Raw genomic sequence first — 110,087 nt, 5'->3', positions numbered from 1 at the left:
TCAAAGTGATTTTTCTAGTTTTCACGGAACCTGACAATGTGTTGCCAGTTTCTACTTCCAGTGAAACTGGAGAGGGTGCGGCTGAGACTGCAAGCAGCCAGCAGCTGGGACTGTCTCCTGTGGCATTTCAGTAGCCTAATGCTTTTCCCAGGACCTTGAGAGCTGCTGCAGTGCCAGTCATTCCTGCAGCACGGCATGAGAAGCTTGATCTCCAGGCATGACCAGGAAAGACTCATCTCTGAAACTCTAGGGCAGAGCTAGCCAATGCAGTGCCCTCCAGATGTTGCTGGACAGCAACTCACATCATCCTTAACTTGGCCATGCTAGCTGGGGCTAATGGGTGTTGGAATCCCACCATATGAAGGGCACCACATTGGCTCTTCCTGCTTTGGAAATTTGCAGCCTGTCAGTGTAGACAATACTGAACCAAATGGCCCAATGGTCTTGACTCACTATAAGGCAGTTTCTTACGCAGAGATTTGGCAGGCATTTTATGTGGCAGGGCCAAGCTCAGTAGTACAGCCATGCATTGCATGCAAAAGCTCTTGGGTTCAATCCCTGCCATCTCCAGATACAACTGGAAAAGACTCCTTCCTGAAACCTTACAGAGCCACTGCCAGTCAGTGTAAACCAAATTCGGGGCTTCTGTGGCCCTCCAGGTGTAGCTGACTACAACTCCCATCATCCCTGATCATTGGCCATGGTGGCTGGGGCTGATGGAAGATGATATCCAGCAATATCTACCAAGTTCCCCACTCCTGGTGCAGACAATGCAAAACTAGATGGACTAATGGCCTGATTCAGTATAAGGCAGGTTCTTATGTTCTCCCGGCATAGCTTGGAGTTTCTCAGTGCAGGAAGGAGTGGTTTTTCAGCAGCTTACACACCACTGAGATGAGTAGCAGGCCATGGTATCCCTTTACAGACCAGTTCGGTGTTAGGGAACACTGAAGTGGAAAATTCCACTTCTGACCTACAGCCTGGTGCAAAAAAGCAAAAATACATCAATGAAGGACATGGACTGGAATTGAATTTTGGATGCAGAACACTTGGTGTGCATTTACCAAATTTGCAGAGTTTATAAATATGAAAATTATGTTTGGCAAAGAACACCAGCCCATTTTTCATACACAAAGGGAACCTGCCAATCCTGAATTTATAAGCTGTGCAGCCCCTCCACATTTTCAGGCTTCTTTTGCACATGAGGCACACAATTCACTAAGAAGATCAGTTGTGCAATCCTCACTGAAGTGAATGGGAGCTGACTGAGAGCACAGCTCTGCACCTGCTCATTTCATAGCACCTCCCATTCATTTCAGTGATGCTTACAGAGAAAAACATGCCTGTCTCTTGTGCTCCATTAAATGCAAGAGGACTCTTGGCTCATGGAGAAGGAACATAGAAAGCTGCCTTATACCAAGCTGGACTATTGGCTAATCTAGCCCAGTGCTGTCCCAGTACACTGGCTGGCAATGGCTCTCCAGGCTTTACGATGGGAGCCTTCCCCAACCCTGGAGATGCCAAGGACTGAACCTGGAACCTCCTTCTCCAATGTAGGCCATGCAGCTTACATAGGAAGCTACCTTATATCATTTAGCTCAGTATCATCCACACTGACTGACATCAACCCTCCAGGGTTTCAGAAAGGGGACATTCCCGGCCATGTCTGGAGATGCAGGGCATTGATCTAGGGACCTTCTGCACCCAAAGCAGTTGTCCTACCACTGAGCTACAGCCTTTTCCCTTAGAGGCCAGTATGCCTGCAGACCTGCTGCTGTTCCAGGCACAATTTATCAGCTTCCTTTCCCTCCTTGCATTAGCTCTCTCACCCCCAAGGTCAGGGGTCTGCAGCCCACGGCTCCGGAGCCGCATGTGGCTCTTTTACACTTTTGCCGCGGCTCCGGGGCGGATACTAGCGAGGGGAGGAGGCGCATTGTGCGCCCCGACACTCCCCACTGTGGCGGGCGCTGTACTGGCTGTGATGTCGCATGGGGGCGGTGCGTGCATTAGTCACACACCGTCCCGACGTCACCTTCCCACCCGCCCACCCGCCCGCTACATTGTAAGGGGCATGTACGCTGGTCACTGCATTGAAAGGGGGCATGTACGCTGGTCACTGTTTTGAAGGGGAGTGAAGAACACACACACACACACACACACACACACACACACACAAAAAGGTAACTTGTTAATTTAATGTTTATTTCTATGAGGAGGAGTAATTCTGAGGGGTCAAACAAAGAAATAATAAAAAAGTGACAAAAAAGTTATTTTTATAATGACGAGTTTTGCAGCTCCCAGTTGTTTTTTTCTTCGGAAACGGGTCCAAGTGACTCTTTTTGTCTTAAAGGTTGCAGACCCCTGCCCAAGGTACTGGGACAAGGGAGTGACTTGCAGGAATGTGGGAAGCATCCTTTTAGCATGGAAGGGCATCAGTCACCTACTAGACATCTGGGATGAAAGCCAGCAGGGTTCTCCACCCCACTCACCCACATTCAGCTGTTGATAGATTGTGAGCTCTACCCAAAGGATTACACTAACTTCAAACGAGCAGTGCAATCCTATAAATGTCTACTCAGGATGAAGTCCCACTGGCTTCAGTGGGGCTTATTCCCAGGTAAGTGTGCACAGAATAGGGTTGTGGCCTAAAAACAGCACTCGTATGTATTGCCACTCCTGATGTGCAAACTCAAAAACATGTAGACCATCAAGGACCGTCTACCCTCCTCACTGCCCCACACAAACTGTTTCCTCCCACATTTAACATTTGGAGAATAAGGCTATCGGGGCCCACAATGCTTGCTGGGAATCACAAGTGTGTAGAATGCTGTTGCACTCAGGCCTGGCTGGCAGGCTTCCCACAGGCACCTGGTTGGCCACGGTGAGAAACAGAATGATGGACTAGATGGGCCACTGCCCTGGTCCAGCAGGGCTATTCTTGCGTATCCACTGCCTTGCCTATTTTACAGGGTTGTGAGAATCACTGGGCCAATTTCCCGAGCTTACATATATACACATTCTGCACTTAGACCAAGCAAAGAGCAACAAAATAAATGGAATGAACACCCATATTACATCAATGATACTATTTCAGCATGGGGACATTATATTCAGTAGAGAGTTCTTTCATCTTTCCATTTACTATACCTCCATTAATTATCCACTGTCCATATCATGTTCTCCAAATCACTGCTTTCCCACCCCACCCCACCAGTCTGGATTTCATCATACCAGGGATACTTTGAAAAGGAGAGGGTATGAGAAACCCAGATTGAGGGAATGGGAAAGTGTGGGAAGGCCGTGATTTGGAGAAGAACGTCATATGGACAATGGATAATTATTGGGCAACCATCCATATATGCCAGTGGATGTGACCTGAGGCAGAAGTCAGCAGAACAAAGAGTACTAATTTGACCTTTCTCTATATGTAGGCTAGTTTCTGTGCGCACTTACACACCCCTCTCCATCCAGGCAAGCGAGAGGTGTTATCAGAGCCCAAGGACACCTTCCAGCCAGGCAAACACACTCAAGGGAGGTGCAAAGCAGGTCTGGCGAGAGTGAGTGCAGCTAGGGAAGGGTGTGTGACATGGGGAGAGTCCCAAGAGCCAGGTTGACAGGCTTGGGGGGCTGTATTTGGCCCCTGGGCCTGAGGTTCCCCACCCCTGCTTTAAACTACACATAAAAGCATCTCTGCATTTTTCCTCTGGGTGACTTTTTTATTCTCACTAAGTGTTGTAGCCAACTAAGTTTTAATCAGAATAGACCCATTGAAATCAATGGACCCAAGTTAGCCCTGTTCACATGAACTGCAATGGGTCAGGTCTGAGTAGGACTAGTATTGGATATAGCCCTTTCCCTTTGATCATTTAGCACTGGGAAGCAGGGTGCCTCTTAATTATGCAATCCATCGGGAAGTTCTCTTGCACAAGACCTCTTCAAACAAATCAGAGTTGGGGTACAATATGCCTAGAGCTGCCATACGTTCAGATTTTCCCAGGCATTACCAGGATCTAACAGGCGGAATTGACAGCTGGGAGGATTTCCGAGAGGTGGCACTTTGTCCTGGATCTTAGACAAATCAATCAACGACTTTCGTGGTGTCCTCGTTTTTACTTTTTGAAATATGGCAATCCTAAGCATGCCCAAGTAGGAGAACCTTCTGAAGGATCATGCCCTATAGCTCAGACCTCCTGCTGCGGCATACTTAATGGTGCTCAATAAGATCCACCCCCTGGGGCTTTTGCCTCTGAATTTCCGACGTTCACCAGAATATACGTGCTAACATGTAAGCTTCTAGAAGCCGTGAGTGTCAAACGTTAGACCAGAACCACTCCCACAGCGTCGTTGGAGGAGGAGGAGGAGCCAGAGTAGCTGATGCAACATTCCCCCAATCCTCGTGGCTGATTCAAGCGGCGAATGTCCTTGCTCATCAAACACACTTAATTGCCCAGGGAAAATGAGCAGGGAACATTTCACAAGGCTATAGTTGCTGACTCAGTGCATTTATAGAGATGGTACTTAATTTGGCATTAATCGTGGGCCCACAGTTACCAGGCAGGAGGGGTCACGTTTCAGTATAGTTAGCACAAGGTGTGGGATATGGTGTCTTTACCCAAGCAAAATTATTGACCATGCACTTTGAACTGGTAGGAATCATGCTGGGGCTGAAGGAAGACTCTCAAAGCAGCTGATGAACAATTTTGATCTTCACAGCACTCCACAATCCATTTACTCATTCATTTAAATATTGTCTCAAGGCACTGGACGGATCCATAGCAACCCTCCATCCTCACTTAGCCTCCCCTCAGCCCAATGAGGGCAGTGGGGGCGGGAGGTGGGGGAATCCTCTATCTCTGTCATTCATGTGTTACTGATAGGGAAACTAAGGCTGAGAAAAAGCAGCTATTTGCCCAAGGGCTGCTCAGCGAAGATGGGATCTCTGAACTTAAACTTCCCAACCACATAAAAGTGCTAGAGCTTTTTGCTAGCCCTGCCCCTGTCCTGTTGAGAGCCCACATGGCATACAGGAAGTAGAAGGAGATTTTCTCAATGCAGATCTCCATTCCAGGAAAAAGTCTCTTAGCTGCTAAACTGTATTACAGTATATGTTCATTTCATGTAATAATTCCCAAGAGCCTTAAAAAAACTACAGTTCCCAGGATTTTAGGGAGGGAAATGTGCTTTAAATGTATTGTGTGTAGCCAGCCTAAAAACGAAAAAAGGGTTGCCATAAAGGAAGGGCCAGCCCGAGCATTTAACAAAATGGACTGCCTTAGGCAATTGATGCTGGGGATGAGGGCCAAAACAGCAGCCCCACCCTGCTGTTCTTTCTGAGGCATCCAGCCATTTCCCTATGTTGTTGCATGGCCTTTCCTGGACCCCCTAAGCTGGTCTCCTGCCTGAGCGCCAGTAGCGGCTGCTATCCTGTCACCACTGTTGAAGTAAAATTGGATTATTGTTCCAGGTGGCTTCTGCTTGGGGAATGGGGATGGGGGTGCCATCTTGTCCTTGCCTTAGGTAACAGCATGTCTTGGGCTGATCCTGGAATCTGGGTGGGGTTTGAGAGACACAATATTTGAGAAATAGTGGGCTGCTGTTTGAGAACCACATTTCTCCCTGAGCATGTTTTTTTTTGGGATCCCAGTCAATCGTTGGCAACCATCTGTCTCGAAAGACAATGGAGTGCACCTCCAGGGGCAAAGTCAAGCCACTGGAGAATCACAGTGCCTGCTGTGGCTGCAGAGACTGGTAACTTGTAACTGCTGCCTCCCAAGTTGTTTTTCCTGTGTTAACAGCACCGAAGTGACCTCTCCAAGGCGTAAGCCTGGGCAGTGTGTACGGAGGCTCTGGGCTGCCTAGATGATAACACACCCTCTCAACCTCACTGATGTGGTCCAAATGAAAGCAGAGAAATACATTTGGCACCAGCTTGGCTGCAGGAGTTGCCGTAAGGTGGTGTACAGGATGCCATCCAACCATCTCAGGAACACCAGATTTGTGTAGGGTTTACTCCATAGCTTTTTATTCTCCCAAAGTTGTTCCGCAAAGCAGTGGGTATAGATTTTTCCTCAGAGTTCACTCCTAAAGCCTTTCTCATGGATGAGTATAGCTGCAAGGCAGCAGACGTTTAGGATCAGAGTTTTCCTTCTCCTAGATGGGCTACCTTCCCAGGGTGACAAGTGCCATCTGCCCCTCATTTCCTTCTACAGCACATGCAGAAACCACATTCTTGACTGTTGGACACACTATTGGTCTTGTTCACTCAATCCGCTTGAGCATGTTTTGGCCTGCAGGCAAAGACCCTAACTCACCAAGGGTTTGAGGCCCATTGGCTACACTCACCTAGTTTAGTCAGCCAGTCAATGCTGTTTCCCTGGGTGTGGCTGCTGTCACAAGCTGACAGCTTCTAGGAGCCACAAGTGAGAGCCGAGTGCAGGGTGGAAGCAAAGGTGGAAAAACTACCCCAGAAGAAGCATGACATGTCCACCACCAGAGGTATTAACACCCCAAACATCCCAGTCGATATACAAATGCAAAGTGTGTCAGTTCAGCTCCACCTCTGGAGTAGTTTGTGAAACTGCTGCAGGTAATTTGCTCTAGGGCCTGTTTTAATTGGGAGGAGGGCAGGGAGGAAAATATTTACAAGAAGGAAAGAACAGGTCTATAATGCTTTCAGCGAGAAACCAATAGAACCCCAAAAAGCTCCAACTTGAGTGTCAGGTTATCGGCTTACTCCTCCCTCCTGCTGCTGGACCTTTTACCTGCTGCATGCCATGAATAAATTGAGGAGGCAAAGCTTCCTCACCCACCCTAATCACTGGCATATCAGGAGAGGGGGCCCATGTACCCTGTGTCCTCTGTTTGAAGGGTTGTCTGGACCAAGTCTTGTTGAAAGATAAGGAATGCCTAAGAAGGAAAGCTACCAACATGAGTCTGACCAAACTGCAGGAGGCAGTGGAAAACAGGAGTGCCTGGCGTGCTCTGGTCCATGGGGTCACGAAGAGTTGGACACGACTAAACAACAACAAAAGAAGGAAAGGGGGAGAGGAGGTGGAGCTTAGAAGTTGTCTATCAGTTCTGAGAAGCACCTGGACAGGCACATCTGGCCACAGTCTTCCCACTATGGGGAGATGCAGTGTTGGCCCAATACATTTTAGCACCTGAGGTGAACCACAAAATGGCGCCACGGAAGAAGGGCCGAGTGAAGATCTACATCAGGCACAAGCAGTTTCCTCACTTTGGCTCACAGGCGGGCTGGCTCTGGTGAGATGGATCCCATTTCTCTTTTATTTGTATTAAATATTTCTAAATCTGCACCTATACGTGTAAATGAGTATGTGCATATTTTATGCAAACCCCCCTCCTACAAACACATTGTACATCACTCAAAATTATTTAGGTTTTTCAAACTCCTTTGGCTTGCCAGCACTTATGCCTTGAATAGCTGCCTAATATGATTAGAAATTCAACAGGTGAAGCCTTCTCCATCGTGAAGCTGTGGTGAGCTAGAAAGCGGAACCTAACCTGGCAGAAATGTTGTGGCGAGGTGCCCCAGGGAATAATTGCTGAACAGCTGGAGGACAAATAGCAGGTAAACCTAAAATGGCTAAAATACTTTAATTGTATCATTTCTTACTAGGCAATTGGTTAGAATGCAACTTGCATACTTATATTGCCACACCTAAACGGAGTAGATGTGCTTCTTAAAATAAAGTTAAACATTCAGGAACAGAGCCTGAAATAACCCTGAGGTAGTTAGGCCCTCATAATCCTTGTCTCTACCCCAGGCTACACAGCACTGTGTGCCAGAGGACTTATTTCCAGCCATGCAACTGTTTTAAAGCACAAGCACCTCTGTCGGGAAAGGAGTTGGCAACCCTTTTGACACACCCTACTCTGATGGACTTGGAAGATACATCATGAAAGCAGTGAGCCAGAGAGCACTGGGTGGGTTAATGCAAAGAACTGCACCCTTGCTTGGCTGAAGCAAGAAGCAGCTTGGATCAAAGAACTTAGCACATTCCAAAACGCTTCCACACCCACCTCCTCCATTCCTCTGGGAATCGGGGAAGCTGTGCAGCTCCTGAACTGGCCCCTGTCCCATTTAATTTCTCCTGGGTGGAGCTCGGCAAGCTCAGCTGTGCTGGGGTTTCTCACTAGTTTCAACTTGAGTGATTAATTGTAGCCAAATCCAGTCATGCCACCTTAGGGCTATGAACTGTCTAAGCCAGCAGAACAGAGCCTGGGTGCTCCACGACATGGAGGGAAGGTCCAGGCAGCAGCTGCAGCGAAACTGGGTGGGTGACCAGGCCAGTGTTACTCTCTGCCTTTGAGATGCTCCTCTCTGGAGTATGCTTCCAGCAAATACCAGTTGCTGGAAACCGCAGAAGGGGAGAGTGCTGCTTCATTCATGTCCTGCTTTCGGGCTTCCCACTGCGGCAGCTGGTTGTGAGAACAGGATGCTGGACTAGATGGGCTAACTGGCCTGATCAAGCAGTGCTCTTCTGATGTCCTTGTGGGCTTTCTGTCCAGCTGTCTGTTTCTTCTCTGTCTGTTTGTACTTGGATTCTGATAATGCCTCCTGCTTGCATGTATGGAGGCTAGAGAGCAGTGTGCATAAAAAATAGCCTACTGCACAAAGGTAATATTTACATTTGTTGCTCTGTTCACTTTTGCCTCTGACCCTACCAACCCTGGTCATGTGGCCAGCCTCTGGCTGGAAAAGGTTCCTCGCCTCTGGAGTGAATGAATCTCAGCTTGAGGGTGCAAGAGTCTGGCTTGTAAAAATGAGAAATCTTATGCTCTTCCTGTGTTCTCATGTTTGCACAACAAGCAGAAATTAAGCAGCAGTGTTAGGGAAAACGTCAACTGCTGAATTTCTGCTTTGCACGGAGGGGTCTGCACAGCTGCTGGCCCACCAAGCTCATCACAGCTGTGTACTTGCACCTGCCAAGTGCAGATTTAGAAATATGCTGCTGTTTTTGCAATCCTAGGCAGGGAGCAAAAAAAAGCAGGTGGTTTATTAAGCACCCAGAAGGCTACTATTAGGATTGTCAGTTAACCAGAGGGGGTGGGGAAACTGGCTTGTCCTGTTTCTCTGCCTCTAAGAGAAGTTTGGGCCCAGAAATCACCAGGAGGAGCTTCCAGTGGCCAGCAGCAAAGCATTCAGTTGCTGCAAGCTATACTGCCATTCAAGAAACAGCAAAACAGGCTTGTTCAAAAGTTGGCAGCCCTAGCTGCCCAACGTAGCTGGTAGGCTTCATTTGGCCTCATGGGCCACAAATTGTGCAGGCTGTTAGTGATAGATAGATAGATAGATAGATAGATAGATAGATAGATAGATAGATAGATAGATAGATAATACAACTCTACCATGCCTACCACCCCTAACCGGTCGAGTTCCTGGCATGAAAACAAAGGGATAGGTCAAGTTTTAATTCAAGGATGGGGAGCTAGTGGCCCTCTAGCCCTTGTTGGCCAGAGTGGATGGGAGCTGGAGTCCAATCACATCTGGGGAGCCACAAATCCCCCAGCCCTGATTTCTGTATGTCATGCTGCTTGAATGCACAGGAGGACCAGTAAAAGGGTATTTAGTACTCCCAGTCAGATATGATGCTTCTGGTCTAATCATTTAGCTGGTGGTGATCCAGTAGTGGAAGAGAGAAGCGCAAGCAAGGAAGCATCACTCTAAGGTTTCTAATGGAAAGGGGATTGAAAATTGCTGGTGTTCACTTATTTGACCCATATCCAGAAAAGAAATCAATCCAGTGAATATGATCAGTACTGGTTGATATGTAGTTGATTACACCCCTCCTCCCTTTGGGTTTGCTTTGCATTAAAATGAATGGGGTGGAATAATGTAACGACAATGCAATGCAATGGCAACATAATTTAGGTAATTTATGTAATTAATTACGTAAATTTGTCAATTACGTAATTTCTCCATAGTGAGCAGTGAGGTAAATAATGTTATTTTTGGTGGAGGATGAACTACAGTGAAACAGATACAGTGCTGCGTTCAATGAATACAGGGCAGGAAAACAGAAAAGAATGTGTTCTTGTATTCCTAACAGCGGGATCTTATCAGAAGTGAGCCTGCACAATGGGTGTGCCATTAAGGTCTCCCAGCTCACCTTGCCTACCCTTGGGTGTGTGCTCAGCTTTGAGCTTGGCTGCTGTGCCACACCCCAACTGGTACTCTGCTCTGTCAGTCTTCACCTTTCTTTCAAAGTGTTTGTGGCTTCAAAGTGTGTGTACTCAGAGGCATCTATTGCCAATCTCTTGGTGCAAAGCTGCCTTGTTTGTGCCTTGCTGGAACGGATGATCCCAGCACATTCCATGATCAACATAGCCGGCTATGCCATCCATATTCCAGGTGAATTTGTCTGGAAGGAGCCCAGCCAGGTGGGTGTGGCTGCGAGCAGACTCCGCGTTAAATTTTGAGCTGGGCAGTTGCTGTGCAGGCAGAATGGATGAATGAATGTTAAGCTTAATGGGGCTCTCCTGAGGTCCCCATGTCCCTGCAAGGCCATTATCCCTAGTTAGGGCTGCTGTTGGACCACTTATTTCTTTGTTTTATGGTGTTCATAAGAGCCTGCTGGGTCAGGCCAGTGGCCCATCTAGTTCAGCATCCTGTTCTCACAGTGGCCAACCAAATGCTTCAGTGGGAAGCCTGAAAGCAAGACTTGAGCACAGCAGTACTTTTAGACTCATTCAGTTGACAGGGATCTCAAAGGTAATCTCATCCAGTGGTCTTCAACTGGTCAGGACTTGAGGTCCACCTGTGATCTCCAGCCTGCAACATGAGCCCCACTTTCACATCTTCACTTGTTTTATACTAGGAGCACTGACAAGGCACATAATTAACCAGGCTTTAGGGTGATTACATTCTATGGCTTTTCAAATGTGTTTGTGGGAGGTGAGTTATTGGTTTGTTTTTGTTTTACTACATATTTTGTGTTCTCATTTTGTATTTTTATGTTGTGAACCTCCCTGTTATCATTGGATGAAGGGTGGTAAGGTAAAAGTAAAGGGATCCCTGACCATTAGGTCCAGTCGTGACCGACTCTGGGGTTGCGGTGCTCATCTCGCTTTATTGGCCGAGGGAGCCGGCGTACAGCTTCCGGGTCATGTGGCCAGCATGACTAAAGTAGTAGTAGTAATAGTAAAGAAATAATGTAGGGGGTTTGCTTCACAGAAAGCCTGTAATTGGGTTGGAGAATAGTGGAGCTGATGTGATGCAAGTATTCAAAGGGCCCTGGCATCCAATGAATCACCGTGACTCCCATTGTTCCTTCTGGGCGGGAGTGGCACAGATTAAATGGGTCTGAGCACTGGGTGGGGCAGGTGTGCTTGTGTCAGAGAGGGTTTCCATGCAGTGCCCCAAATACTTCTGCTACGAAATCTTTCAGAACACACTCATGTTCCATGCTGGATTCCAGTGCGTGCCTATGAGTCAGCAATACCTGCCTGGGATTTCTAAAGGCTATGATGGCTAGACAATGAAACCCCAGTCAGCAAAATAGTGAAAGGGACGCTGAGTATGTTCCTGCCTCTACGCCCACTTTGTGGGGAAAATGGGGTCAAGAACTGTGTCACACTGCGAGGGGATAAGCATTGGAAGAGACGTTGGAATGACGCCAGGCTGGTGTGGATCAGCACTGTGTTTGCATGGAGAATATTTTTATTACATTTATATTCTGCATTTCCTCCAAAGAGCTACATGGTTCTCCCCAACCCCATTTTATCCTCGCAATAACCCTGCAAGACAAATCAGGCTGAGAGATGGTTATGGGGGGCTTATCCTCACTTCCACTTGTCCTGTGGCTAGAAAGCAGGGGTCCAAGCGCTGATCCGCTTGTTCTGTGCTTTCTTGACACGGGTCCAAGAGGTTTTCCCTTTGCCTCACCACTCTAACCTAGACATGCGGAACCTTTTCAGCCTGAGGACCACATTCCCTTTTGATCAACCTTCCAGGGGCCACATGACAATGGTGGGCAAGGCTAGAGACAAAGCGGCCAAGGAAATTAATGTGGCACTTTGAAAAGTAGGTCACACACACACCAAGCATGCAAAAAGCCAGGTGCTTCTATCTACTCTCATGCACATCTGCTTCCAGGCAAGCAAGAGGCATGATCATGCTTCAAGGACATATTTCAGCCAGGCAAAAGCACCCAGGAAGGGGCCAGGGCCAGTGAGGGGTGTGGATGGGGAGGGTGGGTGGCCTATGGAAGGACATGGCTTGGGAAGGGTCCCAAGAGCTAGTTTGAGAAGCCTGGAGTGCAACATTTGCCCTCATGCCTGAAGTTCCCCACCCCTGTTTTACACTCACACACCCTTCTCTATTCTCCATGCGGACAAGCAAGAGGCATTATCAGAGTTCAATGACACATTCCAGCCAGGCTAAAACAATAATGGAGGTTTCAAAGCAGAGCCGGTATGGGCCATGGCCTAGGGAGGAGCAGGCATGGCCAGGGAGAACTAGAGAGAATCTTGAGGGCCAGACAGAAAGGTCTGGAGGCCTGAGGTTCTCCACCTGTGTGCTAATTACTACACCATACTGGCTTTCTCAAAATAAGGGCCCAGAATAGCTAACCTTTCCAGTTCGAAAGGATCTTGGCTAGCAGAACTGAGAAAGGCTTCTGCCTCAGATCATGAAAAGCCAGTAAAACAAGAAGTCAGTACTGGCTACATAAACCAGTGGCTCAGTATAATGTGGTTATATGAATACTGAGCAGTGGTGCGCTTAGGTAATTTTAGGACACATCCATGCTAGATAGTTAAAGCACTATAATGCTACTCTTAAGAGTCATGGCTTTCCCCAAAGAATCCTGGAACTGTGGTTTGTTAGGGGTGCTGAGACTGGTTAAGAGATCCCTATTCTGCTCACAGAAGATACCTTTCTCAAAGTGGCCTGCGAAGAGGGATTGACTGTTAAACCACTCTGGGAACTGTAGTGCTGTGAGGCGGATAGGGGTTTTCTAACAAGTCTCAGCACCCTAAACAAACTACAGTTTGCATAATTCTTAGGTGGAAGCTCATGGCAGTTTAAAGTACAGACACCTCAGGTTACAGACTCTGCTAACCTGGAAGTAGTACCTTGGGTTAAGAACTTTACCTCAGGATGAGAACAGAAATCGCTTGGCAGCGGCAGCGGGAGGCCCCATTAGCTAAAGTGGTGCTTCAGGTTAAGAACGGTTTCAGGTTAAGAACAGACCTCCGGAATGAATTAAGTTCTTAACCGGAGGTACCACTGTAGTGTGGTAGTGCTTTATATGCGTGGTGGTGCAGTTATGGCCTTTGGATTAATGGGGTGTGTGTGCTGCTGCTGCATGCATGCACATGTAGGTGAGAGAGAGATCACTCTTTAGATGGTAATGTGTGTAATTTCTGTTCAAAACGTAAGCCAGCCAGCCCTGTGTATTTGGGAGCCCTCCTGCTCAGGCTTTGAACTGGGGCCCTGGACTTTTTCTTCAAATTCCTGCTCTGTGTTGGCTCCTGCCTGTCTACTGGAGCCATCTGTCAACTGGACCCAGGAACTCTCTGTTCCGTTCTCTCTTGTTCATGAAGCCTTTAAGTGTGACTCTTGTGGGGTCTGAGCAACTTCAAAGGGCTGCTCTGGACATAAATGAGGTATGAAAAAGCACAGTTTGTACACCAGAAAGTACGATTCAGGCAATAAACTCAAAAGATGCAAATTACCTCAGGGATGACAAATTTCGAAAAACAGTTGTGTTTTGGTACTCATTGTTTCTGTAAGTGTGAATTAAGTAGTTCCACCCTAAAGTGCAAAGTGAATATAATGTCTCACCCAAGCCTAGTTACGTTTGAGCAGCTTAGCCTGTTTCTTGACTCGGGATGGGAGGCCTTTTTATGGCAAAATTTTGGACCACCCGTGCCCCATTTTGTTCAGCCAAGCAGCATCTTGGTCCTCTTTGCTGCAGCATCACAGGAGGTGCTTGCGATTGGATGATTCATTCCTTCATTTACTGGCGGTCCTAGAGACAGCCACACCCGTATTGGAGGGATGACCTAAATGCCTTGCTCCAGATTGCTGAGCTGTCTTTTCAGTGATGTAACCGGAGATTCTTTTGGCGTTTCGTTACAACTTTCTTTCATGGGAGCACCTGTCTCTCAAGTCTTTTGTCTGATGTAATGTCGTGGGAGGCAGCTCTGCATAAACCTGGACCTGTTTGCCCTGTTTGCAACACCCAGGACACAGCTCAGCCTAGTCCCCTCCCTGGAGTTGTCACTGGAACACTGGAGTCACACTTTAACCCTTGCAATGCTCTAATCCCCTCCCAGTTTAGAAGTCACTATCACAAGTGCTTTTTCACCATCTCCACCTGGCAAGAAAAGTACGATCCTCTCCATAGGCATCACAGTTATCCAGAGTGACCTATGTACGATCTAGGCCAGACAGCTATGACACCAGCTCAGCCAAGGCTGTCTTTGAGTTTGTTAAAATGTGTTGGCATCTTTCCTGACAGCCAGTGAGTCATGGGGAATTAGGGCTGTAGCATTTTCTTGATTAATTAATTGATTAAACACACTTTCATCAGATTAAAAATGTGCCACTTGCCTAGCAATTACTACTCAATGGAAAACAGCTCAAAATCTCACACTGGACACTTGTTACCGCTCACTCTGGAATATAGATATAATAGAGAAAATCATGCTGTCAGAGCTGCCTCTAGGTCCCAGCTCACAGAGGACCAACGCTAGGCTGTAGTAATGTACAAAAGTCTTTATTGAAGTTCAGTTTCCATTTCAAAGCCACAGCGTGCAGCCCTACGTCTTAAACCCTAGATCGGCGAAGTCCCGTCTGAGTCTCCTCCCCTATGACACCAGTTTAAGATCCTAGCCCTGCTCCACCTTTTACGCTGCTCTCTCCTCCTCTGGGTCCTCCTGCCCGCTGGGGCATTGCCCTTTCTGGACTCTTCCGACGCTGAGTCGCTTAGCTCCTCCCCCTCCCTCCGGCGGGCTTTAGGACCCGGTTCCCACTCCTCATTCTCTGCTGTCCCGCGCTCCTGTACATTTGAACTTGCCTCTCGCGCCAGCCCAGTGACCTTTCTCCTAACCGTTACACTACTTGTAACGGTCACTGCTTCCCTCTTCCGGGACACTGGCCGGATCTGACCTCTCCTCCGTTGTCCGACTTTCTGATGGAGGCGTGGTCAGCCCTGCCTTATCTTCTCTCCCTGGTGGGGAATGTACTGGCCCCGATCCTTGGGACTCTTCCCCCCCACTCTGCTCTGGTGGGGAAACTGGTCCTGATTTCCAGCTACTGCTCTGGGAGTCCCTGCTGCCCCCTTGCTCCTGTGGCATTCCCCTTGGGAACCCCCTACCCCTGGCCACTGGCGCCCCCTTCTGTGAATCTTCCGATTCGCTGGAGAGGCTCATGGAATCCCTCGGTCCACTGTCCTCTTCTCCTACGCTCCCCTCGGATTCTTCCCCTTCGCTCTCCATCTCCTCTCTTCCCTGTGCCTCTGCTCCTGAGCCCCTGACACATGCGTAATTTGAGATTTCGACAAGGACCAGAACCTCCAGACACATTTTATATGATTTGGCATTCTATCGTTTTTCAAGACAACCCTTGTTGCAATTGTGGGAAATCTGAAACTATGCTTGATGTTCTGATAAAGTTGATAGTCTTAACTTTGTTATTTAACTTATGTGCAACTACTCATTCTATGTGTCTGCTTTATAGTTTTGTACATCTTAATTTTCGTCTGTTATAATTGTTACCTTTGTTTTATATTCATTATAAAATGAAACAACAATAAAACATTTTACAAAAAAAAAGTCTCTGATTGGGCAGCAAATCCCTTTAAAGAATAAGAATAAGAAGTTATATTTAAACAAGTAATTACAAAACTCCCGATGGCAAACAGCATCTTCAAAGAACCATTCTGTGTTGTCTTTCAAAAAAGGATGGAAAGCCTGCTTATACCCCCCTTGAGCCATTTTGGGACCATTTGGTTCCCCCTCAAAGAATGGGTCTCCTACTAGCACAGAGAAAGAAAATGAAATAAGGTCACCCCATAACTCTTTTACCCTGGTCATTAAATGCAGAACTTTTTTACACAAGTATGGGTAAGCTTTGGCCTGCCACATAGTTGTTGTTGGACTCCAGCTCCCATTAACCCTAGCCAGCATGGCCAATAGTCAGGGATGATGGGAGTTGTAGTCCAGAGACCTTTACAGTAGTTTCATAACATGTATTTAATTATTATTTATAAAAGCATCCCTATACTTCCCTCTCATAAAATATCAGGGGGGTGTACAGCAATATAAAAACATTTAAAAATATTAAAGCCTGTACAGAAAAATAATTAAAATGACTGGCTACTTGAGAGAGTAGCAGGGGACAAGTGACACTTGATTAACTTTCATTATACTGTACAGGTGCTCCATAGCAGCAGCAGAAGAACACCCTTCAGATATGGAAGCTTTTTGAACTTTGCTGCAGTTTAGTCAAAAGCATGCCACTTTTATTCTGAGGAGAAAGCAGCCACACAAGTTCCCAATCTGGATCATACTCCCAATCAGAACTAGGCCTCAAGCCTGTTTCCCACTGAAGAGCCATCCATCTATGCTGGCATTTGATTGATTGATTGATTGATTGATTGAGTTTACTTATATGGTGCTTTTCCACAGGGAACTGTGCCCAAAGCAGCTCACAGCAAACTTCAAAAATGTCAAAAGGTTGAAAATACAAATACGCAAAATACATGTTAGTAAATTCAAATGACAAAAATCAACAATTGGACAAACGCAGAATAAATATTACAAAACAACAACAACACCCAATCAATGTTTAAGTACATAAATACAAAGTAAAGTGAGAGTTAAGCAACAATAACTTGCAGTCTACAGCAGCTTTGGGGACAGGTACCAGCCGATCACTGGAAAATGGTTCAGGGCTCTGATTCAGTTTGACTTTGACACAGACACACACACAATCTGCTTTTCCTTCAAAACAGAAGTGGCACAACTTAAATATGTGTTGTTGTTTAAAGTCTAAATTAACATGCAGTTTGGCCCTACATTGATCTTAAACATTGTGATGGATGAGAGATGAGGTACACATGCATGTAACATATCTGTATACTGTGTAATATATGGTGCGTAAAAAGATTTAAAAATGTAGAAGGATTGGATGTAAGAAAATGATTGGAAGCCAAAGTTTATAACTCTAATTATTTCTATTGGAATGTTTCTGCCTCATCATCACCACTCAGATCCATCAACTGTCTGCTGCTAAATCCCATGCTGTGGAGGCCACACAGCAATTTTTATGTTAATTATATTAAATTAGAAGTAGTCTTATTTATTTAATTAACCTATGCATATTGCCCTTGAAAATACACCCACAAAAGTTACTAAGTCTGCATAACATTTTATTTGCTGGTTAAGAGACTAGTAGCCCACATTTCCATTCTACCCATGGAAGAGGGGAAGTAATATATTTGAAGCACATCGAACATACGTTTAAAGCACATGGCTTCGCACAAAGATTCCTGGGAACTGTAGTTTCTGCCACAAATAGCTACAATTCCCAGTATGTACCTTAACAAACTGATTCCCAGGGCTTTGGAGGGAAAGTCATGAGCTTTAAATGTGCATTGGATGTGGTTTAAATGTATGCTGTGGATCATCTGCCATCTCTTCCACAGTCAGCACACAGAATTACAGGCTATGACCTCTTAGCAAGCTGGTTTTTTAAAAAGGTCTTCTACAAGGTGACTGGTGGAGGAGGGACAGTGTTCTATCCACTATCTCCACCAGGCTGTTGAACCCTACACTGATCATGCATTTGTATGTTATTTTTATTAATACAGTCAAACTTTGGTTGTTGAACGTAATCTGTTCCGGAAGACTGTTCGACTTCCGAAATGTTCGACAACTGAGGCGCAGCTTCCGATTGGTTGCAAGAGCTTCTTGCACTCAAGAGGAAGCTGTGTCAGATGTTCGGGTTCCGAAAAACGTTCGAAAACCAGAACATTTACTTCTGGGTTTTCAGCGTTCGGGAGCTGAAACATTCGAAAACTGAGCCAATCGAGACCCGAGGTTTGACTGTACAGTGGTACCTTGGGTTACAGATGCTTCAGGTTACAGACTCCGCTAACCCAGAAATAGTACCTCGGGTTAAGAACTTTGCTTCAGGATGAGAACAGAAATTGTGCAGCGGCAGCACGGCGGCAGCACGGCGGCAGCGGGAGGCCCCATTAGCTAAAGTGGTGCTTCAGGTTAAGAACAGTTTCAGGTTAAGAATGGACCTCCAGAACGAATTAAGTTCTTAACCCAAGGTACCACTGTATATGCATTTTTATGCATACTTTCCCATAGTATATGCATTTTCGTACATGTTCCTTGGCTGGAGAACTGTACTTCAAAAATTGGAGAAAGTGAATTTTTAAGGATGGCTGTGTTTTAGTTTGTGTGCTGTTTCAGAAAGTGCCAATTAGGTAAGTTTACTTTTAAATCTGAACTGAATCAAATTTATCCTCCATTCCTACAGAGGGGGGACAGGACAATCTCACTTTGAGCAATCACAGAGAGTAGCAACAACCCACTCACTCCCCTGAATATAATTCCTGGTCACCTACCCTGAACCAGACACTGCTCAGCTCCTGTCAACTTTTCCCCAGCAATCTGTTTAAAAGCTGCTCTGCCACATTTTTTAAAGAACCAACAATTTTGTTCCATTCTGGTTCAAGTGGACCCGGTCTCTTTTGTACAGGACCAGCTTGTCCCCCTCACAGAGCTACAATTCCCAGCATCCTTAACAAACTCTAGTTCTCAATATTCTTTGGGGCAGGGGGTATATGCTTTAAATGTGTAGGGTGCACACAGCCTCAATATTTAAATCAAAATGAGGCCTGCTGCATTCAGGGGCCTTCTTGATTCTTCTGCTGAGTTGGGCACTGGACCTCTGCCCCCAAATCCTGCCTCTATGGCGCCAATGACACAAAGGTACAATGCAGCACACTGCCTTTCTTTTCACATAATGCAGCGATAGCCTTTGAAGCTGTTGTTAAAATGATTACACACCTCAAATATATCTTTAACTATAAACAAGGGAGGTGGCTGGGCTGATTGCTATATTAGAATTGGGGTGTGCGTGCATACAAGCATGGCTCTACTTTATGTGAAATTAAATTTCTGTGAAATTAAATGTTGGGAAGGGCCATAGCTCAGCGATAGAGCATCTGCTTTGCATGCAGAAATTCCCATGCTCAAATCCCAGCATCTGCAGGTAGGACTGGGAGAGGAGCCCGTCTGAAATCGTAGACTGACTCAGGGTAAGGCAGCTGCCTCATCTTTGGGGTGGTACGTTGATTCTCAAAAAGCTATGATGCTGAGAGCCTTCAATGAGTTAACAGGGAACAGCTGGAGCAGAGTTGCCCAATTGCAAGATAGACTGTAGCAAGCCAAGGAAACGCTAGAATTGCCATGGGCACCCAGAACCTCAAAGCCGGTCTAACGGCTTCTCTCGAGAGGCCCACAGGGCCATTGGGCTTGCTGAAAAAGCCGTTACTAAGCAGTTTGTTTGGAGCGGGGCATCTCATCACACAGGCTACCAAACAGCTGCCTCTTTGCAAACAAAGCTGTTTGCTCCAAGAGTGCCGCTTGGGTGGTAGATATGGCAGAGGAGGAACAGAAGGGTGAACGCTGGGGAACTGAAGCCAAGAGCAGGTGGAAATCAACTGCAAAGCTCCACCTTGTTCCCATCTGGGGCAGATTCAACTATCCCATTCTAGCCCCATTCTCCAAGCATTTTCAATTTACTTTTTTGTCCACATTGCAATTGTTTAGTGGTGATACATACCAAGACTGGCTGACCAGTGCTGGGCCACCACTGATTTGGGAGGCCCATTAAGGTTATAACAGCGTCCCTTGCAAGTTTCATCACTGCAGAACTTTGATCCCAGTTATTTGGTCTTGATTTAGAGACTCTTTTCTTTTTACATTGTGATGGCTTTGAAACATCCTGTCAAGCCTTTTTTGTTTCAAACACTTCTCCAGGAGCCTTTAATTACACTATAATAACCCATGGATAGGCACTAGTATTTCACAATTAGTTGAACCGCACTAAAGTGCATTGAAGCACATTAGCTACGTATAACTTTAATACATTGGCAAACAAGTGGCAGCATTCAAAGTATGATAAGGAACAGCAATATAATGACAACACAGCTAAAAGTGCAGGGAGGTGGAAATAGGAGTCTATTACAGCTCATTAATTCATTTCAGTAATATATTTGTCACTTTTCAGGACCAAGCCCACAAAGCAATCTACAAAGGCAGATAAAACAATATAACCTTAGGCAGAGTATGAAGCACTGTGTGGATACAGACATACAGATAGCCGATACTGAATTAGATTTCCAGATTCTCCTAAAGACAAGCAACAGCAAAAAGAACTGATGGGCCCAAATGAATGTTAACTCGAAGAGAGTTCCAAAATTGTGGGGACACCACCAAGAAAGGCCCTTTCTCGTGTGCTTCAGCCTGCTACTAAATTAATATGCTACTAGGATGTTGAACCTTGGAAGCCAATTTCAGGGCTGGGAAGGGCCATAGCGCAGTCCCTGGAATCTCCAGGGCTGGGAGAGAACCCTGCCTGAAATCCTGGACAGCCGCTGCCAGTCAGTATAGAATAATACTGAGCTGGATGGATCAGGGGCCTGACTCAGTATAAGGCAGCTTCCTGCATTTCATGTCTCCAACTCTGAGTTCTTTCAGTCTTTATAAGGGGTGGGCCTTGACTTTGCCAGCTATTGTTACTTTACTGCCCACATCAGCTGCTGCTGAGCCCAGCGCACAGGGTGTTGCTGCCATTTGTGCTGCCCACCTCTGCCAATTCTGAGCAAGATCTCATCGATTTTGGGCAAGATCTTACGCACACCGCAATATATGTTGCACAATATTGGTGTGGTCTTGGCCAAAACTGGCACTGGCAGCGGAGGTGATGAGGCAGGTAGGGTGCTTATACTGTCTGAGGCAGGAGCCTCACCCCACCTAATGACTGTGCCGGCCCTGCCAGCACATACCCTGCATAGCTCACTAGAACATGGAGGAGGCTCAAAGGCTGAGAGCTGCTGAGACCCAGCCCTGCCCCATCACACCTGTGAACCTGCCGCAGAGGCTGGCAGAGGGAAGAGCCCTGGCCTTCTCGCAGAGATAAAAGGCACTTGGGGAGGAAATCTAAAGCACCATCTGAAGCAAGGGCTGTGTCTATAGAACAATGTGCAAACCCCATAAATGGGAAATTTGCAGAGGCGGCGGCGGCAGCAAATGATGCCAACACCTTTGGGAGCCTTGGCTGGGAAGAGCTGGAGGGCTGGTCTCTGATGCTCACCCACACCCCATAAGGCTCCCAAGCCAAGAGGTTTCCACGTGCTGTCACACCTGGGCATGGACATGCAACGTAAGGTGGCATGCCACCTGAAGCCTCAATTATGCACAGCATTTCCGTGGTGATGATGCAGGCTGCCTCTCAGAAAGAGTTGCCACTGGTGTGGAAAGTAAACACCGTGTGTGATCCTGGGGAGGCCCAACAAAAGCGGCACAAGATGGCTGCAGTCAGTTTAGAACAGGAACACAATATGGAGTTGCCTCCTACCAATTCAGAATACTTACTAGTCTGTCCAACTCAGTATTGTTTACAGCAGGGATGGGGAACCTGGCTCCAGATGTTTCTTTGGACTAAACTCCCATCATCCCTGACAACCGGCCATGCTCACTGGACCTTAAGGGAGTTGGAGCTTAACATCATTTGTACAGACATAGGTTTCCCATTCTGAGTCTCTGGACTAGCTGTGGCCTTTTTAAAATTTATTTTTCAAATTTATAATTTTTTTATTTTATTTATTAGATTTATATACCACCCTTTGTCATAAGACCTCAGGGCGATTTACAGACTTTGGCTTGACAGGTCTCCTGACAAGGCCTCCTCCCCCACTCTCAATGTCCTTTCTTTGTGCCAGTTGCTTTCTTACCACACTTCCCTCTCAGGCCCAATTTCTTATGCAACTTTTTCACACAGTAAAGTAGCTGTGAGTTAACAGAAAAGAGTAATTCCCTCCTGCCATTCTGGGACCGTATCAGTGAGCTGAGGTATCTTAAGCGTAAGGACAAAAGGGAAGCCAAGTGATTTCCAGAAGCTTCTCCTGAGGACAAGCTATTGGGTTTACCTCAGCAACTATGTCCTTAATCCAGTTTCACCTCACTGGTGTCAAGGACAAGAATTCACTGACTGGGCAAATACTTAGAAAGAGATCTAAAAATTGCTTACAGCATTAACAATGATTATATACAGGCTTTAAAAAATATCCACAGTAATACCCAAGATCTACATTGAGACCAGAGGGCTCTTATCAGCAACAAACACTCAGAAATTGTAAAAACTGCAGCCTCTGCCATGTTAGAATAGATCTAGCAAGGCAAATGTATCTGTTCTTACACGCTTAGTGTTTGACTTTCCACTTTGAGGTATGATAAAACAAGTGACTGTAATGATTTCAGCAGGCTGTGTATGTCTCATGCTGTAATTCAAACACATCAACAACCGGATTTTTATTTTTTAAAGTAAGACTCAAGACAGTTCTGCAGGCTTGCTTCTCCCCCCTTTTTCTTAGGGATCCCCATTCATAATGACACAGACCATGAGAACAAGCCTAAGGCCATCTTTGTCCACAAAGTTTTGTGCTGGAGACTAGTTTCAGTCCTAGGCACACCCCGCAGTCCTCCTACCTGTTCCTTGCAACAGCAACCCCTTGTGGCACCAGAAAAGCTGTACTCAAGTTGAGTGGAAGAGATGCTTCTCCGGCAGCAGCACTCTTGCAAGATCCTTGCTGGAGGAAGCCAAAGTCCAACATCCTGTTCTCACAGTAGCCAACCAGGTGCCCATGGGAAGCCAGCAAGCAGGACCAGAGTCCTGTGATTCCCAGCAACTGGTATTCAGAGGCATACTGCCTCCAACAGAGAAGGTAGAACATAGCCATTGTTCACTTGCAGGATCACCTTAACTCACATATGCCCATTCACTCACTTTGAAATGAAGAACAGGCATTGTAACAGGTGCCACAAAATACCCATTAGTGCTGCAGGACTGAGATAAGCTGCACCTGCTAGAATTCTCTCTACACCAGTTCCAAAGGAAGGCTCCAGCATACAACCACCTCATTACAGCTTATCAAGAATGTCAGTTCTTTCACCTGCAGTTTGAATCCTGGAAACAGCTTCCTGGCCCAGTGTGATTTGAATTGTGATAACGGCTTCCTTTCCCACTATAGGTGTTAAGTGATTTAGCAAAGTTTGATAATCAATTATTGCTGTGGTCATGGTGCTTTTTTTGCTTTCTTTAAAGCTTTACCTAGTAAAATTTACTATAACTGTCATAGATTTTATTTTGCCTTATTCTATTCCTTTCCATCTGAACTCACTCTTCCCATTCCTCTAGTTCATGAAAGCTTCTTCTGTACAATTTAGGCCACAAATATCTAAAAGACTGCCTGCTTCCCTACAGACCCCATTTTGAGTATTAATACCAGCAGAGCCCTCTTGGTAATTCTACCACACACAGATGTTTGGTGGTAGGAGTGGTGGCTCAAGAGAGAGCATTCTGTGGCAGATCCTAGGTTAAAGAATTCCCTCCCAAAATAGTCGTGTCTGGCTCCTTCATTATATAGTTTCCATTGAATCCTAAATATATACCCTCTTTACCCTGGCCTTTGACACTTGAGAAATGTTTGCAGGACCCACTCTATTTCTGTGACTACAACTTGTTATTAATTGCTGTTAATATTAAATTTTACATGGCTACAACTAGCCCTGAGACCTTATGGTAAAGGGTGAGTAAGAAATTGAACAAAATAGTAGTAGTAGCAATAATGATATATTTAAAGGTGTCTTAAGTGTACAGTGGTACCTCAGGTTAAGTACTTAATTTGTTCTGGAGGTCCGTTCTTAACCTGAAACTGTTCTTAACCTGAAGCACCACTTTAGCTAATAGGGCCTCCCCCTGCTGCTGCGCCGCCGGAGCACAATTTCTGTTTTCATCCTGAAGCAAAGTTCTTAACCCGAGGTACTATTTTTGGGTTAGCAGAGTCTGAAGCGTATGTAACCCGAGGTATCACTGTATATTGTTTCTCTTCCATGCAGTTATTGTGGGTGGAGCAGGAAAGCAATGCTCATACGAAAAGAAGAATACCAGACGTGGATATGGACACACAAGTATGGAGCACAGTGTATTGGTTGAGCAGTCCCTCCACCAGAAGAAATCTCCTAGAAGGCCAAGGCCAAAACCTGACATTTACCGGGGGGGGGGGGTGTCACAGCAAGTGGAGTCAGGAGGCTTTGAGGGTGCTCCTGTCCCTAGTGCCCGGCATCACTGCTTGTCATCTCCCCACTTTGAAATGCCAAACAGAGGCAGAGCATTGGCGGCCGCAGAAGAGAAGACAGTCAAGCTCCTATGCAATTGTACAAAGTTAACAGAACTCCATGCTTCTCAATAAAACAACAACAGAGCGGTCACACTGACAATCTTTGGTGCAAACTTCCTTTAGGCATCAGACATCTATTACTTTTGCCATTTCACCGGTCATCTTCTGTGCCTCGCAGCTGCCCATACCACAGCTCACTGCTAACTGGGTTTTTTTGGTGGGGAGGCCCCCCTTTGTCTCAAGCACAGAGGCTCCCAAATACACCAGAAAGAAAGTTATTGTGTGGGAGGAACCTAAAGGCCCAAGCTGCATCTTGGTAGTCCATATCTTGCAGGGTACTTCTTCAGTTTCAGGTTAATACACATGGGAAGCCAACTTGGATGGGAGCAGCTGTCCACCTGCAGTGGCCTGTTTACAGCTGCAGCAGGCATGCTACACGTCCATGGTTTCCTGCTCCACAGTTTTCTCCTGCGGCTGCACATACTTCTCCTGGACTGCTAATGTGCTGGTTGTATGTGAGTTAAGGGGAAATAAACAGCAAGTGGTGGCTGATGTGTATGTGTGAGTGTATCAGTGAGTGAGTGAGTGAGTGAGTGAGTGAGTGAGTGGAGCACTGATCTCTGTTTGACTGCTAGCTGACAGTGCAATTAATGTGAGGACATTCCATCCAAAAGGTACAGTATTGGAAGCAGCAAACAATACAAAAAGGAATTTGAGCTCCACGGAACAAGAGTGGGAGAAGCAATTTGTCTCGATCAGAGGTGGCTATCCGGCAGCCCTCAGGCTACGTCCAGCCCACAAAACAATTTTATCCAGACCCCAGAGGTGCTCAGATTTTAATCAAAGAGTGGTAAAAAGTTTGCCCACAGCTCATAAGAAATTGTTTTCAAAAGATACGAGAAAGAGAGTCAGTATTACATCATCTTTGGGCTTTTGCTCTGCTTACTGCCCTAAGGGTTAGAAACTTACTCGTAAAGCCTAATATCTGACCGGACATGCAGAATATGGAGTAATAAACCACAGCTTATGGATTGCATCCATGCTGGCAATCTCACATGCAGGATGCAGGTGGTGTATCTTGGTGCTCCAGTATATCAGCCTGGTATCACCTACATTGGTTCTACATGTATTAATTCACAAAGCCCTAAAAAAATGGGTCCAAAAGGCCCTTAAAGACTGCCTGATTCCTTACTCTCTACTTCAATCATGAAGATCCTTCAATGGGGCACTTCTGGTGGTTCCTCATGCCTCTGAGTTTTGGTTGGCCTCTACTTAGGGACTGGGACTTTAGTGTGGCAGGACCTGCCTGTGGAACTCCCTGCCAGTAGAGGATCATCAGGAATCATCCATACCTTTTTTCAGATGTCTTCTGAATTCAGGTCCTGCTTTGCTTAGACAGGCCTTTGCAATATGTTTTTTTTTTTCTTTTTCACCAACCAGTATTTACTGATGTTATAGTGAAGTTTCAAATGATGTTGCTTTCACTGATTTTATTATAATCTTGCATACTGTATACTGCCTTGATTAAATTGTATGAAAGTGTTGATTATAAATACTTCAATAAAATAAAAATAAATAAATGCTATCGATATTGTCACAAATATAGCTTATTTCCACAATCACAACACACCTTTGAAACTGGGCTGGAGTTGCAGAAACAGGCTTATTCATGCACACTGTACAGTTTTGATTCATAGGTTTATACAGTACAGTGCTTCAACAGCTTTATACTATGAGGCAGACTATAAATTTGTTAAATGAATAAAATAAGTAAGTAAAACTTCCATCTGATCAGCTACCAGTGCCAATGCTAGTGTAAACTGACCCTCAAAACTGCAATATGGTTATGGGCATGAAGCTTTCCTTTAGATGATTATTTCTTGGGATGCATAAATAAGACTCAGCCTTTCTGCAGGGAAGGGGAACACAATAAAAAAGGATACGATGTGAAGTGGAAATCAGCTCCCACTGCTGCAGACATCAGGGCTTGAAGGCTTCTGTGCTCTGCGTCTCCAAAGCAGTAGCCATTGGCTTTGTCCACCGCCTGCATCACACGCTGCATGCTCTCCTTATCCTAGGAAAATGACAAGTTAGGGGCCAAAATTAATTTGTCTTTCATGTTCCATGCCAGTTAACACACAGCATGTACCATCACTTGATTCCTCACCACTTGTGATTTCTCATCACTTGGGACTCCATCTGGTTTGGGTCTGATGAGATACAGAAGTTCTAGCTGTGGATTTTGAATTGTAGTAGCTCATTCACACATGCACATTGCCACTTGGTGCTGCAATCATCAGGTGATGAAAGAAGCACATGTGAGGTGGCTTACAGGCAGACTGCAATCCAAAGATCATCTTTCAATATTCCTTTCCATTTCAGCACTTTTTTTTGGTTCACTTCCAGTTTAGCTGGATTCCCCATTAAACTTCCGTGATTCTTGCTCTAATATAGGCACACCTTTCACAGATAAACAATGTCACATGGTGCTTCCTTATATGTATTTTTAAATCTTTTGCCTGTTAGTTCCATGCCGTATTAACAGATGTTTTCTTCTCAGAATAACTGAGCGTAAATACACATATTCATTTATATAGCATATTAATACATGTGGTGGTTTTACTTTCCTAGTGACAAATAAAAGCAGTCCAGCTCCTTTCTATATTTTTAATTCTCTTTGATCCTTTCAGCATCGCTCTCCAATCTGGCTAGTATATGCAAACGCATTGACAAATTATCATCTGTTTCTTTACTTTCTGGAACATAATTTAAGCAAACTTCCTATTTTAAAGTTAGCGTATAGCAATACTTAGCATTATTAAATAGTGCTTTAGAGCACAATCAGATATACTCAGGTGCAAGCTTCACTCAGTGAAAGAGGGCTTTCCTTCCAGGGAACTGGGCACAGGATTGTGGCCAGTATTTGAAGGCAATTACAAACATTATCTGAATACTTTTTACAGTGGAAGTGGGGAACCCATGTCCCTCTAGATGTTGGTGAACAAAAACTTCCACCATCCCTGTCCATTGGCCATGCTGGCTGACGTTAAGGGGAATTAGAGGCCAACAACATCTGGAAAGCCACAGGTTTCCCACTCCTGCTTTACAAAAATCCTGAGTCTGAAAGACAGAAGCTTGCTTAGATCTACCAAGTGAGCTCATGGTAAAGGCAGGATTTGAATTGGAGGACTCCTGGCTTCCCAGTCCAGTGTCTTAGCCACTAAACTATATTAGCCATTCATTTCATGTAATTTAATGAAACACATTATTATTTAATGCTATAGCAGCAAATTACAGCCAATATCTGAAATGTAAAAGCCTATAAAATCCAGATCCTGAAAGACGTTGTTTACATTTTCCAGCAGGAAAAGGAAGTACTCCAAACCGAACCTAAACTGAGCGGCTGCCAGCTCCCCAAATGTCAATTATTACTTTCCTGCTGATTTGGTTTAGCTACCTGGACATTGAGAGGAACAAAGGAAACCAAGCTGTAGTCTTCAATCACTTCCACAAGCTTCTTGTTCAAGTGTTGATAGTTCTTGAAGAAAGGATCTGTAGCCAGGTGATCCACTAGATAGGACAAATCAAGAACCTCTGTGTAATAATCGAGATTGAAGGCTGCAAGACACACAAAAAAAAAGACAAGTCTCTAGCAAATTCAGGAACAAAAGGTGCAGATAAAGCCAAATCACATCACTCTCTACCCATAGGTTTACAATCTAAAATAGGTATGCTATGCCTATATTAAAGGCCATTAAAGAGTTGGCAAGCCCACTGGAGATCCCAGTCTCCTGTTAATGCCAAAAGAAAGTGGCTTCCTAAATATATAAAGAGCTGCCTTGGGAACCTGGGATCCTGCAGACATTGCTGGACTCCCAACTCCCATCAGTCCCAGCTTGTATGCCCAATGATCAAGGGTGATGGGAGCTGTAGTCAGCAGCACCTGGAGAGTCTCAGGTTTCTCTTCTCTAATGTAGTGACTAGAATCTAGCCCAACAATGGGGAACATTTAGGCCCCCCCCCCAACACTGCTGAACTACAGCTCCCATCAGCCTCAGCAAGCATGGCCAATGGCCAGGACTGATGGGAGTTGTAATTCAGCAATATCTGGAGGGTCAAAGGTTCTGCACTCCTGGGCTAGCCCACAGCTGTCTTCTCTAACTGGCAGCTTCTCTCTAGGGCAGGCATGGGGAATGTCAGGTATGGGGATCAAATGAGGTTCTCCACGTCTCCTTATCTAGCCCTTGGGGATCTCCCAGGCCACATTCTCTCCAAAGCCACATCACTCAATAGCCTTGCTTTGCACTCTCCTTGTGTGTTTTTGCCTGACTAGAATTGGCCCTTGAACTCTGACAATGCTTCTTGCTTGCCTGGATGGAGGATAGGGGTGTGTATTTAAGTATGTGTAGAAACAATCCTATTGTGCAAAGATAGAATTGACGTTCTTCACTCTGCTCGCTTTTGATTCTTGCCCATCCACCACTAGTATGTGGCTCCTGGACGCTTGCTTAGAAGGGTATGTGCCTCTCAAGCTGAAAAAAGTTCCCCTCCCTTGCTCTAGATTAGAGGGCAATTGTCTTTTCCAGAACCTGCTGTCTCCGTTTCTTTTCACTGGAAAGGTAGTAACCAAGCATGTAGGGCAGGTGCTTTAACTGAATTATGGTCTCTCTCAGGCTACAGGATCTGATTATCCACAACTTCTCACTGTCATATAGTAAAAGGTTACATCCGTCTTCCCCTTCAAGGACCTCCTACTGGTGGCTCGCACCTAGTTTCCCATACTGCTCGATTAGGTCCATTTTGGAGAGGACGTTGATGTGGGGTAGCTCTACGTGCAACATGGTGGAGAGGGAAGTGCAGAGAATGGAGATGAACTTGCCGGGGTCCGTACAGTAATGAGAATCCACTAAATGGACAGCTGCCAGCTGTGCAAAGAAGAAACAAGAGAAGGATGAGAATCAGTGTTGTGTCAAGTCTGGGACATCCTGACAAGTTAATGGGAGACAAGTAATCGCTTAAGGCAGGGATGGGGTACATGTGGTCCTCCAGAAGTTGCTGAACTACAACTCTCAACATCCCTGATTATTGACCATGCTGGCTAAGGCTGATAGGATTTGTAGTCCAACAACATATGGAGGGCCAAAGCTTCCAAAGTCTCATTGTCTGATGCAACTGATAAATATAAGTAATATTACATACTGACAGTAGTACCTGTTTAGAAAAACCATTGTAGTGGAAGTTGGGTTGCTTACAGAGTAAGTAAAGAAACAGCCCTCTTTCCCCTCTAAAAGCACATAAACCAGCTGCATTGAAGCCCCCCACCCCCACCCCAGAATCTTGCAGGAACATGATCCTACCAGAGAAGCCAGGGATTGAACCTGCAACCATTGGCATGCAAAAGAGATGCTCTAGACTGAAACAAAGCCCTTCCCCATGTAAATCACGCTCCATCGAGTTTACCAAACAGCAGGGTGGGGTGGGGGGAGGTTATCCTATAATGGTCTTTAGTCTACAGCTAGACAGCAGCAAAAAAGAGGCAACTGCACCTTAATCAACCAGAGATCATTATTTGATATTTATTATTGTTTTCCATGAGGTGACTGGTCTGTTGAACCTAGTGGTGTTCAGAGAGCAGCTAGAATGGGTTATCTCTTTCCTGACATAGAGGTTCCATCTTGTGCCTCCACTTATTCAATGCCTATACAGTCTCTGTGTAATATTATTAAGAGGTTTAAAGCCAAGTGCCATCATTACATTAAAATCAGAGAGCTGTACCTTTTCATTTTCATCTGAATCAGCAACTTTAGTTCTGATACTTCTCTGGAATCTGAACACTATAGGAGGTTGGATGCAATTAAGCCAGCTTAAGCTAAATCCAGACATGGTGGGTGGTAGATTTTTTAAAAAAAATCTTCATAAAGTGAAAATGGCCATCCAAACTGAAATAGGGAATACAAGAGCCCAGGACACTTAATCCTAAAGCCCAATTCATACATGAATCTTTATAGCATGGTAGCCAGTCAAAAACACAGCTGCATGGAGGCATCCAAGCTATTCAGATGACAAACCACCCCTTCCAGCTCAGGCAATTTTAACCAATCAATACAATCCACAGAAATAGTTGCAATTGTGTAGTTTGAACTGCCTGAACCATTTCACTCAAATGGCTTGCCACATGAAAATGAGTTGTAAAAGGCTACTATGCTACATAGAGCTAATGTGCACACTGGAGCCAAATCTGGCTTGCAGTTTGGCACCAAAGGATGCTCTCATTTCCAGTACCCATTTTCCATGCAAAATTCTACCACCTAACATTGTTTTATTTTTCTGTACCAGGGGCAGGAGAACTTTTTCATCCTGAAAGTGACATTCTCTTCTGGAGGTCACATGCCCGGGGCAAAAGTGGACGGAGCAGCAAGTGTGACTTTTACCTTGGTGCATTAGGCTAGTTTCAACACACTCTCACCCACCCTCTCCCTTTCCAGGCATGCAAAATACATTATCAGAATTCAAGTGCACATTGCCGCCAAGCAAAAACTGTAAAAGAAGCTTGAAGGACAGGTGGTGAGGGGGTGCGGTGCAGGGAGAGCCCCAAGGGCCAGATACAAATGCTTGGAGGGCTGCCATCCCTCATCTACACCAACCATACCCTGAAGTTCCACTTAGCAAGCTGAGCAAAGATGTTTCTCAATGAACTATGATGGGTGCAAAGCTCCACTTGTCCCGGGCAGTCAAATAAGAAGTAATGCCCCTTAAATTGGGCCAGTTTCTCTTGCAGCCAGTCCAAGTTGGCCTCCAGATACTCCATGCAATAGATCAAGCCACCGTTGGGTCCCAGTTTCAAGTTCTCCATTACATCGGCCAAGGTGATAAGTTCTGAGATATCCACAGCGCACTGGTAAGGAATCCCCTCATTGGCTGGGTCCAGGTTCACTACAGCTACTTTGCGCCCAATGGCAGAAAGAAATTCCTGCATGCCAAGACAGTAAGTTGTTTTCCCTGAACCAGGAGGCCCAATCACTGCCTGACCAAAGGCTACTGTGGACTGCTTCTGGCTGTACGACATGATGCAACTTTTGTTCTTTTTCTACAAAAAGACAGCAAAATGTCAGAATATATGGACCATTTCACACAGTATTTAGGAAGCAAACATGGGTTTGTTATCAAGCATATTCTCAAGGAAAAAACTGATCCAATTCTGATCCAGTTGGTGAGAGTACTTCCATGACACCATGTTTGCTACATTCACAAATTAAGGGCACTTCTAAAAAAACAACCCCAACAACTGAAGTGTACAACTGAAACAAAAATATTTCTAAGGTAATATCAGGTAACTACTGACTTACAGAAAGACTGATACAGTAATGAGAGCAAGGGCAGCCAATGTGATGACCTCCAGATGTTGTTGGACTACTACTCCCATTAGCCCCAGCCAGTATGGTCAATGGTCAAGGATGAGGGGAGCTGTAGTTCGGCAAGATGTGGAGGGCACCGCAATGGCTACCCTGGATTGTAGTGTTAGACCAGGGATGTTCAGATATCTGAATTCAAATATCCAATTGGGCCCCAAAGCAGTTGATTCTTACTCTGACACTGTTGACACAGTAACTTCCTCCACTACACCTGAGGCAGCAGGATAGTTTAGTGAGACTAGGACAGACCATGCGGTCAGTACACATACAGTTGTTAAGTCCTCCAAAGGAGCAGTATTGTCAGGGGAGCTTTGGAGGAGGAGCTGCTGGAGGGAGAGACTGCCTATGCTGCCCCTCCAGCATCTGCTGCCTGAGGCAGCCACCTCATTTTGCCTAATGATAGAGCTGGCCCTGCCAGTACTGAAATAAGATTCAACTACCAGTCCAGTCGGTACTTCATGTACTTCTGTACATGAAGAGGGCAGAGTGCACCTTGTCCTGTTGCCTCAGGCAGCAAAATATCTCAAGCTGGCCCTAAAGGTAAAGGTAAAGGTACCCCTGCCCGTACGGGCCAGTCTTGACAGACTCTGGGGTTGTGCGCCCATCTCACTTAAGAGGCCAGGGGCCAGCGCTGTCCAGAGACACTTCCGGGTCACGTGGCCAGCGTGACATCGCTGCTCTGGCGAGCCAGAGCCGCACACGGAAACGCCGTTTACCTTCCCGCTGGTAAGCGGTCCCTATTTATCTACTTGCACCCGGAGGTGCTTTCGAACTGCTAGGTTGGCAGGCGCTGGGACCGAGCAGCGGGAGCGCACCCCGCCGCAAGGATTCGAACCGCCGACTTTTCGATCGGCAAGCCCTAGGCACTGAGGCTTTAACCCACAGCGCCACCTGTGGCCCTAGTACTGTGCTATTCTGAATGAGAGTACTCCCCTATACTGGTGTTTTCTGCAGGAGTGTGCGAAGCTCCTCTACTTCTAAGAGGCTTAGTGGGGAAATGGAGAAATGAGGTGCAATTTGAATAAACTGCCTCGGCCCAGAAGTCGTGCATTTTATGGCTAGGATGGGCTTGCAGAGTTGTGCATGTGGTTGAGGGGCAAGAACTCAGAGCTGTGCCTGGAAAGGAACGGCATTGTTAAGATAGGAGGGCTCCTTTCCATCAATCAATCCCTTCTACGCTGCCCCTAAATAAGTTGGGGAAGAAATAAACAAGGACACAGAGGGGGCCAGGAGAGAAGGAGAATTAAGAAGCATTCAGAGCAAGCGCAAATGCGTCTCTCACCTCCCGAGCAACTGCAACACGGACTTTTTTCAACAACACACCTTGACTCTATGTCACAGAGATAGTAAAAAGGTTAGAGTGATGCACAAAGTCTGAACATCGGCAAAAACAACCCCCAGATAGCCATAGCCGTAATCACTCCACTCATTAAAACAGTCTAACTGACTTCTGGTTCACTCAGGTCTCCTCTGCCCACCTCTCCATGGTGGCTGTCAGAGCTGCCAACTGAATTTATTGGGGAAACCTCTGATTGTATGGAGTGACCAGTGTGCCTCTGTGCCACCTCACACAGCAAACTCAGGCCTTGTTTCGTGTGGGAAATGTGGTTTACCACCTACACTTCAGTTTATTTATTATTATTTTTGCATTTCTTTTTCTTGTGGCATTTAAAATTGCAATGTGTGTCTACGGAGGTCAACAGAGCACGAGGTTTCTGCATACAAGAGGCAATGCATTTGGGTGACAGAGAGAAAGGGGGCCCTTTTTCAAATCAACATTTTTCAGACAACATAAACCCCAAATTAGAAACAATTCCACTCTTTGCTGCTTCCTTTGTTCCAGGGTTGATTAATTGGGGCTTAGGCTTTGGGCATGATTCTTGCATTACAGTCGGACTAGATGACCCCCGGGATCCCTTCCAACTCTAAAGTTCTATTCTATGATACTCCGTTGACTTCTACGGGCAGTTGCCAATGGATACTCCGAAAAAAACAGAAACAAACCTGGACGGTTCCTCTGCGGGCAACAGGATGAGCTTCTCTACAATTTTCTTTCTTCTATGGTACAAGCAGCGTCGCTTTAGTGCTTGGCGCCGCCCAGGCAGCTTTGGTCGCTCCGCTGTACGTTCTTATTTCAATCCGGAGGGGAAAAGGAGTGGGAAACGAAGGTTCCGCACGTATTTTTTCGAACATGGGACTCCATCCTTATTAACTAAGCGGCGAGCGCCACTTGGAGGACAGACGTTGACATGACTTGTGCTTTTGGCGTGCTCTCTGAAGACGAAGGTGGGGCATGGCAGCCATTATAGAGCGCGTAGTAAAAGCCGTGAAGTTTGGAAGGAGTTGCTATCCTTTGTTTACTGGAAAATGTGAAAATGATGAAACCAAATGGCATGGCAATATGTTGCATTTCCAAACATTGTTTGGGTAACCAGTCATCCTCACTTCAATGTATTCAACCCCCTTTCTCCCCACTCTCCATGACCATTCGGTGGGAATAATTGTATTCCAATAGGACACCTTTTTGAGACCAGTGGCATATTTGGGAAATGCAAGACACTCATGGGCACCACCAAATACTTACATCACATGGGAGTGGGTGGGATTGTGATGCTCAGAACAGGCAAACAGGCAAAATATCTACTCTCTCCAAAGCCAGTGAAACATAATGAAAAAGCAGGCAACACCTCCAGAAGAAAAACCACTGGGAAGGATAGGTGCCCAGGGGCACACCATTGCAGACCCCTGAAATAGGCACTCTGTCATTATTTATGGCTACATCCTTGGCTTAGGCAGGGTTGACTTTTTGCCAGCACTCACTAGGGCTTAACCTCCAAATTTGCTTTGGAGCTGTGCAGAAACTATGCAAATAAGTGCATCTAAGCATGGGTTGAATGTCTTCCCATCACCCTGGTCAGTCATGTGCAGAAATGGCTGCCAGGACCAGTATGAGCTGGCTTTTGAGGTATATTTGAAACCCAACACTTCTCATTTTAGAAATTAAGCAGCGGGTGAAAGATACAGACATTGCCTTCTACAACAACATTGGAATTATTGTCTGCAAGCTTTAATCATTGGTCCTGATTTAATCATGCAAGATAAAAGCCTTGCCTGTTATTTTCTGAAGCTCTACATATGTCTTGTTATACTACAGTGCAGGGGTTTTTTTATGCTTTGCAAGCTTATTTCCCAATAAATGTTTTCTTTATTCACTAGTTAGCACCAGCTGTGTGTTCCCCTCTCCACACACAAACAAGGAGCAAGTGCAAAATGTTAGTGGGATAAACATAATAGATGTGTGGGGGCGAGAGAATCTTGAGCTCTGGAATGCAGAGCAATTGGTTCAAGGCTGAACTCAATAAAAACACAGAAATGCACTGATTAGTGGAAGGTGAATTGACACGCATCTGATCCATAGATCATGTTCCAAAGTGGTGAGACCTGTTGTATGGAAGAACTTGACTTTCTTCATAGAAGTCCAAAGGGTTGTTGGCAAGGTCAAAATGAGAGCAGCAGCACACATCACGCAGGCCACTTTGAGGAACTTGAAGGGCAGGATAAACCATAAAAACCCATTAAAGTTATCCATGGTGGCTTTAGGATGCTAAACACCACCCAGCACAGACCTGGAGCAGGGAGACCTGGCCTCAAATTACTCCTCAAATATGGATCTCATTCTTTGAGTGATTCTACGATCTCATGGGGTTGTTGAAACAATACAATGGCAAAACAATGTGTATGCTTCCTTGAAAGAAGTTCTAAGAAATATTATAGACCACTTTATTTTATTACTCCCAGTCCAGCAAGGTTAAAATCGCACCACTGATAAAGTTGTGGATATTTCTGTATTTATTCATCCAGGAGTCCCACTTCTCTCTTCTCTCCACAGCAACAATATACTCATCCCCCCCCCCGCCCCCCGCTACAAATACTGTTTTCCTCTCCTATTTCTTGCTAGGAATGGTTCTCTGCATTAGAGCAATGGAGCATGGAAGACATTATTCTTGATAAAGGCCATTGGTAGCTAAGCATGATGTAACGCAGCACAGATCTTGTGGCAACCCAAAAGAAACACAAGCAAGAACCCTTTAATTTAGCTTACAAGCACCAGGATGCACTCATATTGATTAAAAAACACACACTAAATAATAAATACTAAACATTTTGCCCTTTATTTGGCAACTTTTGTTAATGGAAAAAAAATTATTTGCAAAAGCAAACATTGCTGCAACACAGTCCGAAAGCCATTCCTGGCTAGCAGCCCCTTCATGAGGAACTGGAATTGTGATGAACACCATGCATGGCATGGCGAAATGCCACATCCTGGCGATGCTTCATACTGATTGGTAGCTGGCGCCGGAGCAGCTGCTCTTCTGCATCCACAGGATAAGGGTCATCATAGATGGTGGAGATGAGGATGCTGTTGTCCCCACGAGGCTTCTTGGGCTTGGTGAAAGTCTGGAGCTTCTCACCATGGTACCTACAGAAAAGCAATAAAAGGAAGAAAGGTTCCATCAGGCACAGGGAGAGAGACTGGACTGCAAAGCCTCTACATCAGCTTTGCAGGAAAACCACCAGGCTCCTCCTCCTTTAGTTATCGTCTATAGCAGCCATTCTTGTCTGTGAAGCTGTAAGACCTGCTCCCTGCCATGCAGGTCTTTTCTCACCTTTGACTGGGAGGGCGGGGCCCTGGCTGACTCCAGCTACGAGGCTGCTGAAAAAGCCAAAGACTACCTTGGCTTTCTCTTACTACAGAACCAGATCATCGAGCCTGAGCTTTTACAGCCATCACCTGCCATGAACTACCACCAGAAGGATTGAAAGCAACAGCAGCAGTTTTGCTCTATAGTTATATTTATTTGCTTGCCAATTATGCTATTTTAAAAGTGTGTTTTATATTTGACTTCCTTTAGTAATGTTTCCTTTTGAAATGTTTAAAGTTTTTTTGTTAACTTTGCTGCATTGAATGTGCATTCTGTAGTTGACCTCCTTTGTAATGTTTTACTGTGAAATGTTTTAAGATAATCTTTTAGTTTTCTGTTAATTATGTTGCTTTGAATGTTTACTTTATATCTGACTTTCTTCTCTAATGTTTTATTCTGGATTGTTTTATTTGATGTTTTAATGTAGGTTCTAAACAGCTTTGAGATTCTTTTCTTAAAAATATAAAGCAGTACAGTATTGAAATGAAATGAAAAATAAAAATAAAGAAGAGGGGTGATTATGGGACTGCAGGGCCTCTACATTAGCTCTGCTGAAAGACAAGTAACTTTTGACTTCTCCTCTCCTAGAAACACATGCTGCAGGTCATTACAAGAACTCTAAAAAAGAGTGCACTGAGTCGCTTTTCCAGTCCCTTTGTCATTTACAGGGTACATCTGAGGGCAGGGATTGTCCTATCAACCTCTGTAAATTGCCCTGGGAACCTTTTTTGTCTGAAGTGATATTAAAATGCTTTAAACAAAGTCTTCAGAGACACAGCAGAGTGAACGGGAATTTAATTTGACCATATGTTCGTGGAATCCATGATCAGAATTTAAAAGATGAAAACTTTGCTCAGAGCAGCTGCAAGATGAGCAAGAGGCTTACTAGCAAAGGTGTGTTAAAAAACAAAACACAACAGGTCTGAAGAAATGTTCTTGCTTTCATTAAAGATGTCCATGGGGCAATCGTTCTGAAATGCTGCAGACAAGGAATTCCTCACTTGAGTTATGATCTAAGTGTTTGGCTCATGGGAGGGCTGTGAAAACAGACTGGAAAACATGGAGGCAACATTTGCCCAAAATTCCAGTGTTTTGTGTTGAGAAGGGGAAAGGGGTGAGAAAAGAGCAGAGTTCCTGGGTCCTAGGTGGCTGCCTGCTCTTACCACCATTTCTAGTCACTCTCCCTTAGCCAGTGTACTGTAGTGGTTAGTTTTGAACCAAGACTTAAAACAACCAGGTGCAAATCCCCCACAACAAGTGTCTCTTAGCCTAACCTATCTCACAAGGTTGCTGTGAGGATAAAAGGGGGAGAGGAAGACCCATACATGCCACCTAGAGCTCCTTCAACAAAAGGTGGCATATAAATGTAATAATAAATAAATATTATTATATTTATTTATTTTATATAGGTGGGGAGGCTGAATGTCTCGACTGCATGTATTCTAAAAGGACACTCTTCACTTACCCTAAGCCCCTCTTGCATTTGGGATTCTGGCCTTCGTTGTCTAGTGCTTCAGTCATCCCTGAGTTGCTGCTTCCCAGCCCAAGACCCTCAGTCCAGCCTTGCCTCTCCATCACTTTCCTGCCGATACCCTGGGGAGGAAAAAAATATGTTACTTCAGAGATTCTTCTATCAATTCCAGAACAAAGAGAGCAATTGCTGAGGACACTTAGCACCAGAACCAGATTGAGAATGATTGGCACTCCCCCCAAAAAGGCCATTATCAGCAGACCCAATACAGCACAATAACCCCCTACCCTTTGTATTAAAAGTACTAATGCAGTTCAGATCCCCAGGCTCTTACAATAGGGATTTTTCAAATCAAAATAAGTTCAGATGTTTCTATGCTCTTCCCTTTTTTTATTCTTACCTTGGTGTATTTTTCAAAGTTTCCAATTTGTTGGCTCAGAACAGACCCATCTTCCAAACCATCCCGGAGTCTCTGCTCAAACCGCATCTGGACCAAATCCCGAGCATCCTTGTCACCACCATCTGGAATGAATGGAAACCCTGTTATTGTCTCCCCGTGAAGAGCTGAGCTCAGTGGCAGAACAAGTGTATGCAGAAGGCCCAGGTTCATCTCTGGTTAAAAAGAGAGCAGGCAAAAGGTCTGGGAAAGGACTATAACAGAGACCTCGCAGAGCCACTTCCTGTCAAGCAGATAGTACTGGGCTTAGGTGGACAAAGAGCCTGAGTGTAAAATAGCTTCAGATGTTCATAGGTCCAGAATCTCTTTTTAAAGAGAGAGACAATAAGAGCAACCACCACAAATTCTTCATTGCAGCTTTGCCACCTTAATATAGCCACCGCATTTTTTAACTGTTTCTGTTACTGTCTGGTCTATGACCGAAATAAATATTGACTGATTGATTGAACTGTTTCTGTTATACTAAGCGCTGCTGATTTTATGTTAGTTGCCTTGAAAAGTGGCATATAAACGTTTTAAACAACAAAAGGCATTGATAGCATAAAGAGAGTCCTTCCCCTCTCAGTCATCTTTAGCCTTTGCAACCACAATGAGAGAAATAATAGACTAATACCTGTTATGCTGGGTTCAAGTAAAAGCTTTGCAGATTTTACTAATCTGGAACAGTTTCACTTGCTTGGGAGGAAGTGGGAATCCATTTTGGGGCGAATTTGTTGTCATTCATTTTTAACAACCAAAATTATGAGGTAGGCAATTCTAAACAGGGCTTGGAAGGGGTGGTGGTGAAGAAAGGAACTGGTTCCTGTTGAGAGGTTGGAGTAGGAAGGTGCCAACCAGAGTAGAGGAGTATGTAGGATGTTGCAAGACAACCTGCCACCCTTCAGATGCTGCTTCACTACAATATCCAGCACCCATAACCTGTGGCCACACTGATTAGGGCTGATGAGAGCTGTAGTCCTACCTCTGGAAGGCACCAGACTGGGGAAGGCTATTAAGCCCACATACTGGGGCAGGATGGCAGCTATGAAGATTTGTCATACTATAACTAACACTTGAGCAGGTTCTCAGAAATCTGACCACAGCACAGCAGGATGACTAACACAAACACACACAAGCCCCAGCACCTTGAATTGTGTCTGGAAGACTGAAGGGTGCCAGTGGAAATGCTGGAGCCCTAGTGCAATATGTTTGTGATGCCCCATGTAGGCCAGGAAGGCAAGCCAAGTAGTTGCAGAAGCTAAAGCTTCCAAAATGCATTAACAGCAGCCTCAAGTACAGCATGACACACTAGTTTAGGGCTGTGTCCATTCCTTGCATCACAGATCAACAGCCCTTAGCTCAAATACCTTTATCATAGTAGATGCTCATGTCCACGTCCCAGTCATCCGCTGTCTGCTCATCAAAATCTGCCAAAAGAAAAGTTAAGACATCAAGCAAGCGGTATTGGCTCATTGCAGATGAGTGTTACATTAAGATCATCCTCCCCTTTCCCACATTACAATCATGCTCCTCTTCCACACCGAAACACCGCAGGATGAATTCTATGCAGGACATGCTGAACATAGATCTAGAGTTCAGCATCCTAAAAATCTCAGCATCGTTCCTCCCCATTCTTGGCTTTTGTACAGGGATTTATTCCAGGACAACAAGCTCTCACTAAGGCTGCAATATTTAGAGATGGGGAGAAAGCCCTCTCTTCAGAGAGCTTACTGCAGACATAACTATTAACCCCAAATGTAGCTTTGAAGATTCCCCTTATAATCACCATGACCTAATCTATTAGGTCCTCTTGACCACTTCACCAATTTAACAAACATGCTGAACTGAGGATAGAACTGCCCTGGATAATTCTTTGTAGGGCCTACTGTAGCAGCAGCAGCAACAACAGGGAAAAGAACCCTATTCTTGCCAGTGCCATCTGGGTTTTCATGCTCCAATTTTAGGACATGGGGAATAAAGGAAGAGCGGAGGCCTCGTGCACCAGGAAGGCAAGTAAAAAAACACACAGTGGTCAATGAAAGGGAGCAGGGAAAGATATCAGTGGACTTGGACCATTGGAAGATAAACAACAGAACAGCAAGAGATATCAGGGGAAGAAGTGAGAGACTCCAGTAGAGAGTGAGACAAGAAGTATGCCAGGAAACAGTATGGCTATGTTCTTGATATTTTTGCACAAAAGTGTCTCAGACCAGTCCCGAGACATTTTCATGTCTTATTAATGAGGGGCTTTGCAAATTGTCTATCTGGAGATGGGCCATGAGTTCACAAAGACTACACTGATGCACACTCTATCCCAGCTCTCAGCAACAAGGAAGAATCAAACCCAGGATGTGTTGTTCAGGGTTACCTCCTTCTTCTTCTTCTTGCCAGTACTGTGCATCTGTGTAGAAGACCAACCCAGAGCCCCCCTTCTCCCACTTCAGTTCAATCTCCTCCTCAAACAAACGTTCCTTTGTGCGCTCCTGGCTGGTGACATCCTCATGCAAAGCCTCGTGCCGCTCCCACTCTTCGCATCTGTCATCATCATCCTGTAGCAGAAAGGGAGGTGGGGACAAATACAGCAAAGGTTTAGGCCAGTTTCCCCTCATTGCCCACTTCCTCAGTTTCACTGGGCCTGGTTGTAATAAGCTCACTGCTAAGGGCCTGCTCAGACAGAACTCATCTTGAACTTCTGGAGATGGAGAAATTAGGAGCACAGAAACGTAATAGACTGGTTTTTAGAAGCTTATTGTATGTATGATTATGGACCCACTATAGTTCTGCCAAGAGCCTTCATTGTAATGGGCACTGTTTTTACTGTTTTTAAACATTTTTTATGGTTTAATGAATGCTATAAAGTTATCATTATGCACCCAGCCAATGGATCCAAAATGTGGAGAGATCTTTAACAGGCAGTAAAAAGTTTTTAAGGGACTGGAACCAGGTAGTAACAGGATCCGTTGGTCTTCTCATCTCTATTGTTAGTATCTTACTTGCATTCTTTTACCATAGTTTCCTCCCGTCACTCTTTTCTCTACCATGCATGTGTATATACAATTTGCATCTTAAGAGACCATAGGTTCCTTTAGTGCAAAGCAGTCACCCTTGGCTGTGGACTAATATTCATATTAAACCAGTCAACCCCCACCCGCTTGCCATAGCCTCAGTTTGGTTACAAAGTATTTTCCAGTTAAGCACCTAGCCTGCAGTGTGATGGGCTAACGGAACTATACAGTTAGAATAAAAGCAAGCTTGGCAGAATGAATAAGGGGGACATTACAAAATGTCAGAATTAACAGTTTTGATTCTCCCAGAAGATCTGGGGATTTTGAGGTTTTAATGAGTAAAATAAATTTTTCAGCTAGAGTACAAGAATTCCAGCACAACTTTTCTACCTAACATTATCATTATGGGTAGCTGCTACCCTGAAGAATGGGAAAACCGTGATTCAAAATGCAGTCCATAGGCTCATTTGTGTGGGTCATATTAGTTTTCAGATTCATAAAATGACATATTTCCCAACTTGTAAGGATGAATAAAAATTAGCACATTTCCTTCTTCCTTACAAAATAATATAATTACATCTCTAAAATATCTATAAGCACATAACATGACATTGTGTAATTAGGGGAAAAAACTACTTACATTATCCAACTGAGCTTCTGCTTCACTCTCGAGATCATTCAAGTATCTCTCTGCCATGCCATTGCCTTGATTGGCCGTGCTCACTCTTGATAGGTCTCCCCCTTCTGTTATCTCCTCTCCTGAAGCTGTGTAAACTCGTTCCTCTTCTACAATAGTCTCGGTTTCTTCATATGAAAATGGTACATTTCCATACCTGCGAGAAGAGCCAGTTCTGGGAAACTGCAACCGCAGCTTCTTGATAGCACGAGAAGGCATCCTGCAGGCTTTAATGAGATCTAAAAAGACACTCAAAGGAGTTCCCACATTCCCACAGGGCATGAAAGATGGTGGGTTTAGTTCAGGAAGCCGTTTTAAATCATCCTCCGTGAAAGTTTCATTTGAGGATGTGCGGAGCTCCTTTTTAGTCTTATAGGAGAGCGTTTCAGCATCTGCAAAAATTATAAACACAGGGGGCAAGAAAAATCACTTAGCAGTAATCCTTGTATTACATCAGTATACCACTTACGTATCTTTGCTTCAGCCTCATTCTACTCTCCCCAGCCAAAAGGAACAAAGTGTTTCCCAGAATGACAGCAGAGTCCATCTACTACAGCAAACACACATGAAAAGTCTTATTCTATTTACAAGCCTAACAGTTCTAACGTGGCAATAAACTCTAGTGGGCTAAAGGCAAATTCGTTAGATACATAAAGACACCATCTCAATGACTTGTAAATAGGGGAGAAAATGAAATCAATGGGCCCAAAATGCTTTAAAATGCAGTAAGTGCCATCCATAATGCTTTTATTCAAAGCTCGAATGTATCAAAGGTAAATACAGTGACCACACCCAGCACCTCTCCTTCTTGCCTCTCAGTACCTTTGTCAAAGGAAACCCGAACCCTTCGTATAAGGCACCGGCCGGGCAAAGTCTCTCCCTGCGCGTCGATCCAGCGCTTTCCCGAGTACATACGGACCAAGCGGCGGGACCAGCCGGGCTTCACCGCCACCAGGCAGCAGCAGGTTGGGCCTGGCCGGGAAGGAGCGCTCGGACCCTCTATACGTTCAGGGCGATGGCGGTAATGGAAACAGAGGAAGCCACCGGCCTCGATGAACTGGCTGAAGTAGAAACGGAGATCGGTGGAGCGAAGCTGGGCCGGAACGCAACTGATAAGGCAATATCGGACGCCAGGCTGGAGGGAAGGTTTGTCAGTGGTGGGCACCGCCATCTTGAACACCGGAAGCGCATCACGTGAGACAGAGCCGGCGTATGACCGTGTCAGCGGCGCAAGGTAATGGCGTCACGCCAGGCTCCTTTCCCGACGATGCCAATCATAGACTACAGAGATGAAAAAGGCTAGGCAGTGTTAGAGTCACGTGCCAAACATAGACGTGCCAATGGATAGAGCGACCCACTCTCAGGGCGAACGGAATTTGGGTTGTATGGTCTAGTCTCTATGATCCTTCCTGCGATTCTAGAGATATTGCTTAGTCAGCGCCACCCGCTGGTGGCCAGGACGGAGGGACTTCGAGCTTGCTCTTTTCATAGTCTCTATGGTCCTTCTCCAGTTAACCACATGATCTTGAGGCTGAAGTGTGGCAGCCGCTGGACCCTCTTTGCGTCTGGCGTCAACCTTTTAAACTTTCATATTGGAGCTCTAAATGGTGGCTGCTACGCACAATTTTTTTTGTCCTTTTAGCAGCTGCGAGACAGGCTGAAATTCGACAGGTGCAGCTTCCCTTCACCCTCATCATGGGAAATGGTGCAGCTGTTGAATTCCTGCCTATAAATAGGCACAGGAGTCCTGCCACGATGACGGGGGAGCATCTCATAGTTCATTTTAAAAATATAAAACTTCTACTGATCATATTCCTGGGTACAGATTTAATTTTGTAGGGAGTGGGGAAGAAACTACCCAGTCATTCCCTGGCACATGCTTATAAATTAGAACTAGGTACACTTTCTTTTTCATAGTGTTAGCGAAGAAGCAAGAAAAGCATGGCATCTTGCCACTTCTTGGAGGGAAGTACAGCCTGCTAAATAAGTGTAGAACTTTAGCTTAAACATATGCCAAACACTTAGAAAATACATATTTTTACACTTACAAACTTGAAATTGAGTTCCTGCAGGTCACTACTGTGCAGTCAAACCTCGGCTTCCAAATGGCTCCATTTTGGAATGTTTCAGCTCCCGGACACTGAAAACCTAGAAGTAAATGCTCCAGTTTTCAAATGTTTTTCAGAAACCGAATATCTGACATGGCTTCTGCTTGAGTGCAGTAAGTTCTTGCAACTAATCGGAAGCCACACCTCATTTGTCAAACATTTTGGAAGCCAAACAGGCTTCTGGGATGGATTACGTTTGGCAACCGAGGTTTGACTGTATATGGTAAGGTTACGTTGAGTACCAAGGGCAGCGAGTTGGCATTCTACTAGTCAAATTGATACATAGTATCCTTAAGGGACGTGGGTGGCGCTGTGGGTAAAACCTCAGTGCCTAGGACTTGCCGATCGTATGGTAGGCGGTTCGAATCCCCACGGCAGGGTGAGTTCCCGTCTTTCGGTCCCAGCTCCTGCCCACCTAGCAGTTCGAAAGCACCCCTAAGTGCAAGTAGATAAATAGGTACCGCTTTATAGTGGGAAGGTAAACGGCGTTTCCGTGTGCTGCGCTGGTGCTGGCTCGCCAGAACAGCTTCGTCATGCTGGCCACGTGATCCGGAAGTGTCTCCGGACAGCGCTGGCCCCTGGCCTCTTAAGTGAGATTGGGTGCACAACCCTAGAGTCGGACACGACTGGCCCGTACGGGCAGGGGTACCTTTACCTTTACCTTTATCCTTCAGAGACATTCAATATGCATCTGCAATGGAAACACACAATGAAAAAATTGGGTGCCCCCTTGTACAGCTGGAAAGTACACAATATGGGAATGGGAGGAGATAACTAGGCTACTCTACCTGTGCTTGAGTGTGGGGATAGGTTAGATGCCACCGTCATAAATGATATGTCACCCAAACTGCTTAGATGTATCTGTGCCAATACTGTGCTGTTAGAATCATGGAGTCTCTCTCAGCGTGATTCATATAGGATAGCTCAGCACATGGTGATATCATCTTTTGTTGGAAATATAATCACTACAGACAGACTCTCAGGAGACATGCAGAACCTGGCACCCTCAGCTGTACATATGGTCTACTTTATAATGCAATCAGGTTGTGTTATGATTTTTGATAGAAAAGGAGACGGTGAGCTGATTTGCAGTCATGTAGTGTGGACAAGCAACATGCTGTAGTCAACTATGGTGTCTACCGATGAACATTTGGTGAAGGATTTGGGCAGCCTAAGTGGGACATTTGTGGATGATGTGTGAATTCCAGAACAGACATATATTGCTCTAAAATTTGATAAGAAACAGATTTGGATACAATATCTTTATTATCCCTTGGTGTTAAACCATTGATCAGCCCAAATCCCTCTAGTCTTCAAAATGACACCAGCAATTGTCCAAACTGCAAAAACATTTTATTCATTGTTGAGGTGTTGTTGTTTTTTAAAAAATAATAACTTAGCACATCTTATTTTTACACACAAATTACAAGAAAGCATCCATCTACAAAATACTGACACCAAAGTTTATGCCAAGATGGTCTCATTCCGTGTACTACAAACTGGAGCAAATGGGCACTACATGTGAGGGTAGGCTGGAGTCTAGCGAAATCAGGGAGGGCAGCTTTTATATGGATAGTGTGATGAATAGCAGGCAAGAGGAATTACGGTTTCTGAAAGCTGTTCTGAATGTCGTGGCAAGCAAAGGGTGAAGAGAAATAGACAGAGCCACCAGTCACAGAAACTATGTTCCAACTAAATACTTTGGTTACAGGAACAGCAGCTCCCAAGGCTGGGCTTTAAGTGGTAGTATGATCAGGCCAGGACTTTGCAGGGAGTGGACTAAGACTCCACTCCACAGATTGGGCTGATGCTCCTCCTCCCAAACATAGCAGGACTGGCTCATCATATTCTGAAGTAAGTGATTTAATACATAATACAATCTAAAGCAGAGAGACTAACATTCCTGAACTGCACCACTGACTGTAATCAGGGCCAGATCAACACATTTTCCTGCTGTAGACAAAGGACAAAATTCTTGCCCACCACCTTTCTGCAAAAAGCAGCTCATTGGATTAGCAGCTGAATCATATTTCAGCACTGGTGATGGGACAAGCTAGTTTAGGGGCATAGGATAGCCTGAAGGGCTCACAAAGCACTGTATTTCTTCACTGTGTCTCCACACCCCACTTGTTGCCTGAGATGGCTGCCTCACTCCTTAATGGAAGGCTGTACGTCCCTTTGTATTCTAAGATCTACCATCCAGTAGCCCCTTTGTCTGAAAAGTCATCACTAGGAGGCAGGCTCTCTCTCCCACTGCACGATCCAGATGAACTGCACACCGCCACTTGGAAACTGGAGCAAAGCTGAGCATGTGGTGGGTGACCCGGGAGCCAACCCCACTGGAGTCACTGTGGCCAAGGGAGCTCTCTCGCCAGCATCATTTCTGTCAGTAGCTCCAGAATGTCTGCATTCCCAATGACCGGTTGGAAGAAAAGGGCAGTGAGGAGGGCAGGAGGGATGGATTTCAGGGAGGAGGAGATCAGCAGGACATGGGCAAAACGGCCTTGATCCTCTGGGTGGAGAAAGGTCATGACTTCTTGGAGTGCTCGCTGAGCTTCTCGCTGAAGGCTCTCAATGTACGAGGAAGCCTTAAGACCAGGCACATCTGGGAGCAGAGAGAGAGGAGAGAGAAGAGGAAACTCAGATTATTCTGTGAAAATTCAAATGATTTGAACACTTCAATACTGGGCCCCTTCGGCACTACACATTTGAAGCAGCATCATACCACCTTCAAACAGTCATGCCTTCTCTCCGTGAATCCTGGGAGTTGTAGTTAAGGGTGATGGGAGTTTGGAAACCACTACTTTCCCTCACAGAGCTAAAATTCCCAGAGTTCCCTGGGAAGAAGGATTGACTGTTAAACCACTCTGTAGCTCTATGAGGGGATTAGGAGTCTCCTAACAACACTCAGCACCCTTAACAAACTACACTTCCCAGGATTCTTTGGGGGAAGCTATGACTGATTAAAGTGTTGTGATACAGTGCATTGGGCCCTGGAAGCAGGGGGGAAATGCAGAAGAAACAAAGGGCATTCAAGTGGACTCACTTGGATGATTTCATCAGAACATTGTTGCTGGCTGACGGGGCTCTTGTTTTCGCCACCAAGCCAATACAGAATTAACATTCTCTAGAATGCTTTCTCTACCTTGAAACTCAGAACCTAATCTCTACCAGCTGTCAGTAACTCAGGAGCTTAGAGTGCAGGGTTTCATGAAGGCTACAAGCCTAGCTATCATTTTTTGGAGAAAAAAATGAAGTGCTGTGCTATAGTGTTTAGAGCAGGAATGGGGAATATGTGCCAGCCATTTCAAGAAACAGAATTCAGGCACTCTTAAGAAGCAACAAATTGTCACCCTTAATTTTTTAAAAACCACACTGGGGCAGGGTAATTTGGTCCAGTAAAACTTCATGGGCACAACCCTGTGTCCTAAGCCAAGCAGCAGTGGTTAAAATGCCAGATTAGAACCTGGGAGACTAGGGTTCAAAACACCTCTCATCTCTGAAGCTCACTGGGTGATCTGGGACCAGTCAGTCCCTATCCAATCTACCTCACAGGGTTGCTGTGAGAATAAGGTGGGAAGAACCATATATACAACCCTAAACTTTCTAAAGGAAGGACAGGATATCAATGCAATATCCAGTGTTTGGCATACTTATAGCATTTACTGACATTAATGGGCATGGCAAACTTAGCACCATTAATTTCAGTGAATCTACTCTGGGCATTTTTTTCCTCTCTGAGCAAAACTTAGTTGGCTTCAACCCCAGGTTCTTGAAGCAGGTAAACAGGGTGCAATCTAGTTTCATCTTACCCCATACTCAGAGGAGGAGCATTGAAATCAATAGACACGATTAACTTAAATCCATTTATTCCAACAGGTGTGCTCTATGGCATAGTTGGATACAAGCCCGCTGTGTGATTTTCCCTCTCCCTCCCCCATGCCCGTGACTGCGCAATTGTACATCGGTAAACAACAGGATTTTAAAAACAAGCACTCTGTGTATCCACTAATCTTCTCTTCAAAGGAAACCAACTCAGCAAAACCAGCCTGGAGCTCTCCACCACTTTGTAGCAGAAAGGTGTGTGATAATCTTTTGCCAGTGAGGATTCATCCAGACCCTAGGAAAATGCTCTTGCTTAGACTATGAACTACCTGTTCATTTCTAGCATGAAAACCTAAGGTTGCACTGGTTCCTTGATAAAAAGAAAGTTAGGGTCAACTAAAAAGGTGGATCCATTTAATTAACCAAAAGATTTTGTTTTCAAAAAGCCACCAGAAACAGGCATATGTGAAGACTGCATTTTGCAAGCACCATCTTAAATGAAGCAGTCTCCCTTCTCTAATAGATGGAAGAAGTTCTCCTTTAAGATTATGCTTCTTTTGATGCATGGATATTATCACCTAAAGGAAGAACAAGTGGGAAACGCAACCAAATGCTGCAGCATGGGTTCCCACCAGCCATGGGCTCTTAAAAACAACCAACCAGCCAACCAACCAAAAAAACCCCTCAATTATTTATTTATATCCCACCTTTTTCTCCAAGGAGCTCAAGTTAGCACACATGGTTCTCCCCCTCTTCATTTAATCCCCCACAATAACCCTGTGAGGTAGGTTAGGCTCAGAGGCAGTGACTGGCCCAAGGTCACCCAGTGAGCTTCATGGCCAACTGGGGATTTGACCCCTGGTCCCCCAGGTCCTAGTCTGACACACTTACCACTGCACCACATTGTCCTTTCTCCCATGCCCTCAGTCAGTCAGGGCTCTGTGTTCACTGAGCACAATTACTTCCCACTTGAATGTTTCAGGGGTCCCATTTGAGCCTGTCTCCCTCTGGGTTTGTTTACTTCTGTAGTTTAGGGTTCTCCAAAGTCCGTTAATCGCTCACCTCTGGTGAGTAGGTGGTTCTGTTTTGACTGAGCAAGGACCCACACTTGCAGAAAAGAGTTTGCTACTAGTACATAGGATGCTTCTTGTTTCGGAAATATTTTTCAAATCTTTTTTTAATGTATTTTTGATTATGCCAATGCTGATCTTATTTGTAAACAATTTTTATATTTACTGTCACTCATTAATTTCTTAAGGATGGGAGGATGCATCTTGCTACTGTTTGGACTCATGCCTCAAAAAAGTCATGTCTATTTCCGTCTCTGAAAAACAGACCCGTAAGATACACACCATTGGGGTGATGCAGAACCCACAGACTTCACAACTGTTTGGTGGTTGTTTGTGATTTATATGTCCAAAGAATCTCATGGTTGGTACATTCTTACCAAATATAATTTTATTTGGCGACACTTTATATGCTTTGTGTAAATACGAATCTGTATCCCACCATGGAATATTTTACATAATCAATTCTTTCTTTAGCTTTCTTTCCCCACCTTGTATTTTCATTCTCTTTGCACTTATGACTTTTTTTCATGACATATTTTACTTCGTTGTTTTTTGGTATTTGTAACTTTTATTAAAGCTTTAACAAGAATCATTTTTTTACCCCTATCAGATAATTGACTAAAAATGCATTTGATGAAATGGAGTCAAAGTTCTTGACCCAGAATGCAGCCTATGGAAAACACATCCCTAACATGCACTGTTATGATTCTGGCTCTTTTATTCTACTGTCAATGATAAGCAATGGCCTTTACGAAGGGCTCCTTTGCTATGTGAGGGTCCAGCAGCACTTACCGGGGTTGAATAGAATTGCGCCCTTCAGATAGGCGTACTCTTTAGGGCTCAGGTCCAAGCTCCAGAAAGAGTTCAGGCTGCACTGGAGACGCTGAACACTGGCTAGGGTGGGCTGTGCCCTCTGCAGCTCCTGCCTCTTACACGGGCCATCGAGGAGGATCCTCTCCAGCATGCTGGGGGCTGGGGTCTCCATCACCTCAAAGGTCACCATCTCCTGGACCAAGCCCAGAAGGAAGAGGGGAGCCCAGCAGCTGTCCAGCAGCCGGAGCTGGTCTTCCCAAGGCAGGAGGTGGAAGGAAGGCAAGTTCTTCATGAAGCTGATGGTCTTCACCAAGACATCAGACGCCGCTTGGCAGGTGGCTTGAGGGGTCTGGAGGCAGACGGTGCGGCGCTTCTGGCACAAGCAACGCTTCTGGGAAGGGCTGTGGCTGCCCCTGTGATGGCTCAGGTTCTGGCTCAGGAGGGTGTAGAGGATGGCATTCTGGTTCTCTTCGTGGTGGCAGGAACACCTCTCGTACTCCATCTCCACGTCGGAGGGTGGCTTGCAGGATTGCTGCTTGGGAGAGCAAATGCTTTATCTGGTCCTGCTGAGCGTGTCCAGTCCCGTTGCAGAGTTTCTTGGCACTTTTTTTTATGCTATAGGGACCTGGCACCTTCTCTTCGCTTCACACCCTCTTTTTGTCCTTCCAGCAATGGTGGCTGTTGCTTCTCAGCTCTGCTTATAAGGCCCCCGGCAGGGTGAATGAAACCACCCCCCTTCGGCGGCCTTGACCTTCCTTTGATGAGTAGCAGCAGCTCATTGAAAAACAAGTCTGTCCCAAAGTAATTGGTTGGGCAAGCAGCATCTCTACGTGGCACAGAGAAAAGGTTTTCTCAATGAAGGTGCCAGCCAGAGCCAGGAGACTCAGAGGGCTGCCTTATCTGGATTGCCCTTATCAGTATAAACAAAGTCATTAACCCAGCCTGTACCAAGGCACCAAGGCTTCAGGTGTGTAATCAGGTTTCAGGATATGGCAGGGGTCACTGCCAAGGAGTTCACACAACACATCCTGATCACAGCCCAGTGGCAAAACAGCTCATAAAATTCTAACCTTGGAACAAGCAACCTGGAAGTCAAGTTATCTGCAGATTGTTTGTTTAACTCAGACAGTTGCTCTTTGCTGATAACAAAGGAAGGGGGTACGGGAGGTGGAGGAGCCAGTAAGTTACTACTAAAAGAAAAAAGGGCAAGTCTGGGTTCCACATGAGGCTGACTCAAGTGATTTTGCTGCTCTTGGCTGGAAATGAATGGTGGTCTCAACTGCATCTACAAGGGTGGGGAAAATGAGTGTCCGACTGCAGCCCCCTCATTCTATACCAGTGAAAGCCATGCTATGTTCATGGTTGCGATGAAGTCTTAAACAATTCCAATGAAAATGATTACAGTTAATAAAACTTTCAGTTTTTTCTGTAGAATAAAATATTTGGAGTCTTGTAATTTTTAAGCAACATACAGTTGAGGAAAGGAGCAGGTAAAGCACAACAGCAACACTAACTTCTACAGCATTTGGGGGGGGGCAGCTATTGAACTGCTTGGTCACTTTTACTCATTCTGTTCTCTTGTTTTCATTTTAAATGCACTGAGTTCTTGGAAGGAAGACATGCACCTCTCCCCCTTGTACCCCAGAGGTTTTGGTCCTATGAGGCTCGCCACACCTTGCTAAGTCAATGGACAAAAGACAGGATAATCAGACTTGCAAGGAAGAGAAACACATTTCTGCAGGCACAAAACAGGTGAAAGCTTTGTTGTGTGCCAGCCAGCTAGGGTCGGTAGACAACCAAGGCCATTCCAAGGTTCAGAGGATGACAAAAGAGCACAATGGCACAGGGACACTGTATACTGTTGCCTCATGGTGGAAAGTCGAACAGTCATGGGATGGCCACAGGGCGCAAATGAATGGGGTCAATGGCCTGTAGTCAGCTTAGGAAAAAGGGGAAAGGTTGCAGCTTGCACCACAGGGAGCAGGGGTGGAACAGCCCACCGTCAAAGCATGTGAGGGGTGCCTGACAGCCTGGAACTTATTTAAAATGACAGGCTACAATGCTGTACATCAGTCTATGTCAACCTGGTCCTCTCCAGATGATCAGAACTACAACTCCCATCAGCCGAAACCAGCAGTGCCTTGAAGGCTGTATATTCTATGCCCTTGCCTATATTTTATTCCCAGTCACTGCTCTTCCTTCACTGGAAGAACAAGGGTTCATAAATACTCTAATTACAGTTTAGGAAGGTATGGACCATTTTTTCTTTACTATTCCATACCTTCATAAACTCTGTAAGAGCTGCTAGCTACCTTCTGGTGGCTCAAAAATTATTCTGGTAGATGGATAACTGGAATATAGTCACATGACACCACATGAAAACATCACCTTTTTATTTATACATGCAGAATACAAGCTGTTTTTAAAGCAACCACCACAAAAAAAAGAGAACATGCAGAAGGCTCTTGCTTGGCATGTCCAACGCCGAAAGGGGAATGTGGAGTCGCTTCAATGAGGTGGACAGCTGGTCTCTAACAAACCAGAGATCTGTCTGCCATCCAACATGTGTCTGTTGACAGCAGAAAAACCTTGCCTACTGCTAGTTTTAGACACCAGCATTGTTTGTATGGATCAATTCATCTTAGCTACAAGAGTAGAGCAAGTCAACCTTTTTGAAGTAACTGATCACTTAACAGACCCTTCCTATTCCTAAATATTGGTTATGTAAGGCCAAATCACCAGCAGTATTGTAACAGGAAGGATAAGGAAGTCATTCTGAAGGGCAAAAACCTCTAATATCTGGGGCAAATATACACGATTGAAGCTCTGAAATGGGTACATCAGGGACTGGCAGAAACAGCTGAGTGACAGATCCAAGTGGAACAACATGTATGACTGATATACCAGATTCTGATGTGGCCTAAACAGTTTGATACTCCTACACTCCACCCATAAGCCTAAACACAGATGCAAAAGCCATCTATTACTTTTGCCTCCAAGCTTCTGAATGTAACACTTGAAATACTACGGTAACTTTAGAGGTTATAGAAAGTTCTGACAAGCAGATACAGGGGTGTTTTGTGAAGCTGCTTCTCCTGCTTTCATTTTAACGTCTAATGGGAACTTTCTTGAGTGAAGTGCTTATCACTCCAACACAAGCTATTCCTTGGGAACAATGGTGCACATGCAACAAGCATGAGACACCCGTGGATCAAATTTGTCAGTAGTTTTTCTTGCAATGTCTGAAAATGCTCAGTATTGTTGCACTGAATTAGAAGTCTGCAGGGGTTGCTTTGTTTGTAGAAGGAAGGCTGCAGGAAGACTTTCAGCTCTGATTTCAAGAGCAGGAGCTGAGAGAGTAGAGGATGACGAAGGCTGAGTGTTTCTCTTGCTACTTAAATTATTGTATTTTAAATGATACTTCCTAGACACTAAGCAAGAACCAAGGGACAATCTGATTCCATCAAGTACTCCCTTTTCCCATCACTCCTTCCTCTCCCTGAAATATTCTTCCCTGTGCAGAGGTAAAATGGGCCTTAGGTGATTGATACTGCTGTTGAAAATCCAGAAGCATAAGCAGTGTGCTACATGGATTAACCAGTGCAGCTCTTTTTACACAGAAAGTTCACTCTGAGGTGATGTGAGCAGTCCCAGGGCTGGGTGAAACGACTATACCGTCCTGCTGATTTATTTTCATTTATATTTTATCCTAATGAGTTTAGAGGAGGGGAGGGGAGAAGAAAAAGGCCAACCATATCAGTTGAATTTTGCTTTTGAGAAATCCATTTCTGGATGCTGTTCCATGAACCTGTAAATATGAGAGAAGAACATTAGTTGAAAAGCTAGGAAAGAAGGATCAGCAAGGCAATGTTATGAGTACGTGAAAATCAGTATTGCCCTCCCTAGGATCATGTACCTACTCTGAGTTAAACTTGCCAGGTAAAAATGAATTTACTTAAAAAATCAGGATTGTGTTGCTGCTTTCAGCATTTATTTATAGCTCTTGTATGCTACTGTACAATCTGGGGGTTCAAGACAGTTTATAAGAGTTACAGTTTTCGTTGACAGATGCTTTGTTTTTTTAAAAAAATTACATTGTTTTTATTATGGTCCATATGCCTCATGTTTTATTGGTTGATGTTTTACCACTGGGGGTTTGGTGAATTGCATCAAGCTGAAAACAGATCCCACACTTTGATGTTTCCCATTTTGGTTGTTGCATATTGTGCCATGTATGAGTACATGTGCAGTGTTAGGGAAGATGCCCTCACTGCTACATGATGTCAGCTTCATTATGCAGTCTAACCAGCTGGCTCAGGGAAAAGGCCCACCTAGTCCAGCATTACATTCTCACAGTGGCCAACCAGATGCCCATAAGCAGGACTGCAGCACAACGTTCTTTTCCCCATGTGTGATTCTCAGCAACTGGTATATACTTGTGAAAGGGTCCGTTATGTGAAGGAAAACACACTACTGGCCCCTGGGCCATTATCTGAAAAATAAAGCAGCCTCTTAAATGCAGGCAGCTGTCATACTGGTTATTAAGGTCATTAAGCTACTGTAGGACCACCCTCCACCCTGTCTTGACAATTCACAGGTGACCCTGATATCATTATGACTCTGACTGCCTGTAGACTATGATGCTGCCTTAAGTCTCCCATTAGCAGTATCAGTAAAATTGCCCCATAACGACGTACTACAGTTGTAAATGAGGAACGACAAATTAATCTAACGTGCCCTTGGGAACTATTAGCTTCAGTTCAGACACGTAGCACCTGGCTTATAGAAATGAGTTTTCAAGTCTATGCAAACATCATTTCTGTTTGTGCAATAAGAACACCATGGACTGAAGGGGAACCTTAGAGAAAAACATGTTTAAAAGTCAGGCTTCAGATCTTTCTGGAAGATTTGCTCTGACTTGGGTCTCTTTACCACCAAAACCATGCCAGGAACACTACACAGAAGTATTCAATCTTTTATGCAGCACTTAGCTCATGCCCTTGTTTATTTTGGTGACAAATCTGTTCTTTATATTATATTTTTGCAATTCTCCAGTTACAAATGAAAGAAAGAATATAAACACATTAACATTCACACGAAAAGAAAATGTGGTGGTGGTGAAACAATATATGGAAGGGGACTGAAGGGAAAAGTGGGTTAAGGTGCATCAAGCACATGAAAGACACAGATGAACGATGATTCTGCAAGTTAGATCTTTATACATTGTCCAATTGATGGGATGAAGTTCAAAGCATTGCCTTAAAGTCACTCCACTGGACACATGCGTAGTCTGGCAAAACAGGCAGGTAGCTGGGTGGTCTGTGCTAGTGAGCAACAGCAAAGAGATGGTATTCTTCCAAGTTATCAGGTTCTATACATTTATCACCTGGCAAGTCATTTTGGACTGGCAATCTTAAAACTATCAGCCTGTATTTGTCTAGTAGCCACAGGCAGCAAAAAACCATGCATGGGTGATTGAGTATCCAGCAAAGCAACCAGGTAGACTGCCAGAGGATAAAAATCATTGCCCAGCATAGAAATGTAGCAGGATGCCCATCTCTCATTTGCCAGCCACCAGCAGGCGAGTAACTTTTGTGGACTTTTTTACAAGACTGCTACAAATTCATTCTCTCACAACCTGTTTGCTTATTGTACTATTAAATGTACATCTAATGTGCTATCTTGGATAAGAAAGAGGAAGCAGCTAAACTATTATTAAATCAGCCTCCTTACCATTACAGCCATTAGCAGCAGTGAAGGGAAAATAGGATTCATGGTGGAAATCTTGAAAAAGACCCTGTTTTTGACTTAGACATATATTTGAGTAAAGTGCAAATTCTTAGCTCATCAGCAACACTAAAGACTTCTTCTGAAGCATTGAACAAAGCTCTATAGGTAACAGAAGCAGATGCTGCTGCATTTGATGCTTGCCAATATTAAGACAGTGCATAGCACCTCAGTTCTACTCAGAGTAGACCCACTGAAATTTATAGTTCTCAGCTGGTCATACCCATTAATTTCAGTGGGACCATTCTGAGGCTATGGATGCTGCTATTGTGACCAGCCTCTTGTTCTGGCTTTGAAGCACATGGCGATTACAGTCACACAGCACGTAATTGTGCCAAGCAGAGATGGTACTGCCAGGTAGGTAGCTGTGTGCCCTGTAGTTACCCTCTTTCCAACCCAGAGAGCAGGAAGCATCACCCTGCATGGCCTTAACAGGATAATTACTCACAGAAGCATATAGGCAACCTCTGCCAAACAGGGCAATAAAGCCATAAATGAATGTCTAGCGATCCATCTATTGCTGGGGTGAAAGAGGTTAGGCAATCTGGCTCTGAGGAAATTATAGTTACACACCACGTAATTGATAAAAGCCGAGATGGTACTGCCAGGTCATTTGTTCCTGGACAGTGCCCTACTCCCTGGACCTAGAGCTGAACTAGAGCCACAGGTGAGCCATTTCTCACCAACAAGGACTTCTTGCATTCATTGGCCACCAAGATGTGGGTTGGTTTGTGATGCTGTTGACTATATGGATATTTTACTGATTTTGATACAGCAATGCACAAATGCAGATATCTGTGCTCAGAGAGCGACCCTTCATACTTTCCCCTCATATTCCCCATGAGACACACAAACTGGTCTTACTCACTTTTTCAGGATGTCCTGCTTCTTCTGCTCATCAGATGTGGGGAGGCCCATTGATTTCTGTCGCTGGTCATACATCATTTTCTCCACCATGCTGCGGGTTTCACTGTCCAGATCTGATAACTGGTTGCAACGGGAACAAAGCAATGTGGTTTCACTATGGTGTTGGGAATAATTGAGATTCACGCCCCAGCCCTTTCCTTCTCAGCCCTTTCTAGCTGCTGCTTTCCTGGCAGCAGTGCATACCAAGGATCTCTGAGTCACGGGTTGAGCAGCCAGAACCATTGGGGCAGCAGCATATAAAAGGAGAAACCTGAGCCTCTTTAGGGAAGCACACCAACCTCTAAGAACCACAGGATTGTGTGTAATGACTTTGTGTTCTATGAGTTCACCCATTGAAGATGGCACAAAAGTCTTGGCAATTTTTGAACCAAGGAAAGGTATTCATTGTGGGAAATACATGGGGAAAGGACAGTGGTAGAGCATCTGCTTTCTATGCAGAAGTTCAATCCATGGCATTTCTAGGAACGGCTAGGGAAGACCCCCGTCTGAGACCTTGGGGAGCTGCTGCCAATCAGTATAGACAATACTGAGCTAGATAAACCAATGGTCTGATCTGATAGAAGACAGCTTCCTCCGTTGTGACCCAGTGAACACTATCAAATGATGAACTCTCCAGATGAATAGTATATGTGCTTGTTCCATGAAACAACAAGCTGTCACACATCCTTTTAAATAAAAAATTAAGAGCATGAAATGAGCCCTGTTGGATCAGACCAAAGGCTTATCTAGTCCAACATCCTGATTCTTACAGTAGCCAACAAGATGCCTGTCGAAAGCCCACAAGCAGGGCATGACCACAAGTGAGCAGGAAAAGCACTCACTTTTGAGTTCTCTGGGTTAATTTTCTTGGTGTTAATCTCTGGGTCTGTTTGGACTAACTTGTTCCACCATTCCATCTTGTTGATCTAAAAGAAACAAGATTGCAGAATTAAATGTTTTCACAACCAGCGTTATTCATTAAAGTTGTTAGTGTAGGCTAGGGCAACCCAAAGTAATTTACAACCAAAAAGGCAGTAAAACCAAGAGGAAACAGAAACAGATTTTAAAAATATCACCCACTTCTAAAAGGCTGCAGATAGTTTAAGACTAAAGGCCTTGTTATAAGGGAAAGTTTTCGCCTAGTGCCTAAATATATATAATGATGGTGCCAGGCGAACCTCCCTGGTGACAGCAGTCCACGGAAAAGAGTACCTTCTCTGAAAAGCAGGGGATGAGGGAGGGGACATGGGATAGAAAGGGAGGTGACCAAAGATTTTCAGATAACATCCTTGTGGCTCACTGTGGATGATCAGGCAAAACAAAAAGTAGTATTCAGATTGCCAGCTCAGTTTTTGAAGCTCCTCTCTTCAACTGGACATTCAACAGCACATTCAAGAATTTACAACTCTACCAAAATTAGGCATGAACATGGTCTGAATCTTTTGCTGTTACCTTCTCCAAATGCACAGTGACTATTTTCCCATCCTCAATCAGCCATGAACTCTCCTCCACCTTCACCTCGTTATACAAGTCTTCGTCAATCACAGGTGGGTGGCCCTTCAGTCCCACCTTCAGGTGCCGTCTCTGTATGTCGACCAACATATCCTTACCCTTCAGCCTGAAGTTGACTTTAAATGGGATGGCCAGCTAGACAGGAGAGGGAGCAAGAGGGAGCATTGAATCCACACATATAAACCTCTGGTACAATTTGTTCACCGTTACTTGCGGCAATCTATTCCGCCACAGATGCTATATCAGGTCTCCAAGTTTTTTCTTTCTGGAACTGATTCTGTGTCCCAAACTAGTATAGTCTGAAACAGTCATTAATTAACAAGACTGAGACCCAGGAAGAACAACTCCCAATGTTATTCACCTCCCGTCTGTATTCCCCCCCCTTAACAATCAATGCAGGACTGACTTGTCTTTTTATGACTCATCATTAAGTTTATCACCTAGTTAAAACATCTCATGTTCTTAAAAAAAACAATAACTCTATACTTACATCCAGTTCAGAGAGGGTCTGTGTCCACCTGTAGTTTGGAAGGTCTGCCCCATTCCCAGAGTTTGGTTTAAGCTTGCCTTTGTCCTTCTCATCTTCTTCCTCCTCATCTGTATCCTAGATTAAACACAGCAAAAAGTAAAAATACTTCTTAGTATTCAACTTTTAGCAAGCCAAATTCATGTAGTCTTTTTCCTGCCTGTTGTATCTTCTGTATAATTGGTGGTTCAGAGGTTCTGCATGAAGCTTCTTGAAAGATTATCTTGCTCATGAATGTAGTTCTGAACAGATCTAAGGCCTCAACAACTCCTATGTGGGTTCTTTGAAACAAAGCAATCAAGAGGTTTTCCAGTGTTCACATGTATAAACCCTAGAATTCTATTCTGGTAAGCAAATTGTGTGAGCATCCACCACCAAAAACCATCTTAAACCAATGTAGGTTTAAGATGGGAACCATTATCTGTTCACAAGTTTCAAAAACTTCTGAGAACACATTACCTGTTTGCTGGACTCAGGAGATTCCACTGGATTCTCAGAAGGCTTGGAAGGGATACCTTGGGCCTCATTTTCTGTCTTCTCTTTTTTCTGTTTTAGAAGATAACAGTTGAGAACTAGAAACTTCTGTGAAATGTTATGTACTGTTAATAGCAGTAGCACCCTGCCCCTTTGTTAGTTTAAAGCAGCTGGGGGGGGGAAGGGCTTTTTGCTACTTCAGAGCACTATAAGGAGTTGTGATGATTTTGCCATGTGGAACATTGTGGGGAATTTCCAGATACAGAATGTATAAAGGTCTGGGAAGTGCTACGCCTTAGAACATAAGCAAAGAGAAGGAACTGATTGGAGATATTCTAAGACAGTATCAAAATAATTCTATAGGAGTTGATGCTTTCATGGTTGGTTAAATGCAGTCTTCAATCAAATGGAAAGCCACTGATAACCAATCAAGCCAGACATAAGCAATATACTTGTTCTTCCATTACAATGAAGATCCAGTTACAACAAATGGGATTCACACCTGGTCAATTTCCAGTTGCAACCTTTCTGCCTCCTCCTCAGTCAGTTCTTTAATCCTTGGCTCACTTTCTTCCTGTTTTTCTTCTTTGGCAAGTTTTGCAGCACGCTCTGCTTTCTCCCGCTTTTCTGCCTCTTGACGGGCCTTCTTCTCTTTCTGTGCTTTCAGAGCCAGCTTGTTGTGGCGACTGAATGTCTCTGTGATTAACTGAGGGGACGGAATAAATCCTGTGAAAAACTAGTTAAGAAGCAGCATCCTGTAGTAGATAAAATGGCTTTATCTTTCTCTGTGGTCTAACTTAAGACGGGCTCTTCTATCAAAGGAAGGTACTGCTTAGTATCAATTCCACCCCCACCCCTCCAATTTGATACATTTGGTGATAAAGGGGATCAGGATTACTTTCATATCACTTTCAAGTTCTATCATCAGCCAATATATTATGGGGCCGAACACATGATGTGACCACCATTAGCTATAGAAAGGCTATTAATTAATTAAATTTCTAGATTACCCTTCATCACAAGAATAAACCTCAGGGAGGTTCACAGAATAAAATACAAGATAAAATACAAGAAAATAATTAAAGCAAAAACAACAAAACAATAATGCCCGCTCCCCACAAACACACTTAAAAGGCTGTAGAATATTAATCTGCCAAGGGCCTGACTGAAGAGGAATGTTTTCGTCTGATGCCTAAAAATATATACAGTGGTACCTTGGTTTAAGAACAGCTTAGTTTATGAACAACTTGAGTTAAGAATGCTGCAAACCCAGAAGAAGGTGGTTTGGTTTGTGAACTTTGCCTTGGAAGCAGAACATGTTCCGCTTCCTGTTGAGTGTAAATTGAGTCCCCCGCTGCTATGGGAAAGCACACCTTGGTTTAAGAATGCTTTGGTTTAAGAACAGACTTCCGGAACGGATTACGTTTGTAAACCAAGGTACCACTGTACTGAAGGAGCCAGGCGAACCTCCCCGGGGAGAGTATTCCACAAACGGGGAACCACTACAGAAAAGGAGGCACGTGAATAAGGGCCTCAGATGATGAATGCAGAGTCCGGGACCATTTGTATGGGGAGAGGCGGTCCCTGAAGTACTGAGGTCTTGAGATTCCTATCAGCTAGAGAGCTTTTCTTCCATCAGGACTCATTAAAAAAAGTTACTTGCAGTAACATATCAGCCCTTTTTCCAAGAGCCTAGAGTTGGAATGACAGGAATACCTTTGCCCACAATTCAGGGAAAAGAGAGAGAGAGGGGTGTGGGGAGAGGAGAGAGACTGAAGGTCAGGGCTCTAATATGTTTGCTGCAAGAGGTGATGTAGTCATCTGACTGCATAACAGACTGAATTTTAAGAATTCCTGCTGCTGGGTGACCTTCACAGCTGTTGCAGCAACTAAAGGCCATGAACAGAAGCACTGACATTGGAACACATGATCCAGCGTGCCCTTTGGACAGTGACATGTTGAAGACTTGTGCCTACTGAAAAAAAACAGATTAAAATCTTGTGTCTCACATTAAAAAAAAATAGAAGCATTCTTTAGATAGTGTGTAACTTAGATGTGAATTGAGAAATCTCTGGTTCCATCCATAATATGGAATCTGACTTGTTAGCATAGACTCTGGTAGCTGTAACTGAATTGTATGTTTCTACTTAATCCCCCCTCTCATTTTATCAACTTTTTAAAAAGCAGAAAAGCATTCCTCTGTAGCATGAATTCCTGTTTCCATGTCCCTAAAACCTATTGTTCCACAATGTCCACTGGCTTCTTGCATTCCTCAGGATTCTGCCAGGTAAAGAAAAATCCAAACTCTTAAATCCCTCAACTTTTTTCCACTTTAAATATTAATATTCCACCCCCCAACAAATGCAACACAAAAGAAAACCTTGTTGCAATAATCCCACTTCCACTCCTTATATTGACTTGAAAAACAGGCTTGGAGGGACTTCCGGGTTGGCGCCTCCGGCAATGGCTGAGCTCCTCTGATCGGGAGGAACTTACTCCGTGGAAAACAGGGTCTGAACGCCACGGCGAAGGCGGAAACCCATTGAAATCACAAGTGGGAAAAGCTTGTGAACCTGGGATTCGGCTGGCACCTTTTGCGCCTCCCCTACTCGCGGGGAAACCCTGTTTTGGGGATCCGGAGCAACGTGGGGTGAGCGGCGCGGTGCTTTGAATCAACTGCTTTTTTCATGGAGTGAAGCCGCATTGCTGTTGCTGGAGAGCGCTGACTTTTTCCTGTGGACAATTGGATTTTAAACAACTACCCGTGAGTAGAATGGAAAATTGGATCTTTAAATATCTTAATTTGGCGCTGAAGCGGGAAGGTCAAAAACAGGAAGTCCGCCTTCCGCTTTTGTAAATAGACTGAAGCAAAGACGTTACAAGCTAAAGTCTTTGAAAGCCTTTGATAAAAGATTAAATTTCCATCGGTTAAAAATACAGAACCCCCCTTGGAGGCAGGTGAAGAGGGGGGAAGCTTTGAATTTTGAACTTAGTAAGCCTGCAGGAGGGGAAAATCAAATCACCTCAGCTCTGAAACTGGGAACGGGTTGCCAGATGACGTTTGGGGAAAGTTCGTTGACAGAACGGATTTGACAGCTAGCTGAAATAAGAGCAAGATACTGTTTCCATTGTCCTCTTCTGCATTCAAAATGGAGGGAAAGTAACCAAAAATCGAAACTTTGTTTATTGCTTGAGCTGTGCTTGAAAGAACTCATACAAGTGGAGACTGTTTCCCTCTAGAGGGAGCTTTTGAAATTGTTATAGGAGTGTAACTGGGGGATCTCCAGTTGCAAGATAAGGATTCTGAGAACCAGTGATTGACCTTGGACTATTCAAAATGTTGATAGGAGAAGATACTGTGACTCTATTATGTAAAATAAGTCATTCGCTGGAAGAGCTTAATAAAAAGACGGATGCCACGACTTTTAAAGTTGATAACTTGGAACGGAAAGTGACTAATTTGATACGAGAAGAGAGCACTAACACAGGAATAATTCAGGACTTGGCACAGGAACCTACTTTGGCAGAACAAATGGTGGAGGAAAAGGAGAAAGTTGTTGTTTTTGAACCTAAAATAATACAAATGGGACTTTTAGTTTTACAGAAGCAAATTGAGGACTATAAATTGAGGCCTTTTATGATTGAATATAGAAAAAGTCAGATTTCGAGGATTGGTTCCCGGTTTGGACTGAAGAAGGAAAGTCGGAATGATCCCTCTATCCAGGGATTAATTGATTTTTGGGACATGGACTTGGACTTGGAGGAGATTGAAGTTTTGGGGGCCTTTGGATTTGGAAGAATTTTGAAATACGACCTGAAACACTTTATAGACCCTAGCTTCAACAATGGAAATCTGGCTGAACTGTCCAGAAGGAATAAAAATATTGTTAAGATGGAGTTTTCTCGAGATTTGCTCTCTAGCATTAAAGAATATGAACAAGACCGGCAGAAGGGACCTGGAAAAGAGTTGAGCCTCGGACATAAGATCTCCAGGTTGATGGACTATATGGAATTGACGGAAAGGACTGGCAGAATCCGAAACCAGGGAGAGGAGTTGATGGAAGAAGATTGAAAAATTTAAAGTTTATATATAGAAATATTGCAAAATTAATGAGTGATAGAAAATTGGTGGATTGATATTTTATGGATTTAGCAGAAATGTTATAAGGAGTTAAGTATTTTAGTTTTAACGTTAAAATAAGGTTAAAAAAATATGTTATGTATAATATGATAGAGAATAGAGAAAGATGGAAAGGATTTGCTGAAACAACTAGTAGAAGTGGAAAACAAAAAGGGAGGTGAGAGGAGGTCGAGGAAACAAGGGAATGAAAGAGTTTCGAAAAGGAGGGATGTAATTTTTTTAAAAAAAATTTTTTTGATTTGTTTTATTTAGGGTTAGGGTTAGGGAGTGGGTTTTTTTAGTTTAGTTTATAGTGATTAGGTTGTGTTTTGTACTGTTTTTATGTTGTATTCTTTTGTATATTTTTTCCCCTGTTCTTTCTTCTTTTGTGTTTTTTTTTCTTTGCTTCGGTTTTCTTTTCTTTTAAAAGTAATAAATATTAATAATAAAAAAAGAGAAACAGGCTTGGATTGAACTTCTAAGGACAAAAGGAATGACCCGACATGGAAAATATCTCAGAGAATGGAAGGGCAACCTGGCCACCTCTAGCGTTAATGATGCATAGAGGGTGCAATATCTCACTTCTTATACAAGGCCTCATTTAAGACCTCAGTGGTTTAAAAAAAAACCTCCACATTTCTATGTAGGTTGATTTTATTTAATCTAATTCCTAGTTTTTTGGGGGGGGAAATACATATTTCTCTGAAGTTCTTACATTCACTGGAAGATTAAGTAAGAGTTGTCAAATTCTAAAGGTAGGCTATATCATATGCTTCCCCTCCTAAAATTAGCAAAGGAACTAAATAATCACATAGCATCTAAGATCACCAGCAGCATTTCTCACATTGTTAAGCAAACTTTTCTATTGGGGGCGGGGGCAAAGCTACCACTGCAGAAGTGGACTTTAGTGCTTTTCTAGGAGTGAACAAACAGAGCAAGCTGGAATTATTGATCCATTGGTGTCTGTTGGAGTTAACTCAGTACGTCTCAGCATGCTTGCTTCTGAAGCTAGCCTTTGTTCAAACAGCAGCCAAAAAAAAATCACAACCAAACAACCTCTCCACTCTCCAAAAAGGTTGTTAGTAGTGTCATCTGCAGATGTGTATATGCTCCTGGCCTTTCACAACTGAGACGTGTGTTTATTGGGGCCCACTTTATACCTGTGACAGCTCTGCTGTGGCTGTTTTTAATTCTGAATTTTAAATTGCTGCAACCCTCCCTGGGACCTGCTGGTGAAGGGCTGATGAAGGGCGGGTGGGAAACCCAGCTAGAAAGGTGGGGTATAAGTAATAAATTATATTATTATTATTATTATTATTATTATTATTATTAATTTAACAACTGATAAACAGGATACCTTCTCAGCAGCACCCTCTTCTCCTCCTACAAAGAAATCAGTCTTGCGCCTCAAGAAGCTAAAAAAGGTGTTCACAAGCTGTAAGGAAAGGATACAATATATTTTCAAGAACTTGTTCCAAACTCCACAATGAGGAATATGCTCTTTAAAAATTCAACATCTCTTACAAGTGATCTGATTTGTAAAAGAGCTCCCAATATTGTTTCAGTAGAAATGCAATATACGATGTTAATGGCTGCTAATAATATTTTACTATTTCGCTTTCATGATGTCAAAATGCTAAATGCCTTCTTACATACCTTTCTGTTCTTGTTAGGTTATACATAATGGGAACTGAAGCTCTCAAAGAGGATGTGCAAAAACAAAAAATGGCAAGTTGGCTAGTTGGACAAACAATTTTGTCTTTAATTCATATTTTTTCCACTATATATATATAAGATTGACTGCCATTGCAAGATGATGTGATGGCCACAAACTTAGTCAGCTTTTAAAAAGGATTTGGCAAATTCATGGAGCAAAGCACTATTTACCATAATGATAGCTAAATGGAAGCTCCATATTTCATAACAGCAGGAAACCCATCGCCCTCCAACTGTTGTTGGATACCAATCCCCATCAACCCCAAGAAGCAAATCACATTACTCAACTGCAGTGTGATTTGCTTTATTATCAAGCCCAACAACCCAGAAGATGGAAAACCACTGTTTGGCTCAAAAATCAATAATTATCTAGAAGCTAGCTAGTTCAAAAACATTTAGATAAGTCTATGGTCACAGTTCCTAAGGACTTCAATAGGCTAAGGTCCATGTAACCTAGGAACCAGCAGCAAGGCAGATGCCACTTAGGTGCTTACAAGCAGAATGTGAAAAAAGCTTTCTCTCCAGCATAAAGTATTCCGATACTGGCTCTATAGAGCAGAGATGTGGAGCCAGTATCCCTCTAGATGTTACAAAACTAAAATTGCCACCATCTCTGGCTGCTGGAGTTGATGGAAGTTGGCATTGCAATAGTTGACAGATCATGGGTTCCCCACCCATACAAAATTTGGAGCTTCCATTTACCTATCATGGCTAATAGTAACAGGCTTTTGCTCCATGAATTTGCCAAATCCTCCTTAAAGCTATCTAAGCTTGTAACCATCATCCTATAAATTTATTTTGGAAAACAGTTCTTTTGACCAGTCCTGAACCTGTTATTGGCCAACTTTATTAGGTGACCATGAGTTTTAATATTAAAAGGGGAAACTGTTTTCTATAGAGATCAATATAAAAGAAACTGGAAACTTTTGCTTTATGAAACTTAAGTGTATTACAATGATGTCTGTACATGTGATCTTAACACCTTTTGCTGTCTGTTTATGGCACATTTAGATCCTAACATTTTATGTATCCTTGAACGGCAACAGAAGTTGGATTCTTGTCAAGAAATTGATTTTTAGGGTCTATGTTGTTATCTTTCATTAAAACACAGGAATTTCCTCCTATGTCATAAATCAGCATAACATAATACTGAAGGGTGGTCTTATGCAAAAATCCTACTCTGTTGTCTAAACAGGTGCTTTCTACATTGCACAGAAGCACATACAGGCATCCCCACACTTATGCAGAGAATACTTTCCGGACCTCCACACGTATAAGTGAAATCATGTAAAGTGGGGAGCACCCTCTGCATGCCTATTTCCCCCTGCTCTCCAATCCAGACCAAAATATCTAAAGTTGAAGCTCTGGGCCAGATGGAGGCTGTGCAGAAAAGCAGCTGTCAGGCGGGGAGGCTGAGCAGCCTAAATAAAGCCCAGCTGTGCCTCCGGTCTCTGCAGGGCATCCTAAGCTTTCAGTGACATCCTCTTTGGGCTCCAGGGAGGGTCTCCTCACAAGCCACGAGGACTTTCCGGCTCTCTCCTGCCATTTCCTGGTAGGATTAAAGTTATTTATTTATTTCCTGGCACTGTGCCTATATGCAGTTGCAGATGGGTAGAATGCACTAAGAGGTGTGTATGCGCCTGTATTTTGAAGGTAGCATTTCAAACTTTTTCATGGTGCTTATGGAACTCTCCCAAGATCTAATGGAAGGCATTCACACATTTCCATTATGTCAAGCAACAAAGTGAGTACTATGCTGGCTATCAATGCATCTCCTAGAGACAGGATACTAGTTAGATGAACCATAAATTTGACCTAGAAGAAACAATAAAACAGTGTCAGAACACAGTGACAACAAGTAATTGGCGGGGGGGGGGGGGTCGACAAGATGTTGCCTCCCTCTCCTGGAGCAACCCTGCAGCCCTCACCGAACATGTCCAAAATAATTGCTCCAGAGATTCCCCACTCCTCTGGAGCATATTTGGAGGAGGTGTGGGGAGATGCAGGGGAGGGAATGAGGAAGGTGAAGTCATCGAATTTGGTGGCCATCAGTTACATTTCATGGCAGGTGTTTTTAACATGCGAGCAGCAGCTGCCGCCTGCTGCTCTTCACCAGCAAACGGCATTCGGAGAGAAGGGAAATCCTGAGGGGGAGGGGCTAGGCCAGCGAGGGGGTTCGCGAAAGAGAGACTCCAGGAAGGGAGACCGTTAAACGGCGGAGCGGGAGGAGAACTCGGATGAAGGGCCTCCCTTCCTGCCCTCCATCTTACCTCCCGGACGCCGCCTTGGTGCTGCTGGGCCATCGCGAGCAACATGCCGTCGAAGCGCTCCTCGCTATCCGTCCCATCCTCCCCGCTGGCCCCCATCGCCCGCTTAGCCGCTTCGCTCTTATTTCAGCTTCGACCACAGACGCTCCGGCCTCGCTCCTCTGTTACCAGCACGCTCCGTCAGCGGCGCCCCCGGAAGCGGAAACAGCGCGCACTCTGCCGAACCCGTTCCTCGGCAGGCTTCTGGCCAACCGCCGGCTTCTCTGCGCTAACTGGCAAGCATCTTGCCCAATCAGAAATGAAAGGGAAGGTCAGGGGACGAACCGTTGGTGGCGGGGTTGGGCTCCGTTTGGCGTCCGTTTCCGTGGTTACCGGTTTCCGATGCGCGCAAAGGACGACGGGAAGCTCTAGAAAGCTCTCGTTCATGCCGTGCGCGCGCGGAGTCTAAAGCTCCCACGTTGGTCAAACCGGGGCTTGGTGTTTATTTATGGCTTGAAATAGCGATTTAAGGCGGGAGCGCTATACTCGCTTACCTTGGGAGTTCACCCCATTGAACTCAATGGGGTTTACTCCTGAGCCGGCGTGTGGGGTTGCGCTGTAACCTGTGGGTCCCCAGATGTTGTTGAACTACAGCTCCCATCACCCCTAGCTAGCAAGGCCAGAGCTCAGGGATGATGGGAGTTGTAGTCCAACAACATCTGGGGACCCACAGGTTGAGAACCGCTAAGCCTTGCTTGCATGCGTTTTATCTGTTTATTAAAGTTGCATCTTGACGTTCCTTCATAAACCCAGAGTACCATCACAACAAGCTTGCGAGGTATTGCAAGTGGAGATTTAACTGGCCCTGGCCCAAGGTCGTCTGCTGGATTTCTTGACACTGCACATTTCAATCCAGGGCTGCTCACAGCCTCACACAACAAACGTTAAACATGCTTTGAGTCTGATGTTCTCCAGCTCTTCAGTTTCAGAATTCCTGAATATTGTATCTTTAAAAGCAATGGGGAGGTAGTTAAGTAATGGGTCCTTTTCAAAAAGGTGATGGTGTTGGTGCTAGGAGAATTAATCACACCCAAATGTACAACTGAAATGAAAATAACGTATGCTCATCCTGGCAACCACCAACATCACCTAGTGAGTTTATAGTAAATGAAAGATCAAAACTGGGTCCCCCTGGTTTGTAGCTCAGTCTCTTAGCCACCATGCTATGCCATAAATAAATGCGTACTGTACAATAAATGTACTTTAGCACAATCTTATTCATACTTGCTCAGAAATGAGCCCTACAGACAAGGTGTTTAGGATTGCAGACTATTGCATCTTCATGTCATGAGCTTCTAGGTCAGAACTAGGGTTCCTGTGACCCTAGATGTTTGTTGATCTGCAACTCCCACCCTCAGTGACCATGGGTCATGGTGGCTGAGGCTGATGGGAACTGGAGTCCAACAATATCTGGAGGGCCAGATACTGTTTTCCATTTTTGTTCTAGATGGAAAGACATGGAGCGCTAGGAATCCACATCTTTCCTGGCTGTCTCCAGTATTGTGATTTTGCTTTATTTCAGCATTAGCATTCAGGGGCTCCTTTGGTCTTCAAAGCAGGATAAAAACAATCCATCTGGGGAAGTCCACCTAAAGCCCTTCCTATGGAGCAATCAACAATGCAGGAAATTGCACAAGGCAAGGTCATCAGAGAGAAACACCTTCTATTCCACAGACTTCAAGGGTTAAAGTCCATAGATTTAGGCCTAAAGCCAACTTTAGTTCACAAGCAGTCATTCCCGTTTGTAAAAGTTAGAAGATATGTGCAATTTAAAAAGTTGCTAAGAAATGTACAGCCTGAATCTAACATGTTTACATCCAAGTCTAGTATGTTCACCTAAACTGTTTTACCATGAAATTTCCCTGGTTATACTTGTACCCAGTAAACCATTGTCCCTCTAGAGTTCCTATTTTTGCCTTTTATGTATGCCTTTTAGATTGTGTCTTTAAAAGTTTTATACCACTAAAGCACACTCAAAGCACATTCTTTCACTCAAAGAATTCTAAGTTGGTCTCTAAGGTGCTACTGGACATTTTTTAAAATTTATTTCGACTGCGTCAGACCAACATGGCTACCTACCTGAATCAAAGAATTCTGGGCACTTTAAGGGCTGAAGGGAATTGTAACTCTGTGAGTGGTAAACTACAGTTCTCAGGATTCTTTGTGTAAAGCCATGTACTTTAAATGTGTGTTAAAAGTATGGTGCATACACAGTTGATGTGTGTGTGTTGTGTGTTATTTCCACAGCAACTTCAAAGTTTGCAAGGCAAAATGAGAATGACATTGTATACAGCTTGGGTTCACTTGGAGGAGGTTTAAAAACTGGAAGAGATATAGAAACAGCTAACCAAAATGATCAGGGGCCTAGAGAAACTCCCCTGTGAATAAAGGTTATGGCTTTTTAGCTGGGCGACGGCAGGAGAACATGACAGAGGTGCATTCCATTGTGGAGAGGCTTTCCATCTCAAGACCAGAACTCAGGCTAACCCAATGAAGCTGAATTGTGGGAGGCTCTGAATAGACAAAAGGAAGTTGTTTTTCATACAGGGCACAGTTTAACTATGGAATTTGCTGCCAGAAGATGTAGTGATGGTCATGGAAAACTTTGAAAGGGGATGAGACATACTCATGGAGGGCAAGGGGAGGAGTGGCTACTAGTCATCATGATGGTTATGTATTGTTATACACCACCCCAATCTCCACAGCAGTCTGAGATTCTAGGGGTTCCAGGCAGTTACTCAGGGTTTGTGTGTTTCCTTTTGGATAATGAGGCACAGCAGAGACTGTGGTGTCTTTATGATATATGGCTTATTTACACCTATATACAGCCTGAGCCTACGATGGAGGAGTTCAGAGCATTCACACCCCAAGAGGTTCTGGCTTCTCCCATAGCCACAGCAGCCTCAGACTAAAGCAGACCCCAATAATTGCTCTCAGATGTTGCTCTCTGACTCTCTCTCCAGCCCACTGCTTATTATCGGTGTTGCATAACTCATAACTTCATTTTTTTTTTTAATAAATGTTTATTAGCATTTCAATAATACACATAGACACACACACAAAAAAAGAAAAAATAACAGAAAATACAAAAATTTAGAAAAAGAAAACAATTACAAACAAATGAAATTTCAATTGCTTATTTTCATATAACTTCTTTCTTAGACCTCCTCTCCCCTCCCCTTCTTGTATTCCAATTCAAGTTATTAGTCCTGCAAATCCTTATTACTTAATTCTCAACCTTAAACTTAATAATTTTGACATACTGTAATTTTACCTTTCCTCATTCTTCCATAAAATTATTATTACATTCCTCATTTTCATTTCCTTTTAACCATTTTAGACACCAATTTTAGCTTATCTAGTCTTAAACATCTTATACATCATTTCTTATTCTTTAACATATTTCTTAAAGTCAATATTTCCCTTCCATAGCTTTCCCAACTTCCATACAAATATCAAAACAAATAAAAGTAAGTAATTAAGAATTCTGTACCCTTTGGATTACCAAACTCCAACCCCCCTTTCCCGGTTTAGTCCCCAGTAAATGTTCATCAATCAATACTGTTTAACCTGGAGATCTCACGTCCGAGGCTCTCAAGTCACCCTCAGTTCCTCTCTGCCGGCCTCTTGGATAGTCCTTTAGGTTAAGCCCCAAGGCTCGAAGGGGCTCTGACCCAACAAGATCCATGATTTTTCCAGTTGGCCCTCCATATTTAAGATTAATACTAATGAGGTGTTCCACTCTCAAATTTGCAATTTCCAACTCAGTCCAAACTTTCCACCTCAAGTTTTTATTCTCCTTTGTTGTCTGCATGCCAGGCCCCAAGCTGTAATTCTCCCTTGACATCTGCAAAATTACCAGTCCACCTTCCTTTTCCTCACAATCCACAGTCTCGTGACTCTCAAATTCCTCTTGTTGTTGATGTATATAAACTTCCTGCCTCCACTCCCTGTCAACTTCAGCAATGTTGTTTACTGCCAGGGCCAGGGTGTTCGCATTTGTAGTCAAAACATCTGTCTGATCTTGTAACTTTCCCAGGAGAGCCAGTATTTTGTTGAGTTTAGTCTGATTATTGCTTCTTTCAGCCATTTTTACAGTATCTCTCAGTTTAAAAACCAGTCAGTAAGTTAATTTGTAGCTGCTCTCCCTTATTTTCTAGAGGTTGCAACAAATATAGCCAGCAGATGCAACAAAGACAAAGTTCCCTTTATCCTTTCCTTTTGACAGCTATTTTGACAGCTGTCAAAATCTTCAATAGTTCCTCAACAGGTTCTCTCACGGGGCGTCCCCGGGTTCTGGGGGGGTAAAACTTTAGCTCCAAACGTCAAGTTTATCCTCCGGTAAAGTTTATAGCGTCAAGCCGTGGAGTTGTTTTTTTTTCTTTTTCTTTAAAAAGTTCTCTCGACCTTAAGTTGCAAGCTCTTTGCGTTAGAATATCTACTCAAAGGGGGGGGGGCGACTTCCTTTTTGACCCTTCCCCGCTCGTTCCCAATTCAGGAAAAATTTGTTTAAGATCCAAATTCCATGTTTACTCACGGGTTCTTGTTTTTGAGTCCGAATGTTTCAAGGAAAAAGTCAGCGCTTCTCCGGCAATGGCATGCGGCTTCGCTCCGCAGAAGGAGCAATCGACTCACAGCACCGCGCCGTCCCCCGTCCCCGTTCCTGAGCCTTTAAAAAGGCTCCTTCGCGGTTTGGGGGGCGCAAATGGTGCCCGCCGAGTCACCACGTTCACAGGCATCCGCGCCTGTGATTTTTAAGGGTCCCCGCATCGCCGGCGCGGACAAGACCCGATCCTGCGGAGCCGATTCCCTCCGGAGCTCGGAGGGAATCCGCCATTAATCGGCAGCGCTAACTTCAATCCTAACACTAACCTAACACTGGCATTGACTTTTAAACTAACTCCCAGCTGTCGTACTCAAGTCCTGATTGTGCACTTACCGTATTTTTCACTCTATAAGATGCACCAGACCACAAGACACACCTAGTTTTTGGAGGAGGAAAACAAGAAAAAAAATATTCTGAATCTCAGAAGCCAGAACAGCAAGAGGGATCGCTGCACAGTGAAAGCAGAAATCCCTCTTGCTGTTCTGGCTTCTGGGATAGCTGTGTTAGAGGGGGATTTTCCACTGGTGGCAGATGACAGAGATTGTGACACCATGAGACCGGTGTAAAACCAAATTAAATAAGGACTTTATTTCAAAACAACAAACAGCAAAACTTGTGGGTGTTTTTCCTGCAGGCAGAGTTCAAACTGCAGCTTTTCTCCTTTTGTAGCCATGGCCAGCTGCAACCAATTAGCCCAGAGCTTACGAAAACTGTTCTTAAAGGTACAAACATGTTTCTGTGCAGAATGTCACCCAACAAGCTGCGCAGCCTGCATTCGCTCCATAAGATGCACACACATTTCCCCTTACTTTTTAGGAGGGAAAAAGTGAGTCTTATAGAGCAAAAAATACGGTACATAGCCTTTTGGTTTGCCACTGAGAACAACATCCAGTAGAGCTCTTACGTTCCTTCCTTTAGGAAAGTTTGCTGCTGCTCACCAATCCTATTAGTTAGAAGCTCTATTTCACCTAATGAGATTTATTATTGTCTTAGTTTGCCCTGCACGCCTCTTACCTGTGCTGCAGGAAAACAAGGCTGTAGAAGTAGTCATAGCCATCACTCAGACTATGAGTTACCACAGCACAAACAAGCAGGTCTCGCTCTGCTTTTCCCGATACAAGGCCACCATGGCGGACTGCCACAGATACAGTGCTGTCATCGAAGGCCAAAATGTTCAGGAACCGCGGCCTTGGCTGGGCTTAGCGCAAACAGCCTGCCATATCCTGCAGCTATGAAAACAAACAGGCATGATGGGAATGGACTTTAGCCCTGTGTCCAGAGTGCTCCTTTTGTTTGAGCTGAAGTTGGCTGGGTCAGGTGGCAATGGTGGAGTTTTCTAGGCACAGGAATGGTAAAAATCCAACTGGGGGACACACAGATAATGTTGACCTAGCATTCAGTTCTGGTAGAAATTCCCCGCCTGTGCGTATCTAGATAGGGGTTAGAAATACAGGCTGTTTTTCTGTTGGCACCAGAATTACACATTACAGAGGACACTGCCCTGTAAGCAAGGTTTTTGCCATTACCAGGTCAAAATGCGTCAGCTGGACCCTGATTCCACTGACTAAAGTGCATCAGGTGAAGGTTAGGACTGTCCTGTCCTCATGATAGCTAAATAAAACGTATCGTCTGCAGAACAAAGTCCCCTATGTCTAGGGCATCTCTTCAAGTGGTGACTCCTGTAGACACCCGAGGCCCTCTAGTAGGGTGGCAGCTCATGCTCTGTCAGAAAAGAGGAAACATGTCACTATAAAATGGCAAAAGACACTGATTTGCATGTGGTTATTTACACATACAGATACCAATGTAGAGATAATTATTACAATTTAAATAGAAAAACAACACATCTCACCCAAGTGGGGAAGACTGTGCCCATGTGATCTGTGTCTGTGTCTAGGTGCTTCTCACTGTGAATGGGCAACTTCAAGGACTCACCAGCTCCTGTATTTGAATTATATATATATATCTCCTTATTTATCAACGGCTATTAGCCATGATAGATGTGTTCTCCCTCCACTGTTGGAGGCAGTATGGCTCTGAATGCCAGTGGCTGGAAACCACAGGTATGCTCAGGTCCTCCTGAGCTTTCCATAGCCATGTGGTTGGCCACTATGGAAACAGGATGTCTGGCCGTTATTACTGTTGAGCTTTCTCCGGCCTTGCTAACCTATGACTTCCAAGGCAGAGAGTAGAAAGGATGATTTTCCAGTTTTCTTCCTTACAAGAATCCTTTTCAAATAATGTGCAGGATCCGCAGCAAAACGTTGCAGTAACGAATGTTGCTGTTCAGGATTCCAGCCACTCCACTGCTTTCACACACACTCTCTCAAGTTATCCAACTTCCACCCAGTCAGTGTTTCATGCCTACTTAGACCTCATAGGGCTGTTTAGGCTCCACTATCTGCCTTGCCCTGCCCGGGGTCCTTTCTCCTCATTTTTTATTTTAATATTTCTGCAACTTTTGGAATTCCACCAAGGCTACAGAGAGTGTAGGTATTGTTGTTGTTTTGGTTTCATGAACAACAGCACTCGCCCTCTGAACATTAGATATAGATGGATTATCATATTCATTGTCATTATTCCTTAGCCACTTTTCTACATACCGTTCAAAGCAGCTTATGCAGAATGATTTGCAAAATGCAATTAAAACCCCCAAATAACATGTCACTCAGTGAAATGGCAGCAATAAAACATGGGAGTAGCAATTGTAATAAAAAACCATATCAGACCTGATCATAAAACTGAACGGCAGTCTCCAGAAAATTCCTAAAAGAGCAGAAAAGTTAAACATTAAAAGCCTATCCAAATAAAAATGGCTTCAATCATTGCTTAAACACAAAATGGAGAGGGAGAATCCCTGTGGCAATTCAGATAGGGATAGGCAAAAATGTCAATTTTGGCTGCTGATTTTTCCAGTCATCAGTTCTCCACATTTCCACATCAGTTTGGAAATAGTCTTTTTTAAAAAAATCCCCATGAAATTTCACCAGCATTTTATTGCAAATTTCTCCTAATACACATTTTCTTATGCCGTTTTGCCTAAGACACGCACTTTTGCAAAGCCGTTTCCCCTTCTGTATCTATGCACAATTTACCCTGGTGTATACTGTTAAGTTGTGGGTGAACATATCAGACGACACAGCAATTCTTCAAACAGCTCTTGTTTATTCACAAGCCAGAACCAGAACTGAACTGAAGGGTTCAGCCAGCCTGCTTATATAGAGCTCCAGTATGATGCTACTGTAACAATTTTCTGTAACTATCCAATCACTGAACATCACTTTCAATCCCTTATTTGCATATGTGGACCTGAGTGAAAACTATCTACAGCATCCCCCTGCTGGCCCAGGGTGAGAACTTCAGTACATAACATATACATTTTAGCATTTTGGCTGAAGAACTGCATTGCAGAATTCAGAGCAAATTTTGAAGGATTATTGTATTTCAATACACAGAGTGTTTAGGAAAGTGTTAATTAGGGAGTAGTGTTAATTAGTGTGAATTGAACCACATTTCTTCTCCCACTCCCCACACCTAGTGGGGAAATGCCACTAGGAAATGCCACTTTTGAATGGAATTTATAACTACAGACATATATAAAATCTATTAAAACCATGCCAAAAACAGGAAAGTCTTCCCCTGTCAGTGGAGGAACAAACAAGGAGGGAGCCAATCAAGTTTGTCTAGTAGCCAGTGGAGCTGTTACAGCAAAGGAATGACGTAAGTAAGCTTTCTTTCAGTGAAGCTGTCTGCCATTTGTAAACCACTTTGAGGTTTGCTTGTTTGTGTGTTCGTTTTACAATCAAGCTGTGGAAAATTTTATGAAACAAATCAATAGCGAATAAGTGAACTTGTTGACAAATGAGATTCAAAAAGAACTATTTAGAAAGCAACTCCAAAAAATACTTCCTGTTCTGTGAATTTAACTCAAGGTCAAGATTTCGTTCTTTTGCAGAATTAAGGCAATGTGCAATATTATGTCAACTCTGGGGAAAAAACTTTTATTTTATTTTTGTTGCTGCTGCAAAATTCACTTCTACAGTAGTAAATGTATCCCGCAATTCCTTCTTCTGGCACTACATCCTTGACTGACAAGAATTTGAACTGCCTGTTTTGAAGCGGTGCCTATCTTTTGCACTAGCCAGATGTTTGAAATTCCCCAGCCAGTTGATCGTGGTGATGCTGCCACCCTCTGGGAAAGAGAAGTGAAGCATGTGTTATGGCTGTACTAAGAACATAAGAGGGACGTGGACGGCACTGTGGGTTAAACCACAGAGCCTAGGACTTGCCGATCAGAAGGTCGGCGGTTCGAATCCCCGTGATGGGGTGAGCTCCCGTTGCTCGGTCCCTGCTCCTGCCCACCTAGCAGTTCGAAAGCACGTCAAAGTGCAAGTAGATAAATAGGTACCGCTCTGGCAGGAAGGTAAATGGTGTTTCCGTGTGCTGCTCTGGTTCGCCAGAAGTGGCTTAGTCATGCTGGCCACATGACCAGGAAGCTGTACGCGGCTCCCTCGGCCAATAAAGCGAGATGAGCGCCGCAACCCCATAGTTGGTGACAACTGGACCTAATGGTCAGGGGTCCCTTTACCTTTTAAGAACATAAGAATGCAAGAAGAGCCAAAGGCCAACATAAGAAGTGCCTGCTGGATCAGACCTATGATCCACCTGGGCCAGCATCCTCTTCTCAGTGGCCAACCAGGTGCCTCTGTGAAGCCTGCAAGCAGAATGTCAGCACATCATTTTCCCCTCCTGTGTTTCCCAGCAACTGGCATTCAGAGGTTTACTGCCTCCGATAGTGGATTTTAATGTTAGATTTTAAATTGTTGTAACCTGCCCTGAGACCTTAGGGTGAAGGCAGGCATACCATCATCATCAAACATAGTCGTGAATTTGTCTAATTATCTTTTAAAGCCATCCAAGTTGTTGGCCATCACTACTTCTTGTGGGAGTGAGTTCCATTGTTTAACTATCTCTGTGTGAAAAAGTACGTTCTGTTGTCCGTCCTGAATCTTCCACCATTCAGCCTCATTGAATTTTCCCGGACTTTGCTTTGATGAAGAACAAAGCTGCTCTGTCTGCTGTCTCCAACCCATTTTATATACCTCCATCATGACTCATCTTCCTCACCTTTGCTCTAAGCTAAAAAAGCGTCAAATGTTGTAAACTCTCCAGAGGTATTCTTCCAATTAACAATCATCAATAAATTCTCATGAAAAATGGAAATCAATGAACTGGAGAAGAGAAGGTGGCCACCTCAGCTCTATTGTTACTTTCCACTGAAACAAAAATGAGCGCTCATGATCACATTTTAAACAGCAGGAGCTGATTATGCCCCACAGTCACACCAAGGAGAGTCAAAAAGAAAAGCAGCTGAGTTTATTCATAATACAGTGGTACCTCGGGTTAAGTACTTAATTCATTCTGGAGGTCCGTACTTAACCTGAAACTGTTCTTAACCTGAAGCACCACTTTAGCTAATGGGGCCTCCTGCTGCTGCCGCACCGCCGGAGCACGATTTCTGTTCTCATCCTGAAGCAAAGTTCTTAACTTGAAGCACTATTTCTGGGTTAGTGGAGTCTGTAACCTGAAGCGTATGTAACCTGAGGTACCACTGTATATTTTACCCCTGCTTTGGGCTGGGTGGGTAGCAGCAATACATATAATGCCCAGTTTATTAGGATCAGCATGACTGCAATCCCATGCATCATTTCCTGGGAGTAACTGCCACTGAACTCCCAGTGGTGCTTTCTTCTGACTGCAGAGTGCCAACGTGTATTTATTTGGGATGGCTCAAAGCTTATTATGGTTTTGCACACCCCTGTTCCTTGTTTTTTATTGTCATCTCAGAGAGTCACTGGTAGAAGCTTAAAATTTCTTTTTTCTGCAGAAGAAGTTGATGGTGAAAGCTGGGGGGGGGGGGGGAGAGAGACTTTTCTCCTAGTAGTAGGAGAAAGGGGAAAACTGGTTCATCAAGTCCAGTGTTCTAACCTTTGATATCCCCTGAAGCTATCTGTTCTCTGACAAAGAGGCAGAGACTTAATCCACCTTGGGCACATTTGAAGCATTTTCCTTAAGACCACACAAGCCTACACCATTTGGCTTCCTTATCTGTGCAGACCCACAACTGATACTGCTCCCCATAGGAATTTGCTCTTATTTTTCAGGGTCATCAAATGCTGCTTGAAAGGGGAGTTCCAGACCTCATGCAACAGATCATACGCTTCCTAAACCAACCAAACCTAAGGGCTCAGACACTACTCAACCTAAACAGCTTTGAACAATTATTTGATACTACCAACACAATGGAAAAAGGAATCATTTCCAAACTATATAAAATCCTCTTGCTACCCCTCCTCTTATTTCATTTTATTAAGAATAAAATGGGGAAAATATTGTGGAGAAGAGCTAGAGGAACAACTATGGAAACAAAATTGGACTAGACTACCATTCGGATCTCTCTCAATTAGGACTTGAGAAAATGCTCTAAAAATAGCACATGTGCCCAGTCAGATTGAATAAAATTAACAATACATCCAAATTCTGCTGGCAGGAATGCAGTTTGCCTAGTTCCCTAATAATCTTTTTGCCCCATTCATTCTCTTTTGGGGAAAATTATTCTTTCAAATAATTAATCAGATGACAGGACAGTCACTATGATGAGACCCAAAACTAGCCCTTTTATTTTACTCTTCAGATTAAGAATACAATAAATAAATATCTCATCCTTCGTTGCAGATTGATTAGTGATAAACAAAGAACTGGAAAGCCTTTAACTGCAAAACCTTTTGAAGCTTGAATTTTGCAAGTACGGGACATTGTGCTTAAGAACAAACTACCTCATGAAAGGAACATTGATCTGGAAAAAAAGGACTCGCGTCTTCTTCTGTACAACATGGTATCCTTTTATTGACTTTGTTAAGACAATTGAACATGGTTTTCACCCTCCATTGACACACAGAACCCTGTGAAGGACCTTCATTTGACTGCCTACTTTCGAATGTTTTAAGACCACAACCATCAACTGATTTCTTTCTTTCCTGAACAACTGTTAAGTTCTGTATTCCATTTGTGGGTATGTTTTTGTCAACTGAAAATAATCAATAAAAATATGTACATATTTGCAAGTGGAACAAACAAACCATTAGAACATTATGCAAAGTTCGTGGTATTTGCAAAAGGCAACATCGGAACCCATTCCTAAATGCTGCTGTCATCCTTGAGATTAAACCCATACCTTGGTATGGGTGGAAGAAGGGTAGATTTTTTTTTAAATCATCATAATCATCATTACTATTTTTTAAAAGTTCACTGGCTTTTTAAAAAGAGCAAAAGGACATGTATTTTCCATATTAGCTCCTTTCCCAAAGAAAACACACTACTCCAGGCAAGTTAAGGTACAAAACAGAAAGGTGCAGGAGAGAAAGAGAGAGGCAACAGTGGGGAGTGACTGGCACTTTTTAAAAAATCAGCACAGTATTGTGTATCCAGTATGTTACTGACAACTAAGTGTGCACATTTAAAAGAGGGGAAATTATACACTGCTACCAGTTCTGATCAAGCCTAAGTTAAAAATGAAGATAAGTATACAGCAAATCACCAAAATGCCACCAGCTGCATGAATTAACCTGGCTGAGGATTTCCCTGCAGTCTTCTGCAAAGAACAAAAGACACACTGGTCCAATCTGGGAAGACTCCAGGTGAGAGTACTGGGGTTGGGGGAACAGAAAGGAGAAGGAATTCACTCACGAGATGTTAGTGGGGGTGAGGGAAAGGGAGAGCTATGCGTTCTCTCTCTCCCCCGTCCCCCTCACAACATATGCATCCTCCCACGAGCTCCAAAAACAGCATGCAGAGTTGTGGGGCTCTGGACTGTGGCCGCTGTTTAATAACATTACACAAACGTGCTTGCTCTGCCCAGCTAAGCCCAATGTTACACCACACTTATCAGTGGGTCAGTGTGTGATGCTGCCATCCTCTATGGCAACAGCTCCAGGGACAAGAGTTTTTTGCACAGCCGTCGCTGGAAACTACCCATCCGCAGTTGCAGAACATTTCATCAACATCTCAGCTCTTCTGCCACTGAAATCAAAGCAGCCTGAATTTGAGGCACAAAGGTGAAAAGGGCTCTGAACAAAGGAGCCCTGGGTACCTTTATTCTGTCAACAGACTATAGGATTGCTAAAAGAATGGCTAGTAACAATTCACATTGCTATCTGAGGGAAGCAAAACAACGTAAATGGGTTTCAAACCAGTTTGAATTTCAAGTTAAATGTCCCAGATACACTGTGGATCCCCATCCATCGCAAACTCCTTGACGTTCCATATGAGAAAAAATGTATCAAGTTTCTAAATGTCATTCTGAGGCTTGACAATTACTATGAAAGCTATGATTTGCTTGATATAAGCTGGCTTGTTTATAAACTGGTTTCTTCTTTTACCCTCCAAGGCTTAACTTTGATGTAGAGCAGGATGGGCTTAGAAAAAAAGAACTGAAAATGACATGTGATGCCGAGTGCTATGGTTTTTCATAGCAAGCCCCAATCTAGCTATCATTTCCAACCCTGGATGATGGTTGTCAGTTGATTGAAACAATGCTCTGCAACAAATGGTTGGCAAGCCATATGAAGTCACGTCTTGGCTGGTTTTCCAAGCAGCTTGCGTTAACTTAGTTAGAAAGTCTGTAGGATGGCCACGGATTACACATGGCTTGAAAGTTGATTTGCCATCATTCATGTCAATTTGCCATCATTGAAGGCGGTTTCATCATCACTCGCTCAACACAGTCCATCCAAGGCACAGATGTGGTACTCTTGAGCCAAGCATACTGTACTAAGTAACGACAGATGTAGAAAGATGTCTTCAAGGTCTCCAAGCTCCATCAAACCAACATAATGTGGGATATTGCATAACAGGAGCCCTTACACTAGTGGGACGATCACACTTAGAAAGACGTGTGCAAAAAAACCATCACTGCTACTTAACGTCCATTACAGCAAAAAGTTGCTTATGGATGTAGTGAAAAAGGCACTAGCTTGGTCATCTGAAGGCAAGTTTACAGCAGAATCTATCTTGGAAAATGGCACCAGAACCAGGCATTTTGGGAAAGCCCAACTTATGGCTGGTGCCAATATCCTTTTCCTGTCATTTTGCTGCTAGACAACAATCTGCTTATGAGGCCCCCTTAAAATGCAAGTTAAGGGAGTCAAGTTCAATTATTAAAAATTGACAAACAAAATAAAGTGGCATCGTATTTGTCATTTAGAAATCGGGAACTTGCCCCGTGGCCTCGTTGCCTAGCACGTTAGTTCCCGAGGTCCATTTTTCAGCAATATACTTTCAGCAGAGGAGCTCCAGAGGAATCTGTCTCTGTATCCTGGAAAGAAGAGCCTCTGCTCAGGGGAGATCCTTGAGAGGGGAAAACAAAGAAGAGGGTGTTTTAGTTTTTGTTTTTGTTGTAAATAACAGATCACACTGAGTTTTATACATAATATACAAAAGCCTGGAAAATGCATACCCAAAGGATAAGCTGGAACACTGTACTATAACCAGGGCTGTATATCATCAGCACACCCACCCACCCCAAATTCAGTGAAGGGGGGGAGGGGGAAAGAGAGAGAGAATGAATGAATGAATAATTCTGGAAATTTGGATTGGTCAAATTTGTTTTACTTTAAGTTCCCAAGAGGCTGCAATTTGACATTTTGGAGACTACAAGTTGCATCTGCAACAGAGTTTTGTGTGAAGTGCTCCTGTTCAAGATTACAGACAGTCCATTCCACCAGCTGGCAGTCATTCAGCATTCCATGCCCATGGAACATACTCAGTCCACTTTCGGCTGTTATGGACTTCTGCTAGCCTTAGGGTTCCTTATTTTCCCTAGTCCCTGGGGGCGAAGTTTGACATATGGCTAGGACAACTCCCCTGTGAATCAACTGATATCATGATGGTGGCAGCACCTACTGCAAGCCCCCTCGGACCCACCTACACCTTAACCTGCCCCAGGCATGAGCGGCTTGGGCAAAATGGTCCTGAGGTCCAAATAGTGCTGTGGTCCTAATTAGGCCTACGGTCCAGTGGTTGCCCGCCCCGGTACATATAATAGTTATAGGGCAAGAGGTAGTTCAGGATCTACTGGGTGATGTGCAATGGATTAACAAGGATTTCCAACCCACAACTGATTAACAAATGCAACAACGAAACAGCTCTCCCCACCCCAATTATGTTGCTGAGATGAAGATTTGGTAACTGGGAGTGGACTTTTTTAAAAAAGAAAGAATTGTGAGCTCAGGTCAGTTCTGGTACTCGAACCAAGTTCCGAGGCTCAGAATGTGCTCAGAGGGACTCTTGCTCTTTCATGCTGCATGACTTTTGTACTTGGCTCTTGGTTTGTACATCTTTAGGTTCTAGTAAAAAAGGAGAAAAAAGTAGATCCAACAAGCCTGAAATCTGTCCACCCCTCTTGTATTATTTGTTAAGCTGCTTAACTGCAGCAAAAAGGTTTTGCTCAGCTGTTGGAAATTCCATTTTCCATCCATAGTGGAAGATATGAAATTGCACAAATGGGTAAACTGACAGACCACATCTGTCAAAGAAGTAGAGAAAAATAAACAGACCTCCTCACAAAAAATGGAACCAATTCATCATTTATTGGACTGAAAATCACAATGCAGGAAAACAGCATCTTCTCATATTTATGTAAACATGGTTGCTTTTTAGTTGTTTTTTTAAACCCTGGACCCATCTGCACCATACGTTTAAAGCAGTATCATACTACTTTAAATAGTATTGGATTCCCCACAAAGAATCCTGGGGACTGTAGTTTGTTAAAGGTGCTGGGAGTTGCAAGGAGACCGCTATTCCCCTCACAGAGCTACAATTTCACAGTGGTTCAATAGCCAACCCCTCTTCCCACTGAACTCTGGGAATCACAGCTCTGTTAGGGAAATTGGGGTCTCCTAACCACTTTCAGCACCCTTAACGAAGTACAGTTCCCAGGACTCTTTGGAGGAAGCCATAACTGTTTAAAGTGGTATGATACCAATGAATTCAAATTACACGAAAAAAGATTCTGACTAAACATTTGGGGAAACTTCCTGATGTTAAGAGCTTTCGACAGTGGAACGGACTACCTCAGAGAGAGGTGGACTCTCCAGCCCAACAGAGGCTGGATGGCCATCTGTTAGGAATTATTTAGCATTGCAGGACTACATAAGATTGGGGTCCCTTCCAATTCTACAAGTCTAGGATCCTATGATACTGCTTTAAATATATAATGCAGATGAGGCCCCTGTTTCTGTTTGCCATAAAGAAACAGCATTAAAGCCCAGTAGACTACAGAAGTGCTGTTTCATGTTCAGCTGAAGAAGACTTAACTGCATATCTTGAAGTGTCTCTTTGTAGCTACAAAAACTTGAAGCTCATCTTGAGAGGTAGGTGGGGAAAGAAAGCCAGCATTCTTAGCCAAACCCTGCATCATGGATGTGCAGAAGACTCACAGCCCTGTTTATAACTAACCCAAGATCCCATGTAAGACCCAAGAACTGCACCCAGCCATTCTTGCATCAAGCTCGGGGAATGTAGCTTGACCACAAGCTGTGTGCAAGGTGCTCTCGAAATCTGTCATAGTCGGTGTCTGCTAAAGCACAGCTAAGGCACACCGGTGATGCTGCTCTTGGCAGCCATTTTAACCCTAAGAACAGGAGGCAGAAGGAACAAGAAGAGGGAGAGGAGAGCCATACAGGACTATGGCATACCTAGGAAAGGGGTAGAAGAAGAAGAAAATATCTGCAAAAATGGTATGCTGCAACCCCTATATTCCAACGCAAGCAGTGGATCCCTCTCAAAAAGTCCACAGCCATGAGGACTAGAACCTGACTTTTGGTAAGAACAAACAGAACCTGAGACTCTTTGTATCCTACTTAACCTGGTAGATTCCACATCAGACATTACAGCCTGCATTCCATAATACAATCATGGCAAAAGCTGTCTGGCAATGGGAAAGACTGTCATGGGAGACAGTAGGCTCTCTTTCACTGGAATAACTTAAGCAGAGGCTGAATGACAGCTGTTAGGGATAGCCATAGTTGTGTCCTGCATTAAGCAGACAGCTGGACTATAAGGTCTCCCCTGTCTCTGTGACTCAGATTTATGCAGCCTCCACCCTCCACTCCCACCAATCACTTGTGTGGAAACAGGTATTGCAGGAGAGAAGTCAAAACTCCTAAGAATCTCGGCGAGCCTGTAAAAACCAAGAGCAAGTTCTTAGCCTTCAAGGCTGTGCAAAGTAGGGTCAGAAAAACACAGGCAATGGCTTTGGGAAACCTCAGGAAGAAGCCGGCAGAGAGAGAACCATTTCCAGCTGCCAGACAGCAGGGCTTCCGTACCTTGTATAGTACTTTGCCTCTCTCCACGGCTAGCAGAAAAAGAATGACGTTACCAAAGGTTGTTGCATATATTAAAACAGGTCAGCAAGACCATAGCCAGAAATGTGCGTGGAAGAGGGTATAGGCTAAAAAGCTAGGCTCATCCAAGAATTTTAAAACAGGATTATCATGGGGAAAGAAGTAGTGACTGGAATTAGTTGCTACGCTCTCTTCTCAAGTCATGTCTCCGATTCTCCTCATTCATCAGTAACACTGAAATAATTAAGCCAATAAATAAAACCAACCCCAAAGTCACATAGGAGAACATTCCACCCACCCTGCTGCCAAAACAAAGGGCTTGCGAATCCTACCAGTGCCTTTGGGCTCATTAGGCAGAAGGCAGGAATGGGTTTACTTTGCACTCAAGCCAATTGTATGTATCACAGGATCAAAAATATATCTCTAAACAGTTTACATAAAATGGTATAAACTATTCATTACATGTTTTGGGTAGACTAGCCCACATAAAACATTTTTGGGCAGCTGTCAAAAATAATACAAGAGAATTGCCTGCTTGACATTAACAGTTAGGGGATTTCAGAAAATAGGTGCTGTCACGGTAAAAGACTGATTTCTTGCAAGTGCAGAGTGGGTCATTTAAAAGCACCAGTTCCAAAGTGGGAGCATATAGGGGAAGGAGATCCTTCAAGTACATGGGTCTGAAGCTGTTGCAGGTTTTATATATTAACAGTAACACCTTGAATTTATTGGCAGCCAGAGCAAATCTTTGAGCAGATGTGCATTATGCTGACAGGGTCTCACCCCTTCTTATAATCTCTATAAACAAGTTGATAATTCAGGGCTGTGTCACAAGTTTCCCAGCCCTGGAGTTCAGAAGCGCTGTTTAGAAAACATACCCCATGCACCTTCAGTTGAACACCTGATTTTCCAGAATTCCCAATAACATAAATAAACGTGCATGATCATAGGTTCCGCACACTTGTTCAAAGGAAATCGTCGAATTAATCAGCAGTTGGATCCCCAGGACCAGTTGGTGTTACCCATTTCTACATTTGAATATTCAAATTGCATGATGATTAAACTGCATGGAGCAGAGCTGTGCTCTAAGCCAGGAGTTCCCAAAGAGTGATCCATGGACCACCAACAGTCCATGACTCAGCTTCATTTGTGTGTGTGTGGCACTGATTCTGTGGAGTTGTGCGGTTATATGTACAGTCATGGGGAAAAGAAAGTGCACCCTCTTTGAATTATGTGGTTTTACATATGGAGACCTAATAGCAATCATTTGTTCCTTAGCAGGTCTTAAAATTAGGTAAATACAACCTCAGATGAACAACAACACAAGGCATCTTATACTGTGTCATGATTTATTTAACAGAAATAAAGACAATATAGAGAAACTAAGTGGACCCTTACTGCTTCCATAGGATAATGAAGAACAATGTATGTGTGTGAAAAGCAGAAGATGCAGAGGCTGTCTCTCTCTGAGAATAAAGGCAAGTACAGCAGCCACTCCAATGTTCTTCGAAACTAGGTGGTTTGCAGAATGGAGCGGTTGGAAGAAGGCTCTGTCTTCCTTAAAGGAATAATGCTGCAGCAAATTACCATTGCTAAACAGGCAGAAAAATCATTAAGTGGTTTGCCAAGACCTTCAGCAATTTTCAACAGGTCCAGGGGACAAATAATTTGAGAATCACGTGGGGGAATCTTGGGAACCACATGGGGAATCTTGACTGTGCAGAGTTCTGCAGGTTCCCCCAAATGCATAGGTGGGTTAGGGGTAGGGTTGCAATGTTGGTGGGGGGCTGGTACAGTGGGCACCGCCAGAGCTCTATACGATTATTCATTCTGCAAGTTGAACTCCTGAATAAGGCTCATGCTATTATTTCAATATAAAACCCAAGCCAATACCTTGCTTAGTAACAAACAATAGTACTGTCTGCAAACAATGTTTATAATGAGCCTAATTATAAGTGACTTCAGGCTCACTTTGGGAAGGCGGTGATGGCTCGATGGTTGCAAATGGAAAAAGGAGGTAACACGATTCATTCTGTGAAGATGGCTTACCAGCAGCGCTGTATGCTCCGTGCCGCATGTTCCTGGCTTTCATATCTGCTGTGGTTTCTACAGATATCTGAACAGGGAAATCTAGAAGACAGATAACCAAAAGAAGAAGAAGAAATTTGAAAGGAAACACACATCATTTGGCATATACATATTTTAGGGATATACCCAAACAGCTAAGTGTGTGAATGTGGGGAAACGGGGAGCTGATGAGCACACACTGGGCAACACAGCCAGATTTGCCTCTGTGAAACAGACAAGGGTATAGCCAGTTTGCTAGTGAGTGCACAAAATGTTACAACCCCCAAATGTACCCAGGATCTTATGTAAGAAAACTTGAGCTTATTTCAGTTTGTAGTCCACCCTCATTCTTTCATTCCTTCTCATCATCACCCTTTAAATTGTGTTGCCGTTATACCCCTTTTTGCAAATACGAGGTTGAGGCTTAGAGGTAGTAACTTGGAGAATGACTCAGCTGCTGAACTGGGATTTTGGTTCAAGTCTTTGCTGAGTCTTCTAGTGGCTAGATCCAGTTGCTAAAGGAGAGCCCACCATATGCTACCTTAGCTATGAGCGAATATTTTCAAGTCATTCAAAATAAGAAGCTACTGATAACCTATAGCAGGAAACCTGTGAATCTCAAGATATTGCTGGACTACAGCTCCCATCACCCCTCATAACTGACTATGTTGGCTGGGTCTGTTAGGAATCCAACAACATGTGGAGGGACAGGGCTCTCCATCCCTGGCATTGGGGTGCATGTGAGAGACATAAAAGCCTTCTCCTTTGCTTGCCTCCCAGGCATTTCTGGCCTACAGCGAAGAAAAAAGCATGAATTCAGGTAGCCTTCCAAGCTGGATTTTCATAGCTTATCAAGGAGTGTTGGCTGCAAACACCCCATGCATTTGACCCTAGCAGAAGGCTCCTACTAGGTGGCAAGACAATGCCCCTCCTCCTTTTTAGAGGAGATAATGGCCCCAGGCTTCACACAAGCAGGGGCCACATTCATACTGACGAAACAGTGCGCTCCAGTTGAGGGGTATAAATGACATTGATGTAGGTTTGTGTGTGAAGGAAGGGGCCACTCAAATGCACATTCAGCCCCTGGGCATCTCCACATCTTAAAACATGCCGGTGTGGCAACTGTGACACTTTGGGAAAAGATGGCTGTTTGAACCTACTTAGGAAGAGTGAGGGATATGCACGTGCATGTGGGAGAGGAGTATACATACAAGCATGCCCACCAGAGGATTTTATTGCATTCTTATTCTATCACTCCTGCAAGCAGCTCAGGGTAGCATACTTTCTTCCCTGCTGCCACTATCGTCTCCACCCTCCATCCAGTTTCATCTTCACAACAGGCCTTCCCAGCAGGGGGACATAGGTGCAAATGGACAACTGATCCAAAATCACCCAGTGATCTTTCTGACCAAACAGGGATTTGGCCAGGGTCTCCCACATTACTCCAGCTTCCAAAGCTTTAAAGTTGCCCACCGCCATATTGTAATGCAGAGCTAGGACCTACAGTGGCATCCTTTTGCAATTTGGGAACGTGGAGTACCTATGAATGCTGACTCCAGGGGAGGATTAGTGTTGTTTGTTAAGCAAATTGGGCTAAAATACAGGCTATTTCTTTGTATATGGTGCATGGGAATTGGAATAACTACCACCGAGAGAAACCAGATCTGGTATTAAAACTGGTGCTTAATTACTCATGCATATTTGCTTATTTCTTCTTCTTCTTCTTTTCTAATATGTATTAAAAAGCCCCATACTTCATAGGCTTTTTAATGTATCTGTGGTACATTACCCTTGAATATTATGGCTCCCCTTTGCTCTACACACAGCACAAAGCTTCATACGTACCTCCTTCGCTAGGGAGCACAGATGCCAACATGGTCTCGTTGCCACTGTCTGGCAGATTGCCTCTGCTCATGCTCTCCTCCAGACTCGGGCGGGTCGGGACAGAAACGCGGGGTCGGACCCGGCTCTTGCGCGTGCTGATGCGTATGATCCCCCGGACCAGCCTGCATTCGGCATCCTGCTCATCCAAGTGATAGTCCTGAGTGATGCTGTTGATGAGGTCTGAGATCTTGTTGGTCTTCTCCAGGAAGACGGTGTCCGACGTACACTTGGCCAGCTCATCAATTTGGTGAATGCTGAAGAGCTCGGTCAGTTTCCTGTGGATCAGGTAATCAATCCGACCACTGGATATAGAGCTATTCTTTGGGTCACTGTCACTGTCGGTATCCAAATCATCGGCGGAGTAATCCTCAGAGCTTCGAAGGCTGCTGGGGAGAGGTTGCTTCTCTATGCTGTTCCTGGCTATCTTCTCCGGAAGAGGCTCCTTGTAGCATGAATCAGTATCTGTGTGGGGGCTAGGGGTATAAATCCCCACTGGGATCCCTTTCAGTTTCACATCTGGGTAGCTGAAACTGCTCCCGATCGTGCTCTTTTTGGTTTGGCTCCCGTTTTTTTCAGCAGGGGAGCTATTGGCAGGACTGTTTGGCGAACGCCCATTGCACTCTCGGCTCTCATCTGTCAGTGCCTCATTGTAGAGGCTCCTAGAAGGGCAGTCCCTGAAGCAATCCCCGCATGTCACAATGCAGCAGAAGATCGCTTTGTAAACACTCCAGGCCTGGGACAGAGTGGGGCAGCATGGGGGCCGGGGGGTCTCCACAGCGCCAGGGATAAAGGTACTCGTTTCGCCCTCCCTCCCACTGGCATCTTTGGGGTCGGCTTTGCGGCTTCTCGCAGCTCGTGTTGGCTTGCGGGTTTGCTTGAGCTCAGGGGTAGAGCCACTGAACACCTCCAAGCTAATGTCAGTCGTTCTGGGAGAGTTGATCTGCTGGGGTACCGCAACATCTTTAGGGGGCTGGTGGTAGCTGCTTAGGTTTTGGCGATGTCCTTGTGTCTTTCCAAGCATGACTTGCCACCCTTTCGACTCCTGACAGGGAGAGAGGAAAAAAACAGAAAACAAAAACCACACATGCTCAAACACACATACTCCCCATCAAATCCAGATGACCTGAGCAGAAGCGGCAGAAGAGAAAGAGGTTAAGATGCTCAAGTTCTGCCTCCACCAGGACAGCAAGAGTCTGCTACGGTCAAGATTCACTTGGTATTAGGTTCCATGTTACTGCTGCTGTAGTGTGGGATCTGTAGCTGCACAAAAATCCCACAAAGCAGAGATTGCAAGTGGCTCAGAGAAGGAACGATGAAAGGCTGGCAGGATTGAGTGCCATATTCTGAATCCCAGCACCTCTTTGCCTCACATGTCCCCTCTTTCTGTTTATATGGGAGCATGGCCACAATACTGCCAGTTTTCTAATGAAAAACTCCTTTGGGCACTGGGAATGCACCAAAGACCCTCCTCCAACATTGTATATAGGTGTCAGATGATACAAGTTTCCCATGAGGCTCCCTTAAGAGGCCAACAAGCTGTGCAACAAATATTTTCTGTACTAGTGCCCACTTCAGATTCTTACCCTCCACCCTTTGCATTATGTGCTGCAATTCAATGGAAGCACATGTGGCAACATTGGATGCAGAATGCAGTTTCCTGAGAATATCAACTTTCTGTTTGAAATAAAAATAAATCAAGTTTCTAGCCCTTTGAAGATACAATGGAGTTCCAGATGACCCCGCATATAAACAGAAAGCACTTCTGTTATTGGTGTTGAAGACAAGGCTTGCCAACTTTGCTTTCCAAGTGCAACCCTTTGTGTCCTATGGAATTTTTGCCCAGGGCTTTCAAGCATAGCTTTTGGAAGGGTAGATATGCCTGCAGGAAGCTGAAGTGAGGATGAGCCAGGAAAAGACACGTGCAATGTGTCTGGGGTGGTTGTGGCTGGTGGTCGGAGTTCTGCGCACACACAACACACCTGTCCTATGTGGGCGCTGGGTGGCTGAAGCTTCAGGAGGTGGAAGCGTGGCTGAAGGAAACCTCCAGTGGTGAAGGGGAGAGTCTGAGCTTTGGCATCACACAGAGCTCCTTGTAATGGCAAAGCCAGAATCAAGTCATGGAACGCCATAAATATTGCAGGATTACACAAATTAAGGAATCGTGCAAATGATCTCATTTTGCCTTATTTGTACAGGTCTAACAAAGAATTCAGCTTTCCTTGAAGACAGAAATAGAGTGGCCTGAGGGAAGAAAGGCAGGATTCCCCCACCCCCCCCAGCACAGAGCATGTCATAATTTTTGTGCTGACTTTTTCCATCTCCCTTCTCTTCTCCCTCCCTCCCCCCAAAAAACCCCTCTCCTTTTTTGTTATTTACCTTTTGCTTTGTCTTCTTTGGGGTTAATCTATACCCTAAGCAGCCGCTTCGTCCATTTCAGAATATCCTGTGCTCACAAAGACAAAAAGGAAAAGTTTTGTTTTTGTTAAGTAGATTCAGGGGATTCGTTTCTCTTAGTTTGTAACTGTGCAAAAGAGACTGCTTTCCCAGGGCAGCTAAGATATTAAAACAATTTTAAAACGACATACAAATATCAAACATTTCGCTAATGTCAATAGCAGCGGTAAATCATTCTCCCTTCTTCCAATCCAGTTCCATTAGCCATCCATCTGAACAAAGTTAAGAAGCTCCTTACCTCTTGCATATCCCCCCAAAAAGCAGTCACAAATACTAATTTAAAAATGCATTTAGGTCCCTCTTAAGTGATATCAAGAAGGAGTCTGATTGTGTATCCTGGGTTAGGGAGCTTCACAATTGTGGAGCCACGATGGAAAAAGCCCCAATCCTTCCTGTCTGCTAGCCTGGCCTCTTTTCCCAACAGGTGTATGAGAAGGGCCTCTGTACAGAAGCTTAAATATCTGGCAGGTTTGCATGGGGGTAGGCAGCCTTTTTTTTAAATAACTGGGCCCTAAACCATTAAGGCAGGGGTTGCCAACTGTTTAAAGTCTTTGGATTTTTGAGCAAGTGGTATGGGTACCATCCAGGGCTGGATTAACCATTAAGCAAAATAAGCATGTGCTTAGAGCATCAAGGAAAAGGGGGGCACCACTGAATGTTTCCATTGCCAGATTTACCATGGACCATATGGCACAGCTGAACAAAAAACAACATTATTTATACAAATATACAAAAACCAACATTGTTTTCCATCTTATTGTAGGTTTCTTTTTATTTTGGCGATGGCGAATTATTTTACGGTTTATTATTGTTTATATTAAAATTAGATATATATATGGGGGGGGGCTAAATCTTTTAAGTGCTTAGAACCTCTAAATGTCTTAATCCATCCCTGGTACCGTCCCCTCTGGTCACTTCTCTTCCCCCTTTCCCAAACCAGCCCTCACCCGCCTAGAGAGAGAAAAAAAGAAAGTGTGCGCACCACCTTCACTTTTTCAAGGGATCTTGCTAGAAGTCAGATCCAGTTGAATGTGCCTGAAAAAACACATCAGACTGAAAAAGGAAGGGGGGGCAGCACCACACTTCCAACTTCATCCTTCAGCTCTATGAACTTTTTGAGGGAGAAAAAGGTAATCACCTCCACCATCTCATGACCAAGGGGCCGGGGGGGGGGGGACCGGGCTCAGAGGTGTTGTCAGCACCAGGGAATGGACTCAATGGCACCATTGTTCTCATAGATGCCACACTGGCAAGCCCAATTAAGGGCTTTAAAGGTCATAGTTAGCACTTCGGTGGGACCCATGCTCTTAGGTAAGAAGCACCTAATAAGTCCAAATAAATAATTAACAACAACAGCAACAACATAAAAGCCTTCATGTGTTTTAAGATCCTCTGCAGAAGCCCAGCTACAAGTAACTTCTTTAATTGGGGTACATTATGAATTTACAAAGGAGAGGTGTTTTCTACAGTGGTGCCCCAACTCCAGAATCACCTCCCTAAAGGAGCACTTCTGGTGCCAGCATTACGATCTTTTTGGCCCCATGTTAAGACCTTTCTGTATGTCTCATTTTAGGCATTTTAGTTGGGATTTTGCCTTATTCATCTCTTCATTCATTTTACTGCATACTGTTATGCTTATTTGTAGGGTTTGACATTGCACTTCTCTTGTGTAAGTAGCTTTATCCACCCCTTTGTACAAAGACTTGTAGTTAAGAAATATTTTAAATTAATACAAATCAATGCTTGTGCAATGGGAACCCTCCAGAGGAAGTAGAACTTTTCCAGGAACTGTGAGCTGTATCCAAAATTAGTCATACTCAGAGAAAAAGGTAGAAGGTAAATGATCCTTGGACGGTTAAGTCCAGACTAAAGGGTAAGGTGCTCATCTCACTTCAGGCCAAAGGAGCCAGTGTTTGTCTGCAGACAGCCTTCCGGGTCATGTGGCCAGCATGACTAAACTTCTTCTGGCACAACGGAACACCGTGATGGAAGCCAGAGAGCATGGAATCGCCGTTTACCTTCCCACCACAGTGGTACCTATTTATCTACTTGCATTGGTGTGCTTTTCAACTGCTAGGTTGGCAGAAGCTGGGACACAGAGCAGACCCACTGAAATGAATGGACATGACTAACTTTATGACAAATCAGTGGCCGCTAACCATGATGTCTATGTACTATCACCACTGCTGGTGGCAGTATGCCTCTGATGGGGATCACAAGTGGTGAAAGCGCTATTGTATTCAGGTCCTCCTTGCAAGCTTCTCTTAAGCAACTGGTTGGCTTCAGTGAGAAAAGGATGTTGGGTGAGATGGGCCACTGGCCTGAGCCAGGAGGCTCTTATATTTTTCTTAGGTAACTTAGGTCCACTAATTTCAATCGGTATACTTTGAGTAGAACTTAATTGGATATAACCCTGTGTGTGGATAATGGCTTCATCACAAACATTTCTAGGACCTATCTGCTACAGATGCAAGAAAATCCAGAAGAACATGAATGCATGGTGAGAATTAAAAGGCTTTGTGAGAGTAATAAGGGGCAGCTTAAGCAGTTAGGCTCAAGCCAGGGTGTCCTTGGTGGACAGGAGCAGTTAAGGTATATGACCAGCATTCAGCATTGCTGCACAAAGGGGTGACTTTGAAATGAAGGAAGGAGACAGACATGTTGAGCAAACACAAGATCTCTCTGTTGGATTCCCTTGCTAAATAATTCCAGAATCATCAGATCAAGCTATGCCACCTATTTGTAGTTTTTTGTTTTGCTTTTTAAAAAGAGAATTGCCCCCCCCCACCTACCACACCTGCATAATTCCTGTTATTGCTTTGGTTTCAACCAAAACAACTGTTCCAATGTTATATGTAACCCCCGCTTCCCCAGTGCAACAGCCAAAGCCAGTAACCACCAGTTTCTTTTGGCCACACTATATTTGTAAACAGAATAACTACTGCTGAGGTGGTGTGCAATATGTAGATGACTGTTCTGGCAATGGTGGGTAGGACCGCAGCCATAAACCAAGCAATAGTCTACTGCATATGACTTACCCCTTAACATACAGTGGTACCTCGGGTTAAGTACTTAATTCGTTCCGGAGGTCCATTCTTAACCTGAAAATGTTCTTAACCTGAAGCACCACTTTAGCTAATGGGCCTCCTGCTGCTGCCGCGCCGCAGAAGCATGATTTCTGTTCTCATCCTGAAGCAAAGTTCTTAACCCGAGGTAATATTTTTGGGTTAGCGGAGTCTGTAACCTGAAGCGTATGTAACCCAAGGTACCACTGTATTCTGAATCCCCATCCTACCCTTAAATTTCTGACAAAGTCAAGGGTGATCTTGGATAGTGGAACATTTGCTCCCACCAGTATATCAATAAGTATATCTATACTGACCACAAAGGCAAAATAAAATAGTTACCCTGCATTCCAGGAAGAATGGGGCAGACATTTTAAGGGCTACTCTTTCAGTTCAGTGAGAGTGACATGTTTGCTCCAAAGAAAAGAGAGTGCATGCATGTGTTATGGGGGTGCAGAGTCTCTGGACTGGTAAAGTTAGTGAGTCTTCAAAAAAACACCAGTTTTTTTTGTAAACCACTTTGAGGTTTCTTTCAAATGGTGCATACATTGTATGAGCTAACTAAATAAATACAAGTCGTCTGTGCATAGACAGTCCTGTTAAATCAGACAAGAGGAAGTTCCAAATTTAAAATACTGGTAAACCTCTAGGCTAAAAATCACCAATTCCCCTCCACTTGAGGCTATAATCTCAAATATACTCACTTGAGCATAAACAGTAGGAGCAGCACTCTCGCCCTGAAATCGATAGGGCCCCCTGGGATTCATATGCAGGATTGGAGGTGAAAAAGCTACTGCAGATTACCTGTAATGCGGTGGGGTGGTCTCTCCACGTAAGGTAGTGTCAGACCTGCATCCGCCTGTCCCCTCAAAGTTGGTCTGGCCTCAGATCTTCTGGGTTAAAGCCCTTCCTCCCCAAATCGAGGAAGATGCCTGGGTGGGAGGCGAGGGGGGGGGGAGACGGGGGTGGGAACCACTCGAAGACTAGGAGGCGGAAGGAAGGGGGCGACGAGCGAGGCGCCGAGGGGATTGGTGTCACCATTAACACCTGGGCAGGGCCTAGTCCTTCTACAGGTAGGTCTGAGCCTAGCCTAGCCGAGGCCGCTGGGGTACCCCGGGGCCCGCGCCCGCTTCTCTCCAAGATCCCTGCTGGATCCCTGCGCCCCTCTTCCCCCCGGGAATGGTTTCCGCCCCGCCAGCCCCGCCTTGGCATTACCTGCCGAGCCAGGTGAACGGCGTCCAGGGCCCCTCCTTCACCTGAGCCCAGGTGAGGTCACGTGTCTACGGGTTGCCTCGCGGGACACACTTTTGCGGAAGGCAAAACCCCCCTATAAAACAAATAAATCGCTCCCTGGATAGGCCACCGCGTTCCCCCTCCCCACTCGCGGGAATGGTCTCCGCCCCCAGTAAGTAACTCTCACGCAACCCTTGACCCCTCCCACTCAGTTAAGACACTTCCAAAAAACAAGTTAAGATAGTGGATGAGCAACAGCAACGTATTATGTTTTTTAATTAATCTCGGATTCGAGGGGTTTTTATTGCACTTGCTTAGCGGTTAGGGAAAGGCACTCTGTAGCTGCTCAAAAGCATTATTTAATCACTGCTTTTATCTCCCCTGCATATATGGTAGCCAGGGAATTGTCCAATATCGCAATTCCCTTTGTTTTCAAAGTTCAGAGGTGAGCGTGGATCTTGATGCAGCCAAAACGGAATAATCGATGTGTAAGCAGACTTGGAGAAACCTCAAGATTTGCAGAACTGCAGCAACACACACAAAAAAACCAAATGGGGTTGGGGAGTACTAAAATTGCCCAGTGGGAATGGAGCTACTTAGTGGCCACCACACAGGGTGAGAAACTGGTTTTGCGGGTAGGGGGGTGTAAAATATGAGGGAGGGGGTGGACTATTCTGGTAGAGCAGAGGGTGTTGCTGTCTTTTGGATAGCTGAACAGGAGCATTTCACACTGCAACCCTTTGTTGCAGATTCAATTTTCTATTGTATTCTATTCGTCTCCTGGGTTATTTTTTGTTGTTTGTTTTTTAAATCTGACCTGCCGCTGGCTGGAACAAGATTTCAGCATGACACAGTTAAAATACACTTTGTATTGAAAACCAAGGCAAATGTCACATACCAGGTGGTTATCTCCACAGCGGCAGCTAGGACAATTAGGATTTTTGAAGCTGAATGTTGTTCATTCTTAAGGAGACTTTCTGATATTTTATTAAATTCTGTTTTGTCTTTTCAGTTCTGCATTTTAAACTTCAGTGTTGACCTGTGGTTTAGTATTGTTCATTAAGGCTGCATTCCAAAAAAACAATTGCTAGCAAGTAAGCTCCGTTGGATTCAATGGGAATTACTTTTGAAAGCCAATATGCATAGGATTGATGTAATCTCATGCTATTATGTTTCAGCAACTATTTAAATTATTAAATTGTATTATAAGATCGCACTCTTTTATTCTGTATTAATCAATTCAGAACAGATACTAGCCCTGTTGGAGTAGCTTTTTTGGTTGATAAGCAAGCATTACTCATTGAATCAAAGAGTTGGAAGGGACTAGTTGTACAGAACAAATGGGCAAATAGGACACTGCTCCACCAACCTCAGCCTGCCCCCACCTTCCTGCCTTCTGACCTAAAAGTCAGAGGGTAGATCTGCCTGTTATTGGCTCTGGCTCCCCCTACTGTTAGCCTCCCTTCCTTCCACCCTACCAGTACGTACCAAGGAACACCAGCTGTCTCTGCCCTGCTGTAAAGCAAACTGAAGTGTTGGGCATCATTAAGGATGGCTAAGTGGGCTCACGTAATGCAAGTTGGAGTTAACTCTTTATTACCAAGAACACAATCTGCCTGGACCCGGTGGCCTATCAGGCTTAAATGAGCACAGCAATTTCTTCCCAGCAGGGCTTGCCCCTATGAAGCAGTTGCCGAGACTAGAGGTCCCTGCCTTCCTCTAGCCGTCTATGTCCCCTTCTCCCCAGGGCTTTCCCGAAGCAATAAGAGATTGCGCCCGTGTTTCTGTCTTTGCTCTGTAACTGTATAATGCACACAGGTACACCACAACACTGGGAGAGCTGTGGTGTGTGTGTGTGTGGCAGGTTTCTTCCTCATTGTTAGAAGTAAGTAGTAGGAGTCACTGAGGCTGGTCTTTGCTCTTGACTTCCATGTGAACCTGAGGTGAAACTGCTTCTTCATTTGTCTCAGGTTAGGTGATACTGATCTTTCTCATGGCTGGGCCTGCTTAATTAACCAAGCCAGAAAAAGAGCTTTCAGATCTTATGAGATGAAAGAAGCTTCAGAAAAGCAATGTAAATGAAGAAGAGAGTTGAAGGACTGTGTCCGCTAGGTGGCGGGCTAGAACTATGGGCTTTGATCCAGACTAAGTCACACTTTATAGTCACACTGAAATCAGTCGGACAAGTTAGGCGTGACCAACTTAAAATCTGGATCCAACCCTATGTATGTGGTTTAATGCACTTGCTAATTAGCTCACCAGTACCCAGATGTTTGTGTTATTGTGAGGTTTCATCAGTGTTTTGTGAATAGTCACAATTAATTATTTTATATGCATTTACTTTCTGATGGTAAGAACTGTTCAGATATACCCACAATGTAACTGGCTGTATCTAACTATATAAATTATTTATACATCATATAAACATAGCTCTTTTCACATTATCTAGTTGAGTAGAAGCAATTAAGGACCAACATTTAGAACAGAAAATACAAATAGATCAGTTCTTATATATGTAATGTCCAAAGATAAGCTTTTGTATTCTATGTATGTACAAATGAATCAGTTTATTTAAACGTAATGTGCAAATAAAAGCTTTTTCTGTTCCACGTATGTCTTAGCGAATACCAGTGTCAAACGTAACAACTTTTAAGAAGCAGTACTTGCAAAAGACGAACTTTTCCTTGTAATGTTCCACATCTGCCTTTGCAAAGTATGGTTGTTGTATGCAGCTGCTGCATATGCAGGTATCAGACAAAGGATACAAAAGATCTTAACATGTGCCTTTGCAAAATGTTGTTTGCTAGTATCAGACGAAAGAACTTAAACATGACAAGAATTCCCGGAATAATACCTTGTTTTGCCCTGCTGGACTTCGTCAGCCAAGCATACTCTAAATAATGCAGATAAAATTAATAATGTAGTTTTTTTTACAAATTAGAAAATAAAACATATAACACACATATTGAACAATGAATCTACATACCATATTTTGTGTATCAGAGACATGACACAAACAATATTGAAAACAGAATCATGTATAACCACCCCAAAACCCAAATCATCATGGATGCACAATAAAAAACTTGTCTGGAGGTTGCCATTGGTTATTTAGTAGTAAGTAAACCTGTAGTATAGCATGAGTGCAAAACATGCTCTAGATCAGGCTTACTCAACCTCAGCCCTTCAGATGTTTTGCGACTACAATTCCCATCATCCCTGACCACTGGTCCTGCTAGTTAGGGATCATGGGAGTTGTAGGCCAAAAAATATCTGGAGGGCTGAGGTTGAGGAAGCCTGCTCTAGATACATTGGCTAATACCCAGCTTGTGTTGTGTTGGATTGGACTTGAAAGCAGTCTTGGTTAAGTTCTCCTAGCATTCTGTCCCTGTGTGTGAGTCACTATTTTTCTGAATGGGAGTGACTCACACTCTCAAAGTGTCTGGTGGAAAGGAACAAAGTAGCACCTCCAGATTGTCACTATTTTCCAAGATGGTTTCATGCACATACCCAGAATGTTAGGTTTCTGCTGCTAAAGTATATTAAAGGACTCTCTTGCCCTAGCCGAACAAATCCACTTTTTTAAAAAAAGGTAAGTTTTTTGCAGTTTGGAAAGTGTCAGAGAAATGGACTGAAAAGTGTGGGATGAATGAAAGGCTAATAAACACTCCACAAGCAAACCAGGATAAATATTGCATTGCATATTCTATGCAGGGGCAGACAAACTTCAGGCTTGCAGGATCCACTTTGGTTTTCCTAGAACACAGAGATCCACCAAGTGGAGCCAGGTAGGTGCAAAAAACATAAGCTTAAAATAAAAGAACCCTATGCCAAGGAATTTGAGAACTACTTTGAGAACCTCAGGTGTGAGAAAGCTTTGGCCCTCCTGAAATTGCTGAACTACAACTCCCATCATCTCTGACCATAGCCTTTGCTTGCTGGGCCTCTGGGAGTTGTAGTTCATCAACATACAACCAAACTGAGTTCATAGTCCTTCCACACAAACATCCACTCCTGATTACCTGCACCCCATAACACTTCCTTCCTGCAGTATAATTCAACGGAAGAGGGGGTCATCATCTTGTTGCCATTGTTAAACAATTGGGAATTTCAATCCATGCCAATCTACTACACATCAAACAAAGAACTAGCAGTAGATCCTGATCCCCCTTCTGCCCATCCATTCTCTAGAACCAATCTGTTAATGGTGTGGTAAGTGGGTATGTTTGTCTGTATTCTGATCTCTCCAGTGTTGACAACCTACCAGAATGTCACTCTAGAACTGCTGATTGCAGGATCAGGTTGTGCACTTTGGCAAAAGCGAGCTGCAGACACATTTGCTGCCTGAGTGATGTCCGGCATCCCAGAGTGAAACGCAGTGTTACTAGTCAGCAGACAGAGCTGTGCCACCAACAGCGCATTAAGACAGCAGCTGCTGACGTCAAGGCTGCTTATTGGGGGCTGAGCTCCCAGATGGATAAGGCTTGGATGAGGGGCCTGAATGCATCTTCAGTGCAGGATGGGCTGGCGGGCTGCTAATTTAAGCATCTGTTCTGCTCATTGTGGTTGATTGGAGTAAAATCCTGCTGTGTTCTTGAACTCAAGGTGCTGCAGCCAATTTCTGATGCACTAAAAAAATAAATAAATAAAAAATCAGCTATGCAGTCAGAGCCAGCCCAAACATATACTGGAGAACTGCAAAATTCAAGTGGCATTCATCTTCCTTCCAGTGAATGCAGTGCACCATCTATTGGAAAGTTTTGCTGAGCAAATCCCAGTTAAATGAAAAGGAACTACGCAAGAATGATCATTGGTATGCTAGAGCTATATTTACAGGGAGGTTTATGCAGTGAAGTTTTCAGAGATGGTGTATCCACTTAGCTATTTGTGGATGTGTTTCACTACATATGATCTACATAAGGAAATCTTCTCCTGTGCCAAAAAGGAAATTAATCAGCAAAAGTAGGTTTCTCTTGCAGCTTTAATTAGCTGTCCTAGGTCACCTTAGGGACGCAGGTGGCGCTGTGGGTTAAAGCCTCAGCGCCTAGGACTTGCCGATCGAAAGGTCGGCGGTTTGAATCCCTGCGGCGGGGTGCGCTCCTGCTGCTCGGTCCCAGCGCCTGCCAACCTAGCAGTTCGAAAGCACCTCCGGGTGCAAGTAGATAAATAGGGACCGCTTACCAGCGGGAAGGTAAACGGCGTTTCCGTGTGCGGCTCTGGCTCGCCAGAGCAGCGATGTCACGCTGGCCACGTGACCCGGAAGTGTCTCCAGACAGCGCTGGCCCCTGGCCTCTTAAGTGAGATGGGCGCACAACCCCAGAGTCTGTCAAGACTGGCCCGTACGGGCAGGGGTACCTTTACCTTTACCTAGGTCACCTTGCCCAGAAACGCTCAGAGTCGCAGGTCACCTTCCTTGCCTGGTGATAGAACTAGCCAGGAACATTTGCTACTGATGCAGAGGTATATTCAGAAGCGGCTGAAATGCCTGCAAAGCTGAAAAGGGCAGGCTGGTGGTGGTTACAATGGGCCCTGACTGTGCAATGCATCTGTCGTGACAGCAGATGGTTTGAAGAGTTGGGTCAACGCCAGAGCAGAGACCAAATAGAAGGCACCATCTCTACCCCTGCCAGAGTGCTAATCCAGATCAGGCTACCAAGGCCTATTATTTACTCATTAAAACCACTCACACAATCCATGTCTAGTTTTGTCCTTAGAACAATGGTTTAGTGCCTGAGGTCATGTACACGCTATACCATTCAAGCACATTCAAAAGCACATTTCCCCTCTTAAAGACTTCTGGGCACTGTAGTTTGCAGACCCTCCAAGTGTCCCTATTTTCCAGGGACAGTCCTTGATTTACAGAAGCCATCCCAGTTTCTGATTTGATCCCAGAATGCCCTGTATTTCCTTAGAACTTTCCTATTTTCATGAGATGAATGTTGGAGGGTATGGAGTTATCTGACCCCCGAGCCATCTGAAGGCAGCCCTGTATAGGGAAGTTTTTAAATGTTTAATGTTTAAATATGTTTTTATATATGTTGGAAGCTGCCCAGAGTGGCTGGGGCAACCCAGTCAGATAAAGGTAAAGGTACCCCTGCCCGTACGGGCCAGTCGTGTCCGACTCTAGGGTTGTGCGCCCATTTCACTTAAGAGGCCGGGGGCCAGCGCTGTCCGGAGACACTTCTGGGTCACGTGGCCAGCGTGACGAAGCTGCTCTGGCAAGCCAGCACCAGCGCAGCACACGGAAACGCCGTTTACCTTCCCGCTATAAAGTGGTACCTATTTATCTACTTGCACTTAAGGGTGCTTTCGAACTGCTAGGTGGGCAGGAGCTGGGACCGAAAGACGGGAGCTCACCCCACCGCGGGGATTCAAACCACCGACCATGCGATCGGCAAGCCCTAGGCACTGAGGTTTTACCCACAGCGCCACCCGCGTCCCTGTCCCCAGTCAAATAGGTTGGGTATTAATAGTAAATAATAATAATAGGAATAGGACACCTATTTTCATCAGAGAAATGTTGGAGGGTTTGAATTTGCCCCTCACAAAGCTGCCATTCCCAGTAGCCCCTTAACAAACTACAGTACCCAGAATCCATTGGTGCTTCAAATGTGTTTTAAATGTACAGATAAGTGGCTTCTCAGCCTGAGTTATGAACCAGAGAACTGTGGGGAAGCTGAATGTGACCCTCCAGGCCTACCTGTCGGCCCTTGGCACTCTCCTTAGCCACACCCCATATCAGCCCTAATTTGCACCTTCTTCTAGTGATTTTGCCCAGCTGGAATGTGCCCCTGAACTCTCCGATAATGCCTTTTGCTTTCCTGGAGAATTGTTTGTTTGTGTGTGTAGCAATAAGCCTGCTGCACAAAGTAACATTTATGTTTGTCGTTTTATCCATTTTTGCCTCTGGTTTCATGCCCTACTAGCAATTGGCCACCAAAAGGTTGATCAGAAGAGAATGCAGCCCTCAGTCTGAAAAAAGTATCTCAGCCCTGATCAAATTCCTCCTGCAGTTGCAATAGGCATTATGGGAATTAAATATTTACCTGCCTTACAAGGTTGTTAGGGATGGACACCTGGACAGAGGAATCTTACATCCCCTAATGCTGGAAGGTACCCAACCCTGTGGTAACTTTGGTGCTATGCCAGTATAGTTCCCCTGTATCAGTTTATCTTAGGGATCCACCAGTATGAGGAGACTTGAAATTATCAAGGCCCAAGCCATTTAGGGCTGGAACAATGCAATCCAAATCATGCCCACTCAGAAGTTAAAAGTTGCAGTTCTAATTTTAGAGAGGTAACTGCTCTTTCTGGGCCACTGAGCATCAGAACTGTATCATCTCTTTCTCTCCAACCAGATCCACTTTTGTCTTCTTCCCTGTTGCCTCCAGCAAAATAAATGTTTATGTTAATTTATGTTTCATATTATGTGCATGTCTGTTATTGTTTTCAGACATTATCTGCTTTGTACTTAATTGAAAACCTCGATATTTATATACAAAAAAAGAAATTAATGCCATTGAGTTCAGCAGGAATTAAATGTAGTTAAGTATGGAGACAATTGCAGCCTAAAGGATAAAAAAGCAACAATTTGAATTGGGCCTGGAAGCAAATTGACAGCCAGTGCAGCAGCTTCCAAGGTGGCAAAATATGAAGAAGCTGGTCCACACCTGTCTGCAGGCAAGTCAATGCAATCTTCAATAGGTGAAGCTTGCAAACTGTTTTTGCAGCTCTAAGTACCAATGATTTGATCTGGATAAGTAAAACAGAGGGGTGGGGCAGGGGATGCACCCAAAAATAAAGCAATGCTTCTGAATGACTGCAGAAGATGGAAACCAATACATATGTTGTATGCTCAATTTACTACGCACTCCGCATCCAGTTTGCTTTTGTTGCTGGTTTTTGAAGCTCCTTACATCTGACGTTAGCCACAATCCATATCAAGCCTATGGCTTCTTGAGAAATATTGTTGTTTGATGCATTTTTTCCTTCAAACCAGATTCAGCTTGACTAGAATGATATTTAAGAAGGATGTTGAAAAGCTGGAACATGTGCAGAGTAGGGCAACCAAGATGATAAAGGCTCTGGAAGCCAAGCCTTAAGGAGGAACAGTTGAGGAACAGTTGAGGGAGGTGATAGGATAACCATCTTCAGCTATCTGAAGGGTTTTCACATGAATGATGAAAACTTGTTTTCTGCTGCTCCTAGAGGGCGGGACCCGAACGAAGGGATTCAAATTACAAGAAAGGAGAATCTGACTAAACATAAGGAATAACTTTCTGACAGTAAGAGGTGCTTGACAGTCAAATGGATTGCCTTTGAAAGTGGTGGAACTCTATTCGTGCTGAGTTTTAAAAAACTAATTTGAACATACCCATAGAATCTACATCTCAGGAGTGGTGAGCTCAGGAAACGCTACAGCTAGAAAAGAGAACTGGAGCAGGGTTCAGCAAACTTTTTCAGCAGGGGGCCGGTTCACTGTCCCTCAGACCTTGTGGGGGGCCGGACTGTATTTTGAAAAAAATATGAACAAATTCCTATGCCCCACAAATAACTCAGAGATGCATTTTAAATAAAAGCACACATTCTGCTCATGTAAAAACACCAGGCAGGCCCCACAAATAACCCAGAGATACATTTTAAATAAAAGGGCACATTCTACTCATGTAAAAACATGCTGATTGCCAGACCGTCCGCGGACCGGATTTAGAAGGCGATTGGGCCTTAGTTTGCCTACCCATGAACTGGAGCTTCCTGAGAAAACCCTGTAGCTAGTGGAGGCAAGTGAGGGAGGATATTCATAGATATTTAAACAGTGTCAGCTTAGCAAACAAGCAAAGCAGTGCTTTTTTCTAGGAAAAGAGGTGCCAGTACTCACCATAAAGCTGTTACAGTAAACACCACACTTTTTAACAACAACGAAAGAGGTGCCAGTACTCTGTACCCTTGAATACTCCCTGAAAAAAAAAGCACTGGAAACAAGACTATGTTCAAAATAAAATGTCAGATCAATCCATCTGCCCGCTCCTTTAATGAGATTTTGTAACAAATACCGTACTTCAAAGAAACCCTGCATTATAAAAGAGACATCAGGTCGAAGAGGGTTTAAATATTTCATCCTATTTAATAAATAGATGTATCCCGGCAGCCTAATTATGAACAGAGGACTGGAGTAGCACAATCTGCCAGGAAAGGGCAATCATTTAGCAAGTGATATGCAGCCCAGCAATGAATTTATTCCTGATTTTCTGTAGCACTCCCCAGAATGACCGTACATTGTTCTTTGCCCTCCCATATGTACAGTCAATTTTCTAAGAAAGCATTTCCGTTAGTTTTCATACAAGAGTGCCTGTTTCCAGCTCTGGCTAGCTTTCTAGCTACAGCCCCTTTTGGACAGAGGCGATCTGGCCATGGTACTGCACACTCTGGTAACTTCCAGATCGCATCATTGCAATGCACTCTACATGGGGCTGCCCTTGAAAAGGACTCTGAAACTTTTAACTGCCCCAAAATGGAGCTGGATAACTCAGTTGGTTAGAGCATGATGCTGATATAGTGGTACCTCAGGTTAAATACTTAATTTGTTCTGGAGGTTTGTACTTAACCCGAAACTGTTCTTAACCTGAAGCACCACTTTAGCTAATGGGGCCTCCTCCTGCTGCTGCACCGCCGGAGCACGATTTCTGTTCTCATCCTGAAGCCAAGTTCTTAACCTGAAGCACTATTTCTGGGTTAGCAGAGTCTGTAACCTGAAGTGTCTGTAACCTGAAGCGTATGTAACCCGAGGTACCACTGTAATGCCAAAGTTGTGCAGGTTCAATCCCCATATGGGACAGCTGCATATTCCTTCATTACAGGGGGTTGGACTAGATGATCCTCACGGTCCCTTCCAACTCTACAATTCTAAGATTCTATGCAGCAGCCAGCTTATTGGATGGGATTGCCTTTAGAACTCATATAACCCCTGTTCTAAAGCAGACACATTGGCTGCCAGTTCATTTCTGAGCCCAATTTAAGGTGCTCTGCTAGTGTTTAAAGCCGCAAACAGCTTAGGCCACAAGCATCTCCTTCCCCACAGACTCTCCTGGGTCTTAAATCAGCAGAGGGGACCCTCTTGGTAGTTCCATCTCCCCCAGAAATGTTGGGCATGACCCCAGAGAAGGCATTCTCTGTGGCAGCCCCTAAGTTGTGGAATTAATTCCCCACAGAGGTACGTCTGGCTTCTTCACTATACAGCTGAGGGCCCAAGCATTTTCATATAAATGACGCTTGTACCCAGAGCTCTTGCAAGGCGGTGATTCCTGCATTTCAAGGATGAGCCTTGGGGATCCCTGACCACTCCACATTTCCATGAGCTGGGGCAATTGCTAACACATGACACTGTTACAATAAAGAGCCATCTTCCTGATATTGCACGGGTCTGTTTCATGTCCTCCGGTATTGTAAACTCACCCTCCCCTAGCCTTTTTAAGGTTCCCTATTGAGAGGCTTAACTTCATGCTATTTTCCTTAGGGAAAAAGACTGGAGAGTAATGGGTAGGTGTACCTCTTGGTCTCCTGAGGCAACCCGGCGGATGGGAAGCACAGCTGATCATTAGAGTGATGTGCCAAGAAAAGCCTTGCCTCTGGGCCATCTTTGATCACCTCCTGCTTCTTACTGGTCTTCTGTGTGTTGGTAAAACCAATTCCACTGGGGCTCATTGTGCAAAAGGTGTACCCCATAGACAAGTGTTCCTTAGGGCCATTCATTTGCAATCATCACATCTTCCAGTCACATGTGCACCTGGCAGAGCTGTTGTCCTTTTGAAGTCTTCAAGCCTGCAGAAGGCTAAGCTGATCCTTTAGGACAAATGGGGCCCTAAGCCAGCCTATCCTCTGTCCTCTTACAACCAGTTTAGAGGGTAGCACAGATTGTCAGCTACCTCCTCAACCTTAGTCTTACGTGTTGCACTTGTAGAACCCAGCAGGGAGGAAGGTGGGGACAAAAGTAGTTTTTGTTCGCTCTGCCTGTCAATGGCTTTGGTGTCCCCTACAGTGAACCTCCTGCCTTGCACTCTGCCAACCCCAACAGGAACCAGGGACCCTTCCCTACAGATATACCCTCTCTCTCACAGGCCCTTTGAGGGTACTCTGAAATCCCCACAGTGCACCTCAGTGCACAGTGGAGCAGTCTACAGCACAGATTTAAACCACTTAAACCAGGAACAGGGAACACAAGAATCTCCAGCTTATAACGCCCATCATCGCTGACCATTGGCTATGTTGACTGGGGCTGATGGAAACTGGAGCCCCACAAAATCTGGAGGGCTGCAGGCTCACCATCTCTGGGTTAAACAGTAATTTCCTCTCCCCAGGGAACGCTGGGAGTGTAGTTATGTGAGGGGATATTACATCAGCAGGTCTCTAACTCAAAGCCCCCAGCAAACTACAGAGATCTGAATTCAAATCCCCACTCAGTCATGAATCTCAGTGTGACCTTGGACCATATTTCAGCCTAGCCTACCTCACAGGGTTGCTGTGAAAATAAAATTGGCAGTGGGACAGGAGAGAACCATGTATGCTGCTCTAAGCTCCTTGGAGGAAGCGCAAGATATAACAAGTAACAATGATGTTCAACTGAATGTACAGGACCCCTTTTTTTTTGCAAGCTATGGTCCTTGATTCAGACACAGGAATAAAAGCTTACCTTATGAGTCAGCAAAAGAAAAACTGCAAATGAAGCAGCGTCTGCCTTTTTTTTTTTTTTTGCATGTGTTCTATATTATGTTTATGCACAATAGATTATATCTTGCCTCAAGGCAGGAAGGGTCTGTGTCCTCATGCCTGGTCTTTGTCTTCAGAGGACAAAGAACAATTCCTTCCAGGGCAGGTATAAATCTCTTTAATGTTAACCCCCCCCCAACCCAACCTTCCTTTGTCAGCTTTGCAAGGTAATATCAGGAGATCAACTCAGAATGAAAAGTCTTTAAATAATTTAGCAAAGAGGCTGAGCTGAGGCTCAGAAATGGAGATGTTTGGAGCTGCATTTCTGCAAGAAGCTAAACATTTATATTGGGGTGGGGAAATCTCAGGCCTGGGGGCTGAATGCAGCCCCCCCGGATTCCCTTGGGACTCTCACCAGGCCATGCCCTTACCAGCAGCCGGTCCTGCTCTATGCAGTGGCGTAGTGTGGGTTGTCAGCACCCGGGGCAAGGCAAGTAATTTGCGCCCCCTAACCCGTGGATTTGCGCCCCCTAACCCTAACCCCCAGATGTTGCGCCCGGTGCGGCCGGCCCCCCCTGCACCCCCCACGCTACGCCACTGGCTCCATGCCTTCCTTAAGTGCTTTTACATGGCTAGTCCTTGAATTGTGACAATGCCCATTGCATTTAAAGCACGTCTTATCTCAAAGAATCCTGAGAACCATAGTTTACTCCTCATAAGTTACAATTCCCAGCACCCTTAACAAACTACAGTTCCCAGGATTCTTTGGGGGAGGGTGGGAAGTAATGTGTTTAAATGTATGGTACGTATGCAGCTTGTCTGTGTGTACAAAAACTCTTGACTTTTGTGGGGCTTGAATGTCACATTGCTCCACTCACTTTTGTCTTTGGTCCCACCCACCTGACATGCATCTCCTGGCAGTTTCCGCCAGTGTGACTGCGGGCCTTGGGCCAAAAAAGGATTGCTACTTGCACCAGTAGTAATGTATGGAAGTGAGAGCTGGACCATAAAGAAGGCTGATCGCCAAAGAATTGATGCTTTTGAATTATGGTGCTGGATGAGACTCTTGAGAGTCCCATGGACTGCAAGAAGATCAAACCTATCCATTCTGAAGGAAATCAGCCCTGAGTGCTCACTGGAAGGACAGATCCTGAAGCTGAGACTCCAGTACTTTGGCCACCTCATGAGAAGACTCCCTGGAAAAGACCCTGATGTTGGAAAAGATGGGGGGCACAAGGAGAAGGGGACAACAGAGGACGAGGTGGTTGGATAGTGTTCTCGAAGCTACCAGCATGCGGGAGGCAGTGGAAAACAGAAGTGCCTGGCATGCTCTGGTCCATGGGGTCATGTAGAGTAAATGACTAAACAACAACACTTGCATCATGGATAGCGATCCTGTTTGCATTTCTAGCTGTGCAATTCTCTCTGCTCAGAAATAAACCTCAATTGTACTCACATGAGGTTTATACCCAGGTAATGCAGGTCTGTATATGATTACTGCCTTAAAACCTAATGACAGAAGTGAATGGGTGGAATTTGCACAAAATGAGCCTCCCTCCTCTTGAACATGGAGATTTGGATAAGAATGCTGGCCACGATGCGGGATTTGATATCCAATTATTATCAGGCTAGCTGCTCTTAAAAGGAGGGAACAACATTTCTGGGAGAAGAAGGGGCATCGAGCCCTCTCTCTCCCTCTTTTCTTCTTCCTCTTATTGCAAGCCTGCTGGGGAGCAGGGATCTGTTTGTACTCTTTTCATTTGACAGCATATGCCGTGAAGCTGCAGAGTCAGTCAAGCTATAAGCTGAAACAGGCAAACAAACATATTGGATGAAGCCCCCAAGTCCCGAAATTCATACTGCAAATTCACCAGTGTCCAGTCTGTTCCAGTTCTAACCGGAAGCAGAAAAAAAATCAAATAAAAAGAAATTCAATTTAGAAAAGCAAGAACATCCCCAATGAGTAGGCTGCCAACACTACCTCCTGTTTAGCAGGATACAGCCAGCTCTATGGATGACATTTCACTGCCACACAGCTCTCAATCTTGTTCTGAGTGGGTTTCCTGTGGTTTCCTGCCAACCCATCCCACTTTAAGCCTTATTAATAAAGCCTTATGTAACTGTGCTGTTGGCAGACACGTTGCAGTATCAGGTGGAACATCTAGTGGAAGGATGCTGTAATTCAGAGAATGTGCAGAAATGGTGGTTATGTGCATGTGTGAGGGGGAGTAATGCGATTAAACAACTCGGAGAGAACAGGAAAACTTGGGGACGGTTCCTTGGGATGAGAAGTGCAAAAATGGGGGAAAAGTTAAATTGTATATGGAATGGCCACTAAGGGTGAAGCAAGTAAACAGACAGAGCTGGGCCAGGTTCCACTTTCTTGGTAGGAACCTCTGTGCCCTCATTCTCCCAAGCACAACCAACTGTCACTCCAGGCATCTTCCCATAGGGATGTGGGTGGCGCTGTGGTCTAAACCACTGAGCCTCTTGGGCTTGCCGATCAGAAGGTCGGTGGTTCAAATCCCTGTGACGGGGTGAGCTCCCACTGCTCTGTCCCATGTTTAGAACTGTCACTCCAAGCATGTTCCAGTCTCTCGCTTCCCCTGGCCCTGGCTCCAAAATTCTCCAGCCCATCAGAGTGCTGTTAAAACCTTCCAACAAATAAAAATAAAAGTACCGTATTTTCCCCATAACATAGGAACAGAGGAAGCTGCCTTATACTGAGCCAGTTCAGTGGTCCATCGCCACTTAACTGATAGCAGCTCTCTCCCTACCTGGGATTGAACCCGGGGCCTTCTGCATCCAAAGCAGATGCTCGACCACTAAGCCACAGCCCTTCCCCTAAAGAGATAATATATAATATAAATTACGGTAAAGCATTTCTTTTATACCCCACTCATATCTGCCTGGTTCATGTAATAGAAGGCTGGGTGTTTTGGGGTTGATGAATCTAAGTTCCATTGGAGAAGAATAGCATGTGCATATGCTGTCCTTGTCAGGATTAGGAAATCATGTAAATATGCACCTCTTTCCAGTAACCACCCATTACCTCCTTTCTCACTGGGCTGCACTGTGTCCCTAAGGTCAATATTTTCCTGTCTGGATTACTATAGAAACATTTCCCGCAGGAAGTTGCCAAGGTTTCACCCTCTCATCCGTTACCCCCTCTGAATTCACGTAGGAGGCATGACTGAGACAGATGAAGCTGCGGCTCTTTGATGAAACTGACTCAAGCTTGCAGTAGCTGCCTTTGCGGGTGGGGTGGGCATGGCAAAGAGAGTCACCTGCATTTTGCACACTGCAGAGAAGGAGCCGAACCAGCCCCCAGTCATGTTTTTTCGGCTGCAATCCGA

At 44.4% G+C, this 110,087-nt stretch overlaps 5 protein-coding genes across 9 annotated transcripts; all 5 read right to left on the bottom strand.

The window, feature by feature from the left end:
* Nucleotides 1–24,241: 24,241 nt before the first annotated feature.
* Nucleotides 24,242–34,016, bottom strand: GPN2 (GPN-loop GTPase 2). Of its 2 annotated transcripts, XM_079986274.1 has the most exons (7): nt 33,865–33,938; nt 33,147–33,192; nt 31,102–31,539; nt 29,221–29,377; nt 27,910–28,070; nt 26,396–26,526; nt 24,242–24,957 (listed from the first exon to the last, which is right to left on the bottom strand). In XM_079986274.1, the coding sequence occupies exons 3-7, from the start codon at nt 31,516–31,518 to the stop codon at nt 24,885–24,887; spliced, it is 939 nt and encodes a 312-aa protein (XP_079842400.1). In that variant the 5' UTR covers nt 31,519–31,539; nt 33,147–33,192; nt 33,865–33,938; the 3' UTR covers nt 24,242–24,884. The 2 variants fall into 2 exon arrangements, with proteins under 2 accessions (XP_079842400.1, XP_079842401.1); XM_079986275.1 differs by lacking the exon at nt 33,147–33,192 and having other exon boundaries at nt 33,869–34,016.
* Nucleotides 34,017–36,047: 2,031 nt separating this feature from the next.
* Nucleotides 36,048–43,346, bottom strand: GPATCH3 (G-patch domain containing 3; the record flags this gene model as incomplete). Its single annotated transcript, XM_079986130.1, is given in 8 exon segments — nt 36,048–36,344; nt 38,033–38,160; nt 38,439–38,560; nt 39,842–39,901; nt 40,843–41,023; nt 42,120–42,547; nt 42,978–43,334; nt 43,337–43,346. Coding segments are annotated over 8 exon segments (1,500 nt in total). The 3' UTR covers nt 36,048–36,130.
* Nucleotides 43,347–46,150: 2,804 nt separating this feature from the next.
* NR0B2 (nuclear receptor subfamily 0 group B member 2) lies at nt 46,151–50,824 on the bottom strand. Its single transcript, XM_079988011.1, has 2 exons — nt 49,951–50,824; nt 46,151–46,868 (listed from the first exon to the last, which is right to left on the bottom strand). The coding sequence occupies exons 1-2, from the start codon at nt 50,471–50,473 to the stop codon at nt 46,609–46,611; spliced, it is 783 nt and encodes a 260-aa protein (XP_079844137.1). The 5' UTR covers nt 50,474–50,824; the 3' UTR covers nt 46,151–46,608.
* Nucleotides 50,825–52,347: 1,523 nt separating this feature from the next.
* NUDC (nuclear distribution C, dynein complex regulator) lies at nt 52,348–67,487 on the bottom strand. Its single transcript, XM_079988010.1, has 9 exons — nt 67,283–67,487; nt 64,654–64,731; nt 59,679–59,882; nt 59,162–59,248; nt 58,667–58,780; nt 58,117–58,311; nt 57,507–57,590; nt 56,627–56,745; nt 52,348–53,779 (listed from the first exon to the last, which is right to left on the bottom strand). Exons 1-9 carry the CDS (start codon nt 67,376–67,378, stop codon nt 53,728–53,730), a joined length of 1,029 nt encoding a protein of 342 aa, XP_079844136.1. The 5' UTR covers nt 67,379–67,487; the 3' UTR covers nt 52,348–53,727.
* An 11,315-nt stretch (nt 67,488–78,802) lies between these two features.
* Nucleotides 78,803–95,119, bottom strand: KDF1 (keratinocyte differentiation factor 1). 4 transcript variants are annotated; one of them, XM_079986201.1, is made up of 6 exons: nt 95,011–95,119; nt 90,653–90,719; nt 88,238–89,318; nt 86,375–86,455; nt 84,308–84,336; nt 78,803–81,329 (listed from the first exon to the last, which is right to left on the bottom strand). In XM_079986201.1, the coding sequence occupies exons 3-6, from the start codon at nt 89,295–89,297 to the stop codon at nt 81,318–81,320; spliced, it is 1,182 nt and encodes a 393-aa protein (XP_079842327.1). In that variant the 5' UTR covers nt 89,298–89,318; nt 90,653–90,719; nt 95,011–95,119; the 3' UTR covers nt 78,803–81,317. The 4 variants fall into 4 exon arrangements, with proteins under 4 accessions (XP_079842327.1, XP_079842324.1, XP_079842326.1 ...); XM_079986198.1 differs by lacking the exon at nt 84,308–84,336 and having other exon boundaries at nt 95,011–95,116; XM_079986200.1 differs by lacking the exons at nt 84,308–84,336; nt 95,011–95,119 and adding an exon at nt 94,500–94,976.
* Nucleotides 95,120–110,087: the final 14,968 nt, after the last annotated feature.

This window comes from Podarcis cretensis (assembly GCF_951804945.1).
Source record: "Podarcis cretensis genome assembly, chromosome: 8".
NCBI lineage: Eukaryota > Metazoa > Chordata > Lepidosauria > Squamata > Lacertidae > Podarcis > Podarcis cretensis.
This window is presented reverse-complemented; position numbering and strand designations above follow the sequence as displayed.

Coding starts and splice junctions, on each gene's coding strand:
- KDF1 (XM_079986198.1), bottom strand. CDS start 89,297: ATGCTTGGAAAGACACAAGGACATCGCCAAAACCTAAGCAGCTACCAC. Junction 86,456..88,237: donor TGTGCTCCCTAGCGAAGGAG/GTACGTATGAAG, acceptor TCTGTCTTCTAG/ATTTCCCTGTTCAGATATCT. Junction 81,330..86,374: donor CGGAGCATACAGCGCTGCTG/GTAAGCCATCTT, acceptor TCCCCTCTCAAG/GATCTCCCCTGAGCAGAGGC.
- NUDC (XM_079988010.1), bottom strand. CDS start 67,378: ATGGGGGCCAGCGGGGAGGATGGGACGGATAGCGAGGAGCGCTTCGAC. Junction 59,249..59,678: donor TGCAACTGGAAATTGACCAG/GTGTGAATCCCA, acceptor CTTCTAAAACAG/AAAAAAGAGAAGACAGAAAA. Junction 56,746..57,506: donor TTAACCCAGAGAACTCAAAA/GTGAGTGCTTTT, acceptor CGTTGCAACCAG/TTATCAGATCTGGACAGTGA.
- NR0B2 (XM_079988011.1), bottom strand. CDS start 50,473: ATGGAGTACGAGAGGTGTTCCTGCCACCACGAAGAGAACCAGAATGCC. Junction 46,869..49,950: donor CGCAATTCTATTCAACCCCG/GTAAGTGCTGCT, acceptor CTCTGCTCCCAG/ATGTGCCTGGTCTTAAGGCT.
- GPN2 (XM_079986275.1), bottom strand. CDS start 31,518: ATGTCGTACAGCCAGAAGCAGTCCACAGTAGCCTTTGGTCAGGCAGTG. Junction 29,378..31,101: donor TTGCTAAGTGGAACTTCAGG/GTATGGTTGGTG, acceptor TTCTTTGCACAG/CTGGCAGCTGTCCATTTAGT. Junction 24,958..26,395: donor GCTGATTTCCACTTCACATC/GTATCCTTTTTT, acceptor ACATACAACCAG/CACATTAGCAGTCCAGGAGA.